Source organism: Chelonia mydas, chromosome 1 (assembly GCF_015237465.2).
Source record: "Chelonia mydas isolate rCheMyd1 chromosome 1, rCheMyd1.pri.v2, whole genome shotgun sequence".
NCBI classification, from domain to species: domain Eukaryota; kingdom Metazoa; phylum Chordata; order Testudines; family Cheloniidae; genus Chelonia; species Chelonia mydas.
In genome coordinates, this window is record NC_057849.1 from 283,902,329 (window position 1) to 284,040,820 (window position 138,492).

At 42.0% G+C, this 138,492-nt stretch overlaps 1 protein-coding gene across 3 annotated transcripts; it reads right to left on the minus strand.

Moving 5' to 3' along the window:
* Positions 1-11,733: 11,733 nt before the first annotated feature.
* On the minus strand, positions 11,734-89,331 carry RAP1B (RAP1B, member of RAS oncogene family). 3 transcript variants are annotated; one of them, XM_037886999.2, is made up of 8 exons: positions 89,051-89,331; positions 48,845-48,931; positions 36,789-36,857; positions 33,120-33,176; positions 25,034-25,174; positions 17,653-17,796; positions 15,962-16,077; positions 11,734-12,974 (listed from the first exon to the last, which is right to left on the minus strand). In XM_037886999.2, exons 2-7 carry the CDS (start codon positions 48,899-48,901, stop codon positions 15,991-15,993), a joined length of 555 nt encoding a protein of 184 aa, XP_037742927.1. In that variant the 5' UTR covers positions 48,902-48,931; positions 89,051-89,331; the 3' UTR covers positions 11,734-12,974; positions 15,962-15,990. The 3 variants fall into 3 exon arrangements, with proteins under 3 accessions (XP_037742927.1, XP_043404045.1, XP_037742933.1); XM_043548110.1 differs by lacking the exon at positions 89,051-89,331 and adding an exon at positions 88,289-88,649; XM_037887005.2 differs by lacking the exons at positions 48,845-48,931; positions 89,051-89,331 and adding an exon at positions 40,225-40,248.
* Between the last annotated feature and the right edge of the window lie 49,161 nt (positions 89,332-138,492).

The window sequence follows — 138,492 nt, forward strand, 5'->3', positions numbered from 1 at the left end:
GAAAGCCTAGTTTTGCCATTGTAGCTCAGGACTGGCGCAGTCTCAGTTGCTCAGAGATAGTATATGCACAGTCTGGTCACAGAGCTGTGAGGAATTAGACCCTGCTCCATTTGCTTTGTGAGGACAGCACATGCCCACTCTGGCCAGCCGTATGAGTAGTGAGAGGCTCAGGCCTGCTCAGTGAGGATAGAATCTTCACAGATTTTTGTCTGTTAAAGCCTCTAATAAGCATCTAAGGGTATGTCTACACTACCCACCGGATCGGAGGGCAGCAATCGATCCAGCAGGGGTCGATTTATCGCGTTTAGTCTAAATCGATCCTCGAGTGCTCTCCCGTTGACTCCTGTACTCCAGTGCTGCGAGAGGCGCAGGCAGAGTCGACAGGGGAATGGCAGCAGTCGACTCACCATAGTGAAGGCACCGCGGTGAGTAGATCTAAGTACATCGACTTCAGCTACGTTATTCACGTAGCTGAAGTTGCCTAATTTAAATCGATCCCCCTCCCAGTGTAGACCAGGGCTAAGGCGGATTGCTTAGTCAAACTCTTGGGGTTTATAATGGGGATGGCAAAAGCCACAACCCAGACCACAAGGCCACCCCTGGTTAAGGTCCTGCTCCAAAGCATGGGGACAGTAATTTTTTTTTTAAAGAAAAAGTTGTTAAAGATCTTTAATATGGACAAAACCCTTTCCCCTAGCCTATTTCTCAGAAACTGCTGACCCAGTTTGATTGAAATTTTCCAAAAATAAAAACTCAGCCAGAAGAAAAGATCCAGCATGTAACATTTCAGACTAAACAATTTGGCAAAGTTATAAGCAACTGAAAACAGGGTTTTATAATGTAAAGTGTCAGGCAGTCTTAATAGGCAGGCCTACAGTTCCAGCTTCACCTATAATTAAACTCAATAGACCTTACTGAATGGGGGAAGCAACATCGTGACAGATGATGTGGAAAAAGCTGAAGTACTCAATGCTTTTTTTGCCTTGGTCTTCACAGACAAGGTCAGCTCCCAGACTGCTGCACTGGGCAACACAGTGTGGGGAGGAGGTGAGCAGCCCTCAGTGGTGAAAGAACAGGTTAAGGACTATTTAGAAAAGCTGGACATGCACAAGTCCATGGGTCCGGATCTAATGCATCCCAGGGTGCTGAGGGAGTTGCCTGATGTGAGTGCAGAGCCATTGGCCATTATCTTTGAAAACTCATGGCGACCGGGGGAGGTCCCGGATGATTGGAAAAGGGCAAATATAGTGCCCATATTTAAAAAAGGGAAGAAAGAGAACCCAGGGAACTACAGACGTCAGTCCCCAGCAAAATCATGGAGCAGGTCCTCAAGGAATACATTTTGAAGCACTTGGAGGAGAGGAAGGTGATCAGGAACAGTCAACATGGATTCTCCAAGGGCAAGTCATGCCTGACCAACCTGATTGCCTTCTATGACAAGACAATTGGCTCTGTGGATATGGGGAAAGTGGTGGATGTGATGTATCTTGACTTTAGCAAAGCTTTTGCTATGGTCTCCCACAGTATTCTTGCCGGCAAGTTAAAGAAGTATGGATTGGATGAATGGACTATAAGGTGGATAGAAAGCTGGCTAGATTGTCAGGCTCAGTGGGTAGTGATCAATGGCTTGATGTCTAGTTGGCAGCCGTTATCAAGTGGAGTGCCCCAGGGGTCGGTCCTGGGGCCGGTTTTGTTCAACATCTTTATTAATGATCTGGATGATGGGATAAATTGCACCCTCAGCAAGTTCGCAGATGACACTAAGCTGCGGGGAAGAGGTAGATATGCTGTAGGGTAGGGATAGGATCCAGAGTGACCTAGACAAATTGGAGGATTGGGCCAAAAGAAATCTGATGAGGTTCAACAAGGACAAGTGCAGAGGCTTGCACTTAGGAAAGAAGAATCCCATGCACCGCTACAGGCTGGGGACCGTCTGGCTAAGCAGCAGTTCTGCAGAAAAGGACCTGGGGATTACAGTGGATGAGAAGCTGAATATGAGTCAGCAGTGTGCCCTTGTTGCCAAGAAGGCGAACGGCATCTTGGGCTGTATTAGTAGGAGCATTGCCTGCAGATCGAGGGAAGTGGTTATTCCCCTCTATTTGGCACTGGTGAGGCCACACCTGGAGTATTGTGTCCAGTTTTGGTCCCCCCACTACAGAAGGGATGTGGACGAATTGGAGAGAGTCCAGCGGGGGGCAACGAAAATGATTAGGGGGCTGGGGGACATGACTTACGAGGAGAGGCTGAGGAAACTGGGCTTATTTATTCTGCAGAAGAGAAGAGTGAGGGGGGATTTGATAGCAGCCTTCAACAACCTGAAGGGGGTTTCCAAAGAGGATGGAGCTCACCTGTTCTCAATGGTGGCAGATGACAGAACAAGGAGTAATGGTCTCAAGTTGCAGTTGAGGAGGTCTAGGTTGGATATTAGGAAACACTATTTCACTAGGGGGATGGTGAAGCACTGGAATGGGTTACCTAGGGAGGTGGTGGAATCTCCATCCTTAGAGGTTTTTAAGGCCTGGCTTGACAAAGCCCTGGCTGGGATGATTTAGTTGGTGTTGGTCCTGCTTTGAGCAGGGGGTTGGACTAGATGACCTCCTGAGGTGACTATAGCCACTGTCCCCACCCCAGATGGATCCTTGGGATAGGAAAGGAAACAACTTATGGCTTCAAGAAAGGCATGGAGGCTGCCCCAAAAAAGTGGAAGAGGAATAGTTGTGATAGTTAACACATTAATTCCTCCTCATTTATTTAAAAATGCCTTTCATATCCCTTTCTGAGGCTGATCTTATTGCCAGTAAACATGGGTAACATGGTGTTGGCCTGGTAGACAAGTTGCCATGTTATAGGCTTAAGTCCTGGGCCTGGGAAGGTGAGTACTACACATTCCTTCTACAGAGGAGCTTCTTCAAGTAATTGCTTGGCAGACTGTAGAAGGAAACTGCATTCAGCTATTAGAGGGAAGACACCTAACAAAGGGCCATTGAGGGAGAAGTGGAGGTAGCGAGGGAGGAGTCATTGGATAAAAATGAGAGAAATCTCACTACCACCTGAGAGGGTGGAAGAGAACAAAACCTCATCAGCTTTGGTGGCTGGAATGTTACTGAAGTTTTGTCCAATGTGGGGGAGGGAGGAATTACTACTACTTTTGTAAATTAATTGCAGCATGAAAAGCTGCTGCTTTTGTGCAAAGGTGAATAACTAGTACCTCATGGCAATTGGAGCTGTGTTTTTGTAAAAGAAAATGTTTAAACACTAAGTAGACTAAAGGCTCAAGGTAAGAATTATCTTTACATATTAATTTCAATTTGAAAACCAAAGCTTGAGGGCAAATACTTCTAGATACCATTTTAAAAACAAAAATCCATGTTAATTCTACTACTTAACTGAAAGAAATACTGTTCCCTCCAATACGACAGCCAGCACAATTTAGGAATGTAGATGGTCCTATTTCTATTTTCTTCTTATGCTAAAGATGTCCCTCAGAGAGGTTGAGTTTATATTGCGTCCCCAAAGACACAGAGAAGTGTCCATGTTTTTAAAGAAGTTTTGGCTAGGAAATGTAAGAAATAATAACAGTATAAAACTATTGGGAAAGTGATGCAGGAGTTTTCCTAGCAATTCCCACATTTGACCATCTCTGAACATTTCTATAGAAATGTGGTATTCTTACCTACCTGCTGCTTCTTGTAAAGTTATTTTACTCTTAAGAAACAAACTGTAGCAGGCAAAAGTTCTAACTATTTGATTTTTAGCTTAACCTAGAATTGGCACATCTATAGGTATTAAATTAGTTTCTTAACAAAGGTTCCTCTGAAGGTAATACTTATTCCAAAGGTATAAAAATACTTAGGAACAGTAGGGTGTGGGTCTCAGGACAGCCTGCCTTCTATTCAGAGTTCCCCTACGGAGGTGCTATTACCTTGGGCAAGTCACTTAACCTCTCTCTCAACTTTCTACTCTGTAAAATGAATATTTTTGCCTACTTATCTCATAGGGGTGTCTGAGGCTTTATTTGTAAAATGCTTTCAAATCCCCAACTGAAAGCGAAATGAAAATTATTACTCTTATCTCGGGTATCTAATATCTTGCAGAAAGGTATCAGATGCTCAGCTGATTTCATAATAAGATGTTGATAAAATAGGAAGGATGTTTTAACATAATTTACAACTTGTAATAATAGGTAACTTCTTGGGTGGAAAAAGGTAATATGCATACCCGTACTTTAAATCCCAGCACCCATAAACTAAATTCTATGTATTTACAGTGCCTTCTTGTTTGGCCTCCAGGCACTACTATCATCAACATAATTGTACATTTTAGACTTAATAGTATAAAAGACTATGCAAGTGTCGCCATCTGTCAGTTATAAAGATCTAAAAGGCTACTCCACTGAGCTCTGTAACCCCTAGAAGTAGACCTAGTTGAGCCAAACCCCCATCACCATCTGGCCAAGATCCTCCAGTACCCTATAAAATTGTAGCAGAAGCACCAGCAGTCGCCCCCATGCTTTGTTGGATGCTTTCTCCAAATGGATGCAAGCCCAGGCATGCTCAATGTTTCCTTCCAGCTTCTTTTCCACCAACTGTCTATCAACGACCACACCACCTATTGTCCCTTTTCTAAAACCCTTTCCTAAAATGGGCTCCATTATTCAGCAAATGTGACAACATATGATTCTCTTGGACACTTTCATGCAGTGGGATAGCAACTTAATTCCTTGGTACTCTGACTGGTCCTGTATGTCACATTTTTGTTTGTATATCAGTACCAGTATGGACTTTCTCCACTCTCTTGGGATTTTCTTCTCTTTTCAGACTTCATGCAGGACTCAGGTAAGCCAGCATATACCAATCTCTCTCAAGACTTTGATGATTTCTATTGTGACTTTGTCCAGTCCTGCTGCTTTTCCAGGTACCGTCTTCAGCATTGCAGCCTTGACATCTGCCTCTGACAGATCAACATCCGTAATAATTGGTTCACATGATGGTAGTGTAGCATATAAAGGATTCTGGTTAAGTATATCCTTGCAGTGTTCTCACCGTCACTTACGTGTCTTCCATCACAAGCAGTCTGCCCCCTCTATTCTGTATGAATGGTATGTTCCTCCTTTTTCCTCCTTTTGTTTCTTGTTCACACGATTGCATATACTTTTTTTTTTTTTTGGAAAGTTGAGAGCAATTGTTCATCTCATAGAGCAGGGGTGGCCAACCTGTGGCTCCGGAGCCACATGCAGCTCTTCAGAGGTTTAATATGAGGCTCCTTGTATAGGTGCTGACTCTGGGGCTGGAGCTACAGACACTAACTTTCCAATGTGCCAGCGGTGCTCACTGCTCAACTCCCTGCTCTGCCCCCACTCCACCTCTTCCCCCATGGCCCCTGCCTCTTCCCCTGAGCCTGCGCACGCCAAACAGCTGATTGCGGGAGGCGTGGGGAGTGAGGGGGAGGTGCTGATTGGTGGGGCTGCTGGCGGGTGGGAGGCACTGGGGGCTGGAGGCGGAGGAGCTGAGAGGGGGCTGCTGATGTATTACTGTGGCTCTTTGGCAATGTATACTGGTAAATTCTGGCTCCTTTTCAGGCTCAGGTGGGCCACCCCGTCATAGAGCTTGCCTAAAGTTAGGTTTCTTGCCTTTGACTGCTTGCTTTGCTGCTCGCTCAGAGGCTTTATAGGTGGCAACTTCTTTTTGCAAAGAGTTATTTTACATCACTTTTCTGGCTTCTCTTATTTCTTTCTGCACCTTCTTGTTAAACTACCATTCTTCATGAGACTGTGGTCTACCCAGCTTAGCATGTCTACATACTGTCTCAGCTTCTCGGATCAAAATGTTCTTAAAGTTACACCACTCCTCTTCCGCTGTTCCAATTTGTGTACCTTTTGGCTCAAACCTTCCAGCTGTTTCCTTAACCTTATCTGCAGTCACCCCACACAATCTCCATATCCTGATGCATGTCTTGCTGGTACACAGTTCATGCCAGGACCATTTGTCAGTTGCAACTGTTACCAGTGGCTTGTGTTGGGGTGTGACCATTTTTGCTCAGGTTAAGTTTACAATCCTTAACCTCCTCCTCTGGCTCATTTAGGTTAGCAAGAAATCTATTTGCTGCTTCAGTATGTGCAAAGATGACTTTCTCTTCTCTTGAACCAAGTGTTGGCATTTGCCCACTGATTACCTAAACACCTGTCAAGCAGTGCAGCGTCATCTGCATTCTGCAATCCCACTGCATATTGTCCCAGCCTGGTTTTAAAGCACCAGATACTTGCCTTTCACACCCCACGCTTTTTGTTTAGAATACCTGCGGCATGAGAAAGCAAGTAGGAGAAGTTTGGTGATCAGCAGCTGTGAGACACTGGCTATTTGGAGCCTATTTATAGGGACTGAGAACTTGACTCAGTCTGACCCCAGGCCATGGCAACCCTTTAGGAGGTATGCCTCAGTTCTTCATCTATAAAATGGGGATAACAGGACTTCCCTGCCTCTCAGGATAATTACATTAAAGTTGTGAGATGCTCAGATAATGGGGGACCATTGGAAGACTCTCTGCACCCTCTACTGTCGTGGAAGTGATAACTCTGCTTTTGTACTAGGCTCCAATTATATACTTTCTACAGAATCCGTTTTACATTATGCATTGCAAAGTGCTCTAGTTTTGTGTAAATACTCTACATTTTTATTTCTTCATAATGCTTAAGTTTGATAAACCCTGCTAATCTTTACCTGCTGGAAGAAGGATCGACACAGCTGTGTCCTAATGCATAGTTTTTGAATTCATTAATGAAGCGTATAGTTTTAAAAAAATCTTTCAAGTGCTAGTTTACAGCATATGCTGTGGCATCTCTAGTAACTAAGGTCTTCTGATTAGTTGGGGGTAGTCTTAAGATATTGAAAACTGGTCTGATTAGACTAAAAATATTGGGTTTTCAGAGCTGCTGGCCTAGCTTTGCCTAGCAGTGTCAGGAACTTGTAGCTAAATAGTGTGGGAAAGAAGAGTGTTTCTTACACTTACTAGCCCTTAAACCAGCGGTGGGGAACCTTTTTTCTATCAGGGGCCATTAACACACACAAATCAGCCGTGGATCACAGACAGCCCCGTGGCGGGAGGTGGGGAGGCTCGGGGCTTCCTTTAGGCTCTGGGGTGGGGCCAGAAATGAGGGGTTCATGGTGCGGGAGGGGGCTCTGGGCTGGGGGTTGGACTATAGCAGGGGGTGAGGGCCCCGGGGTGGGGCTGAGGGCTTTGGGGTGAAGGATGGGGCTCAGGGCTGCAGTGCAGGAAGAGGTTTGGGGTGCAGTACTGACCGGAGCCGCCAGGGGCTGTTTTTGAGCGGGTGCTCCCATTGAAAACAGGATGCCTGGCACCCCTACAGGAACCAGTGCAGCTTGTTCCACAGTGTGGTGGGGGCTGAGTGTTCCATAGACTCAGCCAAGCCCACAGACCCCTGGCTGCTCTCCCACTGGACCCCATCAGCAACCCCATGGCCTTCAGGTAGGGGCTTTCGGGCCTCTCCCTCACTGGTAGCAAAACCTCAGTGCAGTATCACCTGCACTGCATTCTCCACCTTGGCCCCCAACACAGAAGTGAACAGCAGAGGGAATACAGAGGCCCCGGAACAAGAAGGGAATACAAATACCACCCTCCAAAAAAGAGAATATGACACTCAGGGATAGCAACAGGATGGGAGGTGGAAGTGGAGGGATCAGGAATGAGGTTGGGATCCCCAATGGCTAAGCTGTGGTACCATCTCCCTAGGCACAGGGGCTGACTTGGCTGCTGTGGGGCCCCCTTTATGACACCAGGCTTGGATGCCATGATGGGCTTGGTGCTCACACCCTTGGCATCAGGTTGGACAATGATTGATTTGGTACACATAGGAATGACTGTCTTGATTCAGGAGGGGTCCCCAGAAAGCCCCAAACCTGGCTGCTTGGCCCTAGCCATCTCCTCAATGGGCTCAGTGGCCTTGAGCAGGGGGCCAGCTGCAGCTGGGCACATGGAAAGAGCAGAAGCTGCCCCCATCATCTAGAGCAGGGGCAGTGTCCCACGCAGTACACTGAGAAAGGAGCAGCAGGCCCTGTGGTGGACTTGGGGCCCAGATCAAGGCCTGCTTCAGAGTGTCATCCTCCACCTGGGCTAAAGGAGTTAGATCCAGGGCCACAATCTCCTGGAAGATCACATGGAGACCCCAGCATGAGGGGTCCTCTCCAGGAGTGATTGAGGTGAGTTCCATCTCAGTGGGGTGGGGGTAGAGGGGCAGATGGCAGAAAGGTGGGGGGCTTCCCCTATTAGGGACTCTGAGGGGGGGACACCTCTGCCCCTTCTGCTGCCAGAGCTTTGTGAGGCAGCTCCAGTAGCTGGGCTTTCTGAGGGGGCCCAAAAGCAGGCCCAGCGGTGGGCCCTCCAGATGCCTTACAGGAGGCATCCTCCTGCTTCTTGACAGGGAGAGGCTGGACCCACATGTGATGTTGAACTCTCTATGATTTTATGAAAATATGCTAATGTGTGAATATAATGTAACTGAAATATGCTTCATGCAAAAGGTCTCTTGTAAGGTATCATTATAAAGCTTATAATCTACTGAGTGTGGTCATCCTATTTGTATAAATATATCACTCTTGTATCTGAAACTAGACATATAACTGAGGTCCTATTGTAATTATGCAAAGTGTGGGCCATTAATGGTAGTTTGGAATCTTGATGGCTCACATCAGCTAGGACAATTGACTGTAGATGGCTCTGTTTACTTGTAAGTCTTCCTGTATACCTGTGTGCTGGAAAGTGGGTAATGAAGTCTTACAGTGACATGTGATCATGTCACCTGAACTGGAATCCATCTTTAACCTGGTGCTTTTCCATTTAGAAGGAGAGTTGGGAACCCAGAGAGGGGAAAAAGATTCCTACCTTGTGCAAAAGCTATATAAGGGGGTGGTACAGAACAATGTGGGCTGCAGTCATGAGAGATCCCCTAGCTACCACCTGAGCTGGAACAAGAACTGTACCAGGGGAAAGGATTGGACCCAGACTAGGAAGGAGTCTAGTCTGTGATAACGTCAGATGTTTCAATAAGCTGAGATTTTTATCTGTATTCAGTTTTCTTACCGTACTAGGCTTAGACATGAACGTTTTATTTTGCTCAGGAATTCACTTTGTTCTATTACCTGGAACCACTTAAATCCTACTTTTTGTATTTAATAAAATAACTTTTTTCTTACTAATTAACCCAGAGTAAGTATTAAAACTGGGGGCTAAACAGCTGTGCATCTCTATCAGTGTTAGAGGGATAACAATTTATGAGTTTACCCCTATAAGCTTTATACAGGGTGAAATGGATTTATTTGGGGTTTGGACCCCAGTGGGAGTTGGGTATCTGAGTGCTGGAGACAGGAGCACTTCTTAAGTTGTTTTCAGTTAAGCCTGCAGCTTGTTGGGGGATGTGGTTCAGACTTGGATCTGTGTTTGCAGCAGGCAAGTGGGTCTGGCTCAAACCAGGCAAGAGATTGAAGTTCCAAGTTGGCAGGGAAAACAGGCTCAGAGGTAGTTTAGGCACATCAGGTGGGTTTCTGTGATCCAACCAGTCACCAGAACTTATGCTTGCTGCACTTCCTCTCCTCATAGCCAGTACCCAGGCCTCTAGGGTATCCTTGGAGGGCTGACCAGAAGGGGAGGGTGTGGTGCAGAGTGCAAGAAAGATCGGCTCAGGGGAAGCAGAGATGGTCTCCCCCTGAGATAGCCCAGGAGAGGACCTCTCTCTCGTCACCACCACCTTCTCTATATACACCTCCTCCCACCTGCCAGAAAGGCTTTTATCAAGAGCAGCATCTGTCATCTTGGGTGAGCATGTGAGGGAGGGCAACCCCTGCACCCAAGCAGGATCATCAGCTGGGGGAGGAGATGGGGAACTAGGTGGATGGGGTCAGCAGCAGAAGCAGGGCCTACATCCTCCTGAGCAGTGCAGGTGCTGGACACCCCTCCTCACCAGGCCAAGAGACAGTCCCTCTGGATGTTCCCCAAAACCCATCAGAGGAAGCACCAAGCCTTCCCTAATGAATGGACCCGGTACAGGGCACCAGGAATGACCCCTCCAAGCTCCCCTTGCTCTGCAGTCTGCCAGCAGAACAAGATGACATGGCAGAGAGTGGGGTCCTTAGGGCTCAGCCTGAGAGTGCTGAAGGGCAGTGTTAGGGAGGAATGGTGAGATGGAGGTGAAGACACATGTACACCTAGGTCCTCCAGGGTTTGAGGGGCACAAAAGAGGTCACCCCTGAGATGCCTTTCTCCACCACCTCCTGGGCAGCAGCCTCTGATGTCAGGTAGAGGACCTTCCCATACATCTTGGAGGCTGCTTCAAGGGCCCCACCACCCATGACAATGCCCACACAAGTTTTGATGTGGGGCAAGGCAGCCCCCAGGAAGCAATGGATGCTGTGCCTCCTGGTCAGGGTGGGACAGGGGGCCTGGCCCCTGTTGATGTTGGATGAGACAGTGGCAGTAGGGGGCAAATGGCGATGGGGCAGCAGACCGGAGTTCAGTCACCTGGGCATAAGCTCAGGGTTCTGATTGGCAGATATGCTGAAATTCACAGCTGGAACTGAAATCAATTAGAGCTGGGCTTTAAACATACAAAGTGCCTCACAATGCTAAGTACTCTGAAAAATTAGGTCCTGGTCATCTCAAGCTGGGTATCCACAATTAGCAGAAATTTTTTACCTTAATGTGTGCCTCAGCTTCCCATTTTACAGATTGTGGTATCACATCATTCCCTCACCCCATAGAGATGTTTTAAAATTAATGTATGTTTGTGAAGCACTCATAAGTGCCACAGAAAGCCCCATGAGGAAATTATTCAAACCCTTAACTGAAAACTGAATTATCTGCAGTAACACACATTGACAATGAGGATAAAACAAAATATTGGTGCTCACTAAATGAGCAGTTATTCATCTATTCTGTGTACTGACCGAGGAAGGGGTCTTGTGGAAAAAGCAGTATGTGATAATGACATGTAAGAGACAATCATAATGCATATACAAACAAGGGGCTGAATTAAGGTGGCACAGGCAACCTTAATTCTACTATTTCCTAACTAAGTGCTTGACTTTAAGGTTGCAAAGTGTTTAAACTGTGTGTGTGTGTGTGTGTGTGTGTGTGAGAGAGCGAGAGCGAGAGCGAGCGCGCAAGCTAATTCTGGACCTAGCATGGCATAAATATTTATTAGAATAAGTAAGTTTGCCTAAGATCAAATAGAAGTATGTTTTAATCTAGAAAGAAGCAGTATGTTAGTCCACTTCATAGAGACTTTATAGTCATAACATGCTGATTTTAGAGATAAGGTAACTGTATAAAAACACAATAGTTAGGTAACACTTTCAAGTACCCCAGCCACCGAACATCAAAAACCCTTTTTATAGATCGCTTCCTTTAGTAAGTGTTTTTTCCACAGGGAAAGAAAAATTCACTGTGGTACCACTAGTGCTCTGAACCTCCCACATGTCTAGGTAACACTAGACAACATTTGTAGTCCTGGTCATCAATGGGCACTTACATTTACTCATATTAAACTGGATGGATTCCTATGGCCTGTGTTATGCAGGATGCCAGACTGTATGATCATAATGGTTCCTTTTGGTCTTAAGATCTATGAAGCCTCACAGTGCAAAATGCACATTATGTTTAAACTTGTTAAACCCGTATTTACTGGCACTGTTAAAACACTACACAAAACATTCAAGTAGTAGATAATTGTAATGCAAGCCCTTGCATGGCAATCCAAATTTATTGAACTACTGATGCTAAGTCATACAAAATTGCACCACTTTTAATTAAGGCTTTTAGTTTACATTTGGCCACCTCAAAGCAGTTGTAACATTAGGTTGGTCAATTTAAATACTGTGGCTCCCTGTTGGATATACACACAATCTTTACACCCAAACGTTAATTCATACAAAGCAACAAGGCATTGTTAAATAAATCAGCAAAAGTTAATTACTGCAACTTAGGCCCTGTGACCAATTACACATGATTAAAATTACTTCCCACATTCACATCCACAGTACTCTTCCACCATTTAACATCTCAACCAAAACGTTACACATGTAAAACAATCACTAACAGGCAAAAGTACTAAAACCTGTATATTTGGTATTGCAAATACACTTATGCATGAGCAAGCAAGGGAATTAACAGTGAGAATCTACAGCTGCAGAAGCCTGAAAATGATTTACAAAATTGTTAAATCATTAAAAAAATCATTTTAAAATATACACTTCTTGTTGTAGACCCCCACTGTACACACAACTATAAACATTGTTCCCTATGTAAACAAGGAAAAGGAAACATACAATAAAAGGTTGAAAAGTCTGGACATTTCCTTCCCAACAGATATTAAAGGCAATGTCTTTACTCAGACATACTGAAAGGACTCTTATTTTAAAGACTAGATCACTGTCTCCACAGGTTTTTCCTAAAATTAAAAAACTAAAGCTGTTGTGTTAATCAAAGCGGTTTTGTATAATACGATGATGATGATCCTGTATTTCTTTAAAAAAAGTTACAATAAGCTACAAATACCGATGAAGCAAAGTTATCTGGAGTAGTCTATATAGGAGCTCTTTGGACTTTCTTTTATTATGCTAAAATAGTGGTGCTTTCAGGATTTACATTATTGTACTCTCCAATAGAAAGTATGGGGATTATTGAAGTATACAGTACACAGTTTTCATACATGTACAACATCGGTGGATGAATGTCTCTTATCAGTAATACTGGATGTAGGCTCTGGTTTTACCAGTTGCATACAGTTAGAATATTTATAAGTAAAAATCTCTCGTGACACTGGAAAGTGATTACAATGTGCAAACTGATGTAGTAGCTTTCATCCACTTCTTAAAGGGTACCACCACAGGAAAGTCCATTTAAAATGTTGGTAGGTTTAATAAAGTTGGAATGCTGGCACTGTTGAATTGGGCAACAGTTCTTCAGACCTGTAATGAAACAGGAGATTAGTATTAAAGCACAGTTTTCTAGGACTGAAGAGTTCTGCATCTCAGTGTAACAAAGGTGAATTAGTAAATTTTGAAAGTAGCATTTAAGACCCTAACTCAGTAGTGTTTATAGACCCAGTGACACCAACTTCAAATTAATGAAATTTAACAGTGAAATACAGTAGTAATTTTAAGTGCAACTTGCAACAATAGGTAAAGAGTTTGATTTAAATTATGTCCCTTTAAAAAAATAAATATCCATTACCTATTACTAACACCCCCCCGCCAAAAAAATCAGCTCTCAAGTTCTGCATGTGGTCTGAAACAGCTCACGCACACGCTTAGGAAACAGGCCTCAGCTTTCACACTGGAAAGTAAAAAGTTGTAAGACATTTATACCAGCAACTTTTTCCTTTAAGTCATGTGAAATGATGCATTTGACAGATTTTGGATCAGGTACAATGGAAGATTATAAAAATTGTTAAAAGGGCTCTGAGAATTAAGGTTTTTTTTAAAAAACTTTCCGAAAATTTTTATAGCACACTTAACCCAACCCTTCATGAACCGATTTAGTTCAACAAAATAGTTTTAAAGATCTTTTTCCAAGCGTATTTTGGTCAAAAGCAAAATTTTACAAGTACATTAAACACAATTTAGTTATAAAAGGGACCTTAGAAAAGGAAGTCAGATAGGTTGAGGAGGATATTGTGAGAAAGGGGGACTAGCTTTATGGGCCAATCAGCCAATGTGTCACCAAAACTGAAGTTTGATAAGTGCATTTTATTACTTGTGTACAAGTGCATTACCTGGCCTTTTGCCTCAATACTCTAAAGTCATGGGTATTTACTGTAATTGGACACCTTTCACTTTCACCCTTTCAATGAAAACAGCCTTGGAAGCTGCCTCTTTAAAAGAGTTTTAGAAAACTAATCAGATGGAGAAGTTATGATAAATTTTGAAATGGGAACGTAGCATTATACAGGAAGAGGAACAACAACAAAAAAAATCTACCCAAAGAGGTACCCCAGGTTTATTAAAAAATAAGTGTAAATTAAGTGTAGTTTCTACCTTTGTACCTTCCTTGTTAAATATTAAGAAGCAATGAAAAGCAGGAGTTTAAGTCTTCCTTTAAACATTTCTTTCCATGTGCTCTGCCTACTGTGTTGAGTCACTAGTGCAGTCATGTGAAGAACTAATCTGACACTTGGATTTGTAAAGACATTAGACGGGGAGCAAAAAAACCAAACAGGTGGATGCTGATGCCCCTATAGGCACACCATTTGTCAGTGTGAATTTAATGGGATTAGGGAAATATAGGCAGAATGCATTTAAATGACCTTAAACAGTAGCATCCATCATTTGCTATTAGAACCTTGTGATTCTGATGTAGAGTGACTGAAGTGGTGAGACTATGCAGCATCAAAGTATCAAACCCCCAATTTGTAGTACCAAGTTTAAAATTTCAGTGACTCAGCCATGAACAAAAATCTTTCCTGTTTGCTTGATTCTTGGATAAACTCTACACATGATTGAGTTTAAGCAGATTAACTTTCACTTCTGCACCAGCTTGCATTTTACACTGGTGATGAGCCCAAACCATGCAGTTAGGGTATGGATTATTATTAATGCACAGAATACTACCACTTCTACCAGAGTTCAGGGGCATCTATCCGGGGTTTTGGTCCAGACCCATCAGTTTACTTTTTTCTTGCCAATCTCTCCAGATACTTCTGGAACCAAACAATCTCAAATTTTATTTGGATTCAGACACTTCACTCAGCCTAGACTGTTTTTTGGCCAGATACTGGAAAAGACAAGACCATGCACGGTCTGAATTTTAAGACAGGTCTGCATGTTATCATGATACTAATGATACCATAGCTCAGACAGCAAAACTCCCTCCACTCACACAAGCTTCAAATACACTGAGTGGGAGGGATGAGGCAATCCTGTACCAGAACACCAGAAAGAACAGAACTACTGAAATGCAATCCTATCCATTTGAACAGGCTACTGACGGGGGACAACACACCTGAAAGAATCAAGGTGAACCAGTGACAGTTATCCACTGACAGCACAACTACAAGAGTATAGCATTGTCTCCACATCCAGGCTGAAAATGCAAGTGACCAGGAAAAAGGAAATCCGAGGACACCCTGTGATGTCAGTGACTCACCAATTTCTCAGAAATCTTGCCAAAAAAAAAAGTGCAGGCTTGAGCTTGCTCTTAGCTTTCTTAAAATAAGGCATTAGTTAATTGTCACACCAAAAAAAGTTAATCTAGTAAACCAATAGCTCCAGGTAAAAAAAGTTTCAAGGAGTGATGCATATGAAACATGATTTTGACCAATAGCTCGCTTCCAAATATACACATTGCAACGTATCTCTCTTACAAAAAAATAAAAATAAAAATGAATAACTCCTCTATCAGGACAATGTACTCTTAAGTTAGGGAAACCTACACAAGGCTTACAGTCCAGAGCAAGTTGTTAAATATAGCTTAACACACATTCTATAAGCCTATGTACATATTTACAGCAAATCACATAGCAAAAGATGACATTTTACTGTAGTATACTACAGTCTTCCAGAACTGCAATTTTGTCAGTAAGATACATTTTGTTTAATCGGACTTCATACAAGTCTGCCTATTTTTGGCTAGCTACATTTAATGCTTTAAGATATCTCATATGATATTTACATTTTCTGATATCTATGCAAGATTGTTTCTTTAGCCAGTCAAAAGATTTTGGTCCATCAGTGCGAGAGGTATATCTTATACATGCCTTTGCATTTGACTCTGGAATGGCAGAGCCCAAAAAACTATTTTAAATACTTCTATTTCTATGTACAAACAAACCAACCAACCAACCTCAGATCCTATTTTGCACTCCTATTCTTTAATAGCTAAATTGAACCTTTGAAAACGGTTAATGGTAGCTCAACAACAAAAAAGCTGAGAAAATTAAGAAAGTGAGTGAGCTTACCTGGCTCAGAGCTACAATACATCTATGAATTAAAGTAGCTGACACGATGACTTTTTGCGTGCTTTTCCAGGCACTGGAGTTTTTCTGTTAATTTGCCGCACCAGGTCATAAAAGATCTGCAAGCACAAGAAGTTCTTAGTTTAGGCAATTTAAGCCACTTCTCTGACTTCTAGCCTCTAAGCTTTTCATGCGTTTGTTCACTTAAAAAATGTGCACGTTTAAACCTTCATGTTTTGCGATCTATTTAAAATGTGAGTAGATACCTATTTGTTTTCTGTCTCTTCCTCTAGTTAAAGCTGCCAAGGTATAATACTTCACTTAGCATCAAAAGCAGCTTGTCTTGCAGGCAAAGTTTCCTGTATCCACATATATTTGAACTGTATTTCACACTCCAACATGATTGGAGTGTGAAATACATGCATCATTTTGATTTGTAATTAAGTGTTCAGGTCAAATACAGTGGACAAAATTCAGCCATAAGCAGTTTGTCCTTTTTGTAGAATTACTCCTTCTAAAGAGATAATGTCCCTTTAAGAGGATTCTACTAGAATTCTACTGTATATTTTAGAATGTTACATGCTTTTAACCAGTCAGGTATAAATTACACATTTGATAAGATCCATCAATTTAGTGTTTAAATATATGAGAAAAAAAATAAGTACTCAGATATTAAACGAGTTATTAAATTAGACTATCCTGATTTTTAATCAAAATAAAAGTTTCATTCAGGAGCTTCATCAGGTGTAAAATGTGGCAATAATTGAAAAGCTCATAGCAAAAAAATATATAAACTAGGACGGAAAGTGTAGGAACACATCTAATTTGGAATTGTTCGAGGACTGGAATTTCGTGAGAACACTAATTTAGATGCAAGTCAATCAGATCTAAATACTACAATTAAATAGCATGTGCTTCACTTATAAATAAGGTTCTTCCTCCTCTCAATCTCTGAACATCTTGAAACAAGTTCATAGGTTGTAGCTGCACTAGTTAGTTCCCGGGGCATTTTCCACATTGGAATATAGTCTATTCCTATCCATTTCTACTGCATGAAGTTCTAATCCAATAAAAAGCATTACTTTTACCATTAACAAAATGGATTTATCTACTGGCTAACAGGTAGTCTCCAGAAATTCTAAATAGGAAAGTATACATATTAGCTCTGATATAGTTTAAAATTAGATATGCTTAAGGCCTACAAGACCCCAAAAGATCATTTATATTAACACAATTGGTAACGACATTTGTACAAGACATTTCTTGTGGCAGGGATACTCCCTACTGGTCTCCAGAGAAGCTACCCTGCAGCTCCATCTCTATCACAAGAGTCAAAAAACTTGAAAAAGCAAGAACGCAAGTGTTCTGCCCAGTGTGTTTTCAATGAACAATTGAGTACAATAATGAATTGCTTGCATGTTCGGTGAAAAATCTGTAACAAGCAGAAATGAAAGCAGTTGCAAGCCCAAAGCCTTAAAGTTTATACTAGGAAGCTAGCTGTAAACAGCTAGGTAAGTCTTAATTACAAACATCTGACAATGTAAAATTTCTTGCAGCATTAGGGTACAATTCTGCCCACTGAAATCTAAGGGAACTTAACATGAAGTTCAGAATTTTGTCCTTAGATAGCAAGAAGCAGCAGCAAGTTGTTAGAAATGCAATTCATTCATTTTTCATAAGGTATTAAGCCTTACCTCATTAACATTTATTTTTGATTTTGCAGAAGACTCTAAGAATGCACAGTTATTCCACTGCCTTGCTAGATTTTGTCCTTGCTCCTTTCCCACAACTCTTTCATCTTCCAAGTCACACTTATTGCCAACTAGAATCATTGGCACCTAAACAGGACAGATACTTTAATTTATATATAAACTTAAAGCCAGAAGCTGAATTTCAACCGATGGGAAAGGGAGAAGAGAGAGAGAGAGAAAAAAAGCAATGCAAGAGAAACTGGATATCTTACATGAAGCAGATTTTGTGCTACTTGTTAACAGTTACATCAAGTGACTTTGATTTGAAGATGATCAGGTTACAGAACTGTAAACTGAACTGCTGATTATCCCAGGATCTGGTCACATGTGCAAAATACTTCGAGTTCATTTTATTAATCAGCTCAAGCTATTCACCCCAAAGCCTCTCTTAACTGAAGACTGCCAGCTGTATTCAGCTACTGAAAAAAAACTACTTCACTGGTTAAATTACAAGTTGAGACCACACAGCTCCTGTTCAAGTTCAGAAAGGGTGGGAAACTTGAACTCTGACTTCAGCAGTACATGTGAAGAGATGGAGGGCAGCAGTTGTATGGGTTTGACACGTTTTACTACACTGTAGTTACTGTTTTTTTCAATGTGTACAATGGTTATATTTCTCATAAAAAGCAAACACCAAAAAAAAAAATTCTTCCAAGCCCCCAGAACCTTGTTTTCAGCCACATTACGGTGGAAAGGTTGCTCTTGCACATTCAGTCAACCATGTATAAACTGATAACCACAGTATTAGCGTTTTGCTCTAATCTGAGGCCCACATCAAGAGCATTCACCCCCTCTGGTGCTGACCTTATGTAAGTTCTCTAACTAGGTGGATCTTTGTTCTGAAAGGAGCAATGTCATTACTTGACTAAGAAGCTTCCACATATAGATGGAGTTTCAATGAGCAACTGCGCTTAAGGAAAGGGCTATCTGGAATTTTCTGGACCATGATACCTTGAACACAGGCCTAGTGCTTTTTTGGGGGGGGAACAATGAGCGTAATTAACCACTGGAACAACTTAAGGTTTGTGGTAGATTCCCCATCACAACATTTAAATCAAGACTGGATGCTTTTCTAGAAGGTATGCTTTATAGTTCAACAGGAATTATTTTGGAGAAGTTCTATGGCCTGTGTTATACAGGAGGTTGTGTTAGATGATCAGAGTGGTCCCTTCCGGCCTTGGATTCTATGAATCTTCCAGGTCCTGCTGGACCAGGATTCTTTAGAAAGTATCTGTATTGTCTAGTTTGTATCACTGTGTAAGACCCTTCACTGCACTTACCTGAATGGCTATCTGCAGTATGCAATATTTACTTCACAAGAAATTTAACAGTGAATTATTCAATTCCCAAATTTCACATTTATCAGAATGTTTACAGATACAGCATGAACACAGCCAGTTGTGTTTGGTCAGTTAACACATTCAATACCTCATCTACCCAAGAAGTCTATGAACACTGCACAGTTTCTTAAAAGCATTTATTTTAAAAAGCATTAAATAGTGTCTTAAAAGTTCAGCTGAACTGTGTTAAAGCACAAGGATAAGGCCAAATATATAGCCTATTTTTTGGTTTTTAATATTGAATTTTAAGTTCATTTCCCTAACCCACCAATGCTCCCTCTCACCTGCATACATACTTATTCATTCCTTTCAACTACTGCCAAGGTAGACTAAGTGCAGCAGTAATCACAGCCGCATGCCTTACTCAGAAGTAGGAGTAAGAACATTCTGCAGTGTGGAATAGCCAAATTCAAAGAAAGACCACCAGTGAAATAAAAAAACCCCAAGTACCTCAGAAGTATCTCTCCCCCTATAGTATCTGAGCAACAAAGAGAACTTGCTTCAGAGGGTAGGGAAAGGTATTCATTCTTCTTTCCCAGCTCTTAACATTCAGAAAGACCCCTCCACTCTAAGCAGCCAAGAGGGAGAAGTAGATTGGGCTCTGAGTGTATAAACTGCACTGTGAGCCATATATGGCCCTCTAGAACTTCACAGATATTAATGGGACTGTAAACTGAACACTCTCAAAGGTTTCTCCTGTGTGCTCAAAAGCCACATGATTGTGCTCAAAAGAGAAAATCTAAGAAATATTGATCTGCATCCCTCTATTTCTCCCTCAGAAAGGAACTTACGAAAGTGTCAAAATTTCCTACTCTAATCCTCCAAAAGTTAGCTTTACACTGAACTGAGAACAGCAGTCCAGGTGCCTCTGAAGTATTTCAAGCAAGACAGCTAAAGGACAAGTGAGCTACCCCTCTCTAGCAGCTGCAGTATTTTTCAGACAGCTCAGAGAATTTACTTTTGTTAGAGAAAAAATTAGGAGCCGATTTACCTTCTGAAGAGATAATCTATCAGATGCCTGCAAAGTTTAGCAACTGAACATGAACAGGGAGAAGGTAGAAGCAAAGGCAGAAAAACCCAAGACCTGTAGTATGTGTTTTACACATGAACAAAAGGAGGGAGTAGAGAAAAGATTCACTATTTCCTTTGACACCTTATTTACATAAGTTGATGTTAACCATTGTAATAAGCCTGAACCCATGACAAAGTTAGTGATGTCACATGCATTTTTAATTTAAACATGGTTAAGACATCAAGCCTCTGAAACCAGCCAATTAGAATATTTTGTCTAATGCCCAGAACCATAATGTTTAGTTGTTACTGTACCAGTACATGCCTTTGTTTTGCTCTACTAATAAGGCAGTCACAAGAGCAATTAAGGGAACTCATTCAGACCCTGCAATTAAGATGCTGTGATGCACACTCTCTCTTGCTCACATCTCCTCTGATCTGCTATCCTGTGACTTACATTGGAGACAGAGCTGAAACATGACAACAGCAAAGGTAGCCTGGGAATAGGATAACAGACAACCTCTAACTGTCCAACAAGAGCTGTGGCCTCAGTCAGAACAGTGAACTGCACCCAATTTTTTTTTTTTTGCAGGCTTATTTGCCCCCCGCAAAAAGACAAACTGGAATACAACAAAAAATTAGGAGTGTCCTGGGAAAATACGAAAGAAGTAGGGCTGATCCATCACTGTTCACCCACACAATTAACTCAAAAAAATTAATCGTGATTAATCGCAGTTTTCATTGCACTGTTAAACAATACCAATGGAAATTAAATATTTTTGGATGTTTTTCTACATTTTCAAATATTGATTTCAATTACAAGTATACAAAGTAGACAATGCTCACTTTATATGCTTATTTTTGTTACAAATATTTGCACTTGAAAAATGGGAAACAAAAAAATGGTATTTTTCAATTCACCTCATACAATTACTGTACTGCAATCTCTATTGTTAAAGTGCAACTTACAAAAAATCTACATTTGTGTTACATAACTACAATCAAAACAATGTACAACTTTAGAGCCTACAAGTCCATTCAGTCCTACTTCTTGTTCAGCCAATCGCTAAGACAAGTTTGTTTACATTTACAGGACATAATGCTGCCCTCTTATTTACAATGTCACCTGAAAGTGAGAACAGGAGTTTGCATGGCACTTTTGTAGCTGGCATCGCAGGGTCTTTACGTGCCAGTTATGCTAAACATTCATATGCCCCTTCATGCTTCAGCCACCATTCCAGAGGACACGTGTCCATGCTCATAAGGGGGTTCTGCTCGATTGGCTGAACAAGAAGTAGGACTGAGTGGACTTGTAGGCTATAAAGTTTTACATGGTTTTGTTTTTGAATACATTTTTTGTACATAATTGTACATAATTCTATATTTGTACGTTCAATTTTTATGATAGAGATTGCACTACTGTACTTGTAGATGAATTGAAAAATACTATTTTGTTTGCTTTTTTAGGGCAAATTTGTAATCAAAAATATAAGGGAGCACGTACACTTTGCATTCTGTGTTGTAAGTGAAATCAATATATTTGAAAATGTAGAAAATATCCAAAACTATTTAAATAAATGGTATCCTATTAACAGTTTGATTAATCGTGCAATTAAGCACGATTAATTTTTTTAAATAGCTTGACAGCCCTAAAAAAGTTGATATCATTTGGTATAAAATACATGGCTGTGGAACCTAGCTATAGCATTCTAAGATTTCCAACTGATTTGGTGGAAAGAACAGTTTTGATGCAATTTACTCAAAGCTGTTTGCCAAATTCTTTTAGCCTTGTTCAGAGAAAATTTGCTTCTGCACTGCTCTGTCTTCCCCTAAGTATCCTTTCCTAAAAGACTGCAATAACGCATTATGGGGCAAACACTCAGAGAAGGCTGTGTTATTCAAATATCTGAAGTGAAACCAAACTTATGCAACATACTTAATTTCTGACCTTGAATTAATGACAAACAGCTGAGTTACTTACCTGTAACTGAAGTTTTCAAAGTGGGTAATGTCCATAATCCCCACCCTGCCTGTGGACACTTGCCATTGGCCCCAAGAGCTGCTGGGAACTAAGTTTCAGGAAAGTTTGATGCACACTGAGTGGCTGGCACTCAGTGTGCATCAAACATATATAAACACCTATATACAAACACACGGGACATGTTCCCGCTTCAGTTTCCATTATCTGTTAGATGTAAATAATCCAAAGTGATTTGGGAATGGCAAGTAGAGCAGATAGGATTAGCTATTTGGAGAACTTCAGTTCCCAATAAGTAACCCAGATTTTAACTCTATACATCGCACTTCTTGTGGAATAAAAAGCAGTAACCCATAAACACACCGATGAAAAGGTTATAAGGCTAAGAATTAAAGCGGGGGGGGCGGAGGAATCTAATCTGATCAGTGTATCAGGTTCCATGTCACATTTTAAAATTATGATATGGTTGGTATAGACTGGAAGCTGCTTTACCACTAGATTTCCTGAGGTACCCTCGAATACACTTGGAAAAGTCCTGAAATACAGCTATTCATTTAAAATGAGATTTGCTCCTTCTATTCGAAGTCAGATCTGCTTAATGAAGCAAGAAGTTAGTTTTACTTCCAAAACTGGTTAGTTCTGCAGGGCTAACAAGAAAGAGGAGAGCAAACTGGATTCCATTCCTCTTTGTGCAGTGCCTCAGTAGAATTGTTTACTTTAGCTCCATTTACAGGCAAGTTACCCTGTGAAAACCCACCAAATACAAGGTTACACAGTATATCACAATTTAGTTCACAGGACTGAGATGATGCACAAGAGAAAAGAAGCCAGCTGACAGCACTAGCAACTAGAAAAAAAACCTAACATTTGACATGGATGGCACCGAAACAGCCCCACAAAGCCTTTTTACTTAATTTTTCAAAGCAGAACTGCACTTTACGTCCTACAGTTTGTCAAGCAAGACTTCATTGAGTTTTATTACCTGAATACAGATTGGATGATCTGGCCTTGAGGAGTTTACCTAGACCTAGCTTGCCCTCTTCATAGATTCCAAGGCCAGAAAGGATAGTTGTGATTTAGTCCAGTGGTTTTCAAGCTGTAGTCTGCAGACCCTGGGGGTCTGCGGACTATGCCTACGATTTCCAAATGGATCCATACCTCCATTTAAAATATTTTAGGGGTCTGCAAATGAAAAGATTGAAAACCATTGATCTAGTCAGACCCCCTGTATAACACAGGCCACAGAAATTCACCAAAATAATTCTTAGAGCATATCTTTTAGAAAAACATCTAGTCTCGATTTAAAAATGGTCAGTGATAGAGAATCCACAACTGTTGGTAAGTTGTTCCAATGGTTAGTTACTCTGTTAAATATTTACACCTTATTTCCAATCTTGATTTAACAGGAAAAACTATGAAACCATGTTAAAGAGGACTGTTTTTAGCCAAAGTGGCAAGCTGGAACTCTCATCCTCTATATCAGTTCTCTTCTCTCTTCTTCCTCCTTCTTTTGAATGACTTTCAGATTTGAGTTTATGAAAGTAGTATACATGTTTCAGTACCAAATCATTCTAAATACACCTCTCAGGCAGCCTTTGGATTTTTCCTATTTGCTCAGAAAAGCCTGACAATTTGAATGAAGACTCAGTTTAAAAATCTTCGAGTTGCCTTGGTTTTCATCCAATTCCTTAAAATGCTCATTTGTTGATAAATAGAAAAATAATTTGTTCGGGTTTGGATGAAAATAAAAGATTCACATTATCTAGAAATTACTTTCTTCCTCCGTTCAGGACACTGGGATGATATTTGCTCTTAGGGTTCCATTAGAGAGAAGAGAATTAACTGAGGTGAAGACATGCACCAGATCTTGTGCATGTACTAGTACACCCACAACAAACTTCCCTGAAATTTAAGAGTTCAATGTCTCCTGGGTCCATGCAGTAGTGGTAGCAGATGTAGCTATATCTATTCAGGGAAATTAGTCAAGATTCCTCATGAACATTAAATAGATTAACTAAAAGCTGGAGGTAGCTTCCCTTCACCCCCCATTAATGTCTGTTACAGTAAACAAGATTATGATCTTCAGAAGCCAACAAAACAAATGCTTCTAAAAAGGAAGTGGAACAGGGTGTTACTAGTTAATATCACTCCCTTTAAAATATTTCAAAATAAGACATTTGTTACTCAGCTGTTCACATTAAATCTACCTCTTTTTCCCTTTATGCAATAATTTTTTTTGCTCCTCAACACAAGTTTAAGCAACACAAACTTTTGAACGTTATCCCTCACTCAAGTGATAAATTATCCATATACATCCTATACCGTAGTAATATAGCCCCAATTAAATGCTGAAAGACTCAGTCTCATTAAGATTTTCAAGACCAGTCATTAGTAACAGAGGAATATAAATTAAGATTGTGTGAAAGTAATACTAAGCTTAGTCTTGCAAGTACTATTTCAGAAAAGGAAACTATCAAAATCCTCCATTTTGACTAACCACAGTACATCTTTCTGTAAGCAAGAAATTCAAAGATGTCTCCAGAGCTAAAATACTCATTTTATAACAATACTGTTGAAAGCAAAATTGGGTTGTAGCTAACTGTTATAAGCATTCACAGAACAACAGTGAAGACTGAAATTGCAAGACCAAACTCAGCAGCTTTAAAGACAGGGGTCTTTTGCAGTACTTTTGTTTTAGATGTACTAGTTAAAATAAGCTTATAGATACACTTACAGAGTACTTAAAAGCAAAAGATTAACAGACTGTGACAGATTCACTTTAGACACCATACAAATGCATATGATTTTTTTTTCCTGACTGCTTGATGCAGAAGTCACATTTTCAGTACAATGCACATACTGGTCAATTTGCCTTTCAAATTAAAGCCTGGAATGAATTCAATGATGTATCTGATCAAAGCAAGTACTGCTCTAAAAAGCATTTATAATGAGGACTTTAAATATTTTTTTTCTACAAAAACAGGGGACTGCTCACATCATCAGTGTCTTTGACCCGAAGAATCTGTTCTCTTAGGTCTTGTAAGTCATTAAATGTGGACTGTGCTGTGATGGAATATACTAATGCAAAGCCTTGTCCATTTTTCATATACAGGTCTCTCATTGCTGTAAATTGTTCCTGTAATGAAAAAAGACATTCAATGGTTAATTTAAATTTCTTTATAGACGCTGCCAGATCACCAATATGCACATAAAGCCAGACAAGGATCACGAGTGGTGAAGTTTTACATTTTTGGAACACAAACTGCACTTTAAAAAGCTTATCCTGTCCATTGTAACCGTAATATTATAGTCCTTAGATATTCTTATAGATCTGACTTTTGGTCTTTTTATATATACACTGGGAGATAACCTGCAGATTGTAGTATTTGATAACAGCTCTAGGATCTGTCAAGAAATCTCTATAACGCCAGAAGAGTGACAAATCAGAGCTACTGTAATTTCTCTTCCCAAAAAACAGAGTGAAAAAATCCACTAAGGTCTTGTTAAATGAAAAAAACAAACATACAGCAGAATCTCAGAGTTACGAACACCTTGGGAATGCAGGTTGTTCGTAACTGAGATAGGTCTGTAACTTTAAAAAGTTTACAACTTAACACTGACTTAATACAGCTTTGAAGTTTTACTATGCAGAAGAAAAATGCTGCTTTTTTTTTTAGTAGTTTACGTTTAACACAGTACTATAGTGTATTTGCTTTTTTATTTGTGTGTCTGCTGCTGCCTGATTGCATACTTCCAAATGAGGTGTGTGGTTGACTGGTCAGTTATAAAGTATTGAATAACACAGAACCTCAGTTATGAGTTATTCAATATATTAGTCCGAAAAGGAAAATTGTCCAAAATGAAAGCCTGCAGTTCTGTGAGGAAAAAACAAGACCAGCAAGTTCAGTCTAGCTAGTTAGAACTTTCTTTTATATCCTTTCTTTTATACAAAGTTATTTGCTTTTGCAGCACCTGTCCTTTTACAGTAAAATCAATTCAAGCGCGCTAAACAAATTTGATTGGTGCTAAGCACATTGGACATGAAGATTGACAAGATTTTTGTACTTGACAGTCTTCTGGTCTGTTATTTTACCTTTATTTGATTAACTGAAATATGAAACATTTGAAAATATGAACCTGAGGTACAAATCTAGATTTTCCATTTTAAATGCTAGCAAAGAGGGAAAAAATTAAAGATTATGTTCCCATCTGCTACATTTCTAACTCTGTTCTGGGTTCAGCCTATTTTATTTGTACAGTGCTCTAGAATCACATCCATCTCAGATGGTTTGATTCTTATAAGTGGTTGATTCTTACAAGCAGAACTGCAAAGAATAGATGAAATTGACCCTTTAGACTTTAGACATATACAACATGGAAACAAAACCATACCAGCATATTGCTCAGTTAGAATGCTATCATCATCATCCAATTGTTTAGCTGGTGCTTTTATTCAAGGCAATTAATACTGTACAGCATGTTACTTTACACAAAGTGTAAGTTAGCAGGGCTATACACCTCTTAAAGATCCAAAGATACAAATTTTTTAAAATGTCTTATGTTTTTTGCAGTTTGAAAGTGCATGACACCGACTTTTATAGCATAAACATAAATGTAAAAACAAAATGGACTCTAAAAGTATTCACCCACATTAATATTTATTTTGCAGTGTCACCATCTGTCACCAGAGTGGCATGTCTGTGAATGCACAATGCAGAGACAGTCACTGTGATTACAAACTTGTCCAGTGTTCTCTGGATCAATGCACAATCCACAACATTAACCTCCTTTTTCAAGGTGATGTAGGAGGTTAAAAATCATTGAAGCCCCTGTACAATAGCCATTTGTCAAAGTTTTCATCACATCTGTCATTTGTGTCAAGGATGGGACCATTACCACCTCCTCATCTGCCTCTGCACTGTTTTTGGGTTTCACTTCAAACTGGTCTCTGATTTCAGTTCCAATGTCCTCAGAGACAGGTTGTGTAACAAAAGCATTGTCATTATGTTTATCCACTCTTCCAAATTTGTGTGCATTGAGTTCTCTTGGTGGCTCAACAATTGCTTGGTGCTACAGCCAGACCTCCTTTCTCCTCCACCAATTCCAGATTGTTGAAGGATCGACATCATACCAGGCATTTGCAAGCATTAGAATGGCATCTAAAAAGACTCATCTTCCTGGCAATTTCCACAGCAGTAGCATTGTTGTCATCATCAATGTGGTGCAATACCATGCAAACCATTTGCTTGTGAAAGTATGTTTTGGCAGGTCTGATAATTCCCTGATCACATGGTTGAAGGGTGAAGATTGGGAAGAATTCAAGTCAGATATTCCTCAGTGCTACATCTGTCGTCACATGGGCTGTGCAGTTGTCCACTAGTGTCAACATCTTTTTCCTTTCCTGGCCCAACTTTCAATCCCAGTCCTTCAGCTACTCACCAAATAGGTACCTCATCATCCAGGCAGATGCACTGGCAGCAAAGAGGACTGGAGGATGTCTCACATTTTTAAAACATTGCAAGTTTTGACTTTTCCAGATGATGAAAAAGGTCCTTTTTCTTACCAGTCATGGAACAGATTACCAGAATAGTAATTCTCTTTAGACTTTTCCTCTTTTTATTGTCTGATTTTAAGACGAGAATGCCATCAAGCAGGGCTTGAAAATAAATTCCATTTTCATCTGCATTCCAAATGTCTTCAGCAAAGCCACATCTCATTTCGATCCACTTGTTTTCTAACCATTCTTCATGTGACCCAATGTCCAGGTCTTCGTATTCTCCATACATTTTCTTAAAAACAACTCCCTCATTTTTTAAAGTGCTCAAACCAGCCAGAGCGGGCCTTGAAGTCGGTAGCACTCAGTGCCACTGCCAGTTCTTCTGCATCACCAACAGTCCACTTGGGGGCATTTCTCTCTCTGGCATTTTTGATCCACTTTGTAAGTGCTGCCTCCACCCTACGTGATTTGCCTGATTTTTTCCCCCTCTCTCCCTATCTTTGAGACTCTGAGACAATATAGACCACGGAATGCCCAATTTCTGAGCTGCATCTCTGGCTGGTCTTGGGAAAACGATAGTAGGACTCCAGGTGGTGGTGTTTTTCATCTACAGAAAGTGTCTTTTTCCTGCTAGATCAACTCTCACAAAACTTGACTTTTTTTTTCTCTACACAGGGATTAAACTTTATACACACTACGCGCCTAATAAGGTGAGATGCGATCAAATTCAAAACAGCTTTATTGGCTTATTACATGTCATTGCACTTGATTATCGTATTACATGTAGTCAGCTTGTCCCAAAATGATTCTTATCAGCGGAGTATTTAGCATGGTTAGTATAGGAATGATTTTATCCCAGTAGTTTTGATCACTCTATGCGGTTAAACTGAGTACATTGGTATTTATCATTCATGTTGGCTAAATAATGGAGAGGTTCCATAGTTTCTACGATTTTTTCTTGCTTGCATTGTTCCAGTTTTGTTAATTAGATCTAGACAGATTTCTTTTGAGATGGACCCCCACAAAAAAAAAAAAACAAAAAAACCCAACACCACGCATCTGGCACCTGCAGAACTTTACAGAGAATAGAGTTGCAAAAAGAACCGAGTCTCATGTAAAAATGTGTGAAATTTTGATCAGAGTCCTCATGCTCCATGTAAACTGACACAACCTAGTAGCTGACTGGAAATATAGCCTTCCAGAGAGTCCCAAATACCAACAGGAAATAGTATGCTATCATGTATGAGGCACACTGTGGAAGTTCAAGTCATTCTACAACTGCTGCATGCTTTAGGACTACATTAAATGTTTATTTCTCCATGGAGGTTAGGATAGCGTGCTAAACATCCATATACCAGAAGTTCAGAATGACAACCTGAGAAGTCTCTTGTTTTATTTTCACTGACTGAGCAAGTGGCAAAGATCTGTCACACTTATCTGCATTACTGGAGGTCATCTTCAGCTCCTTGAACAACATTCTATCCTTTTTTCAGGTTAGTATCAATAGCAGTAACAAGGAGTGCATTTTTCCCCATGTGGATGCTTGTAGACATTATTGGGTCATTTCATACATTACACCAACCATCTTACACAATGTTACAATTTAGCTCTTCCTCTAATTTTTCCTTTCTTCCGCTGCAGCATCCAGCGTGGGAGCTGCAAGCTGAAATGTGTGGAGAAGTACACTCAAGGTGAAATGCTTCAGTCATTTCTTTAAACTGCTAATTTTGTGCCACTTTGAAGTAAAATGTTTACCTAATAGGTTGGAATTTTTCTTATAAAGTTCAAGTTTTCAATTTGATGGAACACCATGGATCTTTACTCTTCATCTTCAGCACCCCAAAATTGTGTGTGTTTCTGAATTAAGCTGATACTGAAGATAAGTTCCTGTCTGAGGCCTTCCAGTATAACATGGCTCATTTCAACAAGATTGGCATCAGAAGTATCTCACTTGGAGGATTCAACTCAATCTTTTGTTCTTCCACTTCAAGAGTGGAAGCTACATTCAATTATACATTTGATCTTGAAAACTCTTGGCGATATTCCACACCTTTTGAGAGGACGGAGACTCCTTTCTACATGGATACTTCACTTATACATTTTACTTTTAAATGTCTTTCATTACTTTGGTCCATTCAAATCACTTGTTTCCTTCCAGTTCCTTCACCTTTAGTTAAATTCATACTGATTGACAATTCCTATACCCACAATTGCAGCTTTTCACATTCAGTTCAGTTAGAATGAGATTTGGTACTTACATTGGTATAATTACGCTGCTCAGGGGTGTGGAAAACTCCTGGTGTAGACTGCTGGTGTAGACTCAGAGAGGTGGATTAACTATGCCGACAGAAGCAGCTTTCCCGTCAGCATAGTAGTTGATTCACTAAAGCGGTGCAGCTGCACCACTGTCTGTGGGGACAAGCCCTGAGAATCAGCCATCCTTGTGAATTCAACACTGAATACGTTGAATCAGATAGCTTAAAATAGGTCCAATATAGACAACTGAAACTTTCAGATACCTACAACCCAATCTACCCAGAATAGTTCCCAACTCCATCCACACCCCTCTATTCAATATCTAAACGACAGCACATTTCACTCACTAGCTTCTCCACTCACCATCCATTCACCTTCCCTTCTGCGCTTGTTAACAGTTCTATAATTTATTGCTTAACAGCCATAACAAGCATTTTGATGGTCTCATTCCTCCCTTTATTCTAACAGGTTAAGAGTTTTTATTCACAGATTCAAGTAAAAACCCTGTTTCTGTCAAACAGAACAACCCCGTAAACAGGTGTTCTGTGTCAATTTACAAAAAAGTGAATATGCTTGATAAAACCCATGAGGGGAGGGCTTTCTAAAAAACCACCCTCAGGATTCTTCCAAACTATGGGCATGGGAGACCCAGTTACAGAACAAATGAGGAGTTCTTAGCAAAACAGTAATTTATGAATTAGTTACCATAAAATTAACAACCCAACAGAAGTGCTGAGTTATCAGAGTTCTATATTTAAGCCATGGTTTAGGCAGATAAAGTAGAAAAGGATGGCTAAACTTATTCAGCTCAATTTTAGCAACAAAACCAAGTTAATCACGCTAAAGGATGTGTGTTAAAAAGAATGTGCCTAAACCTAAAATTTTGGTTCATAAATGAATGTATTATACGCCATTTACATTCTAACTGACAGAGTTAAATGTTAGGGGGTAACCATTTAACTAAAGGAGAAGCCAAAACACCACAGTAGAGAAACTTATATAATGGTAAGGATTTATCATCCAATACACAGATTGTAGCGTTAAGACTGCAACATGTACCAAAAACTTTGTGACTGACATCAACATAAGCTGAGACCCAATAGGAGATAGGTGACATGAACAGGACGTTAAGTTCCCTGCTGAAGTGAATAAAGATGATACGATGAAGGAAGCAGTAGGGCACTAGTTTTGGAGAGTTTGTATATTATGCAACATTCAGAGCTTTCATAAATTACAGGGGAAAAAACACCAGTGGACAGAAATAGTAAAGAATCAAAGAATGAAAAACCTGGTGAAAATGTTAAACTAGATTCAACATAGGAAAAATGAAACTTAATATAGCTAGAGAGAAATAATTTAAGGGAAATAAAACTCTGAATGAATAATGTTGAAAAATTATAGCAACAGAAGGCCAATGCAACTGAGACACGCCTCTGCCTTTTCATATCATCCTGCTACAACTACATCTGATAAAAGCATTACCTGTTTTGGAAAAAAAAGAGGCCACTCGATCCATCTCATTTTACACATTTAAGGAGAACTTTGCTGCTAATTCCCAGGGAAGTGTTATTGGTCCAGTCTGCTGTTAGGGTTGTTGTGGAGGGGGAAGGTCTGCTGTAAGGGTCTTGATCCAAAACCCATTGAAGTCAATGGGAGTCCACTAAAACTGTTTTTGGATCAGGCCATAAAGGTGAAATTCACTCCTGTATAGAGGATCAGCACAAAGCCTATACATCTCACAAGTCCCCACGTAAGCCCAACTTTGGCTGCCAGGAAGAGAGACTAGAACAAAACAATACCACCATACCTCCTGGGAGGACAAGGTATACAACAGGGGTCGGCAACCTTTCAGAAGTGGTGTGCCGAGTCTTCATTTATTCACTTTAAGGTTTCGCGTGCCAATAATACATTTTAAAGTTTTTTAGAAGGTCTCTCTCTACAAGTCTATATATTATATATCTAAACTATTGTCGTATGTAAACAAGATTTTCAAAATGTTTACGAAGCTTCATTTAAAATTAAATTAAAATGCTGATCTTATGCTGCCAGCCTGCTCAGCCCATTGCCGGCCTGGGGTTTCCGTTCACCTAGGCTGGCAGCGGGCTGAGCGGGGCCTGCGGCCAGGACCCGAGATTGGCAGCGGGCTGAGCGGCTCAACCCGCTGCCGGTCTGGGGTTCCGTCCACCAGCTCCTGTCAGCCAGGGTCCCGGCTGCCGGCCCCGCTCAGCCCGCTGCCGATCTGGAGTCCTGGCCCTGTCCACATAGAGTAGGTACCTACCTTCTCCCTGGTTCTAGCCATTCTCTTCCTCTCTCTGCACGGAGATGAGGGTGGGAGTGTGCTGAGAACAGGGCTGGGGGTGAAGGAGCAGGCGGTTTGGGTGTGGAGCGCTTACCTGGGCAGCTCCCATTTGGTGCGAGGAGTGCAGGTGGGAATGGGGGGGGGGGGGCGCAGGAGCTCCTGTTTGGTGCTCAGGGTGGGAGTGGGGATGTGTGGGGTGCAAGAGTCAGGGCATGGGGTGTGGGGGCTGGGTACGTGGGGGGGGGGGGGGAGGTGGAGTCAGGGCAGAGGACTGGGGGGTGTGGGCTGGGGTCATGGGAGTGCTCCCAGACCCCTGCCCTGAGCGGCTCATGGCAGGGGCTGGAGGGGATATGCCCTGATTCCACCCCCTTCCTCAAGGTCCCTGGAGTAGAGCACGCTCTGAGGCTCTGTTTTTACCTCTCCCCCTCCGTAGCAAGGGCCATCAGCTGATTGGCCGCAGGGAGGGAGAGAAGGAGGGGCAGGAACCCAGCATGCTTGGGGAAGAGGCTGGGGGAGGGGGAAGCTTGCCTGCCCTGCAAGGAGAGACCGGTGGGCGGAAAAGAGTGGGCCAGGCTGGGCAGGATTTTTTAGTGGCATGCTGCTGTCTGCCCAGGCTCGCGTGCCGTGTTTGGCTCGCATGCGATAGGTTGCCGACCCCTAGTATAGAGAATTCCCCATCAGAAATCAGGATTACCACCTTCTGGGCTAAATTTAAGACTCCTACATAGAAGTGAACTATCCCTTAGAGAGGGCTAACAAGGTCTATATTGCTTATATTATGTAATTTTAGGTTTTCCTATTACGAGGTAAAACAATCATAAGCAGTATACAATTTACTTTCTGCAGTGTTACTTCCAATTTTGCTTAAATACTGGTTGGTGGAGAGCTATGTGTAGGGGAGGGTAAATGTGGTCGGTGTTGTACAGCGAATGATTAAAAACTAGTGTACCACCACTGATTGTCATTCCACTTTTCTATTTTGGAAGTATTTAAAATACATATATACAGAGGGTAATTAGTTGTACATACCGTTCCTGCAGTATCTAGGATTTCAAGCATACACTGTTGTGCATCTACTTCAACTTGCTGTCAAGGAAACAAAGATCAGGTTAAAATTTTTCTTCTCAAAACAAGAAGACTGTCAAATAGGCAACTTGTTTCCCTTTACAATTAATCTAATAATACACAAGACAAAGTAAGAGAAAACAAGATCCTGGCTTTTAATAAGTTTGTGTATGTACTCTGAAAGCAGGAGATACAGGTAAAAAAATTTTCAGAAGCCCAAGTGATTTAGGAGCCTAAATATCTTGAAAGCAGTACTTAGGGACTTTTGAAAATGTTACCCATATACTAAAGAGTATAAAAAAAATCTTTACAGTCTGCTATAAGCAGAGAACACAGCTAGCTTGTACTTGGTCCAACGGGCATTCTCAGCAAGCACGTACACTTAATATTTGTGAGGAAAAGCACATATCAAAAGCTAGAAAGTTAAAGTGGCATGTTGATGATCATTAAAAGGGCAATTTGGATGAATGGAGAGGTGGCAGTAGATTACATCAGGGAGTTATCACTTATCAGTTTGCTTTAAGCGTGTAATAATATGACAGCATCTCTCCCCTTCAAGGTATATGGGTCCATCTCATCTGTCACTCCACTCATGAAGGAGGATTGGCAGAGTTGTTTGCAAATTGATAAGTTTAAGGGAGCTTGCTACTTAGTCTGTATTCTCAAAAAGAAAAGGAGTACTTGTGGCACCTTAGAGACTAATAAATTTATCTGAGCATAAGCTTTCACGAAAGCTTATGCTCAAATAAATTTGTTAGTCTCTAAGGTGCCACAAGTACTCCTTTTCTTTTTGAGAATACAGACTAACACGGCTGCTACTCTGAAACCTGTCATTAAAGTTTTGTTTCAGAAAGGAAGCCTATTTAAAACTAAGAAAGATTGTTTTTTCACATTTCGTCCATTTTCTTCTCCCTCTGAAGAGTATAAGGCCTTTTCAGTAGCCACTACTGTACTATGAAGGGATGCTGTTAAGTGGTGTACTCAACACAATTTCCTTTATAAGACATCTTGGCTTGAAATCTCAAGTCAACAGTATATTAAAATAATTTAGATATTGTAGTCATTGAATTCTGATGTTTTAAAAAGCAGTTTAATACTTGAAGTTCAGACTGTAATCTGCTTTATGTAAAGCTTTTATTTAATATTACTTAAGATTTAATAAGGTGTGTACATAACTACAACAATTGCCAAAATAATGCTTTCAAAAGCACAGAAACCACAAAACAAGTTAGAATGTCATTGCTATTGCCCTTGCTTGAAGGAAGTGTATTGATATTGTTCAGACTAAGTATGACTTCCAGAATCAGATCAATTCAGAGAAGAAATCCATGGGATTCTTAGTCATTCCAGGACCACATGTAGTCAGACAATTTTTTGTTATGAATCCTAGTTGAAAGCCCTCATTAACAGAAGAGGAGATTAATGTGAGACCATTTGACCTTTTCATACTTCATAAGAATAACTAGTGGCTTCAGTTTCTTTTGAAAGCTGATCTTTCAAATATATGCAAATGTTAAGTCTAAGGTGAGATCTACTGAATAATCTAAATACATGCAGTAAGGAACATTTCACCACTTTCATAATGCTTGCTAGCATTATTGGTGTAATTTACTGCAGGTGCTTTGAAGTGGTAAGGGTCCAACAGTTACTGGACAGGACCTGAAATTCTTGCCCCTTACTTCCAAGGCTGAGATTAAAAAGAGTACCATCAAATTGTTTAAAAGATTCTTTTAGATTTCCTGTATAGTTAGAGCTAGACCAAATTTCACGTGAGTAAAATTTTCCACTACAGTGACTCTACCTGGTCATCAGGAAAGTAGTAAGTCTGGGATATTCTTCACGCTCAGTGATTCCCCTTCTATCACCGAGCTAGCACAAAGCCACCAGCTAGCTGCTTCAGTGCCTTGACAATAGGGAGTTGAGGTAGACAACAACAGGGAACAAGTCAGAGGTGAGCCTACCCGCCCACCAGCTGAAGACAGGACAAGGGATATTCGTGTCACTGCAGTTTGTCTGGATCAGTCTTACCACAACTGGATAAGCGCTCTCTCTCTCTATATATACAAACACACACACACACACACACACCCCCCCCCCCCCCACCCCAAAGGGCATCAAGGTAAGGCTATTTTAATATTTCATTCTCAGTAAAAATAATGAATGGTCTCAAGCGGTTCATTATGGTATAGAGTTTGAGAACCACTGTTTTAGGAAAAAGAAAAGGAGTACTTGTGGCACCTTAGAGACTAACCAATTTATTTGCGCATAAGCTTTCGTGAGCTACAGCTCACTTCATCGGATGCATATCTGTATGCATCCGTTGAAGTGAGCTGTAGCTCACGAAAGCTTATGCTCAAATAAATTGGTTAGTCTCTAAGGTGCCACAAGTACTCCTTTTCTTTTTGCGAATACAGACTAACACGGCTGTTACTCTGAAAACTGTTTTAGGAGTTCACTAATGCAACCCTGCACTAACTACTAACTCTAGCCGGACTTCCCCAACTTCAACACTAGGCACCAACCCACCTTTGTAGACAGCTTTCAGTAGGAGTCAGATCCTATTCTATTCTATTCAATGCCTCCCATGTAGAAATTAAAACTACAAAACATACATTTTCCTTAAGTAAAATAAAGGGGGTTTTAGCAGTCATGGAAAGGCTTTGAAAATATAGGGAAAAATTTAACAAGGCCTTGAAAATATTAGGTTCAAAAGATAGAACAAATGTGCATCTAGAGCAAGACAAGCTTTGGGGAGAAGGCTAAGCTTAGAATGTGGTTAATGAGAAAAGATTTCTGTGAAAAGGGATCTCTAAATTATAGATGAAGTTACAAACTGGTTCTAACAGACAAATAAGGATGTTGTTTTGTGATATATGATTAAAACTGAAAGTAACCTTTAATATACCAATGTCATCTTGAAGGGGGCCCAATCCTAAAATTGTATCTACTCAGGGACAGGAAAGAGGTCAACCCCAAACTGGTTCTTAGCTAAAGTTAGCAACTGGCAATGACATTACTTATTTATTAGGAGGATATAAACAAGATGAGCTTTTAAGGGTTCATTGTCAGTAACCGCCTTACCAAGTTGGAGCCAACCAACATGGGTTTGAACACCTTGGGTCTAGTCCGTTTGTAAGTATCTTGATCAAGTACTTCTAACTGTGTTACTGTAGGGTGTAATAATTGCCTAAACTTTTATATATGTTTAGAGCATTCAGGATTGGATTTTATGACTGAATTGGTGTTATCGTTTATGAACAGTATCATGAATCAAACTTAACACTCTGATATTGCACATTAACTTATTTATAGACAGTAAAATATTTAAGCTTAAATTGCAATATTTGAAAGTTGTACTTGCATTATCTCTTTAGGTAGGCTCTTCAAAAGGTGGTTATGTCATCACCAGAAGCCATATTGATAATCACGTGCTCTGGTTCATTGACTCATGAATATTTCCACTTCATATATATCAAATGAGTTAGTGATGTTAGATGTGTTTAATGCTCTTACCATTCAGATTTTATGGTCAAGTATTTGCTAATTTTTTAAAATAGTGTTCATTTTAGAGTTTCAAAAATGATCTTTGTCTTGTATGGTTAGTGTAGCATCACTGTTAATTCATTGCATTACCTTTCTGTAGGAGTCTTCTATCGTAGGATCGTATTTTTCAACAAATATTCCTTGAACAAACTGTACAGTCTGCAACACAAAGAAGTTCCCTTATACAACTTTCTTTATATATTTTGACATTATATAAACGTCTTAAACACATAATATTGTTCTAAGCGTACATACAATTGCCAGGAGCACGTTCCTATATTTGCTGAAGGCAGACATATGTCTCTGTGTAAAATACCTGAATACGTATAAGACAACAGGCAGACATTTCCTCCAGACTGTAAACAAAATGCATTAGAGGTACATCCGTGTTCTAATACTTACATGTATTTATCCACCCAAGTTAGGGTGGATAAGTCATTTTTAAAATAGGACTGTTTAGAGCAAATGAGTTCATAATCTAGGTCTGAAAGACTAACATTACTATGAAATAGTTATTTACATATCCCGGGGAAAAAGTCAACTTAATACAGTTACATAGAAACACATGTTGTATAGTTATACAGTTTTCAAACACAAATTCAAGAGCTGTTTTGTATGGTCTACAACCTATTTTATTCGTACTATAAATTCAAAATGCGTATCCTGGACTACTAAATGGCTGTCAATATTTTCTAGAACAAGGGTGGCCAACCTGAGCCTGAGAAGGAGCCGGAATTTACCAACGTACATTGCCAAAGAGCCACAGTAATACATCAGTAGCCCCCCCCCCCCCCATATTCAGCTCCCCCCTCCATCCCCGCACCTCCCGATCAGCTGTTTTGTGGCATTCAGGAGGCATGGGGGGGGAAGTGAGGGCACAGCAGGCTCAAGGGAGGGGGCGAGAAGAGGTGGAGTGGGTGCAGGGCCTGTGGCAGAGCCAGGGGTTGAGCAGTGAGCACCCCCCGGCACTTTGGAAAGTTGGCGCCTGTAGCGGCAGCCCCGGAGTCGGTGCCTATACAAGGAGCCATATATTAACTTCTGAAGAGCTGCACGTGGCTCCGGAGCCACAGGTTGGCCACCCCTGTTCTAGAACACTGAACTTCAGGCCAAGTCTTGCTCCCTCCTCCGCCTTCGGAGAAAAAAAAGTTAGTTGCTTTCTAGTTTCTTCTTTCTAGTGTTTTTGCACATTTATTAGCACTTAAGGACCCAAATGGGATTAAGGCTCCCATTGTACTAGATACTAATCAAACAAAATACTTGGACAAGGATTTTGACACTATCATGTTGAGTTTATCACAAGTAAATGTCAAAGGAAGGGTGTGATGGACAGGAGCGAGAGGGAATAGTTTCAGTTGGGAGATCTGCGAACCACTGGCACAAGGGACTAACTGAAGGCAAGCTTGCTGATAACTGTCGTTTTTGGTTTTATCACAGCTGGTGTTTGGGGCCCCATGAAAACCACAATCACAGATCTCCCATTTAGTGGCCCCAGAAATGCTCAGATTTTATTCCCTTCTTTGCAAATACAGGTGCAATATTTTTAATGCAATATTTCAGGTTTCTTACACGTATCTTTTGATTCTGTATGGCGGTATGATAATGGCGGACCACATTTTGTCTGGAAAGGACCCGAGGCTGGTGAAAACAATTCACAATTCTACCCCAAAATGCTACATACAGATGTATCTACTCCTTGTTCTCATGTGTATTGGGAAGGGAGGGGGAAGGAAGAGGACTCATGTTTTAGGGCACCAACAAATGACTACCCCATAGAGAATATTTGGAAAGAGTCAATATTTGTAGCTATTGACAGTCAGAAAGGTCACATGTCAAAGAATGGTAGAAATTTTGCATTTTGGATAATATGTGGCTGCTGCAGTTGTTGCTTTATGATTAATGCTATATTTGTTTATGTCACAGAGATTATGGAAGTCACGGAATCTGTGACTTCCAGAGACCTCTGATGTTCTCTGCTTCAACCCCAGGGGCTGCAGGACTCTGGAGCTAGCAGCCAGCAGGGCTCTGTCGGGGTTCCAATGACAGGTGACAGCAGGGCCTCTGCAAGGTTCCAGTGACATGTGACAGACTCCTGAGGGGGCCCTCCTCACAGTTCCAGCAACAGGCAACAGCCTCAATGCCTCTGGTGAGCAGCTGAGGGTGTCCCCCCTGCAGCTTCCAGCTGCTGCAGGCAGAGGGGGAACCTCCCAGCCAAATCCATGGTTATGATTTATAAATTCAAGACTCTATATTTGCTAGTATTAAAACCCACCTACCATTTAACAATCCACTCTCCTAGCACATTTAGATTTATTTCTGAAGACGAAGTCACTCAAGGTGTGTTTCCAGTATTATCAGTAGCAAGTTTAACAACTTCAGTAACAGGTCTACTTTTAAGTTAAATATACCAAAAAGCAACACCCTAAGTGTTCCTCTTTAGGAAGTTCTCACCATCAAAATCTAAAATTTAAAAAAATTTAATTTTATTATATATACACAACCATTTAACCAATTTGCTATTCAGTTTATATACACTACAGTTCTAGGATTCACGTAGTGTCAAAATCTTCATCCTTGGACTCTTGTTCTTGTTTAAATACCCTTCCAAACTGTCTCTTTGAACAGCAGGGTTTCTTTGCATGCTGATATTCAGGTTAAACCTATCCATAATGAATAGACTTCTGCTCCAAAAAGTGCCTTAGTTCCCCATCAAAAGACTTTAGTCTATACTAGGAACTTATCCTAGGTAACACTAGGCCAAAAATATAAATAAATAAATGGGGAAAAAGAAAAAACAAAACACCATGTGAAGAGTAGGAAGCTTTCCTGGGTGAGTACCATCAAATTCTGAAGAATCCAGACCTGCAACACATTTAAGGACAGCACTCCAGTAGGAACCCCAAAATCTTCTGCTTTCCCAGAAGCTAGGGTGGGCAGAAGAGAGGCAAGAGTTCCTCATTTTGGCTCCTTCACAGCCAAAGTAATAACCTCTTTCATATTAGTCTATAGATGGTAGGTCTGTCCTCTGGCTAGAAGATGTCTGGTACATTTTCCAAGATCTGGGCATGCATGCATAAGCAGGCATGAAAGGACAGAGAACAGAAACAATAAAGTATACTGAGCTTTATGGAACATCAAGGGACAGCCCTCAGAAAGATGCAGCATGATGCATCATAGATAAAGAAATGGGAGCACAGCAAAGAAATAAGGTATAATCAATGCAAGGGATGCACTAAGTAGGAGTTTCAGGGTAACCACACCTTTTTTGCCTCTTCCCCTCCCTCCTTCCCCCCCAGGTCCACTCCAGGAGCACTTAGTTAGGTCTCCAGCCATTACCTTGTCCCAGGGCAAGGACCTTACCTGCTTGGAGTTCTGTCCCCAAGGGGTATGAACAGTGTATTGCCAGCAATTACAAGTTACCACACAGCTCTAAGCAAGCACATTTATTCTTAAGGTAAAAACATTACAGAAAACATAATAAAAAACAAACATTTTAAATCACACATTAAACATACTAGGAGTCACCCACCCGTGTTATGGGGCCCTAGAAGCCAAAGTCTTTCTAACCCTTTTGCAAGGGTTCTCTCCAGACAGAAGGCCCTGTTTGCTGAATAAAAAAAGAAGTTCCTGAGTCAGTTTAAACACAGCCTTTACATGCCAAAAGCTCTTTCTGTTGGTCTCTGGAAAACCCAGTTTAAACCAGTATATGTAAGCTTCCCCGAGTGGCCAATAGCTCTCTGGAGGAGTTTAAGATGAGTCACTCAGGTTGTTATCACCTTCCACTGTTCTTAGTTCCTAATAATGCTGTAGCAATCCTCCCCCACATGGAGTTACATACAATCCTGGCCTACCTTGATATATAAACAGATTCATAAACTTAGCACAATATGTTGCCTTAAAGTTACTGCATGCAGTTGTGATATCTGTCACAGAGCTGCAAATACTGTAGAGTGAATATATTTTTCAAAAAGTTTCACCAGTGTTCAATGAATGTGTGACATATCCAATGTTTTCTCCAACCTGCTTTGTAGCCAATTTCTTCCTCCAACTTTCCCCAAGAACTAATTCTACGTCTGATTTCCTGCATAATCTTGTCTCCATTACATTGTCTTTTACTCTATGCTCTTCCCAATCTCATCTCACTGCTTTGCTTTCTAGGTTTGAGACCCACGTAACCCAGGGGATGCTAGACCTAAATTCTGTGGTGCTCTGGTGCAGTAGACTGAAGGTTTTGCAACAGCTTTACTTTAAATTGAAAAGCCAAAGTACCAATCGTATTACTCATTTTCATATCAAGTTTATTAACTTTGGCTGACATTGGACAGGATGCTGCATGCACAACTGATTTCCCTGGAGGGGAAATTCAACTTTCAATAATTTGGGAAATAAGACTATAAGCACTTCAGGATGGATTTAAAAAAAAAAACAAAACAAAACAGTGTCAAACACCTGTATCAAAGTATGCAATAACGTCAGAACATTCAGATATTAGATGTTGACGGAGTTTAGACTTGCTAGCAAGATGAAGCCACAGTTAGTAATTTTTTACCCAGAACTTGAAAATAAATGTGCATGTCTCCCTACCAAGAAGGGGGTGACGTTTAAAACAGTGATTGACAGGAATCTGGAGACCTTGGTTCTACTTTGGCTTTTACTAACCCTCCCCTCTCTGTAACTCAGTTTCCCCATCTGTAAAATGGGGATAATGACGTTTACCCATCTCTGCAGAGTGCTCTGATATTCGGGTGAAAAGCGCTTTGTAAGATCTAAATATTTTTCTGCAAGTGATTGTGAGTGGCAGAGTTTGACAGAACAAAACTTGCTAGCAAGTAATTGCTGCCCCAAAGAGCAATCTGCTGGTGGCCTGCAACTCCAGAAAGCAGATCCATCATTGTGTCCCATCCTTGGTCCTACAGGTTTTTTTCCTCCCTCCAGCTGCGATAAAACAGAATCCCTTATATGTGAGATTGATAGCTGAGGACTCCTAACGTCGAGATGGAACGTACGTACGTACGTACGTGTGTGTGTTCTGCACTGACAATCTTGAAGAACCACAATTACTGTAGGAAAAGTAGCAGGTCTCTTCTTCCTGAATGCGTCAGCGTACACCCCACTGTAGATGCGTAACAAGCAGTATGCTGCTCATGATGGTAGCAGAGAGGAGTACCAGCTCTGTTAGTTAGAAAGTGATTTCAGAACTGCTCTCCTGAACTTAGCCAGGTCCAAAGCCAAGTCCAAAGCTTAATGCTTGACAGTCAGTGAGTTACTCCATGTCAAGGAGAGAGCTTTGCAGATTTCTATCAGCACATTTTTGAAGCAGGAGAAGGATGCCACTTGAGCTTTGGTGAAGTGAGTCTTAATGTTCGGTGGGAGAGGTGTAGTAGCCAGCTGGGAATATGAGACATGTTATCTATTTCAATATTCTCTGTGAAGAGATGGCCTGAACACATGGCTATAGCCAGAAACAGATTGGGACAGTCTGAACGGTTTAGTCTCATCAACATAATAGCACGAAGTCCTGGAGACACTGAATGGGTGCACAGTTTTTTCCCGATGCAGCGTGAGATAGATAAATGAGGACTTAGTGCTACCTTATGCTGGTCCTCTGGAATATCATAAGGGGAGTTTCAGCCATAAATGCTTCAAGCTTGCTCACTTTTCTGGCTAAAGTGATAGCCACTAGAACACCTTCAAAAGAACATTCCAAAAGAGATTCAGAGGGAGGCTCCATGAGTCTAAGGAGGACTTTGTTGAGGTTCCTGGTGGGAAGAGGGTCTCTGGTGAGTAAGCATGCAATAGGTCTTTGAGAAACTTAGATACCATTAGGTGAGAAAAGAGAGCATGACTATATAGGAGGATGGGAAGCTGAAGTTGCTGACCGTAGCAAAACTTAATGAAAGACTGTTTTACGTGCAATAGGTAGTACAGAATCTGTTTTCAAGGGTTGGTCTGGACCTAGTCTATTTTGGGCTGCCCATATCAAGAACCTCGTTAATTTTAGGATATGTAGGCAGCAGTCATGGTGTGTGGTATTCAGCTAACAACCTCACTGACAGGTCACTGACTTCAAGTCTGGATGCAGTATCTGGCCACAGTGCAGTGAGATTAGATCCAGGTAATCTGCGACTGAGACAGGTTGATGAACAGATATTTGTAGAAGATCTGTCAACCAAAACTCTCTCTACCAGTAGGGGAGCATAAGCATGGTTGTGGTTGTGTCATTTGATTTTGACTTTACCCTGGAAATTGATGGAAAGGCATATAGAAGACCTTGTGACCACTACAAAAGGAAGGTGTCAAGTAATGACCCCAACCTCACACCTCCTCTGAACAAGAGTTCTGACACCTAGCGCTGAACAAGTATACCACCGGATCTGCCAACACAGGCATATTGGCACGTCAAGCTTCCTTCCCCACTCTGAACTCTAGGGTACAGATGTGGGGACCTGCATGAAAGACCCCCTAATTTTATTCTTACTAGCTTAGGTTAAATGCTGCCACCACCAAAGTGTTACACAAAGAACAGGGGAAGTGCCCACTTAGAAACATCTCCCCCGCAAAGTGTCGCCCCCAAGCACTACACCCCCTTTCCTGGGGAAGGCTTGATAAAAATCCTCACCAATTTGCATAGGTGAACACAGACCCAAACCCTTGGATCTTAACAAAAAAGCAATCAGGTTCTTAAAAGAATTTTAATTAAAGAAAAAGTAAAAGAATCACCTCTGTAAAATCAGGATGGTAAATACCTTACAGGCTAATCAGATTCAAAACAGAGAATCCCTCCAGGCAAAACCTTAAGTTACAAAAAGACACAAAAACAGGAATATACATCCCATTCAGCACAACTTATTTTATCAGCCATTTAAACAAAACATAATCTAACGCATATCTAACTAGATTGCTTACTAACTCTTTACAGTTCTGACCTACATTCCTGCTCTGGTCCCGGCAAAAGCAACACACAGACAGAAAACCTTTGTCCCCCCCACCCCCCCGCTTTGAAAGTATCTTGTCTCCTCACTGGTCATTTTGGTCAGGTGCCAGCAAGGTTATCTTAGCTTCTTAACCCTTTACAGGTGAAAGGGTTTTTTCCTCTGGCTAAGAGGGATTTAAAGGCGTTTACCCTTCCCTTTATATTTATGGCATGGCGCTATGACTGATCTCTACAGTGACCACTTGAGTGGTACTAGATTGTCTGTTCAGGAAGTCTGCGAGGTTGTTGCTGACTCCCGGGAGGTGAAAAGCCGTCCAGTTATTCTGTTCTGGTGGCATCATGCTCAGAGCTAGATAGCTTCCAGACATAAAGAGAAATGAGTGTATGCTTCCTTGCACGTTGCCAGTCAGAATCTGCATGGTGGATTTTAGAAAAATAGGCAGGAAAGCTACGTAGATTAGCCTGATGGCTTAGAGCTTCAAGACACTGATGTGGAAGAGTCTCAGGTCTTATGGGGACCAGTTCCCTTGCATATGCAGGTTGTCCAGGTGGGCTCCCTGTCCTATTTTTGGGTTCCTTCCACCATGTCAGTCCTATTTAGCGTTTTGCTAGGAAATAGACTTATCTGAGTTAGAGCTGGAATGGCCATAAGTCAATGGTCTCCAACCTTTTTACGCCCAAGATCACTTTTTGAATCTAAGGGCAACCCAGAATTTACCCTGCCCCTTCCCTGAGGCCCCGCCCTCTCCACCCCTCCCCCTTCCCTTGCTTGCTCTCCCCCACCCTCACTCACACACACCAGGCTGGGGCAGAGGGTTGGGGTTCAGGGATGGGCTCTGGGCTGGGGCCGAGAGATTCGCAGTGTGGGAGGGGGCTCCGGGCTGAGCCTGGGACAGGGGGTTGGGGTGCAGGAGAAGGTGTGGGGTGCAAGCTCTAGGAGCGAGTTTGGGTGCAGGAGGGGGCTCTGGGCTGGGGCAGAGTGTTGGGGTATAGAAGAGAGTTTGCGGTGCTGGCACTGGGAGGATCAGGGTGGTGCTTGGGGTGCAGGATGGAGTACTGGCTCTGGGAGGGGGCTCAGGAATGGGGTGCAGCCTCCCGCCAGGCAGCACTTACCTCCGGTGGCTCCTGGTTAGCAGCACGCACAATAAGGCTAAGGCAGGCTCCCTGCCTACCCTGGCCCTACACTGCTCCCAGAAGAGGCCAATGCACCCCTCTGGCCCCAGGAGGGGGATGACAATTGGCTCCACGCACTGCCCCTCTCTGCAAGCACTGCTCCCCACAGCTCTTTTGGCCAATGGGAGCTGCAGGAATGGTGTTTGCAGGCAGGAACAGAGTGCGGAGGCAGACCCCTGCCCCTTCTCCCTGCCCCCGGGGCTGCACTGGCCGCTTCCGGGAGCGGCGTGGGGTCAGGGGAGGCAGCAAGTCTGCCCTAGTGGCAGCCATGCTGCACCACAGGAGATCGCGATCGACTCGCTGGTGACCACTGCCATAGGTGAAGTCTAGCAAAAAACATTACGTATGAGCATGCTGACATATGGCTTAGCAGCCCCAAAACACAGGTACCATCATTGTTGGGTTTACTTTTATCTAGAATAATAGCTAATGCATTCACAAGACCGTCTTTGGCAAGGTACACTCACTGACCTGGAGTCGATCAGTGTTCACAGTCTTATCTAACAGGCTAAAGGCTTATTTTTCTTAGTTCACTAAAAAACCCAGTTGAAAGAACAGGCTAGGTTTGCTACTATTTCCTGCTGAGAACTGTCCTCGAGCCAATTTGAGGTGGAAGGAGACAGAATGATAGAGACAAGTGTTTCCATTCTGAATCTGAGATGGTGTAAGTATTTGTGAGTCTCTCAGATCTAGGAGAGGATAGAGAATCCCCTTCTTCACTGAGACAAGGCAATATTTGAGTAGAAGCCTCTTCCTCTGTACTTCATAGGTACCTCTCAGAGCTCCCAGACAAAGCAATGACACCACTTCTAATTGTAACAGGCTCTTGTGAGATGGGTCCCGGAAAAGGGAAGGGGATAGGTACATGATTAAGGAGTGGAAATGTATAGGGTAGCCTTGGGAGATGTTCAATGCCCATTTGTCAGCTATGATGGCCACCCAGGCCTAGTGGAAATGGAATGTCTCCAAAAGGGATATGGATCCCTCCAGGACAAATCTCAGGCCCTTACTGGGCTCAGTCACAATACCAGGAAAGAGGTCACCATGGCGTCTCTTTTCCACCAGGCCATTCCAGTTCTGATTGAGAACACAGAGGCTCTGTCCTTGGAGTAATGTTGGATCTCCTCTTTTTGTAATTTTCCTTAGTGCCTGGAGCAATGTTGGAATATCTGGCTTTGATTCAGTGACACCTCTATAGTGAGAAGTGCTGGCTTTGCTGCCTGGGCAGCTGGTGATTTTGAGGGGGTTGGCTAGTCATTAGTGCCAGTTCTGATGGCATCCTTTTCACCCTCTTTCTACTGCCCAATTCCAATGTATAACTTGTGCTTGACTTGAGGGAGCACTGGCTGATATTGGCTTATCTGGTGTCGCTCTGGGAGCGACCATCACCTCTAGGTCTCAAGTGACCCATAAGGACTGCCCTAACAGATACGGCTTGAGCTGCACATCCCTGGATTTGCAGCTGCTGGAGAAAGAACACTTGCACGCAGAGGCCTCTCTGGGATGTGGCTCTACCAGAAGCAAAAGAGGCACTGGCTATGTCCATCCTTGAGAGGATCAGTCAGTCACAGGACAGGCAGGGTATGAAACCTGAAAGTCTGGACTTTGCCATAAGGCATGGTGGTTAGTGTTAAGCACCCACCCTGCTGTACACAGCAGAAGGTGGTCTACAGTTTCAGAGCATCTAATATGATGGGAGCGTGAAAATGAAAATTTCTTCACAAAGTTGGTTTAAAAATGGTTTCAAAGTTTCTACAGAGTAGCAAGTTGGACATTTGCTAAATTGTCTTGTTGCCATGAGCAGCAAGATGGAACTGAGGCAGGATTCCAGTTGACTGCCCTTTATGAATATAAGGAGACAAGTAGCCCCAGACACTGCTATTCAAAAGTCTTTGATCTCCGATACATGTGCACCTACAATGGGATCCACACACACAGAACTAAGTTTAAAATACAAACAAGCTCCTGAACAGATTTAATATCAAGTTGCTCAAAATTGTACCTTTTTGAATTTTTACATCAGTCAAAGCAAAAGCAGGCAAGTTATAAGCCACCTCAAATACAGGGTTCATAATGAAGACACTGATTTAATGCCTATTGCAGTTAAGATTATTAGAACATTTTAGGCAAATTAAGTGCAAATATAGATTCACCAACAAAAAGTCAATCACTTCATTTATTGACAGGCATAAATCCAAGAGATATTCCAAATCTGCACTAATGGTAAAAACAAATCTGATTTTACGAAACTGTACATCACCCCAGACTTACATATGCTGCACTGTCCCACTCATACAACATTTAACACTAATTTAACCCAAACTGAGAGCAAACCAGGACAATTTCTACACTCAGATGCATAAGAAATAAGTCCCTGCAAATGGCCTCATTCTCCCACTACGGCTAAAACGGTATGGCTGCACACCAATACTAAATATAGAAATATGGTTGGCCAGAATAAATTAGGAAGTGGAGAGACTTACTACTTTTATCAGATTAACAACCGAGCAAAAGTGGGCACAATGGAATGAACTGAAAAAGTGAGATTAAATTTTACAAAACCAGTATGTATACATACTGTAACCCAAGTATGCTGTTTCAACTTCACTGTACTCCGTTTTGTATTTGTTGCCCTTAGAACTGTTGACCATACAGATTAAGTATTATGTTTCTCCAATTAGTAATTCAAATGAAATTGCAGCAACAAAAATACTGTCTAGATCAGTGGTGTTATGCATTCTGTGGCAAGGGCCAAATTACTTTTCATTTAAGAGTCCAGGAATAGAGTGGACTGGCAAAAGGCAATATTTGTGGTCTTGCCCAACTTCAGAACGTGCCTTCTTAGCCAGGTTACGTATCACATTTACTTAAACATTTGAAACCTTCCTTCCTCTGTCCTGTAACTCATTCTGTGCAACCCTCCTGCTCCTCCCTACCCCCAAGCACTTTGGGAATCCCATCACTATTTCAACACTTCCTCTTCCATCTGAAGAAATCCTTTCCCCTTCTCCCCATCCCATCTTTGGGGAAATATACTCCATTTCTCTACCACTGCAGAATTCCCTTCCTTCCTCAACTCTGGACATTTGGAGAGAGTAAGTAATGAACAGAAGCATCCTCTTTCCTCAGCCTGGTCTCACGAGGCTCAATGGTGGCAGCAGCAGCAAGAGCCAAGAGAAAGCAGAAGCCCAACCCTGCAGGCTCAGCTACGGTGGTAGTGAGGTGGAGAGAGGGTAGGGAGAGGCTCAAAAATAGACCACTCCAAGACTCGGTTGCAGCACTGGGTGGAATGGCTTTGGTACCAGTGCCCAATCAGGCATGAACTCCTCAGTAAGTTTTCCAGAGCAGTATATCTCCTCACTATACTGGTGAATGTAACCAAGAAAATATCAGGGTGGGGGAGAACAAAAACAAAACACCACCATTGTGTCAGTAGCTAGCACAGTCATCCAATGAACTGGGAACTGACCTGACCAGAATCTGTTCCACTTCCACCCCTGTAACTGACCAAATATATGAGTGACCTTTGATAAGTTATTTCACCTTGATAGCCTCAGTTTCTCACCTGTGCAGTAGAGATGTACTTTCCTTCCTTTGCAAAACATTGAAAGCTATGGCTGAAAAGCACTATGACTGCAAAACCAGACATAGATAAAGTAAAACTTAGATCTTAGACATATTTCAGGCTTAATCTTCAAGTTGATGAGATCAGAAAGAATGTGTTCCTAAGGTTAAGTTAAGCATCCTTTTAGTACTAAGGGTCTGATTTCCAGCAGTTTGGCAAGTGTACATTCATGCACACAAATGGGCACCAGATACTGGATGTGCATGCACAAAGCCCAAGCTTGCCTATATACATGGGGAGGTGAGTGTCTATATCTAGCCGTGCACATGCTAGTCATTAGTTTCCATGCACATATGGAAGTGTGCATGAAAGTACACCTACCTACTAACTAAAAATAAGGTCTCAAGTCAGTAGAAAAAGAAAAGTCTAAACTGCTTCAAAGAGATTAGTTACAGTAGTTAAAGGAATACCACTTACCAGAGCAGACTTTCCAACACCTCCTGATCCAAGAACAACTAGCTTGTATTCACGCATGGTGAAAGTGTTAAGTCACCCCCTTGATACCTAAAATACACAATAAAAAAAATTAGATCCCAAACTTCTGCTAAAGGACAACCACATTACAAGAATGTAAGTATATTACAGTATTAATGTATTGTAACTATGCCTATAGCTATGTATCTATTGGATGTTCACTGTTTGAGAAAACTAATTTTAACACTAATTTAATATTGGCTGATAACTGCAGGATACCGACCACTAAATGAACTAAGGCAGGCATAATCTAAGCAAGCTGCCTCTTGATTTACTATACGATATGGAAACAACAGACCCTAACTGGCAGTCATAACCTGTACTCAGGATTACTATTAATAGCAGCAATTCTACTTATCCACCAATTTAAAAGTATGCCTCCCGAATACTTTCCTCATTGCCAGAACAGTTAAATTTATACCATTTTGAAAACTGTTTCTAGTTCAATACCAAAAGGATCACACTATATCTCTGCATGTGCTGCCTGCACTAAGATCCATTACAAAATATTTCAGCCTTGTGAGTACAACTAATTATATATCAATAACTAGTTTTTCCACTCTGTAAAACAGCTTGTGGCTTTTACTGCCCTGCCTAGGGTTAGAATGTCTTTATCTTGCCCAAGGTCTCCACCATTGTGTCCACTGGTTTACTGAACAGTTAAATTCTCTCCCAACTTTTTGGAAGCAGCCAGCAATTTTCTTTACCTACACACAGGCTTTCCAATAACGGAGGCACATATACATATGGGACACTGTTCACAGACTAAGTCAGAAGGGACCATTAGATCATTTAATCTGATCCTGTACAACACAAGCCTGTTCTTTGAGAATTTCATCCAGTTACTCCTGTGAACCAAACAACTTCCCTCGGTAGTTTGTGCCAGTGGTTAATCAAAAATTGGTATCTTGCTTCTAATTTGAATTTGTCTGCCTTTAACTTCTAAATATTGGTCTTGTTATACCTTTCTGATAGATAAGGCAGCCCTCTAGTATCTGGTACTCTCTCGCTCTGTGAGAGAACCTGCACACTATAATTAAGTCACCTCCTGATTTAAAAAAAAAATTTTTTTTTGAAGCACTAAACAGACTGAGCATCTTCAGTCTCTCACTGCAAGACTTTTTTCAGCCCTCAAAAAATGTGGTTATTCTCTGCACCCTCTCCAGTTTTTCAACATCCTTATAAAAATGTTGAATCCAGTTCTGGAGTCAATATTCAGGATCTCTCTCACCATTACCATATGCAGAGATAATAGGAATAAGGAAGGTTACTTTTAATTACTTCCCTACTTATACATCCAAGGACCACACTAGCCTGTTTTTGCTACTGCACTGCTGGGGCCCTACCAAATTCATGGTCCATTTTGGTCAATTTCACGGTCATAGGATTTTAAAAATTGTAAATTTCATTTCAGCTATTTAAATCTGAAATTTCATGGTATTGTAATTGTAGGGGGTCCTGACCCAAAAAGGAGTTGCAGGGTGTAGTGTTGCAAGGTTATTGTAGGGGGGAGGGTTGCGATACAGCTACCCTTATTTCTGTGCTGCTGCCTTCAAAGTTGGGTGCCTGGCCAACAGCCACCGCTCTCTGGTTGCCCAGCTCTGAAGGCAGTGCAGAAATAAGGGTGGCAATACTGTGACACCGCTCCCACCCAAAAAAAAACAAAAAAACCCCCACACTTTGCAAACCCCCCTACAACTGCTTTTTGGGTCAGGACCCCCAATTTGAGAAACACTGGTCGCGCCCATGAAATCTTTATAGTATAGGGGAAACACACACAAAGACCAGATTTCACAGGTGGAGACCAGATTTCAAGGTCCATGATGCATTTTTCATGGCTGTGAATTGGTAGGGCCCTAATCATTGCACTGGGAGCTCATGTTCAGTTGTAACTCCACTAATGATCCTTAAATCCTTTTCAGAGTCACTGCTCTCCAAAAATAGTTTTCAGCTCTGCAAGAATGGCCTTCATTTTTTGCTTCTAGATTTATCACCTTGCATTTGGAGGTAGCAAGTTGTCTTTGATCAAATAGGCCCAGCATACCAAGTGATCCAAATCATTGTGACTACCCTGTCATCAATATTTACCACTCCACCAGTCTGTATGTCACAAGATTTTAAAATCAGCAGCTATTTTATATTTACTTCCAGACTACTGATAAAAATATTGAGTGGCATTGGGTCTAGAAGAGATCCCTGGAATTCTAAATTTCTGGTTCAGAAAGCTGCCCTTAACATAGGAACTTCTGATAAAACCTATATTTAACTGTTACGTGTGAAGTGTGAGGTAATATTTTATAGCACTGAGTGCACATAGCTCCTTAAGCCCTACCCCAAAGGCCTTCTAAACTAGCCTTAATATGTGTTGCCATTTTCAAAGTCCTTGAAAACCATCTAGGAATTTTGCTGTCTAGTCCTGAGGAATCTATAGCACGTACTGACTGTAGTTTTTTATTCTTTATCCAAAGTATTTTGCCTCCACCCTCCACTAAGTCTGAAGATTTAATTTAGTGGAAATGCTTTGGGCATACCCCCAGTTAGTTTGAATAAAGGAAATATCTTTAAGAATAGTTAGCTCTCTTCTTGCCTGGAAAAAAGAGATAAGCATTCCAACTAGCAGTTATAAAAGTTTAGAAAGCTGATACATTTTTATCCTCCCCTTACTCAGTGTTCTAAAAGCTTGAGGGAGTTCTAAACAGGAATGCATATATTATCTATAGATTTCTTCCAGCAACAGTCATAGCAAGATTAAGATGTTCCACAAACAACAAAAAACCTTTCTTTCATACACACACACACACACACACAGTCAAGATGCCCTGTGACCTGAAAAAAAAAAAAAAAAAATCAATGTGTCATCTTTCAGGAAATGGATGCCTGATGGTGTGGAAGTTACATAATACTCATATTTGAAGTTCACTAATAGGCTGATCTGGTGATTGACTACTACCCGAACATCCATTGCTTTGCTTGTGTTTGGAATAGTTGTATCAATACCACCATGGTTCTTCACCTCTTTGCTGCAATACTGTCTATCCATGCTTCCCAAAACCTCATTTCAAAAGTCATCTACAAGGTACCATCATTGTTAGCAAGTCTATGTAGTCACATACACTGTTATTGTAGCAGTGTTCATTCCAGGATATTAGAGAGTGTGAGTGAGATATCTTTTAGTGGACCAACTTCTGTTGCTGGAAGAGACAAGCTTTCAAACTTGGAGCTCAAAAGCTTGTCTCTTCCACCAACAGAAGTTGGTCCACTAAAAGATATTACCTCACTCACCTTGTCTCTCTCTCTGAGGTGTTACGACAGTGACCCCACTGATACTTGACAAGGAGGCACGTTTTAATTGAGCTCCAGATAAAATCTCCATTGTACACTTGCTCCACAGAGCATCAACATAACAGAAGTAATATATAGACAAAAAAAAAAAAAAAATACACCAGACATGGGAAACCTAAGAATTACTTTGATCTGACCAAGCATGTATACAATCAAAGCTGCAGGACTGTCATTTTAACTTTACTTGATGAAGTAATGCCCAGAATTTGTTTCTGAATGTAAAACATCAAAATATAGGAAGTACATAGAATTGGACATTGCTAGTTAGCACATTTTTTACTGTGTGTGTCAAAGTAGTTATATAGCAATGTTTCATTCAGTTTTTATTTTTACAAAATGGACTATAGTACAATTAGAATGATTAGTTAAAAACTAAGTTATATTGTCAATGTCCTAGCCTTGCTTTTTAAAAGCAACGTTTGTAAAAATAGTGGATGTTGCAAGTTAGGAAGTGAACAATTGTTCTGGGTGAACTAATGAGTTTTAGTGTACAAGAATTTTTGTAATAACTTCTTTGAGAAAACAGTAATGTAAGGTACAAGGAATGATATAAAAGTGAAGACAGCATGTGCTTTCTTTTTTCCCCAGGGGAGAGAAAGTTTTTCTATTTTTTGGGTAAGTACTAACAGGTGTCAGCTAAAATAAGTACACTTGCAAAGGAACTGCCACACTAGAACACACCTGAGATCCATACAGTCCAAAATCCTTATCTCTAACAGTGGCTATTTCCAGATGCTTCAAAAGATGCAAGAACCCTTTAGTAAGTAGAGGTGGGATAATCTGCTTCCCATTATAAGTCGCTATGCTTCAAGTCTTAAACCAATCTCTAGCTATTAAAATTTAATATCCCTTCCAAAAATGTTACCAACCATTATTTATAAAAACTCTAGACATTTAAATGCCTATAAACTGAAATTCAAATCCTGAAACTCAAAGGAGTGTCACATCAAAAGTGGAAACTAAGTCAAAATACAAAGGATGAAAATAAAAACCCAACAAGCATGTATGGACAAAATTAGAAAGTCAAGGCAAAAAATTAGATTGAACTAGCTAGAGACAAAAGGAAACTTTTTTTCTTTATTAATGTGGGAAGCAAGACGACCACCAAGGACAAGGTAGGCCCATTACTCTATGACAAAGGAAAGACAGAAAACACAGCAATTGCTGAAGCATTAAATGCCTTTGTTTCTGTTTTCACCAAAAAAAAGTTAGCAGTGATTGGACAACATAGTTAAATCAGTGTAAATGGAATAGGATCGGAGGCTAAAATAGGAAAAACAACATATTAAGAATTACTTAGACAAGTTAGAAGTCTTCAAGTCAGCAGGGCCTGATGAAATACATCCTAGAATACTTAAGGAACTAGCTGAAAAGATCTGAGCTATTACTGATTATCTTTGGGTATGTCTTCACTACCCGCCGGATCGGTGGGCAGCGATTGATCGGGGCTCAATTTATCGTGTCTAGTCCAGACACGATAAAAATCGACCCGAGCGCTCTCCTGTTGACTCCTGTACTCCAGCACCAGGAGAGGCGCAGGCAGAGTAGACGGGGGAGCAGCAGCAGTTGACTCACCGCGGTGGACACACCACGGTAAGTCACGGTAACGGTAAGTTGCATAACTCAGATCGAACCCCACACCCTTAGTCTACACCAGGGCTCTGAGAACACATGGAGGATGGGAAAAATCCCAAACGACCAGAAGAGGGCAAATATAGTACCTATTTATAAAAAGGGGAATAAGGGCAACCAACGGAATTATAGACCAGTCATCTTAACTTTGGTACCTAAGTGAGCAAATAAGCAATTTGTAAGCACCTACAAGAAAATAAGGTTATAAGAGCATGGATTTGTCAAGTACAAATCATGACAAACCAACTTAATTATCCTTATGAAACAATGAATCCACACTGCTGTGGCTCTTTTGGGAAATGCTGATCACTAATTTGACTCCTGAATCGCCGAGTATCACTAGCCTAGATGAACCTTCTATAAAGGTGTGCGCACAAATGGTTGGAAAAGCATACTCAGGATCACAATCAAGCTGGAATGGCATACTGGAGTGGAGTCCCACAATGATCTGACCTGGGTTTGGTTCTATTCAATAGCTTCATAAAGGATTTGGATAATGACAGAGTACACTTATAAAATTTGCCGACAATACTAAACAGAAAGGTTGCAAGCACTTTGGAGGACAGGATTAGAATTCAAAATGATCTGGACAAACCGGAGAAAAGGTCCAAAATATGAAATTCAATAAGAACAAATTATAGCATTATCTTTAGGAAGGAATAATCAACTGCTCAAATAGAAAATGGGAAATGACTGCCTAGGAAGGAGTTCTGCAGAAAAGGATCTGGGGATTATAATGGAACACAAACAATCTGAGTCAATCATGTAATACTGTTGAGAGAGAAAAAAAGCAGACAGACATTCTGGGATATATTAGCAGGATTGTTGTAAGCAAGACGTAAAAAGTAATTCTTCCACTCTACTCAGCACTGATAAGCACTCAACTGGAGTATTGTGTCCAGTTCTGGGCACCACACTTCAGGAAAGATAGTGAAGAACTGCATAAAAGGCCAGAGGAAAGTAAAAAACGGTTACACACCTTCTTGTAACTGTTCTTAGAGATGTGCTGCTCATATCCATTCTAATTAGGTGTGCGTGTGCTGCATGCACAGTTGTTGGAAAGTTTTCCCTTAGCAGCTCCCATTGGGTTGGCTAGGGAGCCCCCTGGAGTGGCACTTTCATGGTGCTCAATATGTGACCCTGCCGACCTGACCCCCCTTCAGTTCCTTATTGCCAGCTACTCTGACAGAGGGGAAGGAGGGTGGGTATTGGAACAGATGCGAGCAACACATCTCGAAGAGCAGCAGCACAATTACCTCCGCTTTGTCCCTGAGGATCTTGAGCAGCACCTTGTGAATGAGTGGGACTGGTGGGAAGGCATACATGAGGCAGTCTCCACAGGGTAGCAGGAACACGTCTGTGATTGGACCCAAGCTGTGTTTCTGGAAGGAGCAGAACATTGAGCACTTTCTCTTTGCACCCGGAGCAACAGATCAACCTGGGGAAACCTTTGGAAGATGGAATGAAGGACATCCGGATGGATGGACCACTTGTGGTTGCAGAACGATCTGCTGAGGTGATCCGCTAGTTTGTTCTGCACTCCTGGGAGATAGCCCACTCCATTCACCTGGAGGCATCCTATGCAGAATTCCCGTAGCTGGAGGGCTTCCTGACATAGCTGGGAGGAATGGGCTCCACCTGCTTGTTGATGTAAAACATAGCAGTGGTGTTGTCCATCATCACTGCCATGCACTGGCCTTGCAGCCGGGATTGGAAAGTTTGGCATGCTAGTCGTACTGCTCTGAGCTCCCTGATATTGATATGGGGGGAGAGTTCGTCCTGCGACCACAGGTCCTGTGTTGGGAGATCTCCCAGATGCGCCCCATCAAACCCAGAGCTGACGCGTCCGTTAGTAGGGACGAGAAGGGCTGTGGGCTGTTGAAGGGAACACCTTCACATACCATCTGAGGGTTGACCACCAATGTTGGGACTCAAGTATGTGTCCTGGCACTGTCATTACTGAGTCCAGGCTATCGTGTTCTGGGTGGTATACTGACACGAGCCATGCTTGGAGGGGCCTGATCCTCTGTCAGGCATGCTGGACCACGTAAGTGCAGGCTGCCATGTGACCAAGGAGACTCAGGCATCCCCTTGTGGTAGTGGTCGGGTACCGCCTGAGGTTTTGCATAATGTCTGTTATGGCTTGGAACCGGGTCTCTGGCAGGAACGCCCTTGCCTGTACGGAGTCCAGCACAGCATCGATGAATTCTAATCTTTGGATTGATAAGGTTGACTTGTTCTTCATGTTGAGAAGGAGTCCCAGTCTCTCGAAAGTGGATTGACTAAGCAGACCTGAGATTCCACCTGCTCCCTGGTATGCTCCCGGAGCAGCCAGTTATCTAGGTATGGGTATACCTGTATCTCCCTCCTCAGAAGGAAGTCTGCTACGACCAACATGCACTTGGTGAACACTCATAGGGCTTTCGACAGGCCGAAGGGGAGGATCGTGAACTGGTAGTGTTTGTGGTCGACTATAAACTGCAAGAATCGTCTGTGCACAGGTCAAATGGCTATGTGAAAGTATGAGTCTTTCATATCGAGGGTGGCATACCAGTCTCCTGGATCCAAGGATGGGATAATAGAGCTCAGGGAGACCATGTGAAACTTCAACTTTATCATGAACTGGTTGAGCCTTCGCAGGTCTAAAATGGGTCTGAAACCCCCCCCCCTTTGCCTTGGGGGGTAGGAAATAGTGGGAGTAGAATCCCTTGCCCGAAAGCTCCTGAGGAACCTCCTCCACTGCCCCTATGGCAAGGAGCTACTGCACCTCCTGGATAAGGAGCTGCTTGTGAGAAGGGTGGTTGAAGATGGATGGGGAAGCGGGGGGGGGGGGGGGGAGCAGAATTGGAGAGAATATCCCACTTCTACCATGAAGAACCCTGTGGCCCAATGTTATTTGGGACTAAGTACAGTAGAAGTGGGACAGACAGTTCAGAAAACATGGGTAAGGATCCGGTGGAGAGACAGGTGCGCCATCCTCAGTGGCACCTTCAAAAGGCCGGTTTAGAGCCTGATGAAGGTTTGGACTGGCCTTGGCCCTGCCCCAAAGGGGGACTGTAAGGCTTGAGCCTCTCGTTCTTGCTCCTTCGTCTACAGAAATCCTGCCTTGGCTGAGGAGGATATGGGTGCTGTTGTTGTGGCTGGGGCTTGAAGTGCTTGGGTTTGGTTGCCGGCATGTGCATCCCCAATGACTTCATGGTAGCCATGGAGTCTGTCTGCTTGGAGAACAGCCCTGCGCCCTCAAAGGAAAAGTCTTGCAGGGTTTGCTGCACTTCGGGGGGTAGCGTAGACACCAAGCCAGGATGTCCTCTTCATGGCTATGCCTGAGGAGAGGGTACGGACGGTTAAGTCTGCAGAGTCTAGGGAAACCTGCCGCAAGGTCTGTGGCACCGCCTTCCCTTCCCTGACAATGGCGGAGAATTCGGTCCTAGAGTTTGCAGGGATCAGCTTGTTAAACTTCAACATGGAGGCCCATGTGTTGAAGTTATATCTGCTGAGGATAGCTTGCTGGTTAGCTATCCTCAGCTGAAGGCCCCTAGTGGCAGAGACCTTCCTACCAAAAAGGTCCATCCTTTTTATCTCCTTAGATTTTGGGGGCCAGCCCTTGCTGTCCCTGACGCGCTCTCTCGTTAACCGCCAACACGACCAGAGAGCAAGGCTCGGTGTGAGAACAAATATTTGTAGCCCTTGGAAGGGATGAAGTATTTGCATTCTCTAAGGTGCCACAAGTACTCCTTTCCTTTTTGCATTCCACACCCCTGGCGGTCGGCAGAATTGAGGCTGGGGGTCTGCCACAGAGTCTTGATATTGCTCTGAATTGATTAACCGCAGATGGACCTTCAGGAGTAAGGTCTACCATGGGGTTCTCGGCCTCGAACACTTCCTCTGCTTGCAACCTCATGTTCAAGGCAATCCGCCTCAGAAGGTCCTGATGTGCCCTGTGGTCAGTGGCCCAAAGCTGAAGCCCCTGCCACAGCCTCGGCAGGGGATGAAGATGAGGTGGCTGTAGCCCAGACCCTGCAGCTGGTCCTGTGCTGGGGTCGCCTCAGCTGTGGCTAGAGCCTCAGGGGGCGGCTGGGTCAGGGTGGCCTAGGATCCCCAAGATGTAGGCCTGTCCCTGGCAGTGAGAGGTGGTTGGTGTTCCGAGGTAACCGACCATGAACCCCGTGAAAGCAACCCCCTGATGGTAAGCCCAGGGGGTTCACAAGGGCCACTGCGTCTGTGCCTCCCTTCGCTGCCTCTTGGACCTATGCTGACTGTGCCAGGAATAATATGAGTCACCATCTGAGTCCGAGGAAGCGGATCCTGATCACAATGATCAAGGCAGTGCCGAAGGGCCATGCGCAGGAGACTGTTGTCAAGTGAATGAGGTGGGGAAATCTGACATCAGAGACCGGTGCCGAGTATCCTGTGCTGGCGATCGAGGATGAGGGCCTGGAGCTGGGGATTGGTGCCGGTCTGCCCTCGGTGTTGGGGAGGAGGAGCTTCACACCAGTGCCAGAGATGCTCTTATAGACTTCGGAGCTGGGGATCGGTGCCACAGCAATAGCGACTAGTTGCCGAGCCAGGGACCACGAGAGCTGCATCATAGCTGGCTTGCCTCTAGATGGTACCAGACGTATCGGTACCAGAGGCTTGTCTCTCAGAACTGGGGGCTGTGAAGCCATCATTTCGATCAGGTCTCCGGAGGCTTGTCTGGGATGGAGGGTGACTTTCTGGAGTGCGCCTGTGTATCCCCTGACGGTCTTGTGGTTTCGGAGCCGGCGAGCGCCCCCTTTCGGTCTTCCTATGCTGCTTGTGGGGCACTGGTGAAGTCAAGCGGTGCCGGCCTATTGCCTCTGGCTGCGGTGCCAGGGAGCACCAGTGCCAAGGATCTCTTGTACTAGAGTCCTTCCTCAGCACCGTGTCACATACTGATGCGCCCAGTGCTGGGTCCTGGCGGTTTGCAGCAGGCTGGGAATGCAGAGTGGATTTAATGAGAAGTTGTTTGAGGCGGAAGTCTTGCTCCTTTTTGGTTCTCGGATGAAAAGCACCGCAAAGTTTGCACTTCTCAGTCTGGCACGCTTCCCCCAGACACTTTAAGCAAGTATTGTGAGGGTCACTAATGGGCATAGGCTTGTTGCAAGCAACTCAGGGCTTAAAGCCCTGGGTTCGCAGCATGCCCTGGAGCCCGACGAGAGCTTAGGTATTGGGGAGAGATCCTGCTCCCAAACCTCTCTCTAGTTACTCGTTTTAGTTTAGTTAGTACCGCTAATGAGAGTTCTTGCTGAGCAAGCAAATGATGTTTCAACCGCTGTCATGGATGGTAAAAAGGAACTCTTGGAGGGGGGGGGGGGGGGTCGGGTCGGCAGGATGATATATTGAGCACCATGAAGGCACCACTCCAGAGGGCTCCACAGCCGACTCGATGGGAGCTGCTGAGAGAAATCTTTCCAATGACCGTGCACACAGCATGCGCTCACCTAATGGGAATCGATATGAGCCATCACTCTAAGAAAAGCAAAAGTGATTAGAGGTCTAGAAAACATGACCTGTGAGGAAAATTGGGTTTATTTAGTCTGGAGAAGACTGAAAGGGAACATAAGTCTTCAAGTATGTAAAAGGTAGTTATAAAAAGAGGATGATAAATTGTTCTCCTTAACCACTGAGGACAAGACAAGAAGTCCTTGGCTCAAATTGCAGCAAGGGAGATTTAGGTTAAACATTAGGAAAAAGCTTCTTAACTGTAACGGCAGTTAAGCATGGGAACAAAACACTTTGGGTAGTTGTGGAATCTGTCGTCATTGTCTAACCTGTTAAAAACCTCCATACATCTGTCAGGGATGGTCTAGATCAGGGTTTCTCAACCTTTTCAAAACCAGGGACCGGCTTGCTGACCTCCTAAACTGTGTCAGGGAGATCTCAGGGACCTGCACCAGTCCACAGACTGGTCATTGAGAAATACTGGCCTAGGTAATGCTTAGTCCTGACTCAATTCAGGGGACTGGGCTAGATGACCTACTGGGGTGTCTTCCTGTCCTATATTTCTACAATTTTATGATCTTGTATCAAGAATATCTAATTTTTTGTGACTCTCGATAAATTCTTGGCCTCATTGACTAACAACTGAGTTCCAGTCTAATTACACAATGTGTGAAAAGTAATTTCCTATCAGTTTTAATTTTGCATCTTGTAATTTTATTGAATGTCACCCTGTTCTCATGTTAACAAAGAGAACTGAAGCTCCTGATCCATCTTCTCTATACCATACCTTGTCATCATGTCCCCTCATCTTTTTTTTTAAAAGGTAAACAACCAGTTTTTTCTATCTCTTCATGTGTTTTTCCCATGCCCCTAATCTGTGTCACCCTTCTCTACCCGCCCCCCAATTCTGCAATATCCTTTTGGGGATACGCTAGAAGTAGTGGTTCATAGTATTGAGAGGTTTCTGCATCATTAATTTATACAGTGGCTTAATGTTTCCCATATGCTCCATCCTATTCCTTATGTATCCCCATCTTGTATAGGGATACAATAAAAACCAATCAGTATTGTGAACAGCTCAGTGAAGACCTCTGCACAAGGATGCCCAGATCCCTCCTGAGTTGATACAATTAATTTAGAACCTTGCAAGTTTAAGTTTCTCTCTCCTACATGCATTGCCTTGCATGCATCAACACTGAACATTTGCCATTATGTTGCTCAGTCATCTAGTTTGTTTAGATCACTCAAGTTCCTCACAGTCCTCCAGTCTTAAATAGCAAAATTTTCAAACGCCATGACTTAAGTTACCTGACTACTCAGCCTTCCTTTCTAGATCATTAAACAATATGGGGCTCAGTAAGGAACCTTGAGGCACTCCACTGTTAGCCTTTTGCTATGATGAAAATGGACTATTAAACGGTTTCCCCCTCTCCTAGTCAGTGTTTGATCCATGACAAAACTATGCTTCTCAATCCATGACTACTTCCCTTCTTTAGCAGCCTCTCCTGAAAGTCTTTGTCAGAAGACTTTTGCAAGTCTAAATAAGTCATGTCAACCAGTTCTCTTATATACACTACTCTGACATGTTCAAGTTTGAAGTGATTAGTGAGACAGGATTTTCCTTTGCAGAAACTGTGCAGGTTAAACCCTTATCACATGGTCTTCCCAATGTTTTATTCTATTTATTACTTTCAACCAATTTGCCAGGTACAGAGGTAAGACTTACTGGAGTGCAATTCCCTAGATTATCCCTAAGTATAGGTAAAACATTTGCTACCCTCCAATCCTCTGGCACAGTATCTGTTTTAATGAGAATACTTTGATTTCATGTTACTGCATTTCTTTTAAATATACAGAACAGCCTGGGAGCCGAAGCAGTGCCAGAAAGCTTTAGCAACAAAATTCCTCTGGGGGAAGTGCTTGGGAATACAGTGTAACTGTTCTGAACCATAAGACTCCCAGAACAGGACCAACCAACCTCTTCCTTGCAAGGTTAAAAAGGAAGTTTTCCAAAAACCCAGTCTGACTGAATTTGAAGGCTGATTAAATAATTCTGTTAGTTGCTAAACTGTAGTCAGAATTCTCCACTTCAAGAACCAGCATAATGCCAGGTATGCAGCATACTACAGTCTCTCCCCCAGTCTAAACCATTTTTAGAATAGTCAACAGCCTCAGACATTTTCAATAGTGTACTAGCTGTAGCATGAGAAACAAAAAGCCAGCTGCTAGTTGATTCTGTTCTTGTGTAACACATTGCCCATGTGGGAGATCAGAGTTACTCATCACACAAATTCTCACACCTTCAGCAAGCAACAGTTGGAAGCGTAGGGAGGTGGCAACAGTGGAATAATACTGACTAGATGTTCAACATTGCTTCAACATAGAAGGTACTCGTCCAGACCGGTAAGTTAATGATAAACAACACTAGTACTTCCAGTGAATTTCATGTGGAAGTTAAGATGCTTTTAAAGCGGATATGGTTGTAGGTTTAAAAAAAAAACCACACACAAACCCCATCTTCTTTCCAGCCCCCTATCTGAGAACTGGTCTTCTGCCACCTCCCCAACCTGCCCTTGAATTTTGGGTGCTGCTAGACAACAGAATCTATTCACTATACTGTTAAGGCCCATCCTCACTACATATTTTAAGCTGTATTGTAACCAGGTCCCTAGCTTCGTAATGTAGGAGATTCTAATGTCCTCAATAGCTAAGAAATATGAACTGCTACCAATTCATCTCAGTGAAGTGTAGACTCCAAAACACAACAAGTTAAAAATGTGCAATTTGTCACTTTTGCAGATACATCCAAATGGTGTGCTTATCCAGTTTTCGTTTATTCTTTTCGTTGAGGATATACCACTAGAACAAGGTTGCAAGTTTGGCGGGAGAGTAATGAGGGTATATTCTGAAGAGGTTTGATGATTAAAAAGATCTTCTACACTTTCCACAGTATGCATCCGATGAAGTGAGCTGTAGCTCACGAAAGCTTATGCTCAAATAAATTGGTTAGTCTCTAAGGTGCCACAAGTACTCCTTTCCTTTTTGCAAATACAGACTAACACGGCTGTTACTCTGAAAGTAGTGGGCTTGCAAGACAGTAGAATGGAAGAACAAGAGTTGCTAACATGTCCTGGCAGCAGAAGATAAACCAAAATTTTTCAAATCCGGCTACCTGAAGTCAGGTGACATAGCACTGCCAACCTCAAGCATGGTTTAAGAATCATGAAATTTTAACAGCCGTCTATTTTTCTTTACCTTGTTTTTTAAGCGTACCTTTTTAAATAAAAGCTGAGATTCTCAGTCACATAACTCCAGGAACTGGGGTTTCAAGACAGACCACTGATGAGAGTTGGCAACACTCCCAGTTTTTGAAGTGTGAGCACCCAACCTGGCAACCAGTGCTGAAATGGAAAACCACTGGGGGGGGGGGGGGGGGGGGAGTCAACAATTTTTGGGGAAATAAGTCAGTCTACTTATTTAGATGCCTAATTTTTGGCACTCAAGTCTGGAAGATTCTCTGTATAAATGTCCAATTGCCAGGCTGTCACAATATGAGAGGCCATTTCCCTCCCAATATTAAGTCAAATCATATTTAGCACCAGCAAATAATCAATTCTACTACATATAATACTCTGACTTGATTGGTAAATAAAAGCCACTTTAGAAATATAACTGAAGGAAATACCAGACTCCTCCAATCACATTCAAACTCAGTCTCAGTCTCAAGCATGCTGTGAAGAAAGATTCTTCCTGACACCTGCCTGTCAGCCACACCAGGAAACCCATGCACTAGGGCCATCTTCCCTTTCCTCTGACAACTCTGCTTTTTGTCACCTGCTCAACCAGTCTTCCTCCCACTAATTCAGTTCTCCTTGTTCCACACTCTTTCAGGCCTACCAGTCACCTGGAAAGCTCAATGTTGTCACCCCAGTATCACTCATCCCAAGTTCAGGTTTACTGGTTCTTGTACAAGAACAGAGGAAACTAACACTTGGCCAGATAACTTGTATTTGTACTGGGAAACAAGATTGTGAGCCATAAGAGAAACTCCTGTAGACCCTAAAAAGGGTTTTAAAAAGCTGTCCAGACAGTGAGGAGAAATGGAGGAAGCAAGAGGCCCCCCAAAAAACCCTTCCTCTTCCAGAAAGGAAGAAACACATATTCCCCCATATCATGCCATAGTGCATTCTCGAAACAGGTGGAAAAGACTGTCACACACTCTTTTCCAGGTTCCAGTTGTGGAAATGTGGATGGGAAAAGGATCCCTGGCACAACAGGTCACACCTTCACTAACAAGAGCTGCCAACAGATAGAAACACCACATTCCTCTCAGAATGGATGGGGCTGACCTTCCCTGACAAGGCTGCCAGATCTCCCTTGCTGCTCCACATCAAGCCAGCCCATCAACCCTTAAGGAAGGTTGAGCCAGAGTAGGGGAAAGGAACAAAGACAAGACTGGGAACACCGACTAGTATCAAGAGATCTGCAATCCTGTAGGCCCTTGTTTCAAGTTAGTCAAAGGGGGGGAAGATGCCCAGGCCATAGAGCAGCCAGCAGAGGTTTGTTCCACCTCCTAGAGATTGGAAACAATTGGACCCTGGCAGTGAGCAAGACCCATAAAGAGTGACATCACCAAAACCAGTTTTCTTCTCTTTACCTGCTGAAGGAGAGAATGCATTACACAGTCTGTGCTGGCATAGGATGATAAAGGAAGAATATGTAACTGCAAAACTACAAACACTGTCAAGTGGACTGAAGTCAGGGTGGATACTAGTCAGGAAGACTCAATTTAATCATGGTTTTCTACATAAAAGTGCATTCTTGTTGGTTGTTATAGCCTTAATACATATTCTTCACAACTCAGAGATAGATGTAGGTTTCATTTTTAGAAGGTACACACTATACATTTTTAAACAGATTTTGAAAACTTTTCAGATTAGTTTTTACAGCTATATCAGAAAATGAATGATTGTTTGGTTATTTCATTTACCAAAGATAATTGAAGCAGATATTTATAAAGTCACTGGGAGGCAAACTATCTCCAAATCAAAAGGTTAATCATTAATATTTGGAGGATTCTTGCCATGCTGTATTAAGAAGAGAATGTCACCAGACAGACATTTAAATTGTTTTAATTAACTAAAACAACGTTAAGTATTCTGGATTTTTTTCTTCAACAGCAAACAATATTTTAACAAAACAATCATATGTCCCTCACTTCTCACATCTCCAGACTTCTTCTCCTTGTCCACATCTATTTCACCCCCAACAATCTTCTATTCATTGAACTTTTTGAAACTTTGCACTTTCAGAGAGTGGTAAGGGATTGACTCTGTACACAAATTTAACAGAGGTCTGTTATTTCTCACCTCTATATATTATTTAAAAACATTTTTGCTTGTTAACAAGCATGTTACCTCTGGAGACACAAATCTACAGTTTGAGAACTGCAAAACTAAGCATCTCTGATGGAATCCTCTAGACTGAGCACTGAGTCCCACTGGGTAGATAGAAAGATTAACCTTTAAATAAAAAAAATAAAAAAAAAAATCTATACAGAAGCCTCTGGAACCCCATAAGATTGGGTCCCTAATCCATGAACTATTGGAACTCATTTACAAAAAACTTTCCTTAAACATTACATAAATATATTGTCTCATACTATAGAATTAGAATTTATAATCCCTATTCCATGATAAGCTATCTTTAGATGGTTTTCCCCTCAAAAACCTGAATTAAAAAATCTGATTTTTTTTTTAAATCATTGATTTTTATGCACCCTGACTGAAGTGGGTGCAGTACCTTTAATTTTTCAATTAATTTACACTAGCTGTACTTCACTTTGATGATAGTCTAGGAATTTAAGGGGCATCAGGAAGTTACTATTGTGGCACCTCATTGGCAAATTTATCTTTTCATAAATGACTAAAAACTTGACATCTAATCAGCGAATAAAACTGGGTATTTTATAACTATATTTCCTATCTGTTATTCAATACTCAAGTTTGTACTATTCTATGACAGCTTGGCTTCAATTTCCAAAGTAAGACAGTTTACACAGATATACTTCATTAAGCTCATAAATTTGTGTTTCTGCACAAATAAGTAAAGGTATACTAATCCCTAGAGTGTGGGTTAAAAGAAAAAAATGCACAAAGTGCGTGGGGGGAGGGGCGGGGGAGGAAGTGGGTGTGAGACCAGTAGTAGCTGGCTGTGTTACTTCATAATGTAAAACACACTAATTTCTTTCATAAAGACACTTCATTAGTTGCTCAAAGGATTCACAGAACCTTTTATTCTAACACATATATATAAAATAGAGCTTTAAATTCACCTTTTGGATTCAGAAAGGGGAGAGAAGTAGTATTTTCAGAACACTTACCAACCGGCACAGGGATCAATTTAAGTTATATATTCAATCTTCCTCTGCCCTTAGTTTACTCACTAACCCACTGCCTTGATCTTGTTCTCTTCACTACTGGCTGCTCTCAGCTAATTTGGTAGCCACTGACAATTCCCCTTCCATCATAGCTCTGCTGCCGCCTCTGCACCACAGCAGCCTAAGAGGGAAAGTTCCAGGCAGCGAGTAATGAGTGGACTTGGAGAGGGAAAGGACCATCATTACCAGAGCGGGGCAGAGCAGCAACAAGAGAAGGGAGTCAAGAAAAAACCAAGAGCGCTTACAAGCCAAAACTCTGCATCCTGGCTGTTAAAGACCAACACCCATTACGTTCAAGAGAAGAACAGGACTTGCATCTTGAGATTAGACAAATTTAATATAGTTGCAGATTCTGCTAGCACTAGACCTATGTTTTGAAGTCTAAAAATAGAAGCAGCAACTTCCCTCATATAAACAAATATTATCCAAACAAACTTTAACAATATTGCCCACAGACTGACAAATTGCTTTCTCAAATAATTCAGTACAGAATTCACAAATTAGCTCTATGTCATGGAAGGTGCTGTGAGAATAGCTCTGCAAATACTACTAACACCATGATTGTTCATACATGCACAGGGTTGACTGAGGATGGCCTCTCCAATCACAGAAATGCTTTCTATTTCCTGGTCACGGGGGTGGGGGAGAGAGAACGGGACAAGAGAAGGAATAGAAAACATGGATGAATACCCAATCCCCTCCAGGTTCACTACAAACAGGAATTCTTCTATACCAAATTTCAGCAAAACTTCTTAGCTTCTATATGGTTTTCTGTGGCTCAATTCCCCACGGCAGAGGATGGATCTAACAGTACAAAGGTATGTAGAGGCCAGGAAATTAGTGACCAGTGAATCAAATGGGTTGAAGTGCATTGTTGAATACACCAACTCCTTCCCCCTGGTAAGGATCTTTAAGGATGCATCAGAATGACTGGAGGATTCTATATCTGAATGTTGCACTTGCTGATGCCCTTTGCCCTTCTCTGCACTCCCCCCCTCCCCATCCTAATATATCTTTTTGGGTTAGGGCAATCAAAACTGCATGCATGTATTCAAGGTATGGATGTACCATGGATTTACACTGAGGCATTATGATATTTACTGTCTTCTTATCTCTCCCTTTCGCAATGATTCCTAACACTTGTCAGCTTTTCTGACTGCTGTGGCACATCAAGTCATGGTTGTGAATAGTTCTCTGAAAACATCTTAAAGATCTGAGTGGTAACAGCTAATTTAAAAAAAAAAAAAAAAAAAAAAAAGAACAGAGCACCTCAGAGACTAACATTTATTAGAGCATAAGCTTTTGTGGGCTACAGCCCATTTTATCAGCTGCATAGAATGGAACATATAGTAAGAAGATCTCTCTCACACACACACACACAGAAGTCGGAAGTTTCCATAGAAACTAAGAGGCTAATTAGTTAAGATGAGCTATTATCAGCAGGAGAAAAAAAAACTTTTGTAGTGATAATCAAGATGGCCCATTTAGACAGTTGACAAGAAGGTGTGAGGATACTTAACTTTAGGGAAATAAAAGGAGTACTTGTGGCACCTTAGAGAATAACCAACTTATTTGAGCATAAGCTTTCGTGAGCTACAGCTCACTTCATCGGATGCATTCAGTGGAAAAGACAGTGAGGAGATTTATATACACACAGAACGTGAAAAAATGGACGTTATATACACTGTAAGGAGAGTGATCACTTAAGATGTGTTGATAGATTTCCACTCCATACGGCTAAATGCAGTGCCTTGCATAATGACAGGTTTCAGAGTAGCAGCCGTGTTAGTCTGTATTCACAAAAAGAAAAAAGGAGTACTAGTGGCACCTTAGAGACTAACCAATTTGAGCATAAGCTTTCGTGAGCTACAGCTCACTTCATCGGATGCATCTTAAGTGATCACTCTCCTTACAGTGTGTATGATAACACCCATTTTTCATGTTGTGTGTATATAAATCTCCTCACTGTATTTTCCACTGAATGCATCCAATGAAGTGAGCTGTAGCTCACGAAAGCTTACGCTCAAATATGTTAGTCTCCAAGGTGCCACTAGTACTCCTTTTCAATATGTGTAATGACCCAGCCACTCCCAGTCTCTATTCAGACCCAAGTTAATAGTATCTAGTTTGCATATTAATTCAAGCTCAGCAGTTTCTCGGGGAAGGGGCCTCATGGAAGGGGTGGAGTGGAGGCGGGGCCAGGGGCAGCAAGGTGGAGGTGTGTATCAGTGATGCAGCCCTCGGGCCAATGCACTAGTCCTCATGTGGCCCTCGTGGTCATTTGAGTTTGAGGCCTCTGATCTAGCAGTTACAGGCTGATAATCCTATGATAATTTTTGGAGCCTTTTATATATAAAAACACCCCCCTGTCCCTCCAAACTGGCATTATATTAGCCATCCTCTAGTCATCTAGTACAGGAAGCTGATTTAAACAATAGATTACATACCACAGTTAGTAGTTCAGCAATTTCACATCTGAGTTCCTTCAGAACTCCTGGGTGAATACCATCTGGCCCTGATGACAAATTACTGTTTAATTTATCAATTTGTTCCAAACCCGCCTCTACTGACACCTCAATCTGGGATGTTCCTCAGATTTATCACCGAAAAAGAATGGCTGTGGTGTAGGAATCTTCCCCATTCTTGAGGGAGCAAAGAAGGATGCAAAGAATTCACTTAGCTTCTCCTTTAGCACCTCAATCATCTAGTGGCTTCGCTACTGTTTGGCAGGCTTCCTGCTTCTGATGTACTTAAAAAAAAAGTTTGCTGTTAGTTTGTGTGTCTTTTGCCAGTTACTCAATTTCTTTTTTGGCCTGCCTAATTGTACTTACAGTCTGGTGAGTCCAATGTAAATGTTCCTTTATTTTCTCAGCGGGATTGGACATTTAATTTTTAAAGGATGTATTGTTATCTCTAACTGCTTCTTTTACTCTGATTAGCCACGGGGTGGCTTTTTTTTGGTCCGCTTAAAAAAATATTGGGATATACATTTAATCTGAGCCTCTACAATAATGTTTTTTTATAGTTTCCATGCATCTCACTTGTGTGACCTGTTCCTTTTAATTTCCATTTGACTAGCCTCCTGATTTTTTAGTAGTTTGCCTTTTTGAAGTTCAATGCTACTGTGGTGGGTTTTTTTGGTATTCCTCCCCACCTGCAAGGATGTCAAATTTAATTACATTATGGCTGCTATTTCTAAGCGGTTCAGCTATATTCACCTCTTGGACTAGTTCCTGTGCCCCACTTAGGACTAAAACAAGAACTGCCTCTCCCTTTGTGGGTTCCAGGAGGAGCTGCTCCAAGAAGCAGTCATTAATGGTGTTTAGAAATTTCATCTCTACATCTTATCCTGAGAAGACATGTTTCCAGTCAATATGAGCATAGCTGAAATCCCCCATTATGACTCGGTTTTCTGTTTTTGTAGCCTCTCTAATCTCCCTGAGCATTTCACAAGGACTTTCAACATCTTTGTCAGTAGTATATTCCTACGGCTATTCTCTTATTATTCAAGCATGGAATTTCTATCCATAGAGGTGTTTTTTTTTAAAAAAAAACATGATGTCTGACTCTATGCTCTCTTTCACACACAGTGACTTAGTGTTGCAGGAAGTGCGGCTACTGCAACGAGACCCTGCCCCATATCCTGTGCAGCCGCAAGCCCCACTCCGGAGCCTGGCAGCTGCGCCACAACGCCATCCAGAACCGCCTGGTGAAAGCCATCGCACCGTGCCTGGCGGAGGTCGCCGTGAACTGCGCCATCCCCGGTACTGACAGTCAGTTGCGACCTGACATGGTAGTCACTGACAAGGCCCAGAAAAAGATCATCCTCGTCGACATCACGGTCTCCTTCGAGAACAGGACCCCGGCCTTCCGCGAATCCAGAGCTCGTAAGCTGGAAAAATACACCTCCCTGGCTGACACCCTGAGAGCGAAGCGCTACGAGGTGCAGATGGATGCCCTGATCATCAGAGCCCTGGGCGCTTGGGACCCCTGCAATGAGTGTGTGCTGCGGACCTGTGGGATTGGTCGACGCTACGCATGGCTCATGCGGCACCTCATGGTCTCCGACACCATCTGATAGTCCAGGGACATCTACATCGAACACATCACCGGCCACCGACAGTACCAGGAGATGTGAACCGGTACGACATCATGCATCAACTATGGGAAAGGGACTGAGAGACTTTTTCCATTGGACCATATGAACTGGAACCATAAACTCACTGAACATTAAATCCCACCAAATGAGGGTAGATCCATCCTCATCATCGTATCTGCTCATTATACTCCACAGCTGAACATAGCCATTATATGGACAACATACCCCCATATCTCAATGCCTGTACTTTGACCCATTAAACTTTTACCCCCAATAGGGGAGACTGCAGATTATGTATTCCTTCTGCCACCCGCTCCTAAACCGAATTTCGCACCTCTTGATAATCTCTACCTTATTCCCCGATAACCAGAAATTTCTATGCCTAAACTCTGTACCATTTTCTTTCTACTTCAACATTATATTCCTATGGCTATACTCTTATTATTCAAGCATGGAATTTCTAACTGTAGGTGTTTTTTTTTTTAAAACATGTCTGACTCTCTTTCACACACAGTGACCTTCCGTGACCAGCGCAACCTACTCTATCATTTTTGTATATTTTGTACCCTGATATTACTATGTCCCATTGATGATCATTATTCCACTTTGTTTCTGTGATGCCTATTATAAAATATCCTCATTTAATACCAGACATTCAAGTTCACCCATCTTAGTATTTAGACTTCTTGTATATGTATACAAGTACTTATAAAATTTGTCAATATTTAGTTGTCTGCTTCCATGTTATATAATTGAATGTGACTCATTTGATTCTCTTCACTTCCTATCTGTACTCTAGTAACTCCTCTCCTCTTTACTAGGATATAGAGTATCCCCCCCAATAAATCCTTCCCGAAGGATTTCTCTGTCCAAACAGTGTGCTCCTATACTGGTCGGCACTCTGTTTAAAAACTCCTCCATGACCATTTTTATTTTACATGTCAGCAACCAAAAGATTTTATATTATTCCAACAATGATGATTTAGCCCATTACATGCATCTGCATTAGGGGTGAAAACCTGGCTCTAATCAAGTCAGTGGGAGTTTTACCACTCATTTCAAGGAGGCCAGGATTTCATCCTAGAGATTTGCTCCAGTTTAATTAGACTGATTTAGTTATAGTGGTGCAACTTTTCAAGTTTAGAAAAGTCCATAAGAGACAGGAGCAGAAATACTGATGTCATCAAAAGCCTTTATGCCTATGGCTCCAGTCCAAGAGTAGCTAGTTCTTCCTGAACATACGTACCCTTTAAAACAAAATTCAAGCTGAGAGACAAAAGTGTTTTGATTTTTTTTTTTAAATAAAGAGGAGAATGAAAAGGACTGCTGTGTTTACAGCTAGCAGTAGGATAGACTACCAACTCTGTAAGTGAACCTGCTATTTTGGCAAATGAGAAAAGCTGACACTTGTTTTATTTCTTCCTTTTGCAACCACAAAAAGCTATCAAAGCAGGCAAAATTAAACATTTGTTTCATCAGATGGATGCTGACTAGTTCCTCAAAAATAATCTCAAAGTGCAAAAAGATCTTTACACAAAGTTTCCTGCTCAAATGACCATCTCCAAATATCTAAACTAATGTCTCAGCCTATCTTCAAAATGTTTACTACAAGTTCTGTAATGATGAAGAAATTTAACTATATGGAGCCCATCTTCACTATAGTGAATTCAAACTGACCATCACATGACACCAGTTCAATATAGTTAGCCAGAAGTTACTAGTATAACTTCCAACTACAATTCATTTATGAAGTATGTGTGACCCTACACCCCATATTCTTCATAGGTATATGCTTATGATATGAATCTGGCATAAGTAAGATGTATTTTAGGAAAAATGGGTCATTGGAAAGATTATAATTTACTGAATGTAATTATCCAATTTGTATGCATGTATCATTTCTGTATCTGAAGTTGCAATTATTACACTGTCAATATTTCTCTGTTTTCACCTGCGGAACGCCCGCCAGACAGTACGCAAACAGCCTGGGCGGGCCATTAGGAAGGACAATAGGACTTTGAAGATACTAATCTCCCTCCTTCCTGAGAAGTTTCCTGGGCTGCTGCTTTGACACCGCCGCCCTGCCCAAGAAGAAAGACTGCTGAAAATACTTGAAGAAACAAAGGAACTAAGCTGGGGGGCAAAGGGAGGGGAGCACAGGGGCTGAGCCCAGGCTGGGAATGGTGTCTGTCCTGTGAAAAATATACCCAAGTTTTAAGCTGCAAGCAAGAGCTGTCTGTCCACAAAAATTCTGCAACCCGCTTAAAACATTTAGGGTGAGAAATTATTATTTGTAGCCAGTATTCTGTAGCATATTAAGCTTAGTTTGCATATTTTGTTTTATCTGCTTTGTTCTGTTTGCTATCCCTTATAATCACTTAAAATTTACACAGTTTATAGTTGTTAAACTTGTTTTTTGTTTATGCTAAAACCCTGTTTGTGCAATTCATAACTGGGGTGGCAAAGCTGTGCATATCTTCCTCCACATTGAGGGAGGGAACCAATTTCATGAGCTTATGCTGTATAGATCTTTATACAGTGCAAGACCATATAATTTTGGGTTTACACTCCAGAAGGTGTGTGCAGCAGACTGCTGGGCAATCCCTGAGCTGTCTTCCCACACAGAGCTGATTGCAGACTCAGATTCTACACCTGGGAGCATCCGTGCGTGTGTGTACACATGCGCAGGAGGACAGGGTGAGGGAGCCCAGGGTGGTGGAATGGGCAAACTCAGTGGGACCCCAGCACATCAGGTGGCCCCCTGGAAGTGGGGGGGTCCAACCCATCACAGGATGAACAGAAAATTTTATGTAAATGTAATGTAACTACTATGGTATTTGAAAGCCTTGTGAGGTACAAGTTGCATACAAACTGTATGATGCATTTTGAAAAATAAAGTTATATGCTCTGTATTTTAGTCAGGCAGAAATGCTGAACTGCTACAAATTCAGCTCTACTATAGCCACTGGTGCTTTTCTACAAAGTTTAGATCTCGTGAGCTACAGCATACACAAAGCCTGCATAGAAGTGCACTTTACAGAAGTCTCTTAACCTCGGTCTCTTCCTGTCTGTACAGGTCTATTTGACCTCTAGCTGGGCTCAGTCAAGAAGCTGAGGCTAGGGTTTGAGAATTGACAAAATCCCAAATTTTATTTAAAAAAATAAAATAAAAAATCTAAATGAACTGATAAGTTCATGAGAAAATTAGTTCGGGGATATTTAACTAATGGTAGTCCTGTCTTGGAAAGTGATCTAATACAGTATATCACTACAAACATCATTGCTTAAATCTAAACCATAGTCCAAAACTTCCTAGAAGTGGTACACTGTTTTGAAGCTAAAATGACTTAAGTTTGAGGAGCTCTTCCCTCCCCCTTTTTTTAATACTATAATTTTAAGGACAGGTTTCAGAGTAACAGCCGTGTTAGTCTGTATTTGCAAAAAGAAAAGGAGTACTTGTGGCACCTTAGAGACTAACAAATTTATCTGAGCTCACGAAAGCTTATGCTCAAATAAATTGGTTAGTCTCTAAGGTGCCACAAGTACTCCTTTTCTTTTTATAGTTTTAATGTTGGGAAAGCAGGGTTAGAAGTAATAGGACCACGTTAACATACGTCTTACTGTGGAAGTTTCAAAGAAACAATCATGGAAGACATTTTTCATTGCAAGTACACTCATTGGGCTGTTTGGAGGACAATGCTCACTTAGCAGAAGTTTATTTTTACTACATGAAATCATTCACTAACATTTTTTCCTTGTGAAGAAAAAAGGTATTTTAACATTATCTGCAGAAAAAAATAAGATCCAGCTTGAGTTATCCATGATATCTGCTTATACTTGCTGATTCGAACTCGATTCTGCTCGTTATATTGATTGCCTGCTGAGCCAGTCATCCTATGTGTTTGGTTCCCTTGATGTGACTGGCCTTTATTGACATTAGATGTTCTGTCCAATTCAGGAACCCTGCTGTTATCCTGATGTGACAAATCCTTTGTCTGCCATAAACAAGCAGGGAGAGAAAAATCAACTGATGTTATATACATCATTAAACGTTAGCAACTGGTGATTTTGGATGAATCACCACCAGGGATCCTAGAAATCGGTTGCCACAGAAAAACATGGAATTTGCATTTTTACACAGAAATTTTAGTTATTTTTTCACAAAATGTAAAAAAACAGTAGAACCCTGTTTATCCGCACTTCGGTTATCCTGCTCTCCACATTAACCGCCCCAAGCGGGAATCGCAGCCAATGGGAGCTGCGGGGGTGGCGCCTGCGGGCGGAGGAAGCATGCAGAGCTGCCTAGCTGCACCTCCGCCTAGGAACAGGTCACCGCTTGCAGGGAACTGCCCAAGGTGAGCGCTCCCCACCCCAGACCCAGCACCCTGAAACACCTTCTGCACCCCAACCCACTGCCCCGAGCCCCCTCCCACCCTCTTAGTTAACTGGAATTTTTCCCCACTTACCGACACCCCCCATTCCCTCAACATGCCAAATTAAAAAAAAAGCTTTTACTGTAGATGGTTTAACAAAGTTGTTTTAAAATAAATAAAAAGGGTTTTTTGGGGGGGTTCCCTTGGTCTTTCAGACAAGAATCTGTTCTTACTGGATTATAGTGGCATTGACTTTACTGGATAGACCATGTCAATTTACTTTAATGAGTCACACTAAACCTGTGTTCCATGGAACACCGTTAGAGCCTCCAGAAAAGTTCTATCAGACTAAGAAAACCCATTTCTTGTGGCTGAAAAGGAACCCTCTAATTGTGAGCCAACGCCTCTCAGTCTTCCTCAGTGCGGGCAACTGATAGCTCTTATTTATACTGTGACCATAAAAGTATCTGAGGACCTGTTACTGCTGCTGACGACTAACCTCACTATTTAAGATTGCAACTTTGTTAATTTCATGCAAACCATTCCAGCAGAATCATTCAGCTATTCTGAGTGAAGCTTAATACTAGGGGCAGAAATTGAGGCGAAGAGTCACTATTTTAAATTTTAACCAACTTTCAATATGAAAATTTTATCCCTTCCAAGTTTAATCAATCAGTTCAGTCTCTGCTGAAGTTGTCTTCTTTTGATACCTATGTTCTAAGGAATATTACTACTTTAGTTAAGTTTTGTCAGGGCTTGTCTGCAGGAACAATTAGTTCTCAGCTGGTGTGGGGGTCAATCTTTGGCAGGTGAGTGAGAGACACTTGTTTGTGTGGACCCTGCTGATGCACATTAACGGTTTGTTAATGCGATCTGATCTAGCCCCATTTTTAAGAGGGCCAGATTGCATTGCATTAATGAACCGTTAATGCACATCAGCAAGGTCCACATATGGACAGTTAGTCTGAGGCAGGCCAGCATGTGGCAGATACATACCTCAACTTGCTGCATATTAAACATTTTGCCATTGTTTCTTCAATCATGTACTTTTTTGCTACCAGAGCAGAGTTAAACACTCAAATTAAGAAATGACAAGGTTAAGAGTTCTGTAAGAGTTAGAATACTATGTTTCAGAAATACAGTAAGAGCTGACCAAAATTCAGAGTTCTTGGTCCATGAGACATTTCAATATTTTGACATCTCGTTTTGAACTGACTCCCAATGAGGCAACACAGGGAGTAAGCTAGACCAGGAGTCTGGAAACCTTGGGATTCCCAGCCTGGGGAAGTCTGCACTGCATGGCTGCCCCAGAGGCATGGACCCTGAGAGCTGGTCACAGGACTTACAGCTCCTTACTATGTATCCAAGAGTCTACCAGTGACTAGAGCTGGGGCATTTAGAACTTTCGGGTTCCTGGCTCCAAGCAGGGAGCCTGGAAGCCCTGACATGCCGGGGCTGCCAAGGAGCCCCAGCTGGAGCCCAGGTTCTCATAGTTCTGGGCTCCTTGCGGCAGAGTAGGAAGCCCAACAGTGCTGCCACAGAGCGGGTCATCCAGCAGTGCTGAGAGCAGGGCTGGCTGACTTTCTGGAACATGGACTCCTTGACAGATTCCTTGAAACCATTACAGACTTGCCAAAACATTTCACTTCAGCAAACTGGTATTTTCCAATTAAACTTAACATTTGTCAGAAAACTTTTGAAGAGCTCTAAAATAGTATCTTGCAATGAAAGACTATTTGATATACACAAGAGTTAAAAGGTAACCGCCAAATACTTTTATTTTTTTTAAAAAAGCTGAGCATATGCACGTTTGCTTCTTTATGACATGAAGGAGAGCTGGAAGTTTAGTTGCTTTTAAGAAGGTTTGTCTATTTTTTAATCATCTTTGAAAAAATCAGGAATACCAACTCATCTGTTTTCAATCAGTGCTTGGGAAGTCTCAATTTGTATTGTTACACTTTACCATTTTAGGTAAGGTGTGTGTCTTCAATTTTAAGACATCCTTTCTTCAAAATTTTACTATAAAGAAAGATTTTAAGATGACTAATCTTTCCCCTCTCAATTTTACCTTTGTTCTAATGTCATTGTACTAGTTCTCCAGTTAATCTTCCAGGCTACACAGGACCCAAATTTCTAATGCAACACAAGTTAGAAATTTCAGAACTTCTTTATACATCATGAAAAGATTAAAGGGTACAAACACCTTTTTTCTTTCTTTGCAAGTCACCTTTAAGGCCGCACGTACAACATATTCTGTCATTTCCTGATTCAAGTTCTTAACCACACAAATTTAACGTAAGATTCTATAAGAGTTCTTTTTTCATAATCTCGCTCTAAAATGTTTAAAAAGAACTTCCAAGCTTTGCTAACTTGCGAGAGAAATATTGATGGTGCTTGTAGCAATGCCTATATAGTGAAGTTTGGCTAACACTTCCCAGTAGAAGACCCTGCTTTCAGTTACTCAAAAATTTGCTAAATTTCAACCACTCAGGCTGAAGTTTTCCAAGTAGGACTTTTGCCTCAATGCTTTTGAATTTTTCAGTTCAGGCATTTCCTCCAAAATAAGGGGAAAGGGAGTTTTGACAATGTTAAAATTTTCTTGCAACCATATCACCGAGCCGTTGCTCCCCCATATTTTAGATCAGAGGAATCACACCTGCAGTCAAGCACGTGTTTTGGACACAACAATCTACCCAAATTTAACTAAGTTAGTATGAACTGAGGTTTTTCAGGAACTAATAATAGTCTATCCTTTATACGGCACTTTTCATCAGTAAATCTTATGCCCATTAGAGACATCAGAAGCATTATTCTCCAAAGATTCCATCTGCATTGAGATTATTCCATCCCCACTGTTCCTACATGCTGGCCAAACTGAGAATGCAAAAGTTCGCCACAGAATGACTGAACATGCTCTACTCCAGGGCTGAGTAAGACTTCTTATGCATTTGTTCCTCCAAGCACAAGAACTAGAAATAGAGTACAAGAATGTCTCCCTTTCTCCTTCCTGGCACACAGACAGTGTGAAGTATAAAGAAGCTGCCTGACTTGCTCATATGCAGAGGTGTAATGAAAGGAGAGGGGCCAGGTGTAGGCTGGGGAAGGACACACACATTAGACTCTTCTGCATCTATTAGAGCAGGTGTGTGCAACCTTTTTGGCCTGAGGGCCACATCTGGGTGAGGAAGTTGTATGTAGGGCCATGAATGTAAGGCTGGAGCAGGGGGTTGCGGGAGTGAGTGCGGTGTGCAGGAAGGGGCTCAGGGCAGGGGGCTGGGGTACAGGAGGGGTTTGGGCTCCAGCCCAGCTGCAGGGCTAAGGCAGTCTCCCTGCCTGCCTGCCCGCCCGCCCATCCCGGCCCCGTGTGGCTCCCGGAAGTGGCCAGCATGTCCAGCAGTGGCTCCTGGGGGTGGGGTGGGGCAGGCGGCTCTGCCATGCGCTACCCTCGCCTGTGGGTACTACCCCCGAAGCTTCCATTGGCCATGGTTCCCTGTTCCTGGCCAATGGGAACCACAGGGGGTGGTGCCTGCAGGCGAGGGCAGCGCGCAGAGCCCTCTGGCCACCTACCTTTCCCCCTCCCCCCGTACCCCAGGGGCTGCAGAGATGTGGTGCCACTGGCTTCCGGGAGCAGCGCAGGGCTGGGTCAGGCAGGGAGCCTGCCTTAATCCCACTGCGCCACGGGGCTGGCAACCCCATGGGCCGGATCTGGCCTGTGGGCCGTAGTTTGCCCTCCCCTGTATTAGAGCATAATCCTCTGCAGAACCTGGAATTGAATCCAGGATTCCAGAGTCCCAACATTTCTTGGTTGTCATCAAACAGCTGTGAATACCACTGGCAAAGTGTGCCTCATCTCTCTCTCTAGTGGCTAGTCCACATGGAGGATAACAGCCCACCACTTTTACTAGTTACCCCTTTTTAAGTGACAGAAGTCTGTGCTGCGGATCTGAAAGTTCCAGCTCTGATGACTGCCTTATTCAGTGCACAGAAGTAACCTGTGCGCAGGGAATGAGTCAGCGTTGTGTAGAGAATGAGACTGTTGCCATCACTTGTTGAAGAAGCTGGAAGGTATGTGGTAAAGGAGGCAAAAGGATGCAGGAAGAGAAAGGATGGTCTTACAGTTAAGGCAGCTGAATGCCACTCTGAACTGGATTCTATCTCTACCACAAAGTTCTCATGCAATGTTGGGCAAGGCACAAAACCTAACACACAATGGCCAGTCACCTGTAAAGTTCCTCATTTCCTGTGTGCCTACCTTGGGCCCCCCCAGGCTTGATTTGCAGAGTGACAAATGCTTAAAAATGCGATTCAAAATAATGGGAGAGCTGTGCTTTGAACATATGAAGAACTTTAAAAGTGCTAAGTACTGAGAAGTCAGGCCTTAGTTATATCAACTTGGGCATCAAAATTAGTGAGTATTTTTAGCTTTAGTCGGTATGCCTCAGCTCTCCATCTGAGAACTGGGAATAATACCATCTTACTTCAAGAGATAAATTCATTAATGTTTGTGAAACATGAAACAGATGGTATGGTAATGAGTGGTAACGTAGAAAAACCCATGCATAAATTAATACAGTAATCAACTGAGATTTTAAATAGCATGCAGCAAATAAGGCATGGGGCCACACACTGAATTAGGATGAGGAAAAAAAAAGCTGAATTCACCATTCATCCTGCACACTGAATGTGATGGGACCTGTTAAAAAAAAATACTGTATCATGTCATTAAAGACTGTAACAGCACCCCCACCCACCCCCAACCAAATTAATATCCTATAGGCAAGCTTAATTCTGGCATTTCCTAATGTTTGAGTGCTTGACTTTGCAATCTTTTCATTCTTCTAATGTAGTTTTTTTTTGTTTATAATTCGCAACTTGTGTAAGCCTCACACAGGCACTATTTTAGCTACACTCTACTGCAGGGGTGGCCAACCGGAGACTGGCAATGTACATTGGTAAATTCTGGCTCTTTCTCAAAGAGCCACAGTAATGTGTCAGCAGCCCCTACATCCACTCCCCATCTCCTGCCCCCAGTGCCTCCTGCCTGCTGGTAGCCCCACCAATCAGCAACTCCCTCTCCCCCCCATACCTCCCACCCACCACAATCAGCTGTTTCACAGCATGCAGGAGGCTCTGGGGGGGAAGAGCGAGGGCATGGCAGGCTCTGGGGAATGGGGCGGAGTGGGGTCAGGACATAGGGCAGAGCCAGGGGTTAAGCAGTGAGCACCACTGGCACATTGGAAAGTTAGCGCCTGTAGCTCCAGAGTCGGCACCTAAGCAAGGAGCCGCATATTAAACTTCTGAAGAGCCGCATGCGGCTCTGGAGCCACAGGTTGGCCACCCCTGCTCTATTGGTTCATCTTTTCTCATCTATTTAGCAAGAAGCTGTTCTCCTGACAACTTTAAGTGCTTCATAGCTGAGGAAAACTTAGTGGAGGACTCTTGTCTGTGTATCTTACAAAGTGACCAGAAATCCATTTGAACTTCTTCACATTTAATAAGGTCACAAGTATTGAGCAAAGAGCATGTGCAGAGTAGCTGTATCAGACCACATGCATGCCTAACAAACTTGCTTCGCTACTCAGCTGAACTGTCCATGCATGCAACAGCAGTTTAGTTTCAGCTGCAAGTGCTACAAGCTTAGTACATTTCAAATGGGATTTTATTGCTAAACGTGAAGAAAGTCATAACTGGAATTCAAGAACAAGTTTCATATGAACACTTCAATAATAATTTCTATTCTATACCTTTTTAATATCAAATATTTAAGCTTTATGTTATTTTAAAGTGTTTGCAATATTTTTAAATAGGTAAAAGATCATTCCTTCCTTTCCCCTTATTTAGGAAGAAAAGTAACTTTTTCTTAGGATTTCCATAAGGCAGTTTGCCTTTTATAGGCAAAGCCTGGAAGATATCCAATCAAAAAAAATTCATAAATTTGTATTTAATTGTACTCAGGGGAATTAAAATTATACAAGCTTACTTATCGTAGGAGCAGCAGTGACAGCTAAGTGCCCAAGCAACCCAAGTTTATACACAAGAATACTACATTTTGCAATTAAGCTTCATCTTAAATGAGCAAATTAATTTTCCATCAAGCCTTTTTAAAAAACAGAAATAACTGCGTGGGCCTGATCCTGCAGCTCCTCAACACACAAATCTTAGACTTCAATGGTGTTTACATGTGCAGAAAAGAAAATCTGAAATATTTAGTTTTCCCTCCTCCACTTCCCCACACTCCTCCATACAGCTTGCTGACAAACTGTTCATTTGCAGGTCATCTTTAAAGAAAATAGGTGCAGTTTTCTTGCTTCTTCATGATATATAAAAAGCTTTTTTAAAGTTTCATACATTAGAAACTCAAATGCAATCCAAATTAGAAGCCTCTTTGAGAACTGGAGAACTACAGTAGAACCTCAGAGTTACGAACACCTCAGGAATGGAGGTCGTTTGTAACTCCGAACAAAACATTATGGTTGTTCTTCCAAATTTTTACAGCTGAACATTGACTTAATATAGCTATGAAACTTCACTATGCAGAAGAAAAATGTTAACTACTAAAAAAATAAGAGGGAAAGCAGCATTTAACAGTATTGTACTGGCTCCCCCCCGCACCTCTCTGCTGCTGCTCGATTGTGTACTTCCAGTTCCAAATAAGGTGTGCTATTGACTGGTCAGTTCATAAATCTGGTGTTTGTAACTCTGAGGTCCTACTATACTAGAGTGACATCAAAAGCCAAGAGAATTAACACTGAGCAATGGAAAGGAAAGAGCTTTAGTCAGGAACAGTCCAGATCAGGGTGGGCAAACTACAGCCCAGATCAGGGCACTCAGGGCTTTGGATCCAGCCTGCGGGATTGCCCTCCGTGGTGCCGCAGGCCCCGCACCGCTCACAGAAGCGGCCAGCGCCACATTCCTGTTGCCAGAGCAGGGGAGAGGAAAGAAGAGGGCTTCATGCATTGCCCTTACCTCCAGGCACCGCCCCCCGCAGCTCCCATTGGCCGGGAACGGGGAACCGTGGCCAATGGGAGCTTTAGGGGAGGTACCTGGAGGCGTGGCAAGGGCAGTGCACAGAGCCCTGTGCCTCCCCTCCCCCAGGGGCCACATAGGGACATGGTTCCAGCCGCTTCCTGGAGAGGCGTGGCATGGTGCCAGGTCAGGCAGACAGGGAGCCTGCCCTGGCCCCAGTGCCCGTTGCTGCTACCCTGGAGCCACTTTAGTTAAGCAACGCCAGGCTGTAGCCCACACCCCCCCGCCCTGAGCCCCCTGCTGCACCACGCACCTCCCTGCTCTGAGCCTGGGTTGCACCCTGCACCACAACCCCCACCACACCCCTCCTGCATCCCAACTCCCTGCCCTGAGCCCTCTGCCACACCCTGCACCCCAACCCCCTGTCCTGAGCTCCCTCCCACAGTCCGCACCCCTGCCCTGAGCCCCATCCTGCACTCTGCACCCCTCCTGCACCCCAACCCCCTTCCCAGAGCCCTCTCATACACCCTACACTGCTCCTCTGCCCCAATCCCTTGCCTGAGCCCGTTCCTGCACACCCCCTCCTGCACCCCTGCCCTGGCCCTGCATACAATTTCCCCACCCAGATGTGGCCCTCAGCCCAAAAAGTTTGCCCACCCCTTGTCCAGATTATTAGGAAGGGTTAGATCAGGTCAGGGTTAGCTACCACACACTACCTCAGTGGTCAACAAAAGGATCTCCCCTACGGCCAATCTTGACCCACTAAATCAAGGAACAAGTGCTAAACTTGGCTTATACGAGGGGAAAATGGCATGGTTAATCCAGACCTCTCCTCTTAATCTACAGAAATTCAGATGGTTAAAAACTGTTTAAGAGAGTTAGTTTCAGCAACTAAGTACTCAAACAAGCAAGTCTGTTTAGCATTCAAACTTCTCTACCCTTTATTTAGGTGAGAAAGAACTAACAATACATTCCCAACAAGCCCCCCACAGCAAAATAAGAGAAGGCCAGAATTGCAATTACTGATATTTCCAAGGTTACAAAAGAAGAGGACGTTCAGTCCTAGCAGAAATACCACAAAGCAAAAAAGGACAAGTCCAATAAAAAAAAATTTCAAGATCACCTTTAACAGTGTCTGCAATTTACAGGAACTTTCTATTTTATAACAGCTGTTCTAAGATTTGTCCATGTATTAGTCCTGGAGATACTAATAACACTGGCACATAATATACTTTAGAAGAACGGGATGCAATTAAGGTTCAAATCATTCACCCTTTAAGTTGCAATGCCTGCAGGAGGGGTACAAGTGGCCCTGGAAACTGAGAATCCCCTCACAGGATTAAAAATTAGAGGCTTGCAGAAGAGACCAGGGATGCAGCCTCTGAGCCGCATGGTTTTCAAGGAAGAAACCCCTTCAACAGAGGGGCCTGATCTGTGTGTCTGTGCTGCTGCCTGGCCTTCCTGCCCTGGCAGAGTCCTTCCATGGCTGCATAGCAGCACTTGCTTCAAGTAGCGTCCGCTCCCATTTGGCTTTCCAGTTGGGAATCTATGGACTAAGCATAAAGTGATATTGCAGAGTGGCTTTTCAAAGTTCCATTGCAACAGTTGTTTGGTGTGCTGTCAGATGAACTTCTGTAAGGTCCCACGAATGACTAGAATGTACTTGGTGAAAACCACCACAGAAGAACCAGGAGTCAAAATATGGTGACATTAAGGAGAAGTATCTCTGGAATGATGGAGCTATATCAGCAGCAGTTTCATTTTGTATCCAAAGTTAACTACTTTATAGGTTTGACAGTCGTAACCCTCCTCCCTTTGTTTATGGCTAGAAGTGAGAAAGTGCCTAAAACCTTTTTCTGTAACAACATGCGGTCACAGCATAGAGGTGGCTGAGAACCACTTAACAGTATATAAACAAGTGTAAAACTTAAATCACCCTTATTTCAGTAGCCTTAAATATTGTATAGGTTTTTCTACGTGGAAGAGACATGGTCGTCCGCAGCTAAAAAATAATTCACAGGACTAATTTCATTTCTGGAAGAGGGATTTTACCACAACAATGCTAGAGGGAGGGATATTGATCTGCTCTGTACGATGGCTACCAGGTAGCGCTTGTCTAGACTTGGGACTTGTCAACATGGGGAAACTGAACAGCATAGCTATAGCAGAATAGCTATTCTACTAGAGCGGTGCCAGTATAACTTCCCTATGTGGACGCTATTCTGGACTAAGAGTGACTAGCTATTCCACTATTACTATGCCAGTCAGTTGCCCCACGTAGGACAAGTGCTAGGAAAAGAGGTGGTTTTTTAAAGAATATTTTGCTAGATGTTTTAATTAGTGCTGTTTAAAGTGTATTAGCACTTAAATACTTTTGAAAACATGTTCAACTCCTTGTCAACTCTACCAGAGTTGGTTTTGTGTTTGTTTTAAAAAAAACAAAAAAAAAAAACAGCACATGAGATCTCAGCTAACTTTAAAAAAAAATAATGAAACTCAACTTTTTCTAACTCTTGACAAGGCCCTAGAGAAACTACCCTATAGTGTCAGGTGTATGGTCAAGGACAGTAAACTGGTATGTATATGTGCAAGTGAGGAGTTGTGTTAGTTACTTCTGATACTCTTTCATCCATTAGGAAGAAGAGGATGGCCAAAACATCCCTTCCTCTCACAGATGCAATAGAGCTGAGCAAACAAGGTTCTGTATCCAACTCAGCAGGGCTGCAGATATTTTGACATTATAGAACACATCTCCTGCTTCAAAATACATACCAAATCAGACTGAAAAGTGCCATTATCCACAGCCACGCACTGGACTTTAAGATTCTGATGTTACTATAACTAAGGCTATAAGTCTTTCACGGAGGTCAAGGATTCTGTGAATTTCTGGGACCTTCGTGACTGTGGCAGCTGCTGGTACAGCTCACCCTAGGGCTGCCTGAGCAGCTGGGGTGCTTTGGCGCCCCCTGCCTAGGGTCTCCTGTCCTGGAGCAGCAGCAACTGCTGGAGCGCACACGCCCCTCCTACCCCCAGCAGCAGCGTCTGCAGGAGTGCCTCTCCTCCCCCATCACCTACGGTTTAGTTAGGGTTATTTTTAGTAAAAGTCATGAACAGGTCACTGGCCATGACTTTTTGTTTATTACCTATTGCCTATCTATGACTTTTACCAAAGATACCTGTGACTAAATCATAGCCTTAACTATAATTATATTGTAAGTTAGAAAAAGGAGGTAAGTATCATCGGAAGTTGTGACAATTTGTTTGAGAAAATGAATTTAGTTTTAGTGGAAAGTGAACTGAGAGCCCTCAAACAGGGGTGCCCAACCTGCAGCCCACCAGAGCACTTCATAAGGCGTGTAACTTGCTTCAACATAATATGAATGGAATGGAAGATTCATTAGCATTGTGTCCTTATGTTTACATCATTTTAGCTTATACAAGTGTGTAAATAGACAATACTGTACATTGGTATGTATTTAGAGAGAAAACCTAACAAGTTGAACCAGCACCCGCCTCTTCCCACAGCTCCCATTGGCTGGGAACTGGGAGCTGCGGGGGAGGGAGGGGGCGTGCCTGCGGACGATCAGTGTCAGCAAAATGTCTCGCAGCCTGCAATGAGATTATCCTGATGGACCGCATGTGGCCGGCAGGTTGCCCACTATTGTGTTATACTGGAGTTTAACTAACAGTCTACTTTCTCCCTCTCTCAATCCTATCAGGAATTTCTATTTTGTGGGCCTACTCTCCCCCAGATTTATACCTGTGCTGCTACTCCACCAAAGCTGAAATGGTAGTCAGTTTTACTTGGAACCAACATTTTCCCCAGCACCGCACGAAACAGAAATTAGCTCATACAGGCTCAGTTTTACTCCTGGTTTTCAACTGTCCTCATAGTTGGGTTTTCAATCAAGATTGTACTATTGCAATGTGGGGTATATAATACCTTGGATATAATTGTACTGAGTTACAAACTGACTGGTCAACCACACACCTCATTTAGAACTAGAAGTATGCAATCAAGCAGCAGAGACCAAAAAAGCAAATCCTGTACAGTACTGTTACATGTAAAAAGATCTGACAAATTAAGAACACTGTTTTGGCTGCTTGTTTCATTTAAATTAAGATGGTTAAAGGCAGCATTTTCTTCTACATAAGTTTCAAAGCTATATTAAGTCAATGTTCAGTTGTAAACTTTTGAAAGAACAACCATAACATTTTGTTCAGAGTTACGAACATTTCACCGTTATGAACGACCTCCATTCCCAAGGTGTTTGTAACTGAGGTTCTACTGTACTGAGTACTCCACCCACTCAGATGAACACTAACAAGATTACCACAGCTAAAGTAGAAATTGTTTATCCTCATAGTTTCTTTACTTTGTACATTTTACAGCAATTTGTGATAGCCAATTTCACCAAATCCTCTGTATAGTCACCTTCCCCTTTAGTTGGGTCTTTTTCACAGAGCAACAGGGGAGAAAAACATGTAAACATATAAATATGTAAAACCATGAAAATTGGTAGACAGACTGAAGGATAAACCTAGGAGACATAACTCACTTATTTTAAATTGATGGTCAAAAGCTGGCATGCCTTTAACTTTAATTCTAGTCTACCTCAGTAACAGAAACCTAGAGGTGAAAGATTGCAGAAAAAAAGAACAGGAGTACTTGTGGCACCTTAGAGACTAACAAATTTATTAGAGCATAAGCTTTCGTGGGTCACAGCCCAGTTCATCGGATACTATATGTTCCATTCTGTGTAAGATACATGTGGGCTGTAGCTCACAAAAGCTTGCGCTCTAATAAAATTTGTTAGTCTCTAAGGTGCCACAAGTACTCCTGTTCTTTTTGCGGATACAGACTAACACAGCTGCTACTCTGAAACCTGATTTCAGAATTACTCGATCCTCAGTAGGGAGGATGCTCTAAGCACAATGAGTTTTGTTCTAAGTAGTATCATGTAACACAGGGGTGGGCAAACTTTTTGGCTCGAGGGCCACATCTGGATGGGGAAATTGCATGCAGAGCCATGAATGTAGGGTTGGGGTTAGGGAGGGAGTGCGGTGTGCAGGAAGGGACTCAAGGCAAGGGGTTGGGGTGCAGGAGGGGTGCATGAAGGGGCTCAGGGCATGGGGTTGGGGTGCAGAAGAGGTTCGGTCTCTGGCCCAGCGCTGCTTACCTTGAGCAGCTCCATTGTGGCAGCAGCCCACAGCGGGGCTAAGGCAGGCTCCCTGCCTGCCCTGTTCCTGCGCTGCTCCCAGAAACGGCTGGTACCACATCCCTGCGGCTCCTGGTGGAGGTGGGGCAGCAGAGGGCTCTGCATGCAGCCCTCACCTGCAGGCACCGCCCCCTGCAGGTTGCATTGGCCAGGAACGGGGAACCGCAGCCAATGGGAGTTGAGGGAGGTACCTGCAGGCGATGGCACCGCATGGAGCCCTCTGCTCCCTTACCTCCCCCAGGGGCCGCAGGGACATGGTGCTGGCCACTTCAGGGAGCAGTGCAGGGCCAGGGCAGGCAGGGAACCTGCCTTAGCCCCGTGGCACCTTGGGGGTGGGGGGGGAGATCCTGTGGGCTGGATAAGGCCCAGGGGCCGTAGTTTGCCCACCCCGATGTAACTTTTAGCTGGTATACAGCACTTTATCAACAGTTTGAAGAAGCAAGCTTTGCTTAATCTTAAATCTTGCACTTAATTGTAGTCTAGCAATCTCACAGTTTCAGTAGAGGAGATGTCCATGTAACAGGCAGGTACCTAGAGATGATAAATGGCCTTATCTGACTAAATAGAGACACTATCATATATAACAGCAGACCACAGAGGTTTGCAAAGACAGTTAAGACTTAACTATAGTTTGGCATAACAGTTTTTTCATCTCAAAGCTGAAAGAGTCTACTACTCTGCCACCAGCGTCTCTCTTTAGGACAGGGGTAGGCAACCTATCGCACGCGAGCCGATTTTCAGTGGCACTCACACTGCCCGGCTCTACATTTTAATTTAATTTTAAATGAAGCTTCTTAAACATTTTAAAAACCTTATTTACTTTACATACAACAATAGTTTAGTTATATATTATAGACTTTTAGAAAGAAACCTTCTAAAAACGTTAAAATGTATTACTGGCCCGTGAAACCTTAAAATAGAGTGAATAAATGAAGATTCGGCACACCACTTCTGAAAGGCTGCCGACCCCTGCTTTAGGGTATGTCTACATAGCACCTGGAAGGGTGGCTTCCCACCACAGGTAGACAGAAATAGTGTGGCTATGACAGCAGGGGTGGTGGCGGCTCAGGCTAGCTATCTGAGTATATACTGAGGGGGTCAGTGCTTGAACCCACAAATCTCAGAGTTCCTATACAAGAACTGGTTGTTATATTTAATTAAATGTGCTATCAAAATGTCCAGATGAGTGAGTCCCAACTGCATTAAAAATGCTTGGTTTGTGATGTTGTCTAAATATTCCCTTTTGGAGACACACAAAGTTACACACTTATACCACAAGTTATACAGAAACTCTTTTCAAAATGAAGAGAGATATTTCTTAAGTAGCATTTATTACCCATTCCTTTTAAAAAAAAAAGAACAGCAGCATTTCAGTAAATGTTGCACAGTCTAACTTGTGTCAATTTGGACTACAATATAATGATCACATTCTGCAAGGCCTCATTTTATTCTTCTGTGGCATAAATTTTGACAGCTTTCAGTCATGCCACCATGGATACCTTTCTAAAATATACTATACCTCAAAGTTGTGGGCTTGATACAGAAGTTATTGGGTGAGGTTTTTCAGCCAGTATTATGTAATAATTCAGACTAGATGATCATAATTGTCCCTTCTGGGCTTAAGACCTACAAATTCCCCAGGTTTCTTTTCCTTTTTTATTTGGATAAGGGTCAGAAGATTCATAAACATTAAATGACTGCAGTGTTGTCTATTTACATCACAAGCTCTTTCTGGGCAGGCACTGTGCCTTCTTAGTCCCACTACCAAAGTGCTCAGCACACTTGAGGCACTGTATAAATAGCACAGAAACCAGAAGTTTAAAAGCAAAAAACAAAACAAAACAAAAAAAACACCACCAGCATGAAGGGATGAAGAGAGAACGTTTCGCGAGGTAAGAGCCAGCGCAGTCTCAATATGTTGCCCGTGATGCCCGGACTTTGGGGGCCGACACCATGGCAGGGGATCACCTCAGTCCAATGCAAGTGAAACGGACGAGGCCTATGGGCAGGACACTCTCGCCCCACGCCGGGGGAGGGTGATGGAAACTGTGAGCAGCTTCTCTCCAGCGGCTGATACTGCCGGCCTAGGTGGGGCTGGACGCAGACTTCCCACAACGGGCTGACAAGGCGGGGGTGAGAACTTTCTTCACCGCCCGGAGCCGAGAGGCCCCTGACCCCCCCGGCCCAGGCGCGGGCTGGGGAGCAGCTCAGAGCTCTGGGGTGACAACTTTCCGCTTCCGCTCTAACTTCGGGGCAGGCGGGCGGGCGCCGGGGCGGCCCCCCCCCCAGCTCGAGGGGCGGGGGAGCGAGTGGCAGCCAAGCCCCAGACTCTTCCCCCCCCCGCGTGTCCCCGCTGCCGGGGGCAGGAGGCGGCGGCGGCCGCTCTCGGTTCCTGCTCCGCCATGTTCAGACACTTGCCCCCTTTCCACACAGCGCGCTCTTCCCGCCGGCGCGACCGCCGCCGCCGCCCCGGCCCCCTTTGCCCGCCCCGCTCCCTCTGCCGCGGGGCCACCTGTACCAGACACACGCCGCTGCCGCAGCCACCGCCCGCCCGGTACCGGAGTGTCCCGCCCGGGGCCCGGCCGCCCCGCTCCCCTCTCAGCCGCCGCCGCCTACCGGACGGCGCCGCCGCTCCTCCTGTCGCCTCCTCCCCGGCCGAGCCTGCTCCGCACGCCCGCTCCCTCTCTCGCTGCCGCTGCCTGGGCGAGGCTTGAAGCCGTCGTCGTGACGCGGACGCTGCACGCCGAGCCTCGCTTTGGTTTCCCTAGCTCGTTCCGGCGGCGGGGGCGGGGGTGGGGGTGGGGGTGGGGGTTGGGGAGAGGTGACCTCGCCGCCCTGCTCCCAAACTGCGCACGCGCGAGCCCTAGCCCGGCGGCCCCGCGGCCCCTCCCCCGCCTCAGATGGAACCTCCCTCCCCTTCGCGCCAGCTCAGGGTGACTCCCTCAATCCCCTCGCGGGGTAGTGGAGCCGTGCCCGAGAGAGGGCGGGGCGGGCACGTCTCGCACTGGGGGTGTGCTGGCGGGTACGCTAGGGCAGAGGGGTGGGGGCTCGGGGGTAGCACGGGTGGGTTACTGCCCAACACCGGGTGGTTTGTACCTGCCTGTGACAGACGCCTTTGCTATCTGTAGAAGCTGGTCCAATAAAAGCTGTTACCTCGCCCGCCTTGTCTCTTAAGGGTCTGAATCAGCTTTAGCCTGTGACAACGTGTGTAGCTTGTCATGCCAATGGATTCTCACTGACTTAGTCTGTTACGCCACAACCGCCAGCATGCCCTCTGCGGGGTCAGACCCTTGGACTGACTACTCTCTTACCCTTGACTGCCCCACTCAGGGTCCTAGCAACTCACATCAGGGAGATCAAGGGTGGTTGCTGAGCCCAGTTCCCCAATCTCTGTGTTAGAATTTGCATAATCGCAAATACTTCATGATTGGCATTTCTGCGTTCATGCTTGTCATGTCCTGCCTCAGAGAGCGTGTTTGGGGAATGAAATAAAGCAAGATCTAGTCTTCCTGTGGTATTGCCATCAGTCAGGAACTGAAATATGAGAAGGCTAACTCTAGGAACACAGGAATTGCCATATTGGATCAGAGTTATGGTCTGTCTAGTCTTGTATCCAGTCTCCAACTCAGAGAAGCACCATAAGCTTCAAAAAGAGGTGCAAGAAACCCCACAATAGGCAGATAAGGAAGAATCTACTTCCCCACCAAGGTCTGGTCCTAATTCCTAATAGTTACAGATCAGTTAAAACCATGAGATTGGTTTAATACTGATCTCAATGTATAAAGAGCTCCTTAAATTATTAAAAAACTGGGGGGAAATGTAAAAAATTAAAACAAATGCATAGACCCCCTTAATTCTTATCCATGTTTGTAAAGTGCTTTGAGATCCTTGGATAATTGGTATCATATAAACACAAAATATTATTACTCTGGACATGCCTTATTAAGCCTCCCAACCCTTACAACCTATCATTAGCCTCCACTGCCACAGGGGCAGGGGACCGATTAAAGTAGAAGGAACTATGATCTTTCTTGAGCCTTCCTCCCCCATTCATATTAGTTTTATACTGAATAATATAAAATGCCTTTTTTCTTAAAGTCACAAGTGTTCTCTCTCATTTGAATAACAATGTATTTAAAGACTTAAATGTTAGGAATAAATGATTTATATTTATGGGAAATACTTATTAAGCAAATGGTTAATATGGTGTGTTCAGATAAAGCTCTTGCTTAGAGGAAGTTCACCACAGAGTGTGTGAAACTGACAGGAAGTTACAATGAGATTATTGGCAAAGGGAGTGGGTGTGGAGGAAGCAGAGGCTTTCTGTTTGTAGCACAGAGATAGAAAAGACAAAAAAAAGATTAAATTTCCCCAAATTGCATGATAGTGGAAAATTATTTGGTATGCCGCTTGGAGTCCATATAGCTCATGATATATTTATATCATATATTTATCACTATATATTTATAGTAAATACTATACCTCAGAGTGTTAGAGCAGAGGTGGCCAAAGTGCAGCCAAAAGAGCAAACAGATCACAGCATTAGATGTTCCATCTAGATCCAAGGCACTAAGAAAGTGAAAAAGAAGTTCTTATTTTCCCCTTTAAAAATATTTTTCTTCAGAGCATTGCACTAAAATAAAATCCAAAACATCATAAAATCTCTTCCAAAGTCCAGACAAATGTCTTGATGTTTTACAGCTAAAACGCTGTACAGTACTTTGATAATGAACCCTTGTAAGTGACAGATAATTCAAGAGAGCTCAGGTTGCAAAAAATGTAGTACTTTTTTTAGACCCCCTTTCAAGGTAAAAATAATTAAGCTGGGAGACTTTAGTTGCTAATCTAGGTGAATTTGTAATGGTATATTTTAAATAAAATTATATTCATGGTGTTTCTTGTAAGTATTATTTTCACAGTACATTTACTGAAAAAATGTGAGAATATTTGTGTCTCAGTATTTATTTTTTCTATTTGTATATATTTTTGACAGCTCCCTCAAAAATTCAATATAGAGATTAAAAGAACAAAATTGGCAGACATATCCTCTGCCCTCTGGTTAAAAAAAAAAACATACACAGCTTTCCTCTGTGAGCTAGTTTAATCGCGTACAGTATTAAGTGCTAATACACATGCTGTTAATTATAACGGGAGTGATAGCAACCACAATGGTTAAGATTTCAAGTTAGTTTCTATTATGAAAATATCTTACACAGTGCCTTTCATTACCAAGTGCTTTACAGACAGTGGGCCAAATTTTGCCCTTTGTCGTACCAGTGATCAGCTGGAGGGGTTTGGTGGGAGTTTATGTGAGCCTTTTGTTAACAGAGCTTGGCCTTTGAGTTTTATGAAGGGGAAAATCAGAATTTGTTTAAAAAAATTATCCTTTGTGTTAGTGAAGGTCAGTTTTGCTGGAACTAGGGGTGCTGCCTCACCTCTTGGCTTGAAGTAGTAATAAAAAACACCAAATACATGGTTTCCATCATCAGCACTCCCCTATAAAAATGGTTCCAATACCTCTGTGAGGGTGGCCTTGAAAATGTAAATTGCTGCAAATTGATAACTAGGCTCAATAGAAACAGGCAGCTAGGATTCATTTCTGCAGTAGGATGCTGGGTCTTCCCCCTTCCTCCCTTTTAATGTAACATGAGTTCTTAATTTTGAGGTGTAAGTCAAAGAATCACCTTGCTAACCCTCACCAAAATCCTCAGGCCAGTCATACTCGTAATGATGTGACTGTGGTGAATGGAATTGGTTATGTTTGGGGAGGGAGGAGGCAAAATATTGATTCACAGACCCACCCTGCTTGTTAAAATGTTTTGGATTTAACGGAGGCTATGTCTACACTAGCACTTTTGTCAGTATAACTTATGTCACCCATGGGTGTGAAAAAACTATCCTTCTGAGAGACATAAGTTACACTGACAGAAGCGCCAGTGTGGACAGTGCTATGTCGGCAGAAGACGCTTTCCCGCTGACATAGCTACCGCCGCTCATTAGAGGTGGTTCAATTATGTCGATGGGAGAGCTCTTTCCCATCAGAAAAGAGCAGCTATACGAGCGATCTTACAGCAGCACAGCTGCATCAGTACAGCTGTGCTGCTGTAAACTCGCTAGTGTAGACGTGGCCTGAGTCAGCTGGTGGTCCCTAAGGCAACTGCTCCAGTGCAGGTGTATCTCCCAGTGTACTTCCCATGTGTGTCTTCCACCAGGTCCTGGTGCAGGGGGGGTTGCATCATGCATAGTCTCTACTCCGAACCTTGCCAGTTGTTCTAGGAGTGCATGAGGAAGAAAGGAGATGGGGGAGTCCTACAGCCACTGCAGTCTGATCTCTCCCTTCCTGGCTTGCCTATCTATCCAGCCCCAGTCTGGAGTTTAAAGAAAGGTACTGGGCAAGAAACTGGAGCCCCATGTATCATGATACCACACACATGCCAGTAGAGATCTGCTCATACCAGGAACTCCCATGCCAAGAGAGACTTGCTTCTTTACACAACCCGCTGTACCATCAAGTCACAGGAGTCCCACTCACCCAAGCCCCTTAAACCCTGTTTCCCAACTGATCACTTTTTGTCTTTAGAGAAGATCTGTTTCCCACCTAACCAAACAACCAACCCTCACCCAGAGGTAGCAGGACACCCTATCTACCACGACTGCTAGTAGGGGCTGCAGGACAAACTACAGCTGCTATTATGAAGCACAGCTACAAGGGAGCCACTTAGGGATGTGCTAGATAGGAGGAATCATGGGCAGGATGTGTGTGAAAAGACTGATGGAATTGAGTGTGGGGAGTGTGGGGAGGATGAAAGACAGATACATTTGAGGTAAGGTGAAGGATTGGTGGTCTTGTGGGAGAAAACTATGGAGTTGGGTTGTTTTATGAGGGACAAGAGGATTATGGAATTGATGGATTTTTCTGGGAAGTGAGGAAATTATTTTTAAAGAGCTCCTTGATAAAAGGCTGGCAGCACACTACTGGGTAGCACCCATGCAAACCTAACTTTACTCCCATTGTCTTCAGTGGGGTTACCTGGGTGTAACAAGGCAAAATTTAGCTCTGTATGTATATTTCAGTTTAATTATTACCACTGAAACACAGCTATCTCTGAGGTAAAATGTAGCAGCTGCTCTGTGCCAGCAACTCAGAAGTTTAATGGGCATGTGCCAGAGAATGTTATGCTGGCTGCATGCCAATGAACTACTCTGTGTGCTTTTCTAGACATTTGTCCCAAAGGGAATAGAAATGTCACTTGGCCTGTTTGGTTGGATGCTTTACTTTTAGAGGAAGCAAAGTCCTTGTCTCATCTGGTGAGTGGACTGAATGGCTTGAAGCCACAGCTGTTTCTTCCAAGGAAGGTTTACCGTATCAGAGCGTGGTTGTGATGGCTTAAATGATAAAGGGACAGCTTCTCAAATTCTCAAAAAGTGGTTGGGGGTATTTTTTGTGAGTTTAGATAGTGACATAGATATTATCTATAATTCAACAATTTCCATTTGATATTTCTGCATATACTAAAGTGTTGGCTTTAATAATACTTTGTCTTGTTATTTGTTCAAGCCAAGCTCAATTTTCTTTTCCCTATTTTTGTATATTTGCATATAGCGCTTTACTAGGGCTATTTAATTCTCTACACACTATCTCTGTGCAACCTCATCTGCTCACATTACTTTAACTACCATTTTTACACTGATGATTCTCAATTCTACCTTTATACTCCTGACCTAACTATCTCCATTCAACCTTGCATCCACTCTCAGCCTATCTCACTGACATCTTCCAGATGACTTGCCATCTTGTCTGGCCATCTTGCCAATTTAACATGGGTAAAACTGAACTCCTGATTTTTCTTGTGAAACCCTCTCCACATCTTCAATCATTTCCCTGATTACCTCTCCCTTCAGCACAATATCAAGGTCAATTTTCTTGTGATCTCCTTAAAGTCCCTATATAACTTTATTCCTCCCTGCTTATCTACCCATCTCTTATTATGCTGTCTTCATCCCCTCCATTCGGTCCATGATGCCATTCTTGAAGTCCTATTGTTTACATCTCCCACAAACATCCCCACGGCACCACTTTTTTCCACATTGCCCTCTATGCATGGAACATTTTCTTTAGATGGTCCACAGTGTTATTACCCTTCATTTAAGTACCTCCTGAACTTTTTCTGAAACACCTTCAAGAAACTTGCTTACTAAGTCCCTTGCTTCTCTCTTTCATGTATTTATCTTATAAGTGACCTGCTTGTTTAAATGAGGAAGGTGGTCAGCACTAGGAGGAAAGTGTATTAGGGAACTGGATTTATGTGGAAATTGGAATGGGGGGAAACAAGGGGGCTGAATTGTGGAAGGATAATGGAGGCAGTGACAGGGTATTGTTCATGTTTAACTTGAAAATAAACCCTATGTAACTAAGAAGACATTTGCTTATCATCACCTTGACCTCTTTGCCTGTATAATGTATAGCTTTTCCTCATCTTACATTTGTTTTTTTATTCTGTATGGTCTTCAGGGTCTGGACTGTCTCTTTTTCTGAATTGGGGAAGAACCTAGAACATGCTGTGCTCTACTGCAATCTAAACAATAACAAACATCAACATAACTTACAGAGTCTGTTTTCCTCTACTTGGTGGAGACTACTTTATCTGAGATAACAGCAGTATGTGTAAAAAGTGTGGAATAAGGTCCAACATGACTGCTTTCAAAGCACACTACTCAGTATCATAGAGGGATTCAAGAAGATGCCATTAGCCTTGAAACTTAAACTCTTAAAGTAAGGGTTAATTTGGAAACAGAAAAGCCTTCTTTATGTTATTCTCTGTTGAAAAGATCTGTCAAATTGCATTGGGCAGTCAGCTAATCAGATAAGGAACAAGATTGTCACAACAGCAATGTTTTAGGAGGACAAAATTAAGAATAATGTACCGAGTTGGAACTAGAGAGGGAATGTAACTACCTGAGGTGGAATGTAGCCAGGATCTGAGTTAACACTCCTACCCTTGCAAAATATCTCATGGTATTTTAATGATTTCAAGTGTTAGGACCTTGGCTTTACTTCTCTTTCAAGAGACAGCACTTCCAGCAATGCGCGTGTCATGAGTAACTAGCTCAGTACTGACTCAGAAAGAGGATTACTGCTTCCTGAATCACCAACTCCGCTTCCTGCAGTACCTGGATTTTTCTTAGAAGTCTCCCATCAAAGGCACAACCCCACTTAATTTATGAGAGGGATGAAACCACATTTCAAGATATTAGGACTGCATAGAGTTTAACAAACCAAATCTCAGTTTCTCCCATGTGACTCTGAGTTGCATACTATTGGAAATTGACACAAAGCCTTTCCCTGCTCTGCTTTTATATACTTTGTAGAACATTGCATCTAAAATAAAACCTAAAAAGTGCAGGTAAAGAGAGCACTTGGGCTAAGTCCTGCAGTTCTGCAGTGAAGTAAATGAGAGTTTTGTCTGAGTTAGAACTCAGATGCACGAATAGTGTTGATGGGCTCAGAAGGCACCTGGGTCCAGCCCAACTTGATCAGAAGGTCAGGGCAATCAGTCTGATACAAGGATGGTGTCCTTGTAACTCTGAGACCACTCTTTCCCTTGGAAAGAGAAAAATAATCTTACCTCACCAAAAAAGGGCAGGGTTTAAACTTGAAAAAACAATATTCTTGAACCTTAAAAACTATACTTTGATTTGTATGTCAATTTCAAAATGTTGGCAACTTTTTTTTTCTTCTTCATATTTGAAATAGTCTTTAAAGGCCAAATTCAAAGCCCATGGAAGTCAGTGGAAAAACTCCCATTGACTTTAACAGTGTTTGGATGAGACCTTAAATTCATTGATCTTCCAAAGTTATGTAACGTTTAACAAAGCTGATATTTAAAAATTTGACCCAAAATTTAAGCAAAAGTTAGTATATTTAATAATGACTGGTCTAAAAATATTGTCTACTTCTTTTGTTGCTAACAGGGAGTTTTGAGAGGGAGTTCTCAAGATGAAGGAGGAGCAAATACAGGACCCTTGGGGTAAGTGGATGTCTGTAGTGTGTGTTTGTGTTTGGGGGTTACTTGCTGTTTGCTGAGCTTGTGTTTGTTTGTTTGTTTGCTTGTTTGTTTGAAGGACTGTGTGCTGTGGCCGGCAGTTGGAAGCTGGGAGCTTCTAAACAAGGTTTGAAACCTAGAAGCCTCTGTTCCTTGGCTGAGCCTTAGTCAGGGGGCGGGGCTATCAAGAAGGCCAGGACCTTATAAAGCAGTGAGCAAGCAACCAGGGACAGCTAACAGGGAGTTTGGAAGGGGAGTGGGAAGGGGGCGAGGTACACTTGCCATTCTTTAAAACCTTTAAACTAAACTATAATCAAAACTTCTTGATTTAATCAAAAACCCTATCATTAACCTAGGTAGCTGTAGGAGAAAATGCAGGCAGAAGCCCAGCAGCAGAGTGGGTGGTTATCCTGTTTATTGCACTCAGTGTAGCATATATGATTACCTGCCCTGTGGGCAGGTGGCATATGTGTGCATTTGGTGCATGGAGCTCCTGGCCCTCAGTGACCGTGTACGGGCTTTGGAGGCCAGAGTGGCGGAACTGGAGGAGCTAAGGGAGGCAGAGAGGCATGCTGATGAGGCTTTCCGGGACACTGTAGATTTGTCCCACCTCCGGTCAGACAGCCCCTGCATTGTTAAGGAGGGTGAAAGGCCCAGAGAAGGAGAGCAGTCAACGGGAACAAAGGGAAACCTTCCCATAGTTGGGACCCTCCTTCCAGATGATGTTGGGGTTTCCTCTCACACTGAGGTTACCTCTCCGGGGGAGGGAACTCCAGTCATTAGGAAAAGGCAGGTGTTAGTAATGGGGGATTCGATCATTAGAAACATAGATAGCTGGGTTTGTGATGACCGGGAGAATCGTATGGTGACTTGCCTGCCTGGTGCGAAGGTTGTGGATCTCTCAAGGCATCTAGATAGACTTATGTGTAGTGCTGGGGAGGAGCTGGTGGTCGTGGTACATGTAGGTACCAATGACGTAGGGAAGGGTAGGAGAGACGTCCTGGAGGCCAAATTTAGGCTGCTAGGAAAGAGACTGAAATCCAGGACCTCTATGGTGGCATTCTCAGAACTGCTTCCAGTTCCATGCACAGAGCCATGTAGGCAGGCAGAGCTTCAGAGTCTCAATGTGTGGATGAGATGATGGTGTAGAGAGGAGGGGTTTAGATTTATTAGGAACTGGGGAAACTTTTGGGATAGGGGGAGCCTATACAGGAAGGATGAGCTCCACGTAAACCAAAGTGCATCCAGACTGCTGGCACTTAACATTAAAAAGGTTGCAGAGCAGTTTTTAAACTAAGAGATGAGGGAAAGCCGATTGCTGCAGAGGCGCATGTGGATCGGACAGAGGAGAGTCTATTAATAGAGATTCTCTAGGTTTTAGTCAGGAGGAGGGAATGGAAGAGAAGAAAGTGTGGGCCAGATCAGACGAGAAACATTCACATAAAGAATCTGACACATCAGAAAAGGGCAGACAAATAAACTGTGACAAGTTTTAAAGTGCTTGTATACAAATGCTAGAAGTCTAAATAATAAGATGGGTGAACTAGAGTGCCTCGTGTTAAAGAAAGAGGAGGGGGGAGGGATAGCTCAGTGGTTTGAGCATTGGCCTGCTAAACCCAGGGTTGTGAGTTCAATCCTTGAGGGGGCATTTAGGGATTTGGGGCAAAAATTGGGGATTGGTCCTTCTTTGAGCAGGGGGTTGGACTAGATGACCTCCTGAGGTCCCTTCCAATCCTGATATTCTATGATATAACGGGCACCACAGAAACCTGGTGGAGTGAGGACAATCAATGGAACACAATCATTCCGGGGTACAAAATATATCGGAAGGACAGAACAGGTTGTGCGGGGGGGGCACTATATGTGAAAGAAAATGTGGAATCAAATGAAATAAAAATCATTCCATAGACTCTCTATGGATAGTAATTCCATGCTCTAATAAGAATATAACAGTAGGGATCTATTATCGACCACCTGACCAGGACAGTGATTGTGATGATGAAATGCTAAGGGAGATTAGAGAGGCTATCAAAATAAAGAACTCAACAATGCAGAGACAAAATTTCTCGATACTTTAAATGACTGCTTCTTGGAGCAGCTGGTACAGGAACCCAAAAAGGGAGAGGCAACTCTCGATCTAGTCCTGTGTGGAGCACAGGTCTGGTCCAAGAGGTAACTATAACAGGACCGCTTGGAAATAGTGACCATAATATAATAACATTTAACATTCCTGTGATGGGAAGAACACCTCAAGAGCCCAACACTGTGGCATTTAATTTCAGAAAGGGGAAGTATGCAAAAATGAGGAGGTTAGTTAAACAGAAATTAAAAGGTACAGTGACTAGAGTGAAATCCCTGCAAGCTGCATGGACACTTTTCAAAGACACCATAATAGAGGCTCAACTTAAATGTATACCCCAAATTATAAAACACAGTAAAAGAACTAAAAAAGAGCCAACGTGTAAAAGAAGCAGTGAGAGATAAAAAGGCATCTTTTAAAAAGTGGAAGTCAAACCCTAGTGAGGTAAATAGAAAGGAGCATAAACACTGCCAAATTAAATGTAAAAATGTAATAAGAAAAGCCAAAAAGGAGTTTGAAGAACAGCTAGTCAAACTCAAAGGGTAATAATTAACTCAAAAGGAAATAATAAAATCACCTTTGCATTACACTGACTCTGTGGCAGAGGTGCATCAGGAGAATCTCCTTGTGTAACTTGCAGTAGCCTGAATGCTGTTCTAACTTGTGCCCATTGCCAATGATCCCAAGGTGCTATTACAATATCCAAAGATTGCTAGGATGAGGGGAAGCCCTGGCCATGCCCCTTTGCCATGGCCTTGCTCCCTACATCAGCCACAGGGAGAGGAATAGTGTAGGAGCTGTTACACAGGCTCTGTATCATCTGTGCTGGGGTGATAAAAGCTGTACTGGCTTTAAAGCTGCTTTATGCCAGCAGTAAAGAATTTGGGCCATGATCTTGATCATATAACCTAAAATTAAACTCATCTTTAAAAAATTGTGTTGTGTTTTTATTTTTTGCTTCTCAGTATTGCTTTAAAGATTTATTTGATCCTGCTTTTCTTAACTATTCTTGTTATCTTCTACATAATTCTCTTTTTGTTAAAAAAGAACCAATTGACTTTCATGGCAACTTTGACTAAGAACTGCAAGACTGGTTCCAAAATGAACACAATATTAGCTGCAGTAATTTACTATTTTTTCTCTAATGCATATACTGTAATTTATTCCAGACTCCATTATATTTAATTCCATTATTTTATAATATAGTAAACTTTCTCCCTTTTCTTTTTCTGTATCTTTATTTTGTCTCCTTTTCATTTCAATGCAGCAATGTGAAGAAAAGCTTTCAAGCTAGCTCAGGAGTGTGGTTTTGTGATATAATCAACTTTAAGATCATTTTTAAGCTCTGCTATAGCCTCCATAAAACTGAAACCTATTCTGTGAGATCAGCACTTGATCTTATTTTATTCATTTATGCCCCTTTTGTGGCAGAAAACAAAAAGGGACTGTAGCTGTTTCTTGAAGACACCCTTGTCAAACACCACTTTATTCCAGAGTCTTCCTACATAGTATAGAGTTATGGGAAAGACTACAGCCACTTATTTATAAGCCAATTTGTAAATTATTCTTATGAGTAACACTATTTGTTCTTTACTTTTACTTTGTAGATTTAGTGCTGGAGTGAAAACCCTGAAAATGGAAACCTTCCATTTACAGAATGTGTTTTGGAGTGGTAACCGTGTTAGTCTGTATCAGCAGAAAGAATGAGGAGTACTTGTGGCCACGGCCAGCTCCAGCTTTTTTGCTGCCCCAAGCGGTGAAGAAAAAACAAAACAAACCAAGCCTGGTTGAGCTGCTGCTGAAGTGCCGCCGAAGAGGACAAGAGGGACTGAAGGGCCCACCGCCAAATTGCAGCCGAAGACCCGGACGTGCTGCCCCGATGACGGACGGAGTGCCGCCCCTTTCTATTGGCAGCCCCAGGCACCTCCTTCCTTCACTGGTGCCTGGAGCGGGCCCTGCTTGTGGCACCTTAGAGATGAACAAATTTATTTGAGCATAAGCTTTCGTGGGCTAAAGCCCACTTCATCAGATGCATGCAGTGGAAAATACAGTAGGAAGATATATATATATATATATATATATATATACATATACATATACAGAGAACATGAAAAAATGGGGGTTGCCATACCAACTCTTAACGAGACCAATCGATTAAGGTGAGCTATTATCAGCAGGAGAAAAAAAACTTTTGTAGTGATAATCAGGATGGCCCATTTCAAACAGTTGACAAGAACGTGTGAGTAACAGTAGGGGGAAAATTAGCATGGGGAAATAGTTTTTAGTTAGTGTCATGACTCATCCACTCCCAGTCTTTATTCAAGCCTAATCTAATGGTGTCCAGTATGCAGATTAATTCCAGTTCTGCAGTTTCTTGTTGGAGTCTGTTTTTGAAATTTTTTTGTTGAATAATTGCGACTTTTAGGTCTGTAGTTGGGTGTCCAGGGAGGTTGAAATGTTCTCCGACTGGTTTTTGAATGTTATAATTCTTGACGTCTGATTTGTGTCCATTTATTCTTTTGCGTAGAGACTGTCCATTTTGGCCAATGTACATGGCAGAGGGGCATTGCTGGCACATGATGGCATATATCACATTGGTAGATGTGCAGGTGAACGAGCCTCTGATAGTGTGGCTGATGCAATTAGGTCCTATGATGGTGTCCTTTGAATACATTTTGTGGCAGTAAAACTTCCCCATGATGCCCCACCTCCTGGCATATGTTTCAGACCGGTTCTAGGGATAAGCAAATAGTTTAATTTTCATGACCATTCTATCCTTGACTTCTATGCTTAAACTGCTAATTAGTGCTGCTCATAGTTTGTGTGATCTGGACACTTATCCACTAGAAAATGAACAGAAACCACCAATCTTATTTTACATAGGATTCCAGGTAGTAACAACTTTCAATCAGTACTAACTTCAAAAGAGTATCCTAGAGGTAAAAAGCTCCATATGCCATTATGTAATGTATGCAAATCAACATTTATGGAAAATAAATCCTGGCAAACTATCTTTTTTGGATGAAATTACAAGTATGCTTGATAAAGGTAATTTTGCTGATGTAATGCACTAGAAATTCTGTAAGGCAGTTGACTTGGTACCACATGACATTTTGATAAAAATACTAGAAAGTTGAAAAATTAACATGGCACCACATTAAGTGGATTAAAAGCTGAATAATTGATAGGACTCAAAATGTGATTGTAAATGGGGAATCATCTTCAAACAGATGTGTTTCCAGTGGGGTGCCACAGAGATTGGTTTTGGGCTCTATGCTATTTAGCGTGTTTATTAATGACCTGAAAGATAACATAAAATTGTCACTGATAAAGTTTGTATATGACACAAAAATTGGGACAGTGGTAAATAACGAAGAGGCTAGGTCATTGATACAGAGTGACCTGGATCACTTGGTAAGCTCGGTGAAAGCAAACAATATGTATTTTAATATGGATAAATGTATTTGTATACATCTAGGAACAAAGAACATAGTTACAGGATGGGGGACTCTATCTTGGGAAGCAGTGACTATGAAAAAGATTTGGGGGTCATGGTGGATAATCAGCTAACATGATCTCCCAGTGCAACGCTATGGCCAAAGAGCTAATGCAATCCTTGGATGCATAAATATCTTGATTAGGAATAGAGAGGTTATTTTATCTCTGTATTTTGCACTGGTGTGACCACTACTGGAATACTGTGTGCAGTTCTGGTTCCAGTTCAAGTTTGATAAATTGGAGAGTTGAGAAAAGAACAACTAGAATGATGATAGGATTAGAAAATATGCCTTATAGTGATAGACTCAAGGAGCTCAATCTATTTAGGTTAACAAAGAGAAGGTTAAGGTGTGACCTGGTCACAGACTATAGGTAACTACATGGGGAACAAATATTAATAGTGAGCTCTTCAATGTAGCTAATAAAGATATAACAAGATCTAATAACTGGAAGTTGAAGCTAGACAAATGCAGACTGGAAATAAGGGACACATTTTTTAACAGTGAGAGTAATTAACCATTGGAGCAACTTACCAAGAGTTGTGGTGGATTCTTCATCACCCACAATTTTAAAATCATGATTGGATGTTTTCCCAAAAGACATACTCTAGGCATTATTTCTGGGAACTTCTATGGCCTGTGTTACACAGGTGATCAAACTAGATGATCACAACGGTCCCTTCTGACTTTGGAATCTATTAATCTATTCAGCTGCCACTCACTTAACTTGTGTGGGCCACTTCAATTGCTCCAGAAGAGTATCTGGTAATTGTAAACTCTTTAGGGGGCACAGGACCATCTTTTTGTGCCGTTTTTGTGCAACAACTACCTGGTCCAGGACCAGGGCTCTTGAGCCCTGTAGTAATATAAATAATTACAATGCATTTCATTTTAAGTGTCACAGTGACCAAGAGCCAGTCAGCAAAACTTGTGGGGGACCTGCCATTTCTTGAAAGGTTAGTTTAAAATATGTTAAGTGCTGATGGGTTGATTGTTTGGCACAATCAACCCATAAAATACATTTAGCTTATCTGTCATAAAATATCTGCAGTTCACTTTTTAAGGTTCACAGAACTGCCAAAATCCTGCTGTCTCATACGTACAATCACACAGTATATATGCAATCATACAAAATAGTACATATGTACACGTAGAAAAATGTGCAGTTTAAACATAAACAATATACAATTCAATTTATTCAACAAATTTGTTGGAAGAACAGTATACAGAAAAGATCAACCAATGAATGTATTTTTTTCTATTTTTCTGTATATTTTTATTGTATCCTGATTTTGGTGGTTTTCCATTGTCAGCCATTTTCAGCCAAAATCTCTAAAAAAAATTCTCTCCAGATGAATAAGGGCTCATTAGATTATGTCTGCCTTCTCATGAAGTTTCATAAATCCTTCAAAAATTATGGGTATCTGAGGAAAATTTTCTTTAGCAAAGAAAAGTCCTGAGATATCATTTTCTTTTTCCTTGTCTGTGGGGGGAAAAAAGCAGAAAAATATGGAAAATCTCTTGGGTGATGGGTGTGGATGGAGGAGGTAGAATTCCTCTGGGGAGGAGGAGGAGGGCATCATAAGAAGATCTCTGGAGAAGAGGAATATTTCTCCAGGGTATTAGGTGGAAAAATTTGAGGTAGGAGAAACAGGGAGGCAGCTGGTCTTTGGGAAGGAGAAGGAAAGAGAAGTTCATTATAGAACAGTGTATTTTTAATATATATCCAGAGTGAAATTCATGTAACTCCCTATCCACTTACCTACAGGTTTTACAAACAATTGTGCAGTTTTTGAGTAACAAATTTTCTTAGAATTTGCTAAAATTTTCCATGGATATTTTCAGTGGCTCTACTGTGCTCTTACTGTGGATGTGTGTCCAAAGAAACACTTAGAAGTGCTGTGGGAATCTAACTCTGAATTTTCTCACTTTTATGTGATTAAAGCCTCAACTTTTACAATGGATTGACATACAGTGTTTAAAAAAAATGAATATACAGATGAAATTGGGACAGAGGAAACATCTGAATGCCTCTGATTACCTCAGGACAACGGCACCTTCCTGGAGTTGCTCAGCTGCTAGCATTAGTGGTCTTTATAATAACAAAAGCAGCATTAGATAAAAATCATTCAGAAGAAATATCTCTAATTGTTTGAGCATATAAGAGTAATTGGCCTCAAACAGCAGCTGTGGTTGGGTGTGGTTTATGGATATCATCAAGAAATATTGATGTATACGCTATATATGGATGATATATAGATATAATCAAGAATTATGCACTAGATGCTGTGTCATCCTCTCGTTTTAATTGACAATAACTTTATCACTTATCCACTCTCTGTATTTACAAATCTTGATTAAACCACAATACTTACAGTCTATAAAATCTCTGTGCATATATTGACATTTAAGTGTTACCTACTACTTTTTCTGTTTTGAATAGTTCATCCACAGACTATAAAGGGCACTCATTTATAAACAAGAGTTGGTTAGTGCCAGCTGCCCATAGGAGACATTGAGAATATGTAGTATAGTAGAAACTGTTTAATGAAGACAAGCCAGTAGATGGCTTCTCATCTTGACTAAGCAGCCTTTATGAATAAGCAATCTTCCTCAGGCTCACTGTCCTGGGTGAGGTCTAGCCCTGTTGCGGCTGGACCCAGATGAGGGAAGCTTTCAGGCTCTACAGGGCCACTATGAAGCTTCTAATGGACTGGAATGGAGCTGCGTCCATCTACGTGGTGCTTACAAGCTCTGTAGAAGACCCTGTAGACATGTTTTGCAAATTGTACTCTTTGCTTCTCAGCCCTCAGAGATCCTAAAAGTGCCTCTGCTTCTTCCTCCTTATACAGGCTCACCTACCTTGTCTCTCACAGAAAAACTAAAATATTTTTGCTTCAACATTTGTGGCTCCTTTTTCCACCCAGAGCATTCACAAATCTACTTTAGAAAAACATATAGAAGCTCAGACTCTCCCACTCTCCTCATCTCCCATCTTGACACCACACTCCTCCCACCTCAAACACTGAGCTCTGTAGAAGTTTTATTCTATGGCTTCCACTACTAGAATGAAGTCGAGATACAAATTCCCCAGTCTCAGTGTAGGCTACGGGTCCGCTGTCACAATGGGGAGTGACAGAATACTCCAATCCTCACCACAACTCTTACTGAATTTTGAGTATGCAAGACATCGGAATCTTCAGTTCACAGTTCTCTCAAAGAACAAAATCTATTCCTAAAGTTTTTCTCCAGTTCTGGTAACAGCCAGAAGTGTAACTTCAGAGGAGCTATGCCAGTTTATACCAGCTGAGGATCTGACCCATTTTCTTCTTATCAGCAATGAAGAGCTGTAAATGCATAGATTATAAGGCCAGAAGGGACTACTGTGGTCATCTCATCTGACCTTCTGCATTACACAGACCACAGAACTATCCTGGTGTTTGAACAAGAGCAGATCTTTTAGAAAAATATCCAATTTTGATTTAAAAATTTCCACTGATGGAGAATCCACCAAAACCCTTGGTAATTTGTTCCAATGGTTATTTACCCTCACTGTTAGAAATGTGTACCTTATTTCCAGTTTGAACTTGTCTAGCTTCAACTTCTAGCCATTGAATCTTTCTATATCTTTGTCTGCTAGATTGAAGAGCCCATTATTAAATATTTGTTACCCATGTAGGTACTACAGACTGTGATCAAGTCACCGCTTAACTTTCTCTTTGTTAAACTGAATAGATTGAGCTCCTTGAGCCTATCACTATATGGTATGTTTTCCAATCTAATAATTCTGATGGCTCTTCTTTGAACCCTCTTCAATTTATCAACATCCTTCTTGAACTGTGAACAGTAGAACTGGACACAGTATTCCAGTAACGGTCATGCTAATGCCAAACACAGAGGTAACATAACAGACCTACTTTTATTCGATATTCCTGTTTATACATCCAAGGATTGCATTTACTCTTTTGGTCACAGCATTGCACTAGGAGCTCATGTTCACCTGATTATCCACCTTGAATCCCAAGTCTTTTTTCAGAGTCATTGCTTCCCAAGATAGAGTCAACCATCCTGCAAGTGTGGCCTGTATTCTTTGTTCCTAGACGTATACATTTACATTTAGCTATATTAAAACACATATTGTTTTCTTGCACCTAGTTTACCATGTGATCCAGATCGCTTTGTATCTGTGATTTGTCCTCTTCATTATTTACTACTACCCCAATTTTTATCTCTTCTGCAGATTTGATAAGTTATGACTTTATGTTTTCTTCCAGGTCATTGATAAAAATATTTTATAGTGTAGGGCCAAGAAGCAATCCTTTCAAGACCCCATTAGAAAGACACCTGCTCGATGATGATTTGCTGTTTACAATTACATTTTGAGAACTGTCAGGCAGTTTTTTAATCCATTTAATATGTGCTACATTAATATTGTATCATTTGAGTTTTTTAATCAAAATGTCATGTGGTACCATGTCAAATACTTACAGAAATCTTTTGCATCAAATCAATTACCTTTATCAACCAAAATGTAATATCTTAAAAAAATTAAATTAATTTGACAGGATCTATTTTCCATGAATCCATGCTGATTGGCATTAATTATATTATCTTCCCTTAATTTTTTATAAATTGAGTCCCCAATCAGTCATCCTCCCCTCTGTTTATTTCCTTTCTTAGCTTGTCTCCCTAGGCCTGACCTGCTCATATTCCACCAATTGGATTTAATTAAGCCCTACACAGAGGTTACTTTGTATCTTGTGAATTATCTTAAGTTTCTGATGCCCTAACTGTAAATGTTACACTGGGACAGAAATTTTTTGGAAGGCATTGACAGCTATCTGTCACTTGGCTGAAGAAGGAGCAGGAAGGATGTTGGCTTCATATCCATATGTCTTTTTATATGCCAGATATTTGAGGGCCTATTGGCAGAACATAGCCTGCCCATTCAAATCTTCTACAGTCAAGGCCTCTCTCTAGAAATTGGGAAAGATATTCCATGATAGCTGTCATAACTGCCATTGTCTCTCTTTGTTTGGCAAGCCTGAGGAGTAATGCTCAGTTCCCTAACTATTCACAGTCAGGCCTTTCTCCAACCCTCTCTCTGCGTTTCAGCTCCCTTTTTTAAAACCACGAGTCCTTAAATATGGATAAGGTTTGGCTTTTTTGTTTCTAAGTATGCTACCCAACTATTTTCCACCTAAGGATATATCACTTATCTTCACTGGCATCAGGTAGGTCAAATCTATTGCTTGCTTAGCTATCTTACCCTAATTGCTGGGGTAACAACCAATACTGGTACAACATGGCATCTTATAGGACCAGTGGAGACATAAGAGAGAAGTCAACCAATTTAAATGAAATTACAATGTCATCTAATACAACATCTCTACAAAGACCAGAAAGATGATCACAAACTTCAGAATACTTGAAAGTTCAGAGATAGGGCTTTCCAGTAACATCAAGCACAAACTACAAATAATTGCAGAGATATCTGCATTAAAGCAAATTATAGTAAATCCCAAATAACTCAACTCCTTTTTCTTTCCTGCTATTCTGACCATGTCACTCCCCTCTTCAAATTCACAGTGTTCAAGCAGCTTGACCTCACCACCAAGGTTTTACAACTTCTCTTCCCCCCCCACATCTCTGCTCTCATTTCCTCCTTCTCTCTCCACTTCCTGTGCTCTTCCCAGACTCTTTCTTAACTATTTCATTTTTTGTCCTTCTCTTTTATTTGCATTACTCCTACCGTCACATTTGTGAACTAACTGCTTCTTCTTGTAAAACAAGGGCGTCCTATCATCTACTAAAGAAAAAATACCTCATTAAAATGCCTTTATTTCACAAAGCCTTTCAATGTCCATCTCCTCAGAGATGAAGTCTGCTCGCCTTCATATTTAAGCAGTTTACAGTGTATCATATAGGCTGGCCCTGTTCTGCTTGAAGCTCAGACAAGTGGGAAAGCCAGTGTAGGCAGACACTTGAGGATTCCAACATGGCAGAATCCCGGCTCTATGCCCCCATCCTGCCCCTCTGCTGCATGTTCCAGTTTAAAGAACATGTCAGGGATGTGGCCATGGGGAGTGGCATGGCCAGAGTGCTACTGCACAAAGTCAATCCCTAATTGGTATAACATTCTCTTGAGGATCTTTGCCAGCCAGAAGAAGGTACAGTAGGCCTTGGGCTGCTCTATATTGGGTTCAGGTCTTAACTGGAACTTGGCAGTTCTGGGGATTGACATAAAAGGTACTTTTGCACCGTCACCCTCCTTCAGTTCCTGCACTGATCAGAGCTTGGCTGCACCTATTGTGGGACTTAGACTCTGATCCGGTAAAGGGATTGCCTGATGTATTCCTTTTCAGGACTGAAACATTACTCTATAAATGCAGTGCAGGAAATTCATTTGTCCTGTGTTTGTACAGCACCATGTACACCTGCAGTGCTCTGTAAATAAAAAGTACCAAAGAACAGATCACCTCAGAAACGCCTTATTTTCCATCATAATCATACAACATCTTCAAAATCCTTGTAAACACTAATGTATTATTATTCTGCAGAGGTGTTTTGCATTGCTGTCTTACAGAACTCATTTCTAGCAGAATTTCTTTCAAAAACCTAAGGGTAATTTGGAGATCATTTTAGGCATGTTGCCCATCGTTCAGTGTGTCTTGAAAACAGTCCTCCAAGGGTCTGAGCAGGGTCTTAAGAGATAATTGGAATGTAAGATGATATAGTGATAGAACTGTAGGAGCTTGGAAAAAAATGTGTGTTGATAGACTAAATTAAGCTCTTAGTTATTCAAAATATTAAATTCTTTCTCTTCCAAAGAGATGATCTTACTGCAACCCTTCCCACATGCCTTTTTAAAATACAATATGGACTCAGTGGTACCATCTTGGCACAGTCTTAAGAAGTGGGCATACAGAGCCACATCTCTTTGATAGACTAGCTGTTTGAGAGAGGGATTGTACCTGAGTTATTCGTCTTCCTGGAGCCTACCACTGTACAGGGGGAGTGTGCAGGCTGAACGAACCTTTAAGATGTTTTAGCCTGTTTCCTCAATGTAGAAAAGGGGTTGGGGCATGGCCCTGCTTCCTTTCTCTCTCCTCAGATACACACAGAAAGGGCAATACTTGTGCTTCCTTGGGTCAGGGAATGCTGTTGTCTTTGGTCACTGCACAGGGTTGTTCCTTGTGCCCTCCACAAACACATCACAGAAGAGTCAGAGATAAAACTAGCCCTGTAGTATTATATTTAACTCATCTTTTGTGCATAGGTGTAATTTGACTTCTATATTTGGGGGGAAGGGAGGGGACAGCTCCAGTTAGGCCAATGAGGCCATGTGTGTGTAGAGGGGCAAATTCTACACCTGCCCCAGGCTTGTAGCTTGAGGAGGGGGAACACCCCCCTTCCCACTTCAAACTTCACCCATGCTTTTGTGTAGCATCTTTCATACAAACTATCTCAAAATATTCATCACAGTTAAATAGCTTTTGGGAAGCCAGGTAAAAATTCTGGGTCCTTTAGAAAGATATAGGGCCAAATTGTGGCCCTCAGGACAGTGATTTCAATGGGAGTTATATCATGAATCTGGGGGAAGCGGCATGAAATTAGCCTTTAAGCTAGAAATGTCAGACAGATTTCATATTACAATTTTTTTATTTCTTTCTGAAATGCAAATGGTATGTTAATATAAGCCCTTGTTCAAGTTAGCATTTCCAGGATTTCTATCCATGTTAATTACATATTTTAGGGGGGCTGTGTGAAAGTTAAAGAGGCCATCCCTTATATTTCCCTTGGTAACATTAAGAAGGCTAGCTTACCCCTGGTGTGTTTGCTCTTCCACATGAACCTGGCTATTCACTTTCAAAGAGTGTCAAACTTTTTCTTGGGATCAGAAGAGATAAAAGAAGACAGAGTACAATGTCCAGCTCATCGCCTGAGTCTGTTGACTTTCAAGGCATGTTGCAAAGGTCATCTATTTAGCTGGGCCTTTTTTAAAGGAGGTGGATTGAGAGGGGAAGGTTTAGTCACACTTTTTGTGTGGTGATCTCTTTGGAGAGAGTGTTTTTAAGAATTATTTGCTTTTTTAATGTAATTTTTGTAGCACTTACAGACTGATAGCTGCTGAGTTAAAATAAATACTTATTTTGATTGGTTCACTTTTTCTTGCAAGAATGCTCTATTGTACCTTGTAGCCACAGGCCTGCACTGGACCTCCCAGATATATCTGCGTGTCCATGGAGAGTGTATCGGCTGTCCCACACTTCAACAGGGAGTAGCATATGCTTCCCTCTGCAGCTGGCCACATCTGTGGGTTGGTGCAGAGAAGGGAGAGGAAAGGGATATAGGAATTGCCATGCTAGATAATCCGCCTGTATTCTGTGTCTTATAATAGTTACTGAATTCTTCAGAGAATAATGCATGGTACCCCAAAATGAAACCCCATTATGCAATAATGTGCCTAAAGAAAAAGTTTTTTCCTAATCCCTATGAATTAGAGCAGGGGTGGCCAACCTGTGGCTTTGGAGCCACATGTGGCTCTTCAGAAGTGAATATGCGGCTCCTTGTATAGGCACCGACTCTGGGGCTGGAGCTTCAGGCGCCAACTTTCCAATGTGTTGGGGGTGCCCACTGCTCAACCCCTGGCTCTGCCACAGGCCTGGCCCCCACTCCACCCCTTCCCCCCCCACCCCTCAGCCTGCCATGCCCTCGCTCCTCCCCGGCACCGAGCCTCCTGCATGCCACAAAACAACTGATTGGGAGGTGTGGGGAGGGAGGGGGAGGTGCTGATCGGCGGGGCTGCCAGTGGGTGGGAGGTCCTGGGAGTGGGGTGGGGGAGCTCATGGGGGGCTGCTAATGCATTACTGTGGCTCTTTGGCAATGTACGTTGATAAATTCTGGCTCCTTCTCAGGCTCAGGTTGGCTACCCCTGAATTAGAGGATGTCTTACAGCTAGGAGTCATAGTCCTGTCTCCATCCTATCCCTTTCGGCAAGGCTAGTGATGCTACTTTCTCAGTCTTTGGCCAGATCCACAAAGGCATTTAGGCTCCTAACTCTCACGGATTTCAGTGGGAGTTAAGTGCCTACATACCTTTGTAGGTCTGGGCCTTTGTGCTCAGGTGAGTGCAAAGAGTGACTGTGTTTAGCCTCTGCACAGGTTAGAGGTTCTTCCTTAGTGTCCACTGGCAGCTGGCCATGTAACATTATCAGTGCTTAGATACGTATCATGGTGAGGGATGCATTAGAAAGTCCACAGATGGACGGATAGATAGAAATAGAGAATAAATATGATTTGGGTTCATTAACTTTAAATTCCAAATAGCTACTCCAGATTCCAAATGCCTGAGTATTTTTTCCAGGCAGAAAGGTTATGGAGTCTGGGACATAGCATGATGTTATCAGAGTATATTGAGATTCTATCATGAATCTACCTTAATCCCTTAGAAAATTATCTCTGACCTAATTTTTACAGCCAGCTATTCTTATGGTTACAGCAGATAATAAGGGTGACCTTGGGCATTCCTGTTACCTCTCTCTCTCTAATGTACTCCTTTTCTCTCTCTAATGTAAATTATTCTAATCTTAGGCCATTTACTTGTACTTGTGAAAAGACAAAGTCACAGATCAGTCCTAGCCAGCTGAAACATTTCTGCAAATTCATATCTGACAGTACTGCAAATAGGTAAATATTTCCAACATATGTTGATTGCTTTTCTGCATCAATTGAGAGTACAAGAGTTGACGGCTGGATCTTCATTATTTTCAAATTATATCTAATGGTCTCTGATGTTATCTAAGCTGTATCATCTCATTGTAAATCCCACTTGTTCTGAGCATTATCTGCTTTGTTGGAGCTTCTAATCTTTCTTACCAACATCTTTCTGAACATCTTGTAATCCAGATTTAATAGGGAAATACTGTAGGTTGCGAGCCGTGGGTCTTTGGTTTTGATATTATCAAGATTGTGGCCCTTTGCCACGTTGTGGAGAATTGTCTGTTTGTTAACATATAGATTATTGCTGCTTGGTACAATTATTACTACTTGGTACTGAAGTGTCCGAGAGTCTTATAAAATTGTCTTAACTAGCTGTCTGGCCACTGGTGCCTTATTATTTTTTAGTGACTTGATAGAGTCTATTATAGTCTCCTCCTATAGTCTCTTATACTGTTGATTTAGTTAGAGGAGTCCCATCTGTAACGGGTGGTACAGAACTTTCAGGACTCAAAAGGTGGTCCATATTACCACAGTTTCCTTTCAGTCCAGTTTTTCTAACAAAGGGAAGCAACTGTCTACCTGGGAGCTGGGAATCTAGGACACAGAGGAGTTCCTTCAGGAACTCAAAGGAAGAAGGCAGGAGAGTTGGACACATGTTCAAACTCATATCTACTCCAGGAAGGGGGCTGTTATAATAATGGAGACAACCACTCTCCATTCCTGATCTCTGTATTTTTGTTAGTTTATTTTGTTTTAAACTTGTTTTGGATAAACAGTCAGAGGCACTGTAGGCTTTTAGGAAGGGACTTTACTTTGTGTTTGCGCTAAAAGAAATAACACGGCCTCTTTCCCAAAGGAAGTTTTGCTTCTGTGCCAGAAAAGGGGCTTCTGCTATTTGTGGGATGGACTGTGGAACTGGGCTCTATTATATCATCTAAATACAATGGCTGCAGTTAGAAAGGAAACATCTTATTGATCACACTATTATTATTAATTATATGTACTATGGTAGCATCAAGAGGCCCCAGTTGGATCCCAATTGTGTTAGTTGTTCAAAAAACCTGGTGCAAAACGGCATTCCGTGTCTCAAGAAAGACATACTTACTTCAAGAAAAGGAGGAAATCTAATATTCCTGTTCTTGACATGACTGTTGGTGAATATAGTGCAGAGACCTGCAAGAATAAATAAAATCAATAACATAAGATGAATGCTTCCCTTTAATAGCAAACACTGCATGGAGTAATTTAAGAACCTTATGTCTTTTACAGGTTATGCAAGTATACAGTGACTTACTTTCACTCTGACTTTACTATTGGTTCTTCATCCATAGGGAGGGCATAATTTTACTGCTAACATTCTATTTCCTGAGTTGCTAGACCAAGAGTTCACCTGCTCTATTTCCATATTCAGAAAATATGTGTGTAGTATCTCATTTGTTTCTCTCTCTCTTTTTGTAGCAGGGTAGATAGGTTCCTGATGAGTTTGTCTAAATTCCCCTTTTCTTGCATTCAACTTCCAGAAGTTTAATTGTCTCTTCTAATTCGGGAGGTCATCTCTGGCTGACTCTGGCATGAGCGTGCTGAGAGGAAGGACCCATGGAGTCTTCCTTCCTCCCCACCCCATACAGGACAGCTCGGGACAATCTCTGTCACCAGGACTTTTCTTAGTTAGTACTGTTAGCTACCTCAAAGGAACAGAGTGCGGGAGGCAGAAGGGCCATCTTTCTTGGGGCTCGATTGCTTAAATGAGCAGGTGGGAAGGAAGAGGCCTCCTATGTCCTTGTCCCCACCTTGTGCAACACAGAGCAGAATTTAGCTCATAAAATGTTTAAACAGCCATAAAATTCGCCATTTGGGGCTCAGTTCTGCAGCTCTCATGTGCACAAAACTGCCACTGAAATCTGCGGTAGTCAAGTGTGCAACGGCTGTAGGACTGTATATAACTAACCATGTGGACAAACACTATTGACACTTTGGCTAAGGGAAGAATTCTAAGTATTTGTTTTCCTTTGTTTATGGCATGGCTGCATTATACTTTAAAATGAACTGTGGTAACAACTTTGGAAAATTCCCCAGTAAAGATCATATTATAAGGAATGACCAAATTATCTTGCAGACTAAAATAATTGATTTACATTGCAGATGCCATTGAAGACCACATTGCATAGCTTGACTCTTCCACAGTATTTCTGCAGAGGAATATGCTTGTCTGAATTCTGAAACTATACTACAGTACGTGCCATTGATAGGTGCCATCCATTATCCAAATTCAGCCTTGAGACAAATAGCTACCCCTCAGTGAAGTTGGTACCTTTATACTTTCTTGCACGAGGGCTGAATTTTGCCCATTATATTTTATTTAAGAAAAATATAGTTAAGAATAGGATAAATAGCAATTATTTAATTTTCCATCCTGAAGTTTCATTAGGAGTTGTTATGATAGGGACAGAGGATACGGTCATTAAACAACCCACTCTTGCATTTGGCTCACAATTAGATGAAAGAATGCCTTGTGTATTGCATAGCTCCAGAGACTTAATTCTCTTCACTTCATTCCTCTCCTGTGTTCATACGTAGGAGTAGGCCCAATATTTCATTAACTCTGTGTTGTGGGACCTGGCAGATATAACCCCATAACTGGCCACTACTGGCACCAGGCACTAGGAGCAGCACCCCTTTGTTGTAAGAGGCTCTGCAGAGCATGTTGTTCGTGAAGGCTCTGAATCAGGATGACTCATAGGCCCTCCACTTGGACACTCTTGCTTGTTCCCACCTACCCTGCCAAAGAGTGAAAACTAACACTGATTAAAGTCAGTGACTTCAGTGGGCCTTGGATCAGGCCCTCAGAGAGACAAGAGCAGGATATTGCCCGTAATCTGTCTTTCTAAGTATTCATATTAATAAGTGTCTTGTCTCTGTCTTTTTCCCAAGTAGGTAAATTGAAGCAGAAATGAAGAGTTGCAAAAGGAGGAGGACTGCAAGGTTTCAAAGGAGAGTGCCTTTTCCACCCTTCTTTTGTCAGAGGGATGGTGGTCCCCAAACCAGCTCTAAGTGCTCAGGATGGAGGCTGCCAGCTGCTGATTAGACATTTTGAACAGTTTACAGTTTAAAAATTGAGGGGCTAATGGCTACCCTCTTCCTGATCTTAATAATAAAATCTTCATCTCTGGTCTTTCTGTGAGGAAGGGAAATTGAAGCCGAAATGAAATGTATTAGGAGGGCCAGTTGCACTATGACTATGGTAAATGTTGAGATATTTGCGGAATAGAAATGCTTTTAAAACAGTGTAATCCTTCACTGACCATCTAGGATAACCAACTGGAGAGCAGTGATTGCAGAAATCATTTAGATCATGCAAATCAAGCCCCAGCAGCACCATATCATGCATTGAGAAAGGAAGACTAGACTCACTAGTAAGAAGCCAGATAATGATAAAACATGATTAAAGTGATTTAGAAGAAATTACCAAGTGGGGGGTCAAGAAGTTCTAAGAGGGGGAGGTGATCATGGAACTGTGCTTTTAAAATGGACTATTTCTAGGAGAGGATGTATTTCATAATCATACATAAGTGGCTGAGCAATAATCACACCAAATTATAGCCCTTAGGGTGGCTTAAGATAGTTTAGATGCCTTTAATACAGAGTCAATATAGACCGATGATGTAAGAATCTGAAATTCTCATGAAATGTTTTTACAGAAAATGGCAAAGCTTTTCTCTTGACTTAAATTTAAATGTCACTCAGAGAAATATCAAGTTACGCAACACTGTACAGTAAGCAACGAAAAGTACTGCAACTAGGGCTGCTGCAATAAGCTTTATTGTATGGAGAAGCAAGTGCTGCCATTTTTAGATAGTGGAGATGAATTTCTCACGCACAGATGCAGAGCTGCCAGCCCAACTGCATGAAGACAAAATAATTAGTTTCTTTAATGGAGGTAAAGAATTTGGGATATTTTTATGTGTGGCAATACCTAGAGGAAAAATATCAAACACAATATTTGATTGGTTACAGTAGGTAGTATACAAGCCCTTCCCAACTGACAACATTAGCTCTGCGGTAATATTGCAAAGCATAGTTGAGGAGTGCCACTTCGTAAGCTAATGCTTATAAAGCAGATTGAACAACAATCTGTCTCTTGGCAAACATTGAGAACCACTTGCTGTTTTTTCTTCTGCTTTATTTCTTTCCATTTACTTTTTCCCCTAAGATTTTGGTAAGAAAAGGCCATAGTTCTGATGTATGTGGATAGCACTCATCAAAGTCAATGGCACTGAAGACAAACAAGTGGCATCTGCTGACACCAGGTCTGAATTTGGCCTGAAGTGTTTTGGAATTGCCAATTCAGAATTGTGTTTTGAAGAATACAGATTTTTGACAAGCTACAGAATCATGTAGTTGGCTAACTACCGGGCCACGCCAGCTGCATATTAGCCTTCCTATCCAAAAGGAAAATGATATTGGTGGTTTAGTAAAGAGAAAAGTTCAGGAGGACAATGGTGGCCACTGGAGTGAAGGAAAAGGGAGAACAAAGGCCCTCTTTGGGCTGGCATTAGAGTTGGCAGCAGTATAAAAAAACTCACACTCAGGTATCTAAGGGTATTCAGAAGAGCTTGGTAGCTAATTACATATGCAGGTGTTACTGTGACAGCACAAGAACTAGCAGCACCTGAAAACTTAGTTTGAAAACCTGAAACTAACGTAGGGAAAATAAACAGCAAAGAGGAGAAGACTAAACCAACAGAAGGAGTGAAGAGTAGAGAAAGAAAAAATAATGTAACAAACTCAAAAGTAAATACAAAGGTCAAATTAAAATTCGGAAGGAAGGGGGAGAGAGCGACTATTAGAGTAAGGGGACCCTGAGGCAAAAACAACCAGAAATCATCTTTTTTAAAGGTGTTTAGTAATATGAAAAATGGGCTTACAGGCAAGAAATCACTGAAGCCATCATTATGTTGCATCCTCACACCATATGGCTTTAGACACTTAGCTACTATAATTTCATATGAATAATTAGTCACAATGCATAAGCTATCTAGGCTAATAAATGGGGTACCATTGATACATCCTCTTAGATGATATCGCGTTTTGTAAAGTCAGGCATTAAGTTTTTTAATGTTTTCCACCTCTTCCTCTCAATACTCATTTGCTCATTACTCTGGTCAGTTTGGCGGCCCTTTAAGGCTTTGGTGTCAGGTACTGTACGCCTTTAGAACCGTTCATATTTAATGGTTCTGGAAGAACCAATTATAAAAAGGAAGGTTTTGTGGTACAGTGCTGACAAGAGTGTGATGAAAGTTAATGAAAACATAGTTTATTTAAAATAGCTAAATGTGTTTTTGATTTAATTATATGCCCAGCTTGAAATGAGAAGTAATGTACAGCAGGCATAGGCCTCCTACAGCAACTGAGGTGACAACCTACTGTAGAGATCAGAGAGGTAAGACTGTACTACTAATGAGTGAAACATTCTCTACCAACAAAATAAGTATCAGGCAATGAAATGAGCTTGAGCCAGAAAATATGAATCCAGATTTCAACCATAACAAAGTTCATGGATTCAGGATTTTGGTTTAGATTCCTCTCTCTCAAATCACCAGGAAGCAAAAGGCAGGGTTCTGTGCACACCACAGCACAATGGAACCCAACTGCACACCCACAATCCTGACATTCTGGTAACAGAAATATACTCTAGCTCCATGCAATACAATTTCTAGGGTGGATGGAACTTTAACCTTCATTCCTATCCTACAAAACCCAATCCCACCCCCACAGCTGTGGCCCATAGAAAAATGCCCAAATCCTTGGTCATGGAATCACAGAGTGTGAAGAAGACTGTTTGTACCTCTCAGAGCTATTTGTCAGGCTGCCTGCAGACTGAGGCAGGCAACACTGAATAAGTTTACAAAGGATTCATATTTTAAAGGTTATCTTTTCAACCATAAGGAAAATATCATAGAAATGTAAGGCTGGAAGGGATCTCAAGAGGTCATCTGCTCCCTGGCACTGAAGCAGGACTAAGTATACCTAGACCATCCTTGATACGTGTTTGTCGAACCTACTCTTAAATGAGCCAATGATGGGGATTCCACAGCCTCCTTAATAACATATTCCAGTACTTACCTATCCTTATATTTAGAAAGTTTCCCCTAATATCTAGCCTAAATCTCCCTTGTTGCAGATTAATGATGACTTCTTGTCCTACCTGCAGTGGACATGGAGGACAGTTGATAACTGTCCTCTTTATAGCAGCCCTTAACATATTTGAAGGCTGTTATCAGGTCCCCCTGTCCTCTGGTGTTCATGCCTTGTCATGGTGGGACAGTCTGTGTGCTCTAATGATCCCCAGAGTCTGTATCAGTGGGGGCTTTTTGCTCCTGGTAGGTTCAACCATGTCGGATTGGTCTGTGGGGGAGGGGCCAGACAAAACAGACACCCTAGTCCTCCAGGTTAGGGGTTATGCACAGGGCTAACAACCCTGTCCCATAAAAAACAAAATATGTTACAGAAACAGCAATGGAGAAATCGACCATTACTCTGTGTGACGGCCTTCAGGAGTCAATGACCCTATGACTGCCAGTGGTGAAAGACAAAAGGAAGCCACTGGCATGAAGACTGAAGTGCTCAACACCAAGACAAAAAACAAATTTGGTTTTTGGAATGTACAGACAATGTATGAAACACGGAAGCTAGGTCAGGTCACAGTAGAGATGAGACGCTACAGCTTACATACCCTGGGTGTCAGCGAAAGTAGATGGATGGGATCAGGAAGATTAACAACAGCCTCGGGAGAAACTTTGCTGTTTTCTGGACGGGATGATGGACAACACCATGAGGGTGTTGCCATACTTTTGAAGAAGGGAGTGGAGCATTCCCTGCTTGAATGGAAATCCATCAGCAGCAGACTTATGAGAGCCAGACTGAAGGGGAAATACAATAATATCACCCTGATTCAGTGCTATACTCTGACAAATGACAGTGATGAAGAAGTAAAGGACAAATTCTACCTTACACTACAGGCGGAGTTAGAGAGAGTGCTACGCCACGACCTAACTATCGTCATGGGAGACCTGAATGTCAAGGTCGTTAAGGACAACACAAACAATGACAGAGCAATGGGAAGACATGGGTGTGGCACCATGAATTAAAATGGAGAAAGGCTTGTTGATTTATGTAATATGAATGACCTAGTCATCAGAGGAACCCTATTTGAACATCGTGAAATTCACAAGCTGACATGGTGTTCTTCAAATGGCAGAGATAAGAATCAGATTGACCATATCATGATCAATGGCAAATGGCGATGCTCACTGACAGATGTGAAAATGAGAAGGGGTGCAGATGCTGGCAGCGACCACCACCTTGTGACAACTTCCATCTAGCTAAAACTGAGAAGTGTGGGTCCGCCAAACAAGGGACATAGACATTATGACATTGACAAGCTAAAGTCCCTTGAAATACAGAAAGCCTTCGTTCTGCAGTTAAAGAACAGGTTTCAAGCACTTGCAGACCTTGATGAAGAGGAGGGGAATGCAGATGAGGAGATTAACAAAGAAGTGGGACAAAATAACAGCAATTTATAAACAGTGCAGTGAAGCCTGTCTAGGCTACAGGCAGAAGAAAAGGAAGGAGTGGATTACACCCAGAACATGGAAAGCCCTAGAAACTAGAGGATCCCTGAAGAAAAAAGTTTTAGACACAAAATCCCAGAAGCTAAAGGACAAATACCACAAGCAGTACAGCAAGGTACACCGGGAGGTCAAACGCCTTGTGAGAGCAGACAAACAGCATTATATTGATAATCTGGCAACACAAGCGGAGGATGTAGCTGCTTGTGGTGAACAAGGAACCATCTACAAAATGATGCAGCTTATCAGTTGTAAATGGCAGACACCAACAAACACTCTTATCAGGAACAAACAAGGACACCTACTAACAACCGAAAAAGAACAAGAAATGCGCGGGACAGAGCATTTCAAAGAATTGCTGAACAGGGAGCCACCTAAAGATGAAGCAAACATCCAGGAAGCAGAAGAAGATTTTCATATCAACATAGACACCCCAAATAAGGAAGAGATCATTCAAGCCATCAAATCCTTAAAAAATGGGAAAGCGCCTGGCAAGGATAACTTGAATGCAGAATTGTTCAAGATAAATCCTAAATTAGCAGCATCTATCCTGGCCCCTCTATTTATATCTGTCTGGGAAAGGAAAAAAGTGCCAGATGGGTGGACCAATGGGGTTATAGTGAAGATACCAAAGAAAGGAACTGGCATGGTACCACACTTTTATCTGTGCCAAGCAAAGTATTGTGTAAGATCATAGTCCAGCGTATATCAGAGGCAGTTGATAGTGTTCTCAGAAAAGAGCAAGCTGGTTTTTGGAAAGGGCTTGGATGCACAGACTAGATCTTTACTCTATGAAACATAATAGAACAGTGCTTAGAATGGCAATGGCAACTCTACATAAATTTCATAGACTTTGAGAAGGCTTTTGATAGCATTCACAGGACCAGCCTATGGCGCATTCTGCAGGCATATGGAATTCCTTTCCGTATAATCAACGTCATAAAAAACTTCTATTTCAACTTTATATGCAGTGTTGATCACAGTGAGCTCAGTTTTGAAGTCAAAACAGGAGTATGTCAGGGGTGTGTCATGTCTGCCATCCTCTTTAACATTGCCATCGACTGGGTAATATGGCGTACAAGAGAAGACATGCCAACAGGCAATAAATGGACACACTTCTCATCCCTTGAAGACCTGGACTTCACAGATGATGTCGCTCTCCTATCACATACCCAACACCATATACAAGAAAAAACAACTCGACTCAATGCATTTAGCCAGCAAATTGGACTAAAAATCATCTGCAATAAGACAGATATCATGACCTTTAATATTGCCTCACCATCACCAATACGGATAGAGGATTATGTTCTCACCAATGTAGAAACATTTACATAGTTGGGCAACACCATCAGCCAGGACGGTGAAACAAGCCAGGACATCCGGAACAAAATCAAGAAAGCCAGGAACACCTTCAGGAGCTTAAATACAGTCTGGAAATCATCAAAATACAACACCAAAACCAAACTCAAGCTTTATCAGAGCTGCATACTTTCAACACTACTTTATAGTGCAGAATGCTGGGGCATGAGAAAGTAGGACATGTCCAAACTGTCTTAGTTCCATACAACCTGCCTCAGAAAAATCCTCTGTACCTTTTGGCCCAGAACAATCTCAAACAAAGATCCATTGATACAGTGCAGCCAAAAGGATCTGAGCACCATCATTGCCAGGAGGTGTTGGAGATGGATTGGTCATGTGCTTCGGATGGAAACTGAATCCATCACCAGAGTAGCAATAAGATGGACACCCGAAGGCAAGCGAAAATGAGGCCACCCGAAAACAACATGGCAAAGAGCTGTGGAAGCCGAAATGAAAAACCTGGGGCACAGCTGGGGAACCATTGAAAGACTTGCCAGAAACAGACAGGAGTGGAGTAGCTTCATCAATTCCCTAAATGCCAGAGGCGTAATGGGAACATGATGATGATAATCAGGTCCCCCCTTGGTTTCCTTTTCTCAAGACTAAACATGCCCAATTTTTTTAGCCTTTCCTCATAGGTCACCTTTTCTAAACCTTTTATCATTTTTGTTCTCTTCTGAACTCTCTCCAATTTGTCCACATCTTTCTTAAAGTGTGGTGCCCAAAACTGGACACAGTACTTATCAGCTGTAGCCTCACCAATGCCGACTAGAGCGGGACAATTACCTTCCATATCTTATATCCAATATTCCTTTTAATATACCCAAGAATGATATTAGCTTTTTTTGCAACTACATTTATATTGTTGGCTCATATTCAATCTGTGATCCACTATAACCCCCAGATCCTTTTCAGCAGCACTACCGCCGAGTCAGTTATTTCCCATTTTATAGTTGTGTATTTGATTTTTTTCATAAGTGTAGTATTTTGCATTTGCCTTTATTGAAATTCATCTTGTTGATTTCATACCAATTCTCCAATTTATCAAAGACATTTTGAATTCTAATCCTTCCTCCAAAGTGCTAGCAACCCCTCCCAGGTTGATGTCACCCTTAAAATTTATAAGCATACTCTCCACTCCATTATCATAGTCATTAATGAAAATATTGACTCATACCAGACCAAGAACTGATTCCTGCAGGGCCCCACTATCTATGGCTTCCCAGTTTGCAAGCAAATCATTGATAATTACTCCTTGAGTATGTTTTTTTGACCAGTTATGCACCCACCTTATAATAATTTAACTTAGAGCACATTTCCTTAGTTTGCTTATGAGAATGTCCTGTGGGCATTCCTAAACTAAAAATTACTAAATTACAACCTTAATAAAATTAAGATATATCTTGTCTACTGCTTCCCTCCTATACATGTGGTCAGTAACCCTGTCAAAGAAGGAAAGTAGGTTGGTTTGGGATGATTTGTTCTTGACCAACCCATGTTGGCTATTACTTATCATCTAATGTTCTTCTAGATGCTTATACATTGATAGTTAATAATTTGCTTCAGTATCTTTCTAGGTATTGAAGTTAGGCTGACTGGTTTATAATACCCTGGGTCCTCTCTGTTGCTCTTTCTAAAGATGAGCAAACATAGTATCTTTCTGCAGTTCTCCATGACTTTTTGAAGATAATTGCTAATGTTTCCAAGAATGCAACAACTAATTCTTTAAGAACCCTAGGGTGAAATCTGTCAGGCCCTGCTAACTCAAATACATCTAATTTATATAAATATTCTTTAAACTGTTCTTTCCATATTCTGTCTTGTATTTCTTTCTCCTTGTTGTTAATATTATGTTAAGCATCTGGTCACCATTAACTGTTTTTAGTGAAGACTGAAGTAAAATAGGCATTAAACACCTCAGCCTCCTTGATGTTGTCCATTATTAGGTCTCCTTTCCTGCTAAGTTGTGTACCTACATAAAAATATAAATAAAAAAAGAAACACAGACTTCCTATCACCTAAACTAAATCTATGTCCCAACTCACTCATGAAATACAGATATATCAGGTTAAAACACAGCAATGGGGTTACTCAGAATAATAATACTTAGCTCTTTTATATAGTACTTTTATCTACAGATCTTAAAGCACCTTACAAAAAGGAAGTGTCACTGTCCCCACATTACAGATACTGGGGAAATTGAGGCAGAGAGCAGTGATGTGACTTGACCAAGATAACACAGTAGGTCATTGTCAGAACTGGGGTTAACCACTGGATCACACCGCATCCCAGTGAAATAATTTCAGTGTATGGGTTGAGTTTTGTTGGAGACACACATAATTCATAATTTTCATAATTCTTCTGTGCAAATGTTGGCACATTGGTAGATTGCTAAGGCTATATTTTCAAGACCAAATTTTTCAGGGAAAATCTGTGGTACATGTTTTTGTGCACACAAATTGGGTAAGTAAGCAATTAACTAAAGTGAAACCTGAACTCCAGCAATTAAGAGTTTGCCACAGGGACTGTGTACTTCACAAATGCAACTGAATCAGAGGACTGAGTTACAACACGGTGGTAGTCTGACTCAGTATTCTCAGATCTCACTTTGTAGGTAGAGGGAATGTTTGTAACAGTGTTTCATGCCACACTATTATACTGATTTTATTCTGAATCACTTGTTCCCAGCACATTTGCAACTTTTAAAAAGGTAAAACCTAAAATGTACAGCTATTTAAATCTAAATACTACAGTAGTTAGCACCATTACCTAAATAATAAAGGCTCTAAATCTAAGCAGGCAAGTTTTGTTTCATTATGTCTAACTACTTTCTCATTACAGGCTGTTTTAGGCCAGTCTTAATCATCAAGAAAAGGTAAAGGAGAAAGCAGTGCCTCAGGGATTTTAGTTTCATCTATTATCTCAGTTTGTAGATCCTGTGGTACAAAGCTACTTGGGACCACTGCTTCTGAACATCTGAGGAAATGTACAGCTGTGCAGGAGTTGGGCCCCTAGTGATTTAATAGCCAGGACAATACCTGGTCACCACTTATTATTTCTATTTCCTAGGAAAGCTCAAGGACGTTACATGCAACGAGTGTATTAATGCAATATTATGCTTGCAATTTTGCACAAAAGTCAGGAAATTCAGTCACATTTCCTACAGCTATTGAATTCTGCCACATTAAACACAAATATTAAGGCACTTATAATTAACACTAATACTCAAAGTAGGACATATTCAAGACGGGTGAGTTGCAGTTACTGTGGGAACCATAACTCTGAAGACTGTACAGTACTGAGTTATATCTGAAGTATAATTTAATACTCTGAATTGCACCAGAAGTGATAATAAGGGCTATAAATACCATGATTATAAGGCATGATACTTGTAATACCACTTTCTAATTTTTAAAAAGCCAAATATAGAAATATCCCTCCCAAATTGTGTCAGGAAATGGAACAGCTTCCACATGTGCTCATCTGTTTTTGTAGGATATCCACATACCACCTGAGGGAAACACTGATTGCTAGGCAGACATGTCAATGTTAAATATGGAGTGAGACTTGAGCCTTGACCATGAAGGGGAAAGCAGATTTTTCAGCATGGATGTATCTGAATGAACTAGTGAAATATTCAGGATTCTAAAATTCGTTCCAGGCGAATTGGTGAGTGCGATCACAATCGCATTTCAATAGCAGTCTAGCTATGTATCTATTAATGTGCACCACATCCTGAGAGGCTTGCTATTCACAAAGCAGTTCTACTGCCCTAGGGGATTCAAGTTCAAGAATCCAGCTCTGTTAGAGTTTAGGACAGCTAGTAGCACAGTATGACATAACACTGCCTGCATAACACCCTGCCTGTATTCTTTATGGCCAAACCCTAATTCTGGCACTCAGCCTACAGTCATGGGCTGTACCTAGGAAAGAACTGGTGAGATCCTTTGAAGGTCAGACAGGTGAAGGAATTTTCTCCCCTCATCTCAATCTATGCTACAAAATAACAGAGGAGCTTCAGGGCTTGGGGTATTCTCTCAGGCCTGCAGTAGCCCCCATGGCTATTTGCATGCCCCCATCTCACCTCTCTCTGGGAAACGAACAGTACAGCAGAGTTACAGATGCAGTCTCCCTCCTGCACAAACTCCTACACACTGGGATGAGAGAGCCCCTATGGAATTGTGCCTACTATGTAATCTTCTGCACCCCTCTGCCCTCTCTCCCCTGCCCAGTACATCAATGTATGTCTCTGCATGGTTCTCCTGTGCCCAGTGCCCTTCACACACATAGAAAGAAGCTTTTACTTTATGTGTATTGGGTAAGGAGAGATTTTTCACTTTATTCATCATTTAGCCTAATCACTGCAGCACACTGGAAATCAGTGGTAAACTGTAAAGAGACCTTTCGTACTGAGGAAGACAAAATTTCACATATTAGACCTAAAGCATAAACCCTTCATCTTTTCACTTGTTTTTCATAGCATTTCTTGCCTCATGTCTGCTAGTTAGTGAAAGCATTTAGGTTTGAACAAGGCTTTGGACTTCTTCCCAGTCACGTTCTCTTCCTGCTTAGTCCTGTGGTGAAGTCGTAATCCTGGCTATAAATCATCACATTGTCTCCTTCTACCTAGATGCCCTCCCCAATACCTTTCTTTCTCAATCCCTGTAGACAACACCATCATCCTGCCCATCACTCAGGCCCATAAACTGGTTGTTATCTTTGACTCAGACCTCCCTCTAGCTCATCACATCCAGCCTGTGTCTAAATCTTGCAGATTCTTTCTACATAACTTGCTAAGATACAGTCTTTCCTATCCATGTAAACAGCTACAACTCCAGCTTTTTCTCTTGCCTTGACAAATACAGTCTTGCCCTGCTCATATCACTTCCATTGCTACTGCAAAGATCATTTTCTTAGCCTGTTGCTTTGACTATGTCATCCTCTCATTGCAGCCCTCAACTGCCGCACCTTTCTCTATTGCTTCAAACATAAGTTGCCTGTCTTCACTTTCAAGGCCCTTCACAGCCTATTCCCACCCTACTTATCTTCTCTCATGTACAGTCATAGTATTGCCAACCTTACAGGTTAAAAAATCATGAGTCAGACCCCCCCAGATTATGGGGTTTTAAAAAAGATTGTTTCTTTTGGTTTGTCTTGATTTTTTGAACTCCCCCTTTCCCCCGCCTTCTCTGTGTTACCAACTCCCATAAGTAAGGTGACTTGGCCCCTGCTTCAAGTGCTCTCACCCCTATATCCCCCTCATCTCCCTGCCCAGCAATTAATTCTGCCCCCACATCAATTCTTCCCCTCCAGTCCCCACATCAGTTCTGTTCCCCCAACCGCACCTTAGCTCCTGCTGCAGCTCTAGGGGTTCCTCACCCCACTCTCCCAGCCCTGAGGGGCAGCTGCAGAAAGGTTCCCTTCTCCGCATTCCCGGCTGGACGCTGCAGGGAGGGAGAGGAGCAGAGAGGTTTATCCCATTCCTCACAGGAGGGAGGGGAGCAGCACTGATGCTGAACCCTTTCTGCTCCCTCCCCTCCTGTGAGAATGGTGCTAGCTTCTGGGGGATGGAGAGACAGCTCTGCCTGCTCCTGCAAATGGCTCCTCTTCCGAAGGAGGCAGGCTAGTGGGGAAGGCAGCCAATCCGAGGGGGTTTCTCTGAGGCAGGGCTGAAATGTGTGAGAGGGCTGGAGCTTCTTTTGTCACAGTGAGGCTAGCTCCGGCCCCAGCTGAAATCCTACAACTTGTGAAAAAATCACGAGAACTGGCAACACTGTTGTCAATATGTTGACTCCCATCTCTGATTAACCCACAATGCCAGCCTCTCTTGCCCCCTTGTTAAATTTTCAAGCAAGCACCTTCATGGTTTCTCCCATGCTGCCCCTCATGCTTGGAAGGAGCTCCACAATAACATCTGCAAATCTGAAGATTTGCCTTCACTAGTCTCATTATCCACTTTCAAATCCCTCCTTTTCTGGGATGCCTACAAAAACTTGACAACAGTAAGGCAGCTGGTATGCAGAGACCACTGCCTACCATGCAGACCAACACTCTTTCATTGTTTCCCTATACACCCCCATCAGTCTGTCCATCTGTTATCTTATCTGAGGTTGGGGCAGGGACTTATCTTTTTTTCTGTATTTGCACAGTGCCTAGCACATGACTAGGGTTCCTAGGCACTGCAGTAATACACAATTAATAATCAAGTTTCCAGGGGAACAGATTGTGAAGTCACCACCACTAGATTATGACTTCTTCTCTGGATCAAACATTAGGCAAGGTGGGGTTGTGAGGGAGGGAGGAGGCTCTTGTTCAAACACATATCAGATATAAGAGAATACAGAAAGTGACCAGCCAAGCACACTGGGCCAAGTTCTGCTGTTACCATTGAAGTCAACAGAGTTGCAGTAATCGACAGTAGAATCTAGCTCACTCTTTTCAATATATGTGTTGGATAGTTTTAGATTTGCTTCATTACTAGGGATCTCTTTCGATACATGGGATCTCCTGTATATATCACCAAAGGAAAGAAGAAGAAAAAAAAGAGCATTCTGGTTCTGAAGTTGCATGGTTGTGATATTGACAAGCAACACTGGACCATGGTGTTATATCATTGTCTACCAAGAAACTACCTACAATTCTGTATTTTACTGTATAGTCAGGTTAAGGTTACTTATTCAGGGTTTTCCTGATAAATTAGCCTAGACATGCAGAAAGCCTTGTGCCTGAAACCAGTTTGGTAAGAACACTTTTGTTACACTTGAAGTCCATATGTTAACAAAGCAATGCCATTTCTGTCCCTGGTTTAAAGTGACCCTTTGATTTCGTGTTCTATTATAGGTTAGTTAAGTCTCCTCTCCGCAGCCCAGTCTGTAAATTCCATCACAAAAGTTTTCTTTTAAACATTAAAAAGAAGAACCTTAGATAGGCAAATGGATGACAGTGATTCCTATGGCTCCCAGTTCTTGAGGGGGAAAGCTGTGGGGAAGGAGAGATCAGGTGACAGCTCACAGCAGAGTGGAAGAACTTGAGAAGGGAAAAGCCAGGGGAGATTTCAAAGAGAGGGAAGTTCAGGACAAGGTAAACTCTCTAGGTACTAATATGGCCTTCATCACCATAGAATTGGGGCCCACAGAATAGGGAGAACCAGTTATTTTGGGGACCATATCAAGAAGGCTTAATGTCTGGGTGCATTTAGGCTCATTTCCTCTTAATCCACACTATGTTCTTCCACAGAGTCTGCATTTTAATTTGATCAATCAATGTTTAGATAGCGGGAGCAGGGCAAACTACACTTACCAATGCCCTCTACCTCCCCACCCCAATACTGCTCTTCCCACATTTATTGGAGTATAATTATGAAATACCTATTCAGCAGAACAAGCTGGTGCCTCTGTTGGCTGCCAAGCACTGTGTACAACATCTACAGTGTAATTCTTCTCCTTCCAATCAGAGAACTGTGAAAATGTCAGGCCCAAGAAGAGGTAACATGATAAAGCTTAAAAGAATGATAAACTTGTAACAAACTGGTCTAACTTCATCCCAAATAAGCTGTGATTTTAGGCTATTCTTAGCGTCAAAAGAAATACTGTGTCAGCAGTGACTCTGGCTCAAGTAATGAGCATGTAATAAAGGAAAAACAATATCTGATTAAATGCTAGTGGATGCAGGCACTATCCTCTCTCTGAAATGGTTCTGGGCAAGCTCCCTAAAAATTGGTCCGACTGGATAGTTAACGAGCGAGCCACATCTCTGTGCCCAAAAGATAAAGCTATATTTGTACCATGCTGATCCAGCATGTTGACTGATTTGAGGCAGTCTGGGAGGGGAACTATTAAGGAGAGAAAGTGCACAGCGGATTTAGTACCATTTTGTCCTGCTTACTGCTCTTTTATCTTCTCTGGCTTTTGTTTTTCTCCTCACTCTAGAAATGGTGCTGAATGTGTTATAAGGTAATATCAGGTGCAAAACATTTTGGGTATTGAACACCTGATTATTTGGTAGCAGCACCATATATCCTGACAGGTTGGATCTTTCAATACCTCGCGCCTCATTCACTACACTCAATACACATTTAGCTAGCAGGTCTGTCTCATGATTTAATGACAAAGTTCAGAGAGAACCTTTTGGTAACTACAAAAAAGTGCCTCTGAAATCTATTTCAGTAATAAGGAAAGTAAACATACTTACTGCTCAAAGTCCTGTCATTCACATAATCAATATGTTGAACAAACAGTTCTACATTTATCAACACAGAACCATCTATTCACAAGTTAAAAATTCCAGACCACTCTGTCTGCGGGAAATAGTGGAAAAAATTATAAAATGCAAGGTTGACTTGAGAGGTCATCTGGACTAGTACCTAAAAACGGGGCTTAGAAATCAGGACTTGTGGGTTGTAGCTGCAGCTCTGCCAATGACATGCTGTGAAAGACTGTGAGCAAATCGCTCACCTTCTCGGTGCCTCAGTTTGTCCATCTCCAAAACAGGTATAATTAGAGCAGGGATTTTGCCATGGCTGCAACTTCTTGTCAAACACTGTGACTGGTAGGGTTATTTAATCCAACCTCTTCTCTGGCTGGTCAGCCTGCATGCTGCGCTCCCACCCCAGGACAGAGTGAAAAATACTATGTAGTTCTGCAAAATGGCCAACCCTCTGGAACAAGCTGCACTCAAGTTTCCCTTCTCTGGAATACAGTGAAGATATAGGCAGGGGTGAGACAGCTTAGAAGAGAACCTTGCAGTAGGCAAGGATCTCTCTCCAAAGGATCTCTCCTCTCTACAAAGGAATCTCTCAAAACTGGGTGACTCGGCAACAAAATGGCAGATGAAATTCAATGTTGATAAATGCAAAGTAATTGCACATTGGAAAACATAATCCCAACTATACATATAAAATAATGGGGTCTAAATTAGCTGTTACCACTCAAGAAAGAGATCTTGGAGTCACTGTGGATAGTTCTCTGAAAACATCCCCTCAATGTGCAGCGGCAGTCAAAAAAGAGAACAGAATGTTGGGAATCATTAAGAAAGGGATAGATAATAAGGCAGATAATATCATATTGCCTCTATATAAATCCATGGTATGCCCATATCTTGAATACTGCATGCAGTTGTGGTCGCCCCGTCTCAAAAAATATATATTGGAATTGGAAAAGGTTCAGAAAAGGGCAACCAAAATATTTAGGGGTGTGGAACGCCTGCCATATGAGGAGAGATTAATAAGACTGGGACTTTTCAGCTTGGAAAAGAGACGACTAAGACGGGATAAGATAGAGGGCTATAAAATCATGACTGGTGTGGAGAAAGTAAATAAGGAAGTGTTATTTACTCCTTCTCATAACACACGAACGAGGGAGCACCAAATGAAATTAATAGGCAGTAGGTTTAAAACAAATAAAAGGAAGTATTTCTTCACACAATACATAGTCAACCTGTGGAACTCTTTGCCAGAGGATGTTGTGAAGACCAAGACTATAACAGGGTTGAAAAAAAAAGAACTACCAGTAGTTAAATTAATGGAGGATAGGTCCATCAATGGCTATTATTCAGGATGGGCAGGGATGGTATCCCTAGCCTCTGTTTTCCAGAAGCTGGGAATGGGCGACAGGAGGTGGATCACTTGATGATTACCTATTCTGTTCATTCCCTCTGGGACACCTGGCATTGGCCACTGTCAGAAGACAGGATACTGGGCTAGACAGACCTTTGGTCTGACCCAGTATGGCTGTTCTTACGTTAGGCAGGGAACAGAGTGCTCTCGGAAACCCATGATGACAAGTGCAATACAAATGCCTAGACGGACAAGGGGGAAAAAAAAAACAGATGTCACACATTTTGATAAACTTGGTGACTATCAAAATGTGCAATGGATCATCCATGAGTTTTCTCAAAGCTTCCTTTACAGGAGTATTGAGGCTTAATTGACTACTGTTCTGAGATAAAAGGTGCTGTGTAAGTACAAAGTACTATGTAAAAACAAAACAAAACAAAACAAAAAAACAAACAAAAACCTAAAAAGAATGAAAATTCTTCTTCTTGCCTCTGTTCTCATTGAATTCTGTAAGTTTCTGGCATGGTAGTGTTCAGATGGTGCAGTACCTTGGTAATGTTTCCTGAAGGCTTTTCATGACCTCCAATCATAATTGCTTTGAAACCCACAATGATCTCTGTAGATTCTTCTTAGAAGGATATCACAAAATTAGTAATTTAACTATTTTCCCCATAGTCTTCAGATGAAAGGATCACATTTTCTGAAGTTTTTGAGTGGCAGAAATCTGCTTTCAGATCCATGCCTTTTTTATTATATAATGGAACCATTAGAATTTTTTTAGCCTTGCTTAAAAATATGAATGCACTAACTTGCACAACTTTATCAATGTTTTAGAAGCTACCCAAATCTTACACATGCAAAAAAAGGAAGCTTTCCAATTTTTGCTAATCTCTAATGCAAGATGTATCCATTATTTATGAAGCTAGCAGACAAAAGGGGAACTGCTGTTGAATGGAATCCTATACAATGCGATACAATAGAAGCCCTAGGCAGCTAAACACCACAGGTTTGCATTATTAGCACTACGGTCCAGTCTCTCAGGAGATGAACAGTGAAAGTCATCAGAAAGTTTATACTTATTAAGTATGAGCAGGATTAAGTAAAAAAAAAAGATGATATTCCTCATGATGTTAAATTCCTGTTACTGCTCTCAAGCCATCATTTTGTACCACCCCATATTGACTTTCAACAGCTGAGCGTTTCCCTCTCTGCTCTTAGCATATTTTCTAGATTCAGTTTTATTAAATGCAAATAACCGATGATAGCAGAACGTCATGGTGGAGACTTAGACTCAGTAGTCAGGGGCTGACAGTAGTTTGTAACTTTTCTCCCTTCTGTATGGGTAGTAACTTGTATATGGGGCTAGCCTTAATGCTGGCAAATTACATACCAATGCCAAGCTGCAATTTCCTGAAAGCTGAGTTTGATAAATCTTTAAGCACTATTTGTTTCTATTATGGATGATGAAATCGGTCCAGATTTCTATTCCAGACGGGGTTGGGAGAGGTAGCATGTGGGAGGTGAGGAGGATGGGGTCATTCCCCCAACATCCAGGCGGGGGGAGGGCTACATAACCAGAAGCTAAGACCTCATTTTAGTCTTCCCTTCAGGCCTTTGGTTTCCATTTCTGCTCTCATTGCAGTTCGTATCTGAACTGCAGACCTAAGGCGATGTATGAAATTGTTTCTGAATTTGTGATTCTTTTGTCTTACTAGGTATGTAGATACCACCATTATTACAAGAGGGTCTAGTAAACCCTTAGTAGCAGATCCAGTCCATGCCTTACAGCTTTGTTAAGTTGTCTTAATATTACACATAGTGCTTTTACATCTTCAAAGGGCTTTACAAATACCTACAAATGTATGGAGCTTCTCTACAATGCAGGTGAGAAAACCGAGGCAGAGAAGTTAAGTTACCTGCCCATGGTCACAGAAGGAATCAAGGTTGGAGATGAAAACTAAGGCATTTTGGCTCCCATTCCTGTGCTCAGACCACACTTTGTTTGCTTTATAGATCATTCGTAAAGCTTCCAGATCATTCTTAAAGCTTCTAGAACATTCCTGGTCTACCGTGGGAGAAAACATCTGGGACGCTGTTTAAATTATTGTACTTAGTTCTCTCTGCTCAGTTTTTCACTTGTTCTTGAGCAGTGACAGAGTTAAAAAAAACAAACCGCTCCCAAAGCCTTGAACAAGGGCAAAGCTATACAGACCGCAAAAAGTACCATGCCTCACCATTTAAAATGGACAGGAAACCTTTCAAAATATCCTGAGAAGGAAGTGACCAATGTCTGCCAAGGGAAGAGCTAATTTAAGGATTTCTCTTACTTACTGCTTAAAGAGAATTTCTTCATCACTCTTTTGTACTATGTGTATAAATTCGCAAAACAGAGAGGTACTCATGTAAGGGAAAATGTTTTTACTTTCCTGATGTTTTGAAATGTTCAAACTTTCTAAGAATTGTGAAATCTTTTGCCCATTGAGAAACTATATTTTCACCATTTCTCCTTTGTGTCATTTACTAAAAAACAGAGAATGTTTTGAACTTAAAAGTAGTCAGAAGGGAATGAGCAACTTTATGAATATGGGGAGGAAAGTGAAGTTTGATGTCAAATTATTATTTTTCTTTAGAAGTACATTCAATTAATTTTTGTCTTTGGCTCAAGGTTTGCGCAAATTCCCAATTCTTTGCTGTACCACATACAGAAAACACTGCTTTATAGACAGTATCAACATGAAACAGGCAAAATGTTTCTATATGTCTGGACTATTCAAGGAATTAAACTTCAGGTGAGTAAAGCTCTAAAGATGAACTGTAAACTAAAATTAGTGTTATGTTTTGTGCCTTCTAATGCTCCATTATGATCAACAAAAATCTCATTTTAAAAACATCTGAAATGTAAGAGGCTCTCGGTTAGATCTTTGGAGGACCTGGAATTGACTTCCCAAGATGTTGATACCTGATCCAGATGTCTCCTGGTATGTCTGCACTACAATAAAAGAACCATGCCTCACTTGGGTCATCTGACTCAGGCTCCCAGGGCTCGGGCTGCAGATCTATAAAACTGACGTGTAGATGTTTGGGCTCAGGCTGGCACACAGAATCTGAGACCCATGAGGAGGGGAGGTTTCCAGAGCCTGGGCTTGAGCCCAAGTCTGGACATCTAGGCTGCTATTTTGTAGCCCCACAACCCAAGCCCCACAAGCTGCAGCTGTGCCACTGGCCTTTTATCATACTGCAAACATACCCTCCCAGGCCAAACGTGAATGGGATAGGAATGTTGTTCTTTCCTACAGCAAGTCTTAAGGATGCTGAGTTATAGAATCTTGGTGGAGGGAATCTGGCTATGGAACAATCTTCCAGAGGCAATCAGGCAAATCCAGACCCTGACCAACTTTAGAAAACGTTGCCAAAACTTCCTCTTTGAGAAAGTTTTTCCACCATAAATTCTGCTCACAATTTGAACACTCAAATGCCAGCAGTGCCAGAGACTCCATGAAGTCCAGTAAGGACTTCTCTATTGCTATTGATTGTACGTGAAGGCACTCAGACACTACAGTGAGGAGTGACAGTATGAAACCCAAAGGTAGATAATATTCCAGATTTAACATTGTCTCCCTCTCCTTAATTGGAGATCTGGGCCCTGGTTCTGCAAACACCTTTGCACATGAGTTACAATGAGTGTAATCTCATTGAAGACAATAGGATTATTTGTATGAGCAAAGTTGCACATGTGCATAAGTGTTTGCAGAATCACCTCTCAGACAGCTGTAGCTCAGGTTTCTGCCTGTAGTGAGATCACGCCATGAGTCTTCCGAAGAGCTTGCTAAAATTCTCCCACAAAAAGGATAGTGAGAATTTGATATTTCTAATGGAAAAACAAGCTGAAATAATAAATAAAGTGCTGGGGCCATGTTTCCACATAATAAGGGAGCAAGAAGAGCTTCAAGCACTTGTTTGCAATTCATCTTTTAAGCCACTTCTGAAAGCAAGTTTAAAGCTGCCTAATGATAGCTCAGGTACCTATTTCCCCTTGTTTTTTCCTGCCCCCCCGCCCCCAGACGTTCTGGTTAAACTTGGATTTATGCTGGAAATGGCCCACCTTGATTGTCATGCACATTGTGCGGAGAGTGTCAGTTTGGATGAGCTATTGCCAGCAGGAGAGTGAGTTTGTGTGTATGTTGGGGGGAGGGGGGTTTGAGAAAACCTGGATTTGTGCTGGAAATGGCCCACCTTGATTATCATGCACATTGTAGGGAGAGTGGTCACTTTGGATGAGCTATTACCAGCAGGAGAGTGAGTTTGTGTGTGTATGGGGGTGGGGGTGGGGTGAGAAAACCTGGATTTGTGCTGGAAATGGCCCACCTTGATTATCATGCACATTGTAGGGAGAGTGGTCACTTTGGATAAGCTATTACCAGCAGGAGAGTGAGTTTGTGTGTGTGTGTTTTTTGGGAAAAGGGGGGGGGTGAGAAAACCTGTATTTGTGCTGGAAATGGCCCACCTTGATTTTCATGCACGTTGTAAGGAGAGTCGTCACTTTGGATAGGCTATTACCAGCAGGAGAGTGAGTTTGTGTGTGTGGTTTTTGGAGGGGGGTGAGGGGGTGAGAGAACCTGGATTTGTGCAGGAAATGGCCCACCTTGATTATCATACACATTGTGAAGAGAGTGGTCACTTTGGATGGGCTATTACCAGCAGGAGAGTGAGTTTGTGTGTGGGGGGGTGGAGGGTGAGAAAACCTGGATTTATGCTGGAAATGGCCCAACTTGATGATCACTTTAGATAAGCTATTACCAGCAGGAGAGTGGGGTGGCAGGAGGTATTGTTTCATGGTCTCTGTGTATATAATGTCTTCTGCAGTTTCCACAGTATGCATCCGATGAAGTGAGCTGTAGCTCACGAAAGCTCATGCTCAAATAAACTGGTTAGTCTCTAAGGTGCCACAAGTACTCCTTTTCTTTGTACAAGTGATTGTGACTCGAGCACATTCATAATGTGCAAGCAGTGTAAAATTCAGACCAGTAACATATCTACTGGTACTTTAGCAGGGCCAATTTCACAATGCTGAAAACAGTTATCAGCCAAATCAGCTGGGAGGAAGACTTTAATCATAAACATCTGAATGATAATTGGGAATCATTTAAGAACACTGTCCTAGATGCCCCACAAGCCACAATTCCACAATTAAGGAAGCTGGATGTTCTGGTTAAAAAACAGCCTGGTTTAGAGGGGAAGTGAAAAATAAAATAAAATAAAAAATAATATTCAACAAATGGAAGAAAGAGAAAACTGATAGTAATGAATATAAATCAGAAGTTAGGAATTGTAGAAAATTGATAGAGAAGCAAAGGGACACAGAGAGAAATCTCTGGCTCGCAGAGTTAAGGATAATAAAGGTATGTCTTCACTACCCGCTGGATCAGCGGGCAGCGATCAATCTAGCGGGGATCGATTTTTCACGTCTAGTCTAGACACAATAAATTGACCCCCAAGCGCTCTCCCATTGACTCCTGTACTTCAGCACTGCGAGAGGCCCAGGCAGAGTCGAAGGGGAGCAGCAGCAGTGAACTCACTGTGGTGAAGACACCACGGTAAGTCCATCTAAGTATGTCGACTTAGCTTATTCATGTAGCTGAAGTTGCATAATTTAGATCGATCCCCCTCAAGCGTAGACCAGGGCTAAGAAGCAGTTTTAAAAATACAGTAGGAACAAAAAGAATCCGGACAATGGTATTGGTCTATTACTAGGTGGAAATGTAGAATTATCCATAATAATTCAGAAAAGGTGGAAGTCTTCAATAAATATTTCTGTTCTGTATCTGAGGAAAAAACAGATGAGATAGTCTCATCATATGGTGATGATAAATCTCTTTCCATTCCACTAGTATCTCTGGAGGCTATTTCAGAAAAGCTACTAAAATTTGATATTTTTAAATCAGCATGTTCAGATAACTTGCTTCCGGGAGTTTTAAGAGAGCTGGCTGAGGAGCGAGCTGGACTGTTAATGTTGATTTTCAATAAATGTTGGAGTACAGGGAAAGTTCCAGAAGACTGGAAGAAAGCAAATGTAGTGCCAATTTTTAGAAAGAGTAAACAGGGATGAACTGGATAATTATAGGCCTGTCAGCCTGACATTGATCCAGGGCAAGGTAATAGACTGGCTGTTATGGGACTCGATTAATAAAGAACTAAAGAAGGGCAATGTAATTAATGCACAAAACATGGAAAACAGATCCTGTCAAACTAACTTGATATCTTTTTTGGATAAGATGGATTAATAAAGGTAATAACATTGATGTAATATACTTCTGTAAGGTGTTTGACTTGGTGCCACACAACATTTTGATTAAACAACTAGAATGATATACAATTAACATGGCAAACATTAAAGGGATTAAAAACTGGCTAACTGATAGGTGTCAAAATGTAACTGCAAACTGGGAATAATCATCGAGTTGGTGCATTTTCAGTGGGTTCTTTGCCCTATGCTATTTAACATTTTTATCATTGACTTGGAAGAAAACATAAAATCATCATTTATAAAGTTTGCAGATAACACAAAAATTAGGGGAGTGGTAAATAATGAAGAGGACAACACATTGATTCGGAGCAATCTAGGTAACTGGTAAACTTCAAGCAAACAGTATGCATTTTAATATGGTTAAATGTAAATGTATACATTTAGGAACAAAGAATATTGGCAATACTTTACAGGATGGGGGACTCTATCCTGGGAAGTAGTGACTCTGGAAAATATTTGGGGGGTCATAGTGGATAATCAGATGAACATAAGCACCAAGTGTGATGCTGTCACACAAAAGTAGTAATGTAGTCGTGGCATGCATAAACAGGAGAATCTCAAGTGAGTAGAGAGGTTATCTGACATCTTTATTTGGCTGTGGTGTGACTGCAGCTGGAATACTGTGTCAGTTCTGGTGCCAGCAATTCAAGACATATGTTGCTAAATTGGAGATGGTTCACAGAAGAATAATGAGAATGATTAAAGGATTAGAAAACATTTCTTATAGGGATAGACTCAAGGAGCTCAATCTATTTAGCTTAAAAAAGAGCACTTTAAGGGGTGACTTGACTACAGTCTATAAGTACCTAGACGGGGAACAAATATTTGATAATGGTGTGGGCAGTGGGTGAACCACCGGCTCATGGAGGCTAGCCCCTGGCCCACCCCTGCTGCCTGAGGCCTCTCCCCTCCCTCCCCCGCATGCAAGGCCAGATCCTTCCCCGCGCAGACATGAGTCGCCCCACCTCCAGAGCACTGGGCGGCCTGCCTGCAGCCCCGGAGCACCAGGTGGGCAGGTGGCGTGTGCCCCAGCCCCCACAGAGCACCAGGCAGGCAGGTGGACCCCTTCCAGCCCCAAAGCACCATGTGGGCGTGTGACCCCCCCCGAGCCTCAGAGCATCAGAGAGCGTGGCCCTCAGCCACGGGTGGGTGGGCGGTGCGTGGATCCTCCTGTGCAGCCTCCCCAGCCCTGGAGCGCTGGGTGGCATGGCCCCAGTGCCAGGGCACGGCCCCAGTGCCAGGGCCCCCCCAGCACTGGGCAGCCCCAGCTACCCCAAGTCCCAGCCACCCTAGTGCCAGCCCCAGCAGACTTCAATTCCTGGAAGAGGAGCAGCCTACCTGGGCTGGGGCCAACTAGCACCAAGAGGGGAGGAGGCCTCTGGATGGAGTGGGGGCGGGGCACACGGGGCTTTTTTGGGCAGGCTCAGCCTTCCCCTGCCTATTAGGTGTGCCGCCCCTCGATAATGGATTCTTCAATCTAACAGAGAAAAGTATAACATGATCCAATGGCTGGAAGTTGAAAAAAGACAAATTCAGACTGGAAATAAAGTGTAACTTTTTAACAGGGAGAGCAATTAACCATTTGAACAGTTTACCAAGGGTTGTCGTGGATTCTCCATCACTGACAATTCTTAAAATCAAGATTGGATGTCTTTCTGAAAGATCTGCTCTAGTAATTATTTTGGGGTAGTTCTGTGACCTGTGTTATACAGGAAGCCAGACTAGACGATCCCAGTGGTCCCTTCGGGCCTTAAGCTCTATGAATCTATTATGGCTAGAAATTTAGAACTGCTATTTTATATTTTAAAAAAATGATTATATCAGCATTATTGGTAATCTCTGTTGTCATGATTTCAGATACCTTGCTTT

What these genes read in the sequence shown, in the direction of transcription:
- RAP1B (XM_037886999.2), bottom strand. Translation starts at nt 48,901, where the DNA reads ATGCGTGAATACAAGCTAGTTGTTCTTGGATCAGGAGGTGTTGGAAAG. An exon ending in TAGAAGACTCCTACAGAAAG is followed by an intron (nt 33,177 to 36,788) that starts GTAATGCAATGA and finishes TTTCCTTGACAG; the next exon opens with CAAGTTGAAGTAGATGCACA. An exon ending in CAAAAATAAATGTTAATGAG is followed by an intron (nt 16,078 to 17,652) that starts GTAAGGCTTAAT and finishes TTGTGCTTGCAG; the next exon opens with ATCTTTTATGACCTGGTGCG.